The following is a 121,896-nucleotide window of genomic DNA, read 5'->3' on the forward strand; positions in this document are numbered from 1 at the left end:
ATCAGATATACATTCACATTCCACCACAAGTCAGCTGAGCACAATAAAATGACGAGATCAGTTTGGAAGCTTTGCACAGGTCATCATTTATTTTCTGTTTCTGGTTGTTTTTTTTTACACTTTTTACACTACCCTCGTTATAAGTTTTGATGCTTGAAATACAACAGGGATTTGGTGTTTAAAGGTGTTTTGTGTGCAAGCTTTGATCACAGATTTGGAACCATACAGCATGTGCACACTGCGTCATAGCTCTTGGATCCATACAGCATGTGCACACTGCATCATAGCTCTTGGCATGCTTCCGTTTTGAGAACCAGAACGGTGACTGCAATGCACACAGCTGTGTGAGGGCTCGGAATATCAAGGGATAAGTTTATGTAATGTTTAAAATGAATACTCATGCTAACAACAAACACACAACTTAAACATGCATTTTTTATTGTTACAATAAGGACAGTTTCTGCAATATTTTCAATACCCAATTTAAACAAAAGATCCAGAAAGAGATTCATTTGCAAAGCTCTGTGCGATACCTGTAATTGGTAGAGGCCCAGGTGTTTTTGAGCTTTTGAAATTGAGCAAATGCAATCTGCAAAGAAAATGGCGAAGGTAAATCTGTAGAATCTGACGCACACAACCTGAACTAAAAAATACAGCTTTAGGCATTGGAATAATAAATCATCAGGTATTCACAAAGATTACCTTAATCAATTATGCTACCCCCAGAGGCAGACAGCCACAGCTGATTAATTTGGTATTCATTTCTCTGCATCATATTTCTGCATGTGGTCTTGTTAACTCTCAACACCATGGTGCAGCATTGTGCCTTGGGCTCTGATTCAATCTATACAGAATGTGTTCTATCTGATTTCCTGACGTGGTGGTGTTTAATCTCAATGCATCATGCAGTGTAGCTCTGCTGTCCTCCACACACCTGCTGTTCACAATTTAACGTGCTTGTGCCACAACTCAGTCTACACTGCAGTACACAGAAAACCAAATCTGCTGCTTTCAAAATATATCATGGTAAATGCACAGTCATTGCATTTTTCCATACCGATACCATGCATTGTTCTGTGCTTTACAGTGATGAATATTTTTTTTTTCCTTATTTATCTGTGGCTCCCAATGATATAAAGTTACCTTCAGTAAAGCCGTCCAAGATTGATGCTAATAGGGGAATTTGAAGCCAGCTGTTAATACAAATATGAAACCTGGAGATCGCACCTGTTTAGCAGTTTAGCTGTCTTTTAAACATTCACGAGTGTGTGAGCACAGGAGATTTCTCTTCCAGCTGAAGGTCAAAGATTTTATTTCCTAAGGCATTTATCCTCTTGAAATCGCTGGCTTCATCTAACATTGCAAAAGGAGATATTTGTTCCAAAAAACACAGCTGCAATTTGCTACAGGAGCAGCTGTAGAAAACATTCAACATGATTATTTAATTATAACTCTACAGTATAACGATTATTCAAAGTGTTGTTTTTTATCACTGTGCTGCACCAAATAGGCCAAAGTTACTAAAAGGATATGTAATATCTTCAGTTCAGTTGCATCAGCATGAAAAATCAACTATTCTGCCAAAAATATATTAACAAGGGATTTTTGATGTTCATTCTGCTGTTGCACAAAAATGTAATTTGTTTAAGCTGAGTATTTGTATGTTCATATGTACCTTTACCTGAGGAGATAACAAGCTTAAAAGAAAGTGATACTTATTGGCTAGAATGAATTAGGTATGCATGAAGTAAATTTGATAGAAACTAGTTCTCATATCTGTGTCTGTATGTACATGCTGTTAAGGTGCTGCTTTAAATATTATGATACCCTATATAATATCAGTTATGTTCATTGTGTACTATAAGTGATAAAACACATTCAAAGCAATTAATGTAAAGTAAAATTAAAGCTTAACTCATACTGTGTGTACAGTACAGTATTCATCAATAAAAATAGAGCTATATTCACAAACCTTTGAACTATTTTTTAAAAGAGTGTTTATAAACATGTTCTTAGGTTCATAGGCTCTTAGAAGGGAGACAGTTTTAAAGACAACTTCATAACTGATCAAACACTTTCAAAGTCATCTTAATTTCGCTTGCAGTGCTACTGATACTTAATAAAGTCTTTACGACTGCATATAACCCAGAAAATCTGCATCCTGCTTCTAAACGGCAGCAATGATTACAAGATTACAGAATGATTACAGAATTATTTAGAAGAAGTCGAGGTTTGGAAGCAAATGGTTACTAACCTACCTTCTATCCCAGGGCTTCCCAACAGATACACATTTCAAGTTAGCTATAACTTGAACTGTGCAACTTTATAGGAGCTGAGAACAATTAAAAAGGTCTAATTAAGCCAATTATTAGTTCAAATAAGGGTTTAGTTAAGTAATTGACAGCTCGGTTGGAATGAAAACCAGAAGACACACGGGGTCCCCAGGACCAGGGTTGGGAAGCCCTGCTCTATCCCCTTAAATAGGTTGTTCCTCCAGGGCATCGTGTTGCTATGGTTGTTCCTGTTGCTATGGTTGCTACCGTTGCTACAGTAAACATGTGCGACGCTAAGACAGTGGAAGTCGGAGTAGAGACTGCCCGGCGATCCTACACAAGATTTTTTTTTTTATAATAAATTTAAATAAAATCTTAATAAAAGATGCAGAATGTAGATGTACTTTATGTATTTTATATTTCCATTTTTTTTTTTAACGTAGCTAAATCTTAGCACTTGCTTCAACATAGTGCCCAGAGACTCTGACATTTGAAGTGGTCTGTAGTACAGCATTTACTCCTGGGTCAATAACACAGTCGAGCAACAAAACAATCAGAGAAAATATTTATGCGTTTTAAATATATAAAAAAGCACAATGTTGCTAAAACATAATAAACCCAGCTTCAGGGACTTCTTATATCTCTGCAACCACTTTTATGCCCTGTGTATATCACATTGTCAGCATCATTATCCAAACTTTCTATCTAGCCAACACCTGTCAATTTGTGAAAAGCAAAAACCAGATGGTAAGTAAATACATTACAAAGAAACATTATTTGTCCACACATAGTATAAAAACAATAATAATAATTTTAAAAAAAAAACAGTATAATGGCTTCGTACCTGTTCATCTGCAAGTTTCTCTGTCAGTAAATTATCATGCATGCTTTTTGGTTCACCTGGAGAACGTCAGGTTACTCACTGCTCTGACCTGATGTAATGCAACACTGAATTAAAACATTACATATTGGTATTTGTCTGGGTTGTAATCAGGTGCTGTTTGTTTTTCAGTCAAGGCTGTCATTCGATATTAGTATCAACAAGACACTGACACTGTACAGCTATGGCCAAACGTTTTGCATCACCCTATACACTTAATTAACTTTACTTCATAAAGTTGAATGAAACCTACTGAATAATGTTACATTAACATACTGAAATACATACTGCTTTGTAGGTTTTCATATAATAAATAAAAAAAATGACATTTCGAAATCTAACATGAAATACTGTACTGCAATTATGGATTCCGGTAGACTTTTGCGATATCATTTTGTAGTTTCTTTGCTCACATGATGTTAAATAAAAGATCTAAATGATTTTTTTTTAAATTATGTCTCAATCCTAAAATTCTAGGTGATGCAAAACTTTTGGCCAGAGCTGTATTATTATTATTATTATTATTATTATTTATTTCTTAGCAGACGCCCTTATCCAGGGCGACTTACAATTGTTACAAGATATCACATTATTTCACATTATACAGATATCACATTATTTTTACATACAATTACCCATTTATACAGTTGGGTTTTTACTGGAGCAATTTTAGGTAAAGTACCTTGCTCAAGGGTACAACAGCAGTGTCCCCCACTGGGGATTGAACCCACAACCCTCCGGTCAAGAGTCCAGAGCCCTAACCACTACTCCACACTGCTGCTGTAGACTAGCAATAGAAATAGGTTAAATTATATACGACTGAGATGACACAGCTTAAGGTTAATAAGTCACATTTAGACGTGTTTTTCATGTGTAATGTTGTACTACCCATTAAAGGGTAATTGGCCAAGGAATTACTGCTGAAAGCAGAATCTAGCATACTACACTTATAATTGCACCTGTTTGGAGTCATTACTAGGGAGTCTCAGTTTAAAAATGAAATGTGTGTTTTTGTGAAAATTAAAAGCAAAATATGGCACCTGACTGTCACAGCGCTGACAGCAATAATGTGCCGTGAACAATGGGAATTGACAGGGTTACATGTATGGGTTGCTCATCAAACTGCAAAACCTACATATCTTGAATTATTGCACAGAATAATGATGGCATGCACTGCTTTAAATAAATCAGTGTGCAGCATCAGGAACAGACCATTCCTGTAAATGGACATTTCAGAGGAAAACAGATAAACGGTGACGTTAATCACATTTTAGATTAAGATCTATACATCTGAGTAGGACCTAAACTGTTAATATCATGTTCTTATACAATCTGCATGACTGGAGTTCTGTTTAAGCCACCTGGAGCGTGTTCTGCTTTAGGTTTAATATGAAAACCAACCTTAAATAGGTTCTGCCATGACTGTCAAATGAGGAACCTCAAGCCAACAGAATTTCAACCTCTTAAAATATACTTTCTCAAGCACTCTGAGAATCCTCCTTTTAAAGGGATGCAGTTTATTTCTAGGTCTAGCTGTATGTATATAGAGACTTAGAAATATACTGCACCCCTTTAAATGAATATATAAGCCTATATATAAAGTATATAGGTTTATATATTCATTGATCACTGCAGATTGCAATAGAACTCATTGGGTTTCCAGATTCACATTCGCATTTGCAGTGTAATAAAGGTCTCACTTCATCACGTCATCTGAGGAAAACTGCTCCTCATTGAGATTCTAATCTGTGCCTTTGTTACCTTGTACAAAGATTATTTTAATTCTGTGTTTGCTGCCTTTCTGGTGTCTTGCTTCATAGGCTTACAATATTCCCAATGCTGCAGCCTGACAGCTTGTACTCACCTCTCTGCACATTACCCAGCTGCTTAAATCTTTAGACTGGTTGTCTGAGAAGATTGCAATTGATTTTAAGATCTCGCTCCTCACCTAAAAGGATTTGCGTGGCCTTGTCCCCTCCTGTCTCCAAGACTGGCAGTCCCCCTTTGTCCCATCCCTGAATTGTCCCAGAATGCAGGATTCCTCCTATAACAAATTCCGGAATTAGTCCATTCAGTAACTGACTCACATCTAGGTTGGATGCTTGGAGTAAATTAGTACTAATTCTACAATTGACCAGCTGGAATCTGTATCTTCTGATTGCCCTTTACTGTAATCCCCGGAATATATTGTTGCTCTTTTACACATCTTTCAAAGAATCTTTGCGTGCTAAAGGTTGCATGAGGTGTGTGTTATACCATGGTAGTAATATTTTATACAGTTAGGATTTTTGATAGGGAAGTGTAAAAAAGGATTGTTACATACTGTACACACAGTGCATATTCCCATAATAGTTGAGTAAAAACATTACCCCATTCTGGTAACCATTTTTTTTACATTTCATGTTATATAAGCATTTTTCTTTTTACAGATTCTGTTAAAAAAAAGCAATTAGCAGCATAGAATGTACTTCCATTTTACACCTAAAAAACACATAAAATGAAAAGCTGGCAAAACAGTTTTAAACATTGAGACGGAAAACACAAAACAAAACAACATATCTTCAATTTTACTAGAGATTGTGTTGAGCCACCAATCTTGCTCTGCGGGAGCTTATTTTTGGCTATAAGAAATATGGTGGATATCTTGTTGAAACATTTAAAAAAGTATTTTTAGTACTAAGAAAAAACTTCTGCTCATCATGCAACAACCATGGTTGTATGTATTTGTTGAATGCCCAGCCTTTTGTTTGGTTCTCCACCAATCAGAAGCATTGATCTGCCTCCACTATAATTCCTACAAGTGCTTCTGTAGTTGGAGGGTAGGCTGCTGGGCATTGTGTGGCTGTTGTTTGATGTCAGCAGATTCTTAAATGAATATGAATCCGTTTACACTGCTCTAATTGGTCTCATAAAAAAAATATTTTGTTCTTAAATCTACAAAAGCTTTTGACCACTGGCAGTAATTTTAGCTAAATGACTGATATCACAAGGAAAATAACTGAATTATCCAAACTAAAGTCGTTTTACTCCCAGGGTTTTGTTAATTGCAATATATCTTCAGCTGCTTTCTCAGTCATAACAAGGTATTCATAAAAGTATTTTAGAAGGAAAATAAAGAGCCACAAGATGAATACAGTAGATGAAATTAAAATTTCCGATGTTACTAATTAACAAAACAAATAATTAAATACATCACTTTGAGTAGGGATTTAAAACAGCACCACCAAAAATCAAATATAAATTATTGGCAGTTTATAGGAAACATGGATGGTAACAGAGATAGAACAATTATACTGACCAATAAACTGAGCAGGGTAGGTGATAATAACCTGTAATTTATACACAGGGTAGGGACTTTGAGTAAATGTAGGTGTTTGCATTTTTTCATAAGTATACTGTAAGTATCTGCTTTGTGTTTGCATTTGAACTTTTTATGTTTTATGTTCTGTTTTGCTCAAATAAATTGTTTTGTGACTTCTAAAAAACTGCCTCTTTGTATCAAGTTACCAGCCATACAGCACAGTTAATTAACTTGCTTTATAATGACACTACGTTCTATTCCATTAATTGGTCTTTTTATACTCCCTCACTAAACCTACAGCCAAGTCTCAAGTACTGTAATCTGAAGAATGACACTCAGTGCTTTTCATACGAATCATACCAGAAAGGCCCTTTGAACTTGGGGAAAAGAAACAGAAAGAAATAAACTGAATTAATAGCCTATGACAAAGTCCTCCTTTCAATACAAGCTTTTCCATTTCTAGACATAGCCTTATCTCAAAACTAAGTGAATGGAAACATCCAGCACATTATCAGTATACAAAAAGACGATGACATAGACTGCACGTGAATCAGCAGCATGAGCACAACAGTATAGACTACAAAACAGCAATGAATAGTTTGATGAAGATTGGAGAAATGGAACACATGTATAAGAATGCAATTGTGACAGACAGGTAGACAACTCCATACTGTATATCCTCAGAACCCAGAATCTCAATAACGTATGCTAAATACCAAGTTTGACCACAATCAGATATGATACAGTACGTATATAGAGGTATGAACGCCTCCACTGTACCTCTGTCGCTAAGGATTTCTTCCTCTGCAGGGGTTAATAATACATTCATTTCATGCACTGGTACAATTATTTTGCTACCCATGATAATTGACCTATATTGTGGAGCCACCTCCAAATATACAACTGTACTCAGACAAAGTGTTCATATGCAGAGAATGTGTCAAAAAGAATGAGATAGTTGTGGAAATCACAAGATCTGATTTTAACACTCACATGTGCAAATCTCTGCAGAAAAATTAACAACTGCTGTCCTGAGATTTTCAATTAACTTGCAACAGTAGAATTAAAAATAGCATTAGTGGTGCTATAAAAAGAAAAACAATCAAAACAATGAATACCTGGAGCTGTGTTTATAAATTCATGTACAGCCTTTTTGCCCTGTTATTACACTGTGTTTACTCACTCAAATGCAGTACTGTGAACAGTAAATTACTCAGCTGCAATGCCACCCCGAGTGAGAGACCTCCATATTAAAAAAAAAAAATGAGAAAGCACTGAGAAAGCATTGACAAGTGCTGTTTCTGAATATGGCTCTTCATTTTTCTTGTTTTTAAATTATTCATTTTTTACAGTATGACAATTCTTTGACTCATACTTTAACTAGAAGCTATTCATAGTTAAGGTAGAACCTGACAGGTCACAATCTAACATTTCCACACTGTCACTCATGTCCACATTACATTATGTGCTTCCGCTATATTTTCATATTCCTTTGGAAGTATTCCCTGGGCAACTATCATGGCTGCGAGATTTGAAGTGCTATACCTATCCAGCGCCATTACTGATTCACCGAGAGCTTTTCATTTCTATACATCGGCTTGGTCTTTGCCATGCACTGTATATAGATTCAGCCTTAATCAGTAGTGAGTGCTACATCTGCCCTTTTCCGTTCTGTAACTTTGTAAGGGTCAATGGTTTCAGTTGGTTGTGCTCACGAGCACAGTCGGGTCTAATGGAATGTTAGTTTGCCCATGTATTGAGCTTGTTTAAAAAAAAAAATGTATTAATGATGTTAATTCTGACTAAACGTGAAGAGCGCTATATACAATCAAATTGTATTGTATTGTATTGTATAAATGGCCCACTAAGGGAGATGAATGTAATATGTTCAATAAAGTAAATAAAAAATTCTAAACTTGAACAGGTAAAAGTTTACTTGCAAAGATTAACTTTGCAACAACCCAAAAGGAACTGGTTTCACATGCCTGCTAAGCTTGACACACCTCATGTATCGTAACTGAGAGCAAACAACAACGCTGAAGTTTATTTCAAACTAACCCTTACAAACAGACTCAACATGTCTGATAATGTGCCTGTTTTTTGTTTTTTTTTACATCAAGCACTATCGCTTTTGGGTCAGGATGCTGAATTACTTCTGTGGGCAATCCTGTTTTTTTTTCTCATGAGAGTAACAATACTGTGCCAAACAGAAGAAAGGAATACATGACAAATCCAATCACAAAAACATCGCAGTGCGAATAAGCATTGTGAATAATAATTGTATTTCTACAATACAGGATAAATCGACCTTGTCAGCAACAGCACAGAGTTGAGAGAAGTCAAATGTACCTCTGTAATTGTCGTCAAACATTTCTACCCATACAGTGTTATAAACAGAGTTTTATTGTTAGTATATATCGTTTTATTGTTAGAATCTCATCTAACTGCAGCTGCAGTTATTGGTATCACAATATCTGCCATTGCATCACCACAAATTCTAGTTAAACCTGTAGCGGATAACTGGAGCCCATCAGTTAAACTTTGCAAAAACTAAACAGAAAATTGCATTTTAGAGATATTACAGAACCTTTGCAAGAGCATCGAGTAATGTAATAAAGAAAGTATTAAATATGTAAGATATATTGAACCACAAAATTAATAACTGCTGCCGGCTCCAAGCATTTACAATGTAGACAATTCCTGTTACCATGGCAATGCAAACTGCTCAGACTTCAAATCAATAGTCACTATTAATGTGCTCTTTAGACTTCAAAAGGATATCTGACAGGAAAACACTGATCAGTAATTATTTTGTTATAAAAGCAGGCATTCTGTCGTAATTGCAGGATGTTTCGAAAAATGAAATAAATAATCAAATTCCAAGTAAAAACATTTTCTTCAAAATTACATTGGTTTATAATCAGTCTGGAAAGGGAATACGTTACACTCTTCAATTTGAATAATAATAACAACGTTACACAATATGATCAAACATAATAACTACTAAACACTTAATATTGCTGTATTTAAAAACAGCAAAAGAAACGTTTGTCATTTATTTTAGTATTTCTAAGCTTTTTATCATCATCTTTAAAAATGCTTCTCAGTAAGCACAGTTCTGCAGCTATCTTACAATGTTTAAAACTATGATCTATGATACCTGCTGGTGATAAAAATAATTAAATTCACATATAAGGAGACAGTACAGCTGAAATTAGAACAGTCTCACTTACTGTTAAAATCAGGCCTACTCTGTGAATATTAAGCACTCTAATGTCTTTTGTCCTGAGATACAGAAAGAAAGTTAATTCTCCAAACCTGCAGTAACCAATCATGCTGTCATCTGTGAGGGTCATAATAAAGAAATATCCGGTATTAGGTTACAGTACGTCTATGGCCTTTGTAGAAGACACTTCTTTCTTCCTCTCTGCTGTGTGAGCTATTTCAAAGGAATCCTTGTGCCTTTGTTGAGGATCCATTGCCAAACGCATTCCATATTTTCTAGCTGAATTATTGCAAGTACTGAACAGCTATGGCCAAAAGTTTTGCTTTATAAAGTCGAAGGAAACCTGCTGAACAATGTCATGTTAACATATTAAATTACATACTGCTTTGTAGTTTTCCAGGTACCGATGAACCCGTTTTATATCACCTCGCTTAACATCATGCCCCGTTTATTATCACGATTTTTCAAAAACCACTCACCATGATCCTCTCACAAACATGCTTAATGTCACGTTTTGTGCAGCCTGTCAAATGCTGCGTGGGCGGGCTTTACTAAGTGACCAGGGGATATAATCAATTTCCAACGCAACTAACAACCAATAATCATCTCGGCTGATAAACTGACATTTTGTGAAGCCTGTCAAATGCTGCGTGTGCGGTCTTAACGTGATACAGTTCAGTTACTAAACACCAACGTCACCAAATTTTTGTTTTTTAACATAATCAGTCTTTCACAAAAAAGTCTGATCAGCTGCTTCCCATCAGATCGATTAGCTATGGATGAATAGATGAAAAACGAGATGATGCTTTGCTTGGGAGAGGATTTGCATATTGGCGATTGACTATCGATGAACAGAAAATAAATAGCGACAAAGTAGCTGCAAAAAATAAATACATAATAATACATAAGCATTTTATTTATTCTTATTATACAATTATTATTATTTGTTTATTTAGCAGACGCCTTTATCCAAGGCGACTTACAGAGACTAGGGTGTGCGAACTATGCATCAGCTGCAGAGTCACTTACAATTACGTCTCACCCGAAAGACGGAGCACAAGGAGGTTAAGTGACTTGCTCAGGGTCACATAATGAGTCAGTGGCTGAGGTGGGATTTGAACCTAGGGCCTCCTCGTTACAAGCCCTTTTCTTTAACCACTGGACCACACAGATGATAATTAAGCACCATTATTCATTTTAGCAAAGGTGTAATGGTTCATTTACACATTAATTGCTTTCAGTTTAAGTTTGTACCATGATAAACTTGTTATAAAATGCAATTAATAACTAAATTTAAGAAAATATGAAAAAATACAAGGTTGGAACAGACACTGCATGAAACTTGTATTCAGTTCTTGACATTTCATAACTTCCCTAGTTAAAAGTATGCAGTTAATATTAATCTTTATTAAAAGTTGTTGCTTTTTTAGTTTGTTATGTGGAAGGATGCTGTACCTGAAATTACACATTTTGCAAAACCCTCCTCTCACTGATAGGTTACGCTAGAGCTTTCTCATTGGCTTAGGCGCTTGCCTTTTGCTTGCGCTTGTTATTTTTTGGACAGTAAAATAAACCATAAAAAAAGAAATATTTTTTTTAGGGCGGATCATTGGTTGTTATAAAAATCCTAATTGCTGGGAATCAATCGCCTATTCAAGTTGAAAAAGGAGTAGCTAGTACTAAGTTAAATGTGAAAATTTAGCAGACAAGGTTAAAACTGAATAAGTAATTGCAAATAGCTTAAGGCATCTCAACACGACACAGTGCTGCAATTTGAACAAGAATAGCAGAACATTGTCAGCCACAGATGTTGCTGTGACCTGCAAGATAAAGACTGTGTCACCGTTTCCCATCACAACAGAGTGGATTGTCTTGTTATTGGTGTTAAAAATAAACTCAGAGCTCAGTTACTGTAGGATCAAAATAACCTAGTTTGTCTATAACTTCCTTGTTGTTCTTTCGAGACACATTGCAAGAGAACAGTACCTTTTATTCACTTATAAAAGTCATGGGTATGCGTTTCTGTTGATCCATATGGTTCCTAAAAGTTTTCTCTGTTGTTTCGGTTCTGCAAAACAACATTCTTATAAATTGAACATTCCAATACAGTGAACAAAAGATTCTAACGTTTTCACAGTGATAAATAGAACTCTTAGGGGGTTTATAAGGTGATGCTTAAGCCCTGAGGAAATTGTTCTAATATACAGCTATGGCCAAATGTTTTGCATCACCCAATAGAATGAACTAATTTTAGGGCATAAAGTAAAATGAAACCTGCTAAATAATGTTACGTTAACATATTGAATTGCATAACGCTTTGTAGTTTTCCATAATCATTTCAAAATCTAACATTAACACTGTACTATTATTTTCGGTAGACTTTTGCAAAACTCAGCTCAAGAATCTCAATATTGCTGCCTTGAACCTTGGAAACTGTCTGCTGCTGCCTTCCCCCACTGTACGAAGCCTTGTTGTACTTCTGGATAGTAACTTCTCCTTTGATGCCCAAATCTCCTCTGTAGTCAAATCCTCCTTCTACCACCTCCGAAACATCTCAAAGGTCCGTCCCTACCTTTCCCTCCTGGATGCAGAGATTGATTGATTGATCATTTTGTAGTTTCTTTGACAACAGGATGTTAAATAAAATATCTAAATTATGTTCATACAGTTTTTTTTTTCCTCAATCATAAAATTGTAGGTGATGCAAAACTTTTGTCCATAGCTGTATATTTAACATCCAGGAAATGTATGAGCGTAGCGTCCTGGAATTCATCTTAAGTGTACAGGTGAAGATGTTACATTGTGAGGATATCAATATTCTTGTTTCTGATGTTCTGCATGAATGAATCTATGAAAGACTGAAGCAATATCAGACAGCAGCTGGAAATGGAAGCCTCCATTTCATGCAGAAAAGTAACAGAGCTACAAATCCTTTCAAGGCTCCACGCAAATAACCACTCAACAAGTGAATGGAATCCAATGAAAACATGTATGAAACTGTTCAAGCGTTAGCTTATCAACTAACTGCGATTTTCAAGAAGATTTAATCATGGTTTAGTGCTCCCTATGGGACTGAACTTTAAAACAGAGCATCTAAAAGTGCTTGTCTAGCAGTTGCAGTTGTAGCAGTAGTATCTGTAATGGTGAACAGGTGACACACACTTTGCGGTTTGAAGTTCTAGCTATCATCTACAGTGTTATTATTTTAACAATGTATGCATCAATCTAGAAAAGTTGGTGCTATACCCCTACAGCTCAATTATAACAACGACCTTCACCATGATCAGCACAAACAACAACAACAACAACAACAACAACAACAACAACAATACTAATGAAAGTCAATATAATGCAATGTACTACTGGTGTAGTCCCTCATACATACCTTAAATAGGACTACTACTACGACTACTACGACTACTACTACTACTACTACTACTACTACTAATAATAATAATAATAATAATAATAATAATAATAGTTTAAAGGTTTCTGACTAGCAACTGGTAAGCTTTTCTTTTATATCTCTTAGTCGAGCACATATTTAAGATTTGACAGCAAATTCCTTGATTGTAGTTAGCCTTACCTGATGATGACGTACATGACCAGGCAGTTTCCCACGAGCCCCACCACGCAGACGACCATGTAAACCACAGCAATGGTGATCTTTATGCCAATGGGCAAGACGAACCCCTCGTGGGTGAAGTTATAACCACTCATGTTCATGAAAGAAGAATCGTTTATAAATCGGTTTAGGATGGCTTCCTTAAACCAATCTGGTGCGTTTGAGAAATCCATTGTGAATCACAGACCTAGGTGAAAACAACAGGCAGCTAGGTTTGTCAGTTAGTTACTGTGGGGATAGCAAAGATCACAATATATGTATGTAGTCTGCATTTGCAAAATGTTCTTCCTACAAGTAAATACAAACATAATATTATTACACCATTTCAAATGTACTTGTACTATTCGTGCAATGACATTATATAACAGTTTGACGTCGTTGTGCACAGGTGAAATTTAATTTATATCGCACAGTTTCATTTATAGATGGCAGACTTACAGTACATGCATATTTAAATTACATAAACCACGTCTAATCATATGTATTTTGCAAGATACATAATGCCCATAACTGAAAGCTGATCATCATTTGCATCGTGGCATATGCTTACACTGTAGCACACCACTGAGCATAGTAACTACTGGTACATACCTATAAATGCTCCACTCCAACACCACGTCGTGTGTGAATGTCTGACTTTTTAAATAAAATGTTTGTTTGTTTTGATTTTTTTTTTCTCCAAACGAATCACAATTGCTGCGGCTATTTTCGTCTTTTAACGCCCTCTTTCTGTGTTCTGTTTGTAAAGCTTACACTGCAGGTTACTGTAGAACGCAAGGATGAAGGAAACGATTGTTTTTTTTTTCTTTATCTGAGTGTGGGGGGCCAGGAGTGGTTGGAAGTCGACTGGTTTGGTTGATAGTTCTCAGTTTTTACAGAGGACGTTCTCTCACCAAACAACAGTGATCCCCTCCACCCACCACCACCCCCCTAGCTTTCCTCTGCAGTCCAAATCAGATTACGCACACACACACCGCTGGACGTCCTACTGTATATTTACCACTGTTTCCTTTCCGTGCCACTTGCAATAGCGGTACATCACTTCTTCATTCTTCATATGCACATTGTTAAAACACAGCTCTTTCCCTTTCTTTCCGCGCTTGTCCTCTCTCTCTCTCTCTCTCTCTCTCTCTCTCTCTCTCTCTCTCTCTCTCTCTCTCTCTCTCTCTCTGGATTAAAATCAAAACTTAAAGGCTGAACCGAGAATTTCTTCACTAGTGTTCAGGCAGTATTCAGAATTTGTTGCTGTAGTGGGTAGACGAAGTGCATTTAGTTTGTCATGTTAGCTTTTGTTGAGAAGAAATGGTCTTACCAGGGTCTGGAGCAGAGGACCGCTGAGTTTAATGCAGGTGTGCCTGCTCTCGACGAGGCTTCGTGTCGATGATAAGGTGGTGTTTTAACAGAGCAATGACAGCTCAAGGCAGTCCCTCGAGATGAAGTTATTAATGTCTAGTAAACTCGGCAAATGCCCCGCATTTGAAGCTCGTTTGAAATCAGACTGCAGTCCTGCAAGCCTATGCTGTTTTGCGATCATCTAATAACTGAACTAAATATTAAGTTCAAACTCGATAGTGTCAAATCGGCATCTTTATATATGCTATGCACAAACCGAAATGTTTAAACGATTCACGGTTTTTTGTGTTGCCTGTCCACAGTCACGGAATGTATTTCCCCAAGGCTGCCTGCCAGTAAATATGTAGGATGCATTGATTTATATGGGCTCGATGTAAGCCAATCCTATGGCAAAGTACAGATTTTGTAAGATAGGCAGTACTAAAGAAAGCTAAACAGATGTATTTATTATGCATTTTAAAATGTTTTTTTATTATCATTTTATTTTTTACAATTGTTTTTATTACGGATATGCATTTTTGTTTTCATTAATTTCATTTGGAACATTCCCCAGCAGTGACTAAACGCAATTAATTATAGTGTGTGTGTGTGTGTGTGTGTGTGTGTGTGTGTGTGTGTGTTTGTGTGTGTGTGTGTGTGTGTGTGTGTGTGTGTGTGTGTTGATTTTATAACTTGTAAACGTGATTAACAGAGTGATTGCTGCTAAAAATCTCACTGTACCTTGCTAGCAACAATATTCCAATGCCAGAAGAAAACTCCCTAGTAGTTATTCAGTTAACAGATCTATCACAAATGGAAAATTAATGGATTTACTATTATTATTAGTTTGGACTATTTCAACATTATTTAAACAAAAGGCTAGATTTTCGAATACACAACAGTAATATAATAGCATGCATTTCCGTGTCAAAAAATATAATTATTGTGGTTATTATTTATTTATTTATTTATTTATTTATGAGTTTGTAGTATTGTTTTGAAGTACTTATATCCTGAGTCAGATCCAGGGTAGGAGGCGGTATGCCAAGCTAGACTGACAGAGATGCACCATGAGGTCCTCTTATGTGGACTCCAGCAAATACCCGCGTGTACGATAGCAAATTGGTGTGAACAGAAATCATGGTACAGCATAGGGAAGCACGGCAAAGAGCCATCATCATCACAACTGACTAATAAGTTAAGTGCCATGGTCCTCATTTGATGGCAGGCTACTTTGTGATTTTTGGAGCATTTTTAACTGGCATCTCTTTAACTATATTGTTACCGTAATCTTCTCAAATGTTGTTTACCGCAAAAGTGAAGTCTAAATGTAACGTATCAAATTACATAAATACAGCTTGTGTTCTGATTTTCTGGCTAATGCACTCTCCACTGGAATTTATAGATGCTTGCTCTTGCTTATCGTTCCGTTAATCATACTGCATAACACAATAATTGGTTTGACGTTTTTGAGAGTAGGAATTAAATTGTCAGTATTATAATGGTTGTGGTCTCTTTATGTCTTCCCACTTTCTTCAGATTCTCCAACATATGGTTTATATGGTGCCTTAATTCATTGTGTTACACGGTCATACATTTAAAGTATTGATCAATTTCTATCTATCTATCTATCTATCTATCTATCTATCTATCTATCTATCTATCTATCTATCTATCTATCTATCTCTCTATCTATCTATCTATCTATCTATCTATCTATCTATCTATCTATCTATCTATCTATCTATAGACTTGCAGTGCACCTGCATACATAAGCATCAGCTGTTGATGAAACAGAGAAATAATAAATTCAAGGTCATGGCTCCTCAAACAGACAGAGTGTTGTTGTCTCCTGTCCTTGTTTTCTGATTACCAGTTTAGTTTGACCTGACTGACCCACTATATAATGTGACATGTTCTGCCCCTTAGTGATAAATAGCAAGAATGGTTCCAACTTTCATATAGCAAATACAATTGTGCCTGTGTGCTTTATTTTTGCATTAGCAGCCCCTGAGATATCTGATGCCATGCATTCTTGTCATTTCTTCAGTTTATGTGATTTAGCCAAACCAATCAACAGCCCTTGACCTAGAAGCAAAAACCCAAGGCATGGATACAGCAATCCCACCATGCATTCACACTAGAGCAATCTCTCCTCCAGCTGCGGTTAACTGATTTCCTCTTAAGAAAACAAGAAGACACTTTAAAGGACGAGGCTGGAAAGCACAACAGAAGTGTGACAGCTATAAAGACTGACACGTCTTCCCATATCCATTTTGTTCCCAATAGTTTACAAAGAAAGGAATTTCTGTTCAATAGAGAGTGTAATCAGATTATAATGTAAATTCACTGTCCTGTTTCTGTGCTATCCCTAAAGAGCGCTCCTCCTTTTCTTCTATTGAAGATGTTTTGGTTCTTTGCTACTATAGAGTATGCAGAGGCACCACTATGGATGACAAGTTAATGCAGTTTTCTGATACAGTATTACTCTATTAGTATTAGCTTACTCTAATGGTCAAGCTGCAACCAGACCACAGTTGTTGGATACAGCCGTTTATATTTTGCGTTGTATTTTAAATATTTGCACATCCTCAAAAAAAACGTGTCTAAAACCAAAAGACTATCAGCGCAATAAATCAGAAGCCAGGACTAGTGTTTATAAAGCTTCTAAAGCACAAGGACATTGATTTTAAAGCGTTGGTTAGCAATCCTTTAACTTCTGGGAATGTTTTAAAAGGATGAGGGGAATCTGAAAAGCTCTCTAGGCAGCTCCAAATTACAGTATGGAAATGAAGTGAAGAAAGAAAAGACAGCTCTAATGTATTACCCGAAACATACAGTATTTAACATGTAATATATCCGACACTCTTCTTTTCCTATGACATTGGAAAAAAGATGTATAAGCTCAAAAAAGGCTTGCTAATGAATGTGTTCCAATGCACCAGTACTGGAAAGCATTCACATCATTTTGCCAAGCATTTGAACCATTGAAACATTCTGCAGTGAGACTGGGAATGCATGGGTAGTAAGCATCTGGCTGTTGGGTTTCTTTATTTGGTCTCATAAGAGAATATCTGCACTGTAGTGAGATGTACATGGGTGTCAGTGGGGGGAGCCCTATTTATCCTACTGTTGCTCTGGGCGGTTCTTATAACTAGGGAGCAGTCTAAATAGAATTGCCCTTATGTGGTTTAAAACCAAGCTGAAAGCGTCAATGTTAATATTATTCCTATTTTATAATGAGTACAGAAAATGCAATTTAGAAAAAAAGAAATGCCTCCACTTTTGCTATAACTGTGCTTTGGGGCTCACATATTGGAACTTTGAGATAGAACAGTGTTGAGGACTGGGTTTGTAATGAGTTAAGATTTAAAGCCCATTATAGTCTGGACTGTGCTGACCTGTCTTAGATTTAACCCAGTCTCTTGTGTTTTAGGGGCATCGTTGGTCCGGGAGTCAGCCCATTTAAGTCTGTGAAACTGTATTTCCCAAGCTTGAGAGGCATTTGTATAAGTCATTACATTCCCAAGAAGAGCAAGCAGTACCATAATCTGAATTTTAGATTGCTTTCTCCTGTTTGTCTCCCGGTCTCTCCAGCAGACACACACACAGAAAGGAACTGGATTTTTGCAAACCCCTCTATTGAATCACAAGTATAGATGTATCATTCTGAACTTCTGAACTTCTGGATTGGCTTACTTTATATGTGAGAGAAGGTATCAGATGTGCATGTTTAAATGCTTGGGTGTTTTATACTGTGCTTTGGGATGGTTGGTACAATTAAGTAGGCTAGCGTAAAATTGTTATTTGTTTCTATTCAGAAAACAGGCTAAGCTTCTGTAACTAAACTTATTAATTCATTATTCATTTTGAGCCTGTAACAAATCCATTGGTGACAACCATGTAAAATGAACCCAGTATTGTGTGATATCGACAAACGATATGCATGTCTAACATGGTAGACCATTGCTGGGAAAAAAACATCACATTTAAAACTACTCATTGCATGTCTAACCTTATTAAATTTCCCATGATCAATACACTCATCAGCTAATCAATGAGCTATTATACCTCAGGCATGAATTGACTAGGGATCAGATTTAATATTCCACAGAAACAACCAGTTGGTAACTTGCAAAATGCCTTTTAGCTAAACAGAATGAAACAGAAATGATTAGAATATGTATCAGCACATTTCCAGATAAAGAATAAAGCATGAATTGAACCAGAATAGAAAGCCACAGATGGCAAATTAATGGTACAAAATGTGGGAACAGTACAAGTACATCAAGGTTAATGATGTATAAAAAAAGACTTTCTACTTTTTTCTTAATTTTTTTTTTAAAGGAAAACTGCTGTGTACCAAAAGGTGCAAAATCAAAAAGAAAAAGGTAATGTAGGTACACAAAAATGTTAATAATTAATAATAAAATAATCTATTATATAAGGACGTTTCGGACTAGAAGTCCTTCTTCAGCTGGATGGAAAAAAGCAGTGTCAATAATATTCCACTATAGCCCTCCTCTCTAGTCCATATTTGTATCAGCAATGGCAAAGAGTGTGATTGTATTAGCAACGGCAAAAAGAAGGGAAAACGGTCTCCAAGTGAGAAAGGTGCGACAGCAAACAGTTAGTGACAGACAGAAACCTCAATACAGTGGGTACTGTACATGTCAGTGGAACTGAGTGTGATAGAGCTTATTTATTTCCAGCAGGGATTCTTAATGATAAGGGAGGCTCTGCGGTTGCCTCAGAACATACTAAAGGGTAGGAAATGGATTTAAAGACTACACCTTTAACTCTAGCCCGCTAGTGTGATAAATAATTTCACATAGAACACCCTACCTGTATTTTTAGCTTGTAAGTTTAAGTGAACCCCATATTTATGTATCTGATTTCCACTATTTCCATTAAATGCATGAAATATTCAAATAAATGATCCTGTTACTAAATATCCTGTATCCTGTGAAAATTGTAAAAGCACACCCCCAAGTCACAATATCGCAGTTATATATTTTGATCAATCATTTGTCCATTATAGTGCTCTCATGTAATGTATACAAATCCAGTGATTGGGAAAACAAGTACCGTATTCCTTCGAATTTAAGCCAAACCAAGCTTCCTGAGGAATTCCAAGAGAAACGTTTACAATTTCAGCATTTCTAACAAACAGTACCAGCTTGGACAGATTGGAAATGTTAATCAGACCCTGCATTTTTCGACATGCCAAGCAATGTTCAGTGCTGTTGTGTTTGCTGGGTTACATGTTGCCTGATGCCGTGGAGTGTTGTGTCATGCTTGCTGTTGCCAGGATGTGTGATGCCATGAGTGAGTGATGGTGTGTGTACGACATAGATGCCATCTTAAGTATTTAAGACTGTGTCTTAAATTCAAGGGCGTTTTAAATTCAAAGAAATACAGTACCTCTGCTGGTTGGCGATGTTCTTTAGATTAATGTTCAAACACATGGGCATCAATCATGAGGTGCACCTAACAACAGCCAACATAAAAATTGATTAAATACATTGACAAGTTAGCACATAGATCTATTGTAGGTCTTTCAAATTATTTGTAATCGAAAATAAGTACAAAAACCATATATATATATATATATATATATATATATATATATATATATATATATATATATATATATATACATGCATTGCATTTAATTCTGAACTCATTTTGGGGTATATGACAAAGCTTTCACTATAATGTTATTCATTTCTCCATGTGAGTTAGCGTGCAATACAGAGATCCAGTTCCAAAAGAGTATGCCAGCAAGTCCATAGGTGCTGCCTTTGTCCAATCAGATCAATTATTCATCAGGGAAATAAATACGTGCAGTACTTGAAGAGGGAAATCAATGTGAAAGATCTGCTTCAGATTCTGTTTGGTGGCACATGGTTCAGGAGGTTGCAATAATTAATTATTACTGATACCATTTCATATTGGGATGATGCTGAAATAAAACAGCTGCGCTTAATGAGTTAATCATACTAGATATTCGGCCTGATGGATTAGTATCTTCATTTAAATATTATGCAGTCATTAATATTTACGATACAAAAGCAAACAAAAGGAAACCAGGGGTTACAGTACATGTTTATTGTCATTTATACCACAAGTGTGGGTGTATGTCTAGCAGAATACCTTCAGTGGAGAAACATGCTCACTAGGACTAGTTTCAAATGGGTCTTTGCTTACATTCCAATCCAGTGTGATGCTGCTGAAACTGATAGACTGAGCTCAAGGTTCTAGCTAATAAGACGGTTGCGAAAAGGCCTAAAACAGGATTCAAAATCAACCCATGTCAATGGAAGTAAAGATAAGCCAGGTAAAATAATCCTTGAATTAATTGATTTAATATAAAAAGTGTACAAATTGTATTGCTATTTATTTAAAAATATACTTGTGGTATAAACAGCATACTGAATGTTCATTCATGGCATACAGTTTGTATTCATCGCAGGAGAATCTCCCAGTAAACCACGAACCCGACAGAGACCATTGGGTCATTGGTTGATTTTTTAAAATCTTTACTTAACCGTGAATCTGTGTTATACCTCACTGAATAATCAAAAGAGGAAGTCATGCCATTGATCATTCTTCCCAGTCTGATTTGCTCCCTAAACGATATACTACTGGATAGTGGCATTTCTGGTTCATATCCTGTCCAATTTAGAATACCCTAAACGTTCAGTAAAGTGTCCAACATAAATCAACTCTTTCAACAGACAGAGTCCCTGGAAGTCATTCTGCTTCACAGTATATTAAGTCTGGTAAAGCTGACATGTAGGGTTGGTTTAATGGCAATGTTATAGCTTAAAGCTGTGAACGAGTTTACAATCACATTGACTGTTGAAGAGCTCAATTTAAATGTACCAATTAAGACCACAAGGTCTTTTATCATTCCATTAACGTTTAAAATTACGATAAACAAGGGAGGGACAAGGGTTTATGTTTGTTTTTTGTTTTTTTAAAGTCTATTAATATATATATTTTTTTCCCCAGATATTTTTAACATGCAGTTCTCATCTAAGTTGTTTATGAAGAAACATGAATATATATTGTGAACATATATCTATCAGATTCCCCAGTTTAACACAAATGCTCTTAAAAGCACAGATTCAACTGCCTCACAGCAATATAAGGTTAATATAGACTGGAGCTCAATGAGGTGATTGCTACCACTGCAATTAACGCCAACTTTGATGAAGATACTGCTGAATAACTTTGGTTATTAAAAAGACCAGCTGCTGAAAAAAGAAAAAAATATTCAGCATACTGTAATAAAAATAAAAACAAATTAAATTTACAATCCATTCTGTTAAAATGAAACCTCTGGGGAACCCAGGGTCATAAGTCTTAGCATGCATATTAGATCGCAAAGATTTTTGAGCTACAATCATGCCCTCCTAATTGAGACAAATGAAAAGTCTGAAATTGCCAGATAACGATTAGCCTTAACTTCTAATGAAGTGAAATGGAATGTGGTTGTGGAGTCTCCAATTAGAACACGCATTTCCAGAGTAACAGTCTAGAAGCAGGCTGGAATGACAGAGGAAGATGTACCAGAGTGCAATTAAACCATAGACACGTCAGGGTAAAGCTTTGGATCTAATGACAAAAATATGCATTACTAGAAAGCCATTAAGATGAAATGATGAAAGTAATATAACGTTTTCTAATTATAATGTACTTTCGATACCCTAGATTATTATTTTTTATTTAGAGTAGGTTATCTTCAAATTATTCTCCTCATTTTAGTGTACACAGCTGCTTTTGGTGCAACTTAGCTACAGAAGGTCTTTGACCATGTGACTAGCTGTGTGTCGGTCCATTTCAATTTTCACAGTCGTTTGAAGGACATCATCATATTATTAGGTTTGGTTAAAAAAATGGTCTTCAATTTATTATACAGTGTATTGCTATGTGGATTTAATATATATTGTACTGAGTGCCGTTTAGTAAGCAGAGCGGCATCTGCCTAAATAATCATTTTAATTAATCTAGCAACAATCGTCTTGATACAGCTGAGGAAATGTAAAGTGCTTGTTTAAAATGCAAATGAATGCTAATTAATAACGCTCATTAAAATGCGGAGATAACGGTCAGCAGCTGAATCACACAAGGTTGTTTGTTCATTTCTGTTAAGAAGCTTTAATGGGGTTTGAAAAATAGTGGGGGGTTGCCAAAGGCGCTGACCAATTCACAGGAACACCTGGAAGCATTTCTGATGTTTCACATTTCTGAAGTGAAATAAACAAAAAAAAGTGCATGATCTGATGACAAAGATAGACCTGTATATATGTCTTTAATAAACTAGTTATATGTAAGGGACAGCGCTTTTCTGAAACTGAAAATGCAATGCAGATCGCAGCTCTCCAGCTGCTTTGATTTGATTAGTTTAGGTCTTTATTTAGTGTACAGGAACCATTCATTGACTGTATAAACATCTGGGTGGGAGTTCAGTGTCAATTCTATGTATTGTTCTAGAATGATTCTAGATGGAGTTATTCATACAGAATGGTTTTCAAGGGAAGCAAAAAAACTAGATCCCTTAACTAGATTAGCTATGGGCCATTGATAGCAGAATATTAAAAAATGAACGCATAGATGGTGGGGTTTGTTTATTTATTTATTTATGTATGTATGTCTGTATTTATTTATTTTTTAACACACATAGATGGATTGACTTCTGATACTTGGTATTGACAATCCAATTGCATTGTCAATACCAAGTATCAGAAATCTATAAACAAATGTATCCTTGCTGTTTTTCCTAACCTTTCTTAATTTTCTTGTATGAGATTCCTGTCCTCTAACGAGCATGTCCTTGAAAACCAAATTGACTCTGTCTACTCTTTTTGAAATAAGCTCTGAATGGCTACAATCCAAAACCTGACCTCTCTGTGATGCATGATTTACATTCTTGGAGGGCTGTGACTGTACATTTCAACATTAGAATCTCAACATTGTGGAGGATAACTGTCTCATCGGATGCTCATCCCTGTCTTTTAGGAGATTCAGCATTTCAGAAGTTATTTGTTTGGCATGAATATTGTCTTTGGGTTTTTATCACTGCATTATTAACATATTAACAAACATATTTATGTAAATATACTTTTTTCAAATGCATTTTTGTGTGTGTGGGTGTCCTTGGTAATGCGATTTTGATAACGCTTTATATTGTGTGGCATAAATTAATATTAAATAGATATGCAATTGCATATTAAATTAATGTTAACTTAATATTTAATGCATATGCAATAGCTGGTTTCTTGCTAAATGTTAACCAATTTCCCATTGTTTACATGTTTTTAATTGAAAATACAGTTAATCTGACTTAAATGTTAATGGAAAGTAACAAGAAATAATTGAACGTAAATTTAATAGCAATTGCATATCTATTAAATATTAAGTTAACATGAATTTAATATGCAATTGCATATCTATTTAATGTTAATTCATGCCACGCAATATAAAACGTTACCATGATATTTATTGTCTTTCTTTGTATTCTGCTTTGCATGGTGCATGGGCTACTATAATTTGTATCGAGCGTTACAATCAAACCACCTTATCCACCTTATTCCCTTACAGGGAAATTTAGAACAGCAGTACTTTGTAATTGTCCAGCTGTGGCCAAAAGTTAACAAAAAACTGACAAAAATGGCATTTCGAAATCCAACATAAAAAACTGTACCACTATTATGGCTTCCAGTAAACTTTTGCGATATCATTTTGTAGTTTCTTTGATTACATGATGCTAAATAAAATATCTAAATTATACTATGTGAATGATTATAAGGGGACACGTATGCACTTGGAGACATTATATTCTGATTGGTCGACACCCATGAGTCTGCAGTCTTTAATTGGCTGAACAGCTAATTGAAATCCAATGTACATAATGTGTGTAGAGGTATTTGGCTAGTCATTAACCTAAACTTGCAGAAAAGCAGAGCAGGGCAACAAACAGAACAATGATATTAATCTGGAAAGCTTCAGCGGCTCTGAGTGTTACTTCATGATGTAACGGTGTGCATTAGTCACAGTGCCTTTCAAGTACACACTGGACATATTTGGAAAAGACAATTAGAGGTAAAGGAGTTCCCTTCACTATTTGCACTTACATTAAATTGATTAGGTAAAGCATTAGCATTCCCTCCCAGTCTTTTAAAGACATCACTAGAGGTCCTTGCCACTGAAAGCTGTACTTCAGGTTATGACATCTAAGGTAAGAAAGGTCAAGTGTGCCTGTTGGAATGCTGTAGGGATTACAAGCTTCTTTGTCCCAAAAAGAGCCTTCATTCTATTCTGTTAATTTTTCCATGTAAAAAATAAAATAAAATAAAATTTAAAAAATTACTAATATATTTCAACATCGCGTTAAAATTATTCATTGAAATCCAAATAAACTTTGTTGTCCCAAACAAAATTATTCGAATCATTTTTAATCAAACCTGTTTACCGGCTGACATTTTTACTATTCTTACTAGAAGCAGCTATTTTTAAGGATAATATGAAAATGTAATAAGTTGAATCTTGTTGAACTGAGTGTGCTAGACCTGTCACACAGTATTTTGTAGGTTTGCAGCATATTATGTTTAGCACTCCATAGGGACTTGAATACTTTATCCCAACCAACACTTTCTAGTTTTATTTGAGCAAACAAAAATGCCACCACTTGAGGGATTAACATAACCTTCTGATAATGTAGTGTTTAACCTTTGCTATTTTGATTTCATTGAACCTTGGAGCACACACAATCTGCTTCAGTTCAGCATGAATACCCTCAGGCTTCCACAGTTTCATAAAAAGAAAACCATTTCCACAACCCAGCAGATTCTCTGCTTTATAGACAAGCACACTGACTATCAGATCATCACTTTATATAGGTCATTTAAAAAGACTGCAGGTAAATGATAAAAAGGTGACTGGGAGTCAGAAGTCTCATTTAGCCCTTTAGTCATGATGCGATTCACGTAAAAGGGTTTTAGCTTTAGTGTCTCCATTTTAAGCTATTAAAGAACAGGGAGCAAGCAGAATTTGAATGGGAGGAAAAAACTACTGTGCTATTTTCCATACATAGGGATCTAATTCACTTGATCTAAACAGTGATGAATCTAAATAATTACAACTAATAAGACCTTACCTGGCGTTTTAGACTTTTTTGCAGAAATATACTTAAGAGATTGTGTTTCATAACTAATGACCCATAAACAGTGGCATTATTTCCTCATCCGGTTAATACAATTACTGTGGCCTTGTATTCTGATTTGAATGAATGAATTAATGGGGACCTTCAGTTCTGCTAGCTTCGACCTAACTAGGGTAATGTGTTTTTATCTGCCTTGTTCTTGTTTGCAAGGGGAATATGCTCAAGGATGACGTTAACTTTGTCCTAAGAAAGACAACAATGTCATCAGATAGTCCTTCATGGTGCAGCTCAGATTTAATTAATTGACAAGATCAGAATGCACAAATCACGGAGGCTACAAAACATATTGAGCCAAATGTATTGAGCTTCTGCTCAAGAGCACCACTTTTCAATCTATACAGGTAATCATTAAAGAAGGAGAAGACGTGTTTGTTACTTAACTGGGTATTCAATATTATTTTAAAGCTAAAACATTAACTAACCTGGGATAAACTTTTTCAGTCGGCACGCTCACAGACTCAACCTCTCTTTAAGATTCTTCCAAAGCACCAGGCCTGGGATAATAAAATGTTATGAATGAGTAGACTTTCACCAAAGGGCACCAGTTTCCAGGGAATGTCTGTAACTATACTACCCATACATTTAGCTGACTATTACAATTATAAAATCCCAAAATTACATAACAAAAAAAAACTGAATCCTTTTAAATATACATCGTGTTTGAAAAAATAACTTTTTATTTAACCACGCCCTTTCAAATTAACTGAACTCTCCTCGTTCCACAGACAAAAAAAGAGGACAGCGTTTTCATTAATACATGGGAGGGCATTACTGAAATATTATTTGAAGGGCACACAAATGCATTGCAGGCAAGGTGATTTTCCAGTTGTATTGTGTCAGTGTACATGAGGGAGCCTGTGCTAGGATTCAGTAACCTACAATCTCTGGTAACACTTTACATTAAGTGTCTTATTACTGTGTATTTACATAGTAGTTACTTAGTAATGTTTTTTAAACGTCTATTGACAGTTAAGGTTTACTGCAAATATATCTCAACTTGAAGCAACATGAAACATAAAAACTGCCAAGACTTCAAATGAAAACTAGGTTTTTTTTAAACTTAAAACATAAAACTGACAAGATACATTTCATACGTCATTTAATTTGCTTGCCATTGCTGTCAGTGGACCCTCAAAATAGATTATTTCATTGGTATTGTCTGACATTCCTCACAAACTAATGATGATACATACCAATTGCACAGCAATGACTTACAGCTGAAATTCAATTACAGGCCAAGAAATTCATCATATACAGCACATGACTTCTTATTTAAATGCCTCAACTTACTTCCTGGAAGGAGTGATTGAAGTTGAGGAAAGGGTATTGAATATGTTGAGTCAGTGCGAGCCTGGCAGCCTATTTGTATTGCTATGTAAAGTGTTTTTCCCCAGCCCTGTAAGGGGATACACAGTTTGAACCACTCCCCAGTACCACTACATTTATTATTTACTTGACCTTTAAAATGTAATATATAATATCCCTAACATTGTTAATTACTTTCAGCTGGCTACACATTAATGCTAATGTTTGACATTTCTCCAAGGCATCTTAATGAGGTAATTATTGTTTTGTGGACAGTTATACTGTAAAGCCCTCTTAAAACTCAAGAAATTGTCAGTGCTGATTACCTTAAAAGGTTTGATCTGCATTGATTGAAGGTATTTAATTAAGTTGCTCATTGAAAACACAGCGCCGAGAAACTCATTACTTTAGGTTGCATGAAGAATGCTGTAAACAATATAGACACACAGCCATCAAATAAAATATTTGTAAAGAAATCCGCAGAGCTTCACAGGATCCATGACTTAGTGCATGACACTAAGTGAAAGAAGGACTCTGAGCACAGGAGTTGGGCAGTATTAGGATGGATCATTCCTAATTCTTCTGCCAGCAGACTGCTAAGAGAGCATTAATCAAGTGAAGCTGGCAAACACAGAGAGAATCCAAAACAGTAGAGAGTGTCTATTCTTATACCCACAGGATGTCAAATTAATTCAAAGATTGAGAAGCAGCACTGATTTAAGAAGATTTTTTTTAACAGTTAAGAGTTATGCATTTTCTGATCTAAAAGAACGAATAGGAATATACAGAGTTTGTAGTTCTTGCACATGGGATGGCCTTAATCCATGATCTTAGAAGTTATTCCGCAACTTTAAAATAAATTTGCTAACTGACTGGTAATCAATGTAAGGATCTAAGCACTGTAGTAATATGTTGAGAAAAATCTTTAATAACACATTTATAACATTTTTAAACTAAAGAGTAGTGGCCATCTTTATTATACACAATTGTCATGCACATTCATCTCTGATATGTATAACTAAACTTAGTTAAAGTAGTATATTATTTCTATTACCCTTTGTTATCAAACTGTTCTATAGTGAGAAAAAAAGACTCTCAAACAATGTTCCAAAGAAATTTGCATAATAATGTATTCTTCAGTTGTTTTTTTTTCTACACTGAGATTAAGATTGATTGGCAAACTCGGTAGTGGCATCTTGCTTATTAGATAAGACACAACATGAAAGCTAATCCTACTGCTATGGTTTCATTTCCAGTCATCCTTTAAAAAGCAATTACTGTTGATTGGACAGTCATGGCTTCAGAGGGCCTAATCAATCCATTTCTTAACTGTGCACAGTTGCATGGAATTGTAAGAAAATGATATACTTGCTGTCTCTCTCTATATATCTAAAGACCGCAGACAAGAGACATATTTATGGCAGCTAAAATAAGTGATATATTAAAATAATAACCCTTTAAATAATTATAGCTTCCTGCTTTTTGTGAATAGCAACTGATGCCAGTGGATTAATCTGTGGATATTTCTGCAAGCATTCATATTGTGTTGTTGATTTGAATGCATTACAAATGAGGTGCATGAGCAAGATTCTGCAAGTAACACTTATTTGATATAACATTTCCAGAGGGGGCTTAAAAAGAAAATGAGATCAGAATACAATATTGTGGTGTTAGTTTTTATTTACATTCACTCCTAATAAGACCCCCCCCCCCCCCCCCCCCCCTCAGTAAATTCATAAATCACACATCCACCCTCTTTAAGGAGTTACTCATAACAAGCTCTGTATCTGCTGGGATCTGCCTAGTTAATCTGTAATTTCATTTGAATAACTACTCTAAAAATAACATATGGTAAATAAATACATTTAAAAAAATTAAAAGTTGTTCATTCTGCAGCATTGAATAGATTATCCATGCAAATAACAACCAATCTATGAAGGGAATGGTGTCTGACAGGTGTTGAAGTGTTATTAGCTGTGTAATGATATATGACCTGTAATCTTAATAACACCTACAGTAAACCACTGAATCTGTCACAATTTGAATTATAGCTGGATTCTCAACTGTATTAAAGTCATTAAAAACCAATCAATACATAAGGTTCCTGTTATAAAACCAGAGACCTTGATATTATACAACTTGCCTTGTCACCCTGAGCATACAGGATACAGTTGAGTGGTTTACAGTGAAACATCATTACATTGGATGTAAGTGTTAGTGCCTGTATGGACCCCAATAAGCACACCCAAAGCAAATGCTTAGGTCAGAAAGAAACCTCACTTGAGTACTGACTGTCTGTCCTAAATCATTGTGTGGCCCCTGTATTCCTACTTATATGGATATTGAACATAAGCTAACATTGTACAGAAATGGTTATTTTGAAAAACCTCTTGAAAAATAGAACATTGTCATATCAGATGCAAAAGTTACAAGGAATGTTACAGTATGAGGACATTTGTGTAGCATTTGTGTCAAAAGCAATTGGAACCAAGTTTCTGCCTCGTTCTGAGGCTGTACAAAAATACAAGTGACACATAATGTAGATGTCAAGGTCTGTCACCTGAGGTTATATCAGATTCCATTGAAACTAAGTGGGAAGGATTGGTCAAAGCCATGCCCTTGTATGTTCAACTGTTTGCAAAATCTCATTTTATTATCCCCTTATAAAACTGACAGCTGTGTGTTAAAAAAAAAAAAAAAACTCTAGTATTTTTGACCATCCTTTACTGTTAAAAAAGACAATCTGTGCAGAATAGCATACATTTCAAAGCAATTTACCATTTAAGAGCACTTTATCTGAAATCAGAATGCAGTTGTATTTGGAGCTTCATCGCTGAGTCTCCAGAAGTAGAAATTACTTCTTCATCAGCATCCAGACAGAACAGCAAGAGGCTTGAAGTGAGCACTATGGAAACCCATTTACACATTGTGAGCAGCCTGACTATACATTATTAATAACTACCTGCTGGAACCTGACAGAAATAACCATATAGCCACTCAGCTAGTAACCTGACAAAGTCACACGGGGGGCTTTGAGTACAGTATGGCAATGCATCATGGTCTACAGTGCTGAAAGCTTACATCGACTGCATGTACATCTTATCTGACAGCTTCCTCCAAATGCAATACATTCAGCAGAGCTGCAAACGTTCTAAAATACAGAATGATCAGGGGGTGGAGTATATTACCAGTTCAATTTGATCCCTTTAATTAATTTGTGTCTCCAAGAGTGATCAGCCAACAATTTGTTACCTTGCCCCTGGACGGATTTCAAAAAGGGTGACAGGGGCCTCTGGTGTTATATTGCTCTACTTGTAGACTGATTAGCATTGGCTTGAGAAATAAAACTCCAGCATGTGCTAAGAGGCCATGTTCTATTATCACAGTGACAGTACAGGTGATGCATTGTGTTGACTGCTTTTCTGTTACACAAATAATTGCTTCATGTCATCCATCCGTACACCAATTGAATATTTTATTGTTTATCTGTCAATTAGAGAAATTACATTATCATTAGAAATTTCCAAAAGGTGTACTTTTTGGCTTTCTTCCCAATGTTTAGACCTGCATTAGTTTATTAATTCTAACATTGCTCAAAGAGCCAGCTGCCCTATATATATATATTTAAGTTGATATGTCTCTGCTTGACATTATTTCACTCTGGATTTAGGCAGCTTCTCCAAGATTTTGTTTGGTCTTAAACTACTTAAAAGTAACTGTTAAATAAATATTAGCTATGTCTGTATTTCTGAATCCCAGCTGCGGCATTGGTATATTATTAATTAATTAATTAACACATGCTGAACATATGCTAATTAATAAAAGAAAATAATTACATAAGCAGAATCTCACAGATACAACTAATCTCACAGGATTTATATAATAAACAAGAATATCACATTCTGAAGAAAGGCATTGCTAAAACACTAAAAAAATATTCGTCCGCTCGACACATCAGCAGGTACAGGGAAGCAAGGACATGCTCCTGTATTATGGAGAAGGGATAAGAAACGCATCCAGAAGTTCAGATTTATAAATAAAATAAGAAATCCTACCACAATAAGATATTGTTTGATTTTGTAAGGCTTTTTGCACATCTACTGCCCCTTGGCTTGCACTATACTGTACTCAATTTAACTTAATTAAATTAAATGATGACTATCCGCTTCCACACATATATGCTGATTTCTGCACTAATAAAGCGTGCGAATACCTGCTTCCGATTTCTGCACAAATACATTTTGATAATGTACTGTATTAAACTGTACGGATTATCGAAACACAAATTATTGAAACACGGATTAACGGGAGTCTACTGTAGTAATATTCAGAACTCCACGCTCACTAAAACATTCATGAATACATACATACACAGGCTCCATAAAGCTAAATTATAAAACTTTAATCTCTCAGATGATAAGGTTTCTGCTATTTCTATGCAAGGTTTAGATCTATGCATTAATGCAATATAGTATTATTATAGTGGTTCCTTTTATCTCCAGATACATCTTTCTGAAGAGTTTTCAATTCATCATTTAAGCCACCTGACCTTCTGAGGGATCAAATATGGAACCCCTGTTATTAGCAGAACTCAGGTTACTATTAAAACTCATGTTGCTGTAAATAAATCTTAAGATTGAATGCAATCAAAGGGACCATTGTTACACAAGGTGATGCACGTGTTGGCCGATCAATCAAACAAACAAGATAACATATCTATCGTTAGACAAACACAGTGAGACACAGCAAAAGAAAGAGTTCATGCATATCTGAGTGTTATCTCTGAGTGAACTTTTCTAAGTAACCCCATTAACCTCAAGCTAAAATGAAAAGGCAGAGCTGGAGAGAGTGTATTGTCAGAATTAGCCTTTGCTAGACATTATGCTTAATTAAGAATCGGTACAAATGCCATAATTTTTTCACATCTTATTATGGATTTTATGTGCTTTGCTGTACTTGCCTGCAGCAAAACATTGTTGTAAATGTCATCTGATACATTAATTAACCATCAGATTAATTCACTGTTTGAATAATGCAGAACGTCTGACACCTTGTTGCTATTCGTATAGCTTCTTAAAATGAAAAAAGAGATCTCAAATGTTTAATTATTGTTTATTATATGTTTGGCAGAACTCTGGCTACTAAAACAAGCAATCTCATTGGTTACTGCAAAGGATATAGTTCTCTTGAAATGCCTGGTAAAGGAAAGATTACAATTGCCTGCACCCTTGATTGTTAGTGCTGTTGCAGAAACAGTATTGACTGCAATGTCCACGTGATGTGATCTATCAGGAGGAAAATGATAATGTATTTACTTCCTGTTATATACTTTCAGTTTCAATTCTTTCACTTATTATGATTCATACTTGAATATTCTACTGAGAGTAGTTACTGTATGTAATTAGCAGTAACTACACAATAACAGGTGTAACTGCAATGTCATTATTATAATTATAGAGTTAACAATGCCACTTAAAATGGTGCAGATCATGTTTGAAAATATTTTAGCATGATTTTATTCACCTGTTTTTGTTTTCTGTAGAGTAGCAGAATGTGTTCTACTATCTGAATTACAATTTCCCAGGGGTCCAGTCAAAGCGCTGCCGCTGGGAGCACCGGATGAGTCATACAGCTTGGACGAAACCGATTTACGTCCGGGCTGTGCAAAGAGGCCGAACTTTGCTGGGACTCCAAAAGGGGCATCGCATTGGCTCTGATGCTCTCAGGGGTGGGGGATGAGAAACCGGCATGGACTCCTTCTCATCGCGAAACAGCAAACCCTACTGACCAGACACCAAGCATATTCAGAGCGGATAAAAAGCAGGGCTGGTCTCTGTTCTCCGGGATCGGTAGCCCCGCCCACCTCTGCTCTGGATTGCTCGGCGTAAAAGCTATTCTGACTTTAGGCTTGTGAGATCGGAGGACGCCATGTGGGGATTTGTGAGGAGAAAAAACAGAACTGGACATTCCAAACTGGGGGAAAAATAAATACAAAATAATAATTGGTCACTGTAAATAAAAAATAAATTAAAAAAAGAATTACAATTCCCTAATACTTCATGCCACCCAAAATTAATGACTGAATGAACCTAATAACGTTGTAAATATTCATTAATTTCACTGGATTCATTAGAAAAAGTAATAGTAAAAATATATATATTTTCATTCACATTTGCTCATTCTCTAAATGGATATTCAAAGACAATAAATGCCCACTTGGAAATATGTACAGAACATTTTCTAGGCTATCCGCTAGTTGCTAAGCTGATGTATGTCATTATTGAGAAAGTAGAAATAAATCATATGCTATTAGCTATCCAAGTCCTTTGGTGTGTCACAATTGGCCTCTCATGAAATGCCAGCACTCCTGCCTATTTATGCATGCAGGAGTAATTAACGGGAAAGTTATCTAATGAATCCCTAACAGCACCATTGCTTCTGTGGGACGTGTCGTCAGCTTTCTGAATAGCAATTAATACAAAAATCCTCTAGACCTGAGGTTGGAACACATTGCATCTACAAAATAATGAAAGTGATGATTATATTAAAATGTATTATCATTATATAATGGAAAAATGTAACCTCCACTTGGGCAGTGGAGTCTTCCTTCATTATTAACAATTATTTTATTTAGCAAGAAAATAAAGCAAAATTAAGTGACAGGCAGGAAAATGGCCCTGCAACAAACCACATCAACTGTCAAGATAAGCAGTCTGTGATAAAACTCTGCAAACCTTTTGTGGCTGTCAGGTAAGGCTATCATGAGACCCCTTAGTTCTCTTACAGTTTTTTTTTGTATCTGCAATAGTAACACAATTTCAAATAATGTAGGAAAAACAACATTTTTTATGTTATACGTACCTCAGCTCAAAATGTAACCTAGACCTGAATTAAATACTTTATACTTTATAATGGCTAAGGTGCAGCACCACCCTAACTTTGATGTAATTCAGGCCCTAATCAGTATTAAGAGTCAGTACTGTGTACAGAAGACATTGGAATGGATTTTCCACTTGCCCCTAAGTTGTGTTGACAATGTCCACTCAATTAGATTACATTTGGTTTTGTTTGTAAGAACATGCACAATGAATGCACTGGTGCTCCAGGGTGCATCATTTGTTTTAGTGTGACCTGTTATATGATGGATGGTTCATCATCGTGCTGGGAGTATGTGTTCTTATAGCTCTCATTTGTTGTGTCTTGTAGTCTTAATTGATTTTTGTTTGTGATGTGGCTGGCTTTGCTTCTGTAAGTAGATCTGCATACTGACTGCTAAACATTGAAACGTTAGACTTATTTTAATAATAAATAAGGGGAAAGAGGTGAAAGTGCTTCATGATTTACTTGTTTAAGGGTAGCAAAACACAGTTTGATGAGTTATTAATGTTCCTTAAAGCCTTACGCGAACATGATCATTTCACCAGCTTCTCTTATACAGATTGATCTTCAAAGAGATGCATCCTATACATGTCCTGACCTCATCTTTTTGAAAATCACACATGAAAGTATAATTTATCCAGGCATTAAACATGTCGCAAATATGGAAATGAGGCATGCATTTGCTTTGCAGCATCAGACGTGTTCTTAATTTTCAATTGCTTTCTTTCGTGTTAGTCTGAACGCTCTAAACACCGCAGGTCCTAACACACCGGCTTCATTTCTAAAGCATCCAATTTAAGGAAAGTGCTGATTGCCCTGAGAAGAGGACAAGAGAAGTGTCAATCAATGAACAGCAGGTGTTCATCTTTACAGAACTGGCTAAGATCATGCTGATGCAAATGAATACAATGTGTGCTCATGAAAGAACAGCACAGGTACAGTACTTGGCAGTGGGTGTTCTTGGTATTAAACTAACCCAGTGGCTGGCCGGTAGTGCTGGAGCTTTAGTTACAAAACCGAGTGTGCCAGGATGGCTGGGTGGGTGACGTCAGACCAGGAAATGCACGCAGGCAAAAGTACGGCGGGGTGAGTCACTAAGGCGCACGTTCTTTATTTGGAACACAATAATAAATAAGCACAAACCGTACTGAAACATGGTGCACGATCCAGTGCAGTCCAGGGGTAAAGTGTAGCTTGTGAAATGGTGAGTTGAGGTGCAGAGTTGAGGTGCAGTGCTGTTGTGCTGGTGCTTCCGGGTGTTGTAATAGCGTCAGTTATAATAATAATAATAATAATAATAATAATAATAATAATAATAATAATAATAATAATAATAATAATACATAATTATTTTAAATAACAAAAATAATAACACAACTACATTTAAATAATAACAATAACACAAAAACACAAATCAGTCGAGTCACACTGAATATGCTTTGGCTAAACTAACTCCTCCTTAGACCTGTCTCCCAGCTCCTCTTGTATTACATGTGATCTGATGTTAATGATCATCAATTAATCAACGGTCATCTGACCACATTCCACAAGTTTTTAGCAGAGAGCTAAATAGTCAAATACAAGAAGTGTTCAATTGGGCTACAGCACGGTTATAGCTAAATATATACTGTAATGAATCTGCCTGGGATTTGTGTTTATAATCAGAAGGGGGGGGGGGGGGGGGCGGTAAAACAATGATAGAGAAGTAGACCAACAAACTGTATGTGTGTACATTATTTTGAACTGGGACACTACTTTATCACAAGGCATATGTTATGTTTTAAAGGAAGTGTCATTGCAGCTGGTGCTCATAAATCAAACACGATAACTATTTTATGTCTTTAAACAGCAATATTCTTGTATCAATAATTGCCTTGTTTTCATGCTGAGCCATTTTATGAGGAGTATGACTTCTCCAGGGTGTTCTAATCTTGTGTGGCTCTAGTTTTTTAATACCGCAGACACAGTAAACTGACAAAACATCTCAGAAAGAATCGTTATGAACCAAGACAGTAGCAGCCATTAGCTTGGTGCAGTACAAAAGATCTGACACTTCATACTGGCATTGAAGAAAGACTAGGATCATACCTGCCAAACTTCATAAGAAGTTTTGTTTTTTCTCATGTGTGTGTGTAATAACAAACCTTTTTCTTTCTGTAAGCTTAAAATCAGATCACAAGTCTCACATCACATTCTAAGGGTGTAGAATGTACTATACTGTATAACATTTGTATTTATTTATTATTTTTAATAAATTGAATGTGCCCAATTATTTTATCCCCAATTTTTCTCCTCACCGCAGCAATTCCCCACACAGCTCAGGATATGTGAAGGTTCAGTGGGCGTACTCTGATCCCAGCTTCCTCTTTTACACCCAGGAACTCTGAGCTCATTGGCTGCCTGGCAGGAGGGTTCACTGTAGCGCAATGAGAAGAAACAATCCCTGCTAGGTTTTGATGTTCCATATTCATAGTAGAGTAAAAAGATTGAAATTCATGGTGCGAAATAGGTCTTCAATTAATGTATTCGGCTATGATGCTACCTAAAGTCAGATAGATGGGTTCAGTGAAGCACTGCTATTAACATGAATGACAGCTGATATATTTTATCCAAAAATAAATCACATGGAAAATGTAAAATAACTATAGCAGCCACCAAACACTTCACTGACAACTCTGCTATGAATTATAAGATGGTTGGGATTGAAGCTATCACAGACTTTTGATTTTTTTTCCCCAATGGGTATTCTAGGCCCTTGCTCCATCTCCCTTGTATCATTTATAAAAGCGTTCCTTGCCAGTGTACTAAATATGACTTTATACTAGCTGGCTCTAGTAAACAAAAATGTCCCTGGACTCCTATCAGGATTTAGTATCTATTAGGTTTGCATTTAATTGAATGTGACTGACTCATGCTCCATCACTGGATGCTGGCCAACTGTTTGTACCTATTATTCAGAAAAAAAACTTCAGGTGGTAGATCTCTTAGTTATATGGCACCTAATTATGGAACAACTTGCCCATCACAATTAGAGAAGCCCCTTCAGTCAATGTCTTCAAGTCTAGGCTAAAAACCCATTTCTATAGCCTGGCATTTTCATCCAGATGAGCTGATATCCTCTTTCCCCCCATATTGTTTCCACTGTTTTTTGTTTATTTATTTTTATCATGATTAAAATCATATTTTAATATGACCTCTGTCTTAAAATTAAAAAAAAAAAAAACATTCCTGCAGAGCAATTCAACATCCACTCTTGGAAATGGTGCCTTTCGATTTTAAAATGCAATGCTTTCCATTCATAGATGTCTTAATACAGACCATCTGAGTGACCTGTATTTCGTAGGTCAGACCCTCAAATTGACATTAAAACCCGCAGACCCGCGACAGTCATTGTACAACCTGCAAAATAAAATGTATATGTAAAATCATTGTTTGGGCAGATGTAAAAAAACCTGAAGTTTGTCATTTACAGCTTATGATTGTACAGTGTGCACAATTGATGGGTTCTTACTTCAAGTTGCAAATGATATACAGTACTTTTAAATTAACCAATGTTGTTGTTTTCTTTTTCTTTTATTGATTCGAAATGTAATTTTAATAATTTAGGACAGATTAACCATTATGTAATCGCCTATGTAATAGCGTTGTGTTAACTTCAAACATTTTACACGCTATTCATGTTTCCAGATGTTTTAGATTTAGACACTGAAATCTGTTTCTCAAGAGCATTCCTAGGCTTGTTGTCTCTTCAGTCAATTACATCATGAACACGCATCAGGTTGTCAATAGCTGTTAGGCTATTTCCTGTAAATGTAATGATAAATAGTGAGGCATCTTGTTTCTTAGTTGAATCCAGTGTGCTCATCATGAGTGCATTGAGAGTTCATAAGTAACCATTCTCTTTACTGAAGTGTGAATAAGCTGGACTGGTCGTCATCTGGAATGATTTGCACTCTAGGATTCTGGCATATAAAAATGCATGAGAAATTCCCACTTCGTAACCTGCAGCCTTTGGAATTAATCTCTAAATCATTGGCAGGCAGCAACCTCCCTGGAGGGACATACCCAAAGTTTAATATATTTAAATAAATAGTTCAATATTTAGGACCTGGATTGGGGTTGAAAGGACATTTTAAAAGCAATTACCTTTTGGGTTTAATATTTCATATTAATTATCATAGTAATTATCAATATACAAGAAAATCCCAGTTTCCTGTAAAAAAAACATATTTATTTCCTGATTTTAAAATAATCCAGAATTATTAAGACTACTAACAGGGAAGTTTTTAGTCTTATTCCAAATACTATTTTAATGTGGTATTTTTGTTTTTATGTATCTCAAAACATATCAACACTGTTAGGCATCGCATTACTTTTTAAAATAATACAAAGATGGGGCTTGTACAGTAAGTTATCAAGGCTGTCTCTGTGGCTATCAGACCTTGAAGTCCTCTCACAGTCTTATATAAGTGCCTCCTTGTCACAGCTGCCTCTCATTAATCAAGACGATGCTTTACGCAGGGAACTCACTTTTAACCTTACGTCAAGTCGCATAAACATCAAGCTTTTTTATGCTCTTCCAATATTGAGAACAAATCGTCAGTCGAATAGCTAGCATCTTATTTGTCTTTTAATAAACAATACGTCCAAGGACCGGAAAGGAAGGGATTTATATCATACCTCAATCCATTCCTTCTCCCCAGCCTCCACTTGCTTTTTGGCTTTGTCTAACGGGGAGGGCAACAATCCTGCCCCCCTGCTTGTGGCTTCCCAACAGACAGCCTCCACTTATCTGCAAGCTATGGGCAGGGTTGCCTCGAAAGGTAAAGCCAAAGGCTAAAGAATGTAGTTTGAATATATATATGAGTGTAGTGATATTGTCTAGTCTATGCTTTAATAAATAATCTATCACGTGAGTTTGCTGACAGGACTGCAGTTCTCATGCACCTCTGTCTTTCCTGCTTTGAAGTATATGGTCTATATTTCAACCTGACGAATGCTGCATGTCCAATCCTCTGTTTATCAGCCTCACAGATACATAATTGAATTAAAGAGTGTAATTGCTACAAGATACCGAGGCCAGGACTGGTTCTTACAATTACAATTAAACATTGCAAATCTGTTGTAACAGGATACTTTCCCTTTATAAATTAAATATTGATTATTACATATTTAAAATGTTATTTCCATGGAGAATTTCAAACATTTTGTTTGAAGAAGTACACAAATTAAGGTTGAAGCCTGCCAGGAATGATTTTTTTTTTTTACTTGTGATGTATATAAAGTGTTGCTGTGGTTGCCTGTGGCACTGCAAGTCGATTTACACTGTAACAGCACATTACTCCCCAGCTGTTTCAGGGCCCAGTTCTTTGATTATTGCTGGAGTCTGATTCAATCATTTGTAACAGACAGACCCAGCTGGTTACAGAGGTCTTACTCATCACAACGAATGAGGCATTAAGCAAAGAATTTAGAAACAGCAGCCTGTCATTTACCCTTGGACCTTAATCCATCTGCAAGAGTGAGAGTACAATTACTGCTGCCCTCCATGAAGAAAACACTGCAGCATTCTATATGACCCTTTGCACATCCCCTGCATGAAGGGGGTTATGGGAAGTGTGTTTAAAGTAAACTTATTCTTTTCATTTTTAAAAGCAGAAAACTGCTTCCATTTCGTTTTTCAGCGTAATGTTCTGTTGGGGAATGTTGGTATTATTTAGACTTTCCCTATAGGAGCAGCATGAATAATGCGATGCAGTCATGTAAAACAGAATAAACAGCTCCTAATGCCGCCCATCCCCTTTTCAAAACACTACAGCAATTATGTACAAACTGTCAGTCTCCTTTTTAGTTGCAGAACTGAATTTACATTGATTACCTGGTTTAACTCAACATAAGTCAGCAAGCTTTTAAAAACAGACACTGTCTGAGTTAGTATAGAAAAACAACCTGGTGCTTTTTTACGACAGTGAAATTAAATTGAGGAAAGAGCAGACCACTCATTGTTAACGTTCACGTCTGTCTACTTTGGAAGAACAAAAACAAATGCAGAATTGATGTGTTTGGGGTGAGATCTTTTTAAAAAATTGTGCATGTTGATGTTTAAGTCAAAGAGGAACATTAAAGGCACTGTTCTGAAGATCTGTAGCTTACATTTCCAGTTCAACACTGACATTTCTGAAATTGAGTGGGTTTATATCATCAAAGTAGCACACACATACAGGGACATATTCACAGAATTTATCAACATGCAAGTGTTCTTTTGTGTGTGTAACAATAGAACTATGTAGGAGGCTGTGTGGTCCAGTGGTTAAAGAAATGGGCTTGTAACCAGGAGGTCCCCTGTTCAAATCTCACCTCAGCCACTGACTCATTGTGTGGCCCTGAGCAAGTCACTTAACCTCCTCGTGCTCCGTCTTTTGGGTGAGACGTAGTTTTAGGTGACTCTGCAGCTGATGCATCGTTCACACACCCTAGTCTCTGTAAGTCGCCTTGGATAAAGGTCTCTGCTAAATAAACTAATAATAATAATAATAATAATAACTAGAACCATGTAGTAGAGCTCTTAAATTAACATTCTCAGTTATTTGAAGCTGTTTAACAAGAACACTTTCTTAGACTGATGGTGACTTTAATGGATTGTGAATTTGGCACAAGTAATTATTATTTTATTTTTTTTATTTAATTTCAACATTTTTTTGTATCTCCATTAATTATTCTAAATCAATTTGAAAGAATGTTCCATTATCCATTATCCGCTTTGGAATGCTTGCATAACAATTACAAATTGACTTAAGAGTGTTATTACTGTACCAACACTGCAGCTTCTTGAAAACCGGGAAAATAATTTCACTGCAAGGGATTCCATTTCTAAAGAGGATTATTTCTTAACATAAAAAAATTAATGTCATTAGGAGTCTTAGGTCTGATTTTACATACCATAAAACCAATGCATTATATTCATCCACAGCCTTTTAGGTTAAGGAAGAAAAATCGATCTCATAAGCGATGGAAACAGCTTTCTTAGACAATCATTATTTTTGCCATTTTTGATTTGTTTTGATTTAAACTAGAGACTCCAAAAGGCATAGAACCATAAAGATAGACCTTCATTTCTTAAAAGCTTCTTTAAATGAAATATCAAAATGAATGCTGGGTCCCAATAAAATACGTGTCTTACAGCTTTACATAAAATACCGAGACCCGTCATTGTTCAGAGGGAATCTATTACTATGTATCCATAGATCTTGACTTTGTTGTGTGCTAATAGCAGATGTATGGAAGACAGACTAAATCCTGATTCTACAGCACAATAGATTTTGGATTATTTTTTACTGATTATTATCAGGACAAAAATAAATAAACAGACTGACAATGTCATGCTTTTTTATATAATATATATATAGGTAGGTGAGTCAGTGGTTTGATTTGTTTGTCATGTTTCATTTGGCCAGATACAGCACAAATATTGAGCTTTTTTGTTTGTTTTTAGGTTGTCAATGTTAGTTAAAAAAGACTTTCTATTGTATATATCATAGTTTATGATAAGTTCCTTTTCAACATCAGTCTGAAAAAAAAAATTAAAATAAGCACCAGAAACTAGATAAATATCCTACACAAGGATAACTAAGAAAGATAAAGGATTGCTTTTCCCTACTGTTAAAACACCATGGAAGACATTTTATTTATACCACATGTGTGGCTAAGTAACAGCAATTATATGATGAGGTAAGTCATACATTCTTGTGGCATCCTCACACATGTATTTTATAGAATAGTAAAAATGACAGTATTCCATACTTAAAAATACATTAGATGCATATATTGAAATACTTTCAGTTTTGTTTACCCCTGTTTGTTATAGTATCTTATAGAAATTAATGGAGTCAACAGAGTTGAAGGGTCACACTATCACATGGTTTCAAAATAGCCCCCAAGAATGGCAAAACAATACAGACCTCTAAGTAAGATGGCAGCTAGTCTGAAACTGAGAAACAAAAATACTGTCCCAATATTTGAGCGACAGAACCATTCCACCCGATCTGACTAGAATCAGTCGATTAAATGGGACGCTATCAAGGAAAATCATCCCATAGGAATGGGCCTGTAGGTACACGTAGTAGCCCCCCAACACGTAGTCATATGCTACTTAACTCATAAATCTACCCCCTACCCCTAAACCTAAACTCTACCCCTAAACCGTGTTACTATTAAACAAACTGTTTAATCAACAGCGCTTGTTTGGCGCCCTTCAGCGGCTACTACATCCGACGTCCATGAAAGCGCTTGATCCGGACCTACTCTACCTGTTGGGAGGCTACTAGGTACCTACTGGCTCATTCCTATGGTATGATTTTCCTTGATAACGTACCATTTAATCGACTGATTCTAGTCAAATCAAGTGACCGATCATTCAACATCATAAAAAGGCAAGACAGGGTAAAAAACAAGAAAAAAGTATATGTCCTTCTGATTATTATTATTATTATTATCACAGTTCTCATTACATAGTGGGCTCTTGTCTTCAGATAGCCATTAATGGTGTAGTATGCAGTTCTTGGCAATCTTTTCTGCTACTATCCACTATACTGAATGTCACTTCTTTTAATGGCATCTCTGACAAGTGTACTCTCTCTTGTGTCTCCGTGCGAAAGACTGAATCCATAGAGATTTCAGTTTCTTCTTGTAGCAGTGCTGCAGGTCCAAGGTTCAACATGAGCTACTGACATCTTGATCCTTCTGGATAGTCCTCTGATTGGGTGTAGCTTGTGAGTGCATCCAATCACAAGACAAGGAATTTCCAGGTGCATATGTCACGGCTTCTGCTTACTGCAACATAACAAGACAGGATACAAACGGTGATCATTTTAACACTTTTTTAAACTAAAGAGAAGAAACTCAAACCACAGCAACTAGATGCACTGGAAAGATATTTCAGAGGGACTAGGTGTAATTTATGAATCTGAGACTTTCAGACGTAGAATTCCCAATGATGCATGCGTATTGAGATGCTATTATCTTCCTGTCTGCTTCACTCAATAAGCGTATTTGCCAGCAGTCTTTGTTCTATAGACTCAGTTAGGAGATCTGTGGGAAAGTTGACTTCACTGCAAAGTATTTGTACTTTTTGGAAGATATTTCATTTAAAAATATTTTTTGCTGTTGTCCACAAATTCTACCGCATCTGTCAGAATGCTGCAGGAAAAAGAAAGCTGCAGGCAAATGCTATATTTAATAATAAATACATAAAGGTGACATCCAAAGTCACTGCGATAACAGCTGAACACAGATCTAGCTCAAGGGTTGTTCAAGAACTCCACAGTGCTTAATGAATTTTCATTTTTTAAATGCAATAAAAAACAAACAGAACAAACAGCATTTTGCTTTTTAATTTTTTTTTAAATGTATTCTTTTATTACCATAACAACAACAAAAGTTTGTTATTCGGAAGGCATTTATGTAATGTATTTGTTATAATCATTCTTGAAATATTACATTCGAGTGATAAATAAAAAACAAATGTGTTGTTGACGATTGCATTTCTACATCAAGGGCTTAGGTGGGTGCACTTGACTTGCTGAATAATTTCTCAAACATCTGCAAACACAGTGCCTAGGAATTTGCACCATTATTATGTGGTGTAACAGGGTGGAACATTCACTCTGTGATCTAGCAGCTTAACCACTGCACAAAAGAGCTAGATTTGTTGGCTCAGGCAGCTGTAGTGCTTTTAACCATGTCTCACCAGCAGGGTCGGAATCTGTAATAGCAGTGCATCACACAACACTGCCTGTTAGAAATGTGACGTAGGCCTGGATTAAATCACATTATGGCACCGCCATATCCATTGTAAAGTATAGCTATGGTGGGCCACAGATAATAAAAAGAAAGTTTAAAAAAAAACCACATTTCTGGCAGAATGCACTTTGCAAAAGGCAACATCAGCATTTCATTTACTTTAGATCCTTGAAAAAACTACTTGAATGATGATGAAGCACACTTGTTGCTTTCTTAGAGAATAAACATGCAGGAACATGAGTACTGAAGTTGCTCTTGAAATTAATTAAATTGCTTGAGGCAGGCTTTCGATTCTAACGCAACAGTTTTCTCTGAAAAACTGTCTCTAAACTAAATTTACTATTTAATTACTTGTATTTCTCAGAAAAGAGATCAATGTAAAACTTATAATTAACTGTTTGTGCCACTATCTATCTATCTATCTATCTATCTATCTATCTATCTATATATATATATATATATATATATATATATATATATATATATATATATATATATATATATATATATACTGTTGCCCACATTTCTTTCCAAATCAATGCTTCTTAGTGTAGTGGGTAATGACAAATAATACAACTCAGTCATGAATGAAAGGTTAACAAACTAGAGACAACTCTATAACTGGCTTGTTGTGATGTATGGGGAGGGGGTCTCTCTCCTGCAGAACTAATAGGTATAATAAATTAATGAAATACTTCAGGACTTAGATCATGGTTTTTTAGGTTCAGTGAAACAATATGGCATTAGAGAATTATACAAAAAACACAAGAATAGGTATTATAGAAATGTAAGAAGTATTGATTTAGTGTTAACAAAAAACACTGATCAAAAGTATTAATACATTATTCTTATACTATTTTAAAATGAAATAAAGCAGCATTTCAGCATCAAAATGTGAAAGAGCCATAGCAAGTACCCAGAAGGTATGTGCCTCCAGCCAGCCCTCCTGCACTGAGAGGCTGTGAAAGCTTGGGTGATTGGATTATGGTTATGCTTCCTGACTTTTGATGAGATTTCTATCATAACCTGCAGCACAATAGCTTCTTCAATGGCATCAACCAGTGGCAACAAACAGACTTTTCAACCCTCGCTTTGGATATGAAAGGGAGTATAAATGTGAAAAACTTTCAAGGACTTAATGGCATATAAAAATTAGGTAAATTAAAGCAATTAATGCAAGTACTTGATGTAGTAAGTTTGATGTTTCCAAACAGGTGTGATTGTAATTACTGTTAACAGATTCTTGCTCCAACTGGTTCTTCTCTTTGATAGGCTTTGATACCGATAGATGGCACCTCAGTTTAATGGCGTTGATTTTATTGGCACACTCAATTCCAGTTACGATGTTGATTCCCAGTCACGGCTGCGAGCAGGTGTTGCTGTTTGTTTGAAAGTCTCAGTTACATTTCTAACAATTAGCCTACTTTCAGGTATGGGAGCCAATTGTCACCATAAAGGAGGGTGTCTGTTGTGGTGCACTGATAAAAGAGTGCAGTTGAATGGGTTTTCTAAAAATGTGCAGTCATTTTAAATGAATTAATATTGGAATTGCTTTTCAGAAAATTATGCTTGCAGAAAACTACCAGAATTATTGCATGCTAAACAAAGTGTATTTAAAAGACAAACAAAAAAACAATAGCAAATAAGGGTTATACCAAGGTTATTGACAAATAAATCCTAGCCACCTGTTGGGTGATAGGATTGAAATTGCTCCTGGGTTATTATGACAAACTCTGACCCATTCCATGAATGGCTTGTATATTATATTGAACCAGAAGTTCAACGGCTTCAATTTAATTATAATTAAGGACGTGTTGCAACACAGGCCAAAAGAGTCAATGTTGCCTTCCCCTCCATTTGTGGGTAAGAGTAGGGTCATCTACTCAAACATGAACATCAGATTTTTCTGAAGGGGCTGTATTTACTAAATAAATAATATGGGTTTGCTTCTCCTGTGTTGATTGATTAGCTGTTAACACAGTGTTGCTCATAACATATTTACTATAGCCTGAGGTATTGTGTAATGAACTACTTTGTATTCAGCAAGCATACACCAAACATTATTTTTATGATTTACTGTAAATGTGAAGGAACTGAAGATTAAATAAAAGCAGAGTTTGTACATCCCCCCTCCCACAATTAACCTTTATGTTATCATTACTTACTAATGACCTATACACCATTCAAAAAAGTCATTATTATAACACATCTTATTAAGCTGAGAAATACATGCACGCTGTTTCCCAGGCAAATGGTCTACAAACATGCAGCACTGACCACATTAATTATACATGCTCCATACAGGGAAAGAATCTTGTGGGTCAATTCCTTTGATCCGCAAGTCCAGTATTCTCTAAATAAACCTGATGGTAACCTGGGGCCAATTACCTTCATTTAATGAAAAGATCTTAGATATAATATGCAAGAGAATGGTTTAATTTCCATTAGATCTGTTCAATTAGAATGATCCAAATTGAGGTGATGACTGTACATTGTGGAAAACCTGGACCTGATAGGTCCACAGCTATAGTTTAAAATGGCTACGGCAGCACCATCAATTTGATTGAATCCATGAACATGTTGACATCCTTTGTTTTGTCTTATTTGTTGCCAGCTGTATGGTTACAGGATGTTATTAACCTTTGAACGCTTACAACAGGATTGGGTCTTTTAGAAAGAATGCTGATTTTCATAAATAAGTGATTCTCTTCTCTTTGGCACTTTGTAATTTGTTCTATTGTTTGTGAAAGAAACTGTGATAAGAACAGAATGTACGGTTAGATACTATACACTTACTTTGTCCTGTTCATACACACCCCACCAAAACAAGGCACTAATTTCTTGCTCTTCATCCTGAATGACAATGCAGTTTTCATAATTCAAATTCACATCTGCAGCAGAATATCATACTGTGTAGTCTTTCTTTTGTTCATAACTCATAGCACTCTGTAGTACCTACGGGTTTAAAATGAATACAAAAGGTTTTAACACAAGTATGCAAATCCACTTGAGAAGCAGACCATGTGGTCTTACTCAATCAACATAAAGACTCCTTCCTGCCCTCTGGGAAAGAAAGAAGGATAGACACCCAACAACGACTTCACTTTATGAATTCATCTCACAGCACACCACAAATACCACAAGGGCAGGCCATGTGATTTACTCATTTATTTAAGAATTGGCACCAGGGGGGGAATAAATGTAGAAATTATGCTTTAAACTTCCTGTTTAAAGCATAATTTGTACCCAGGGGATGATGGGCTCAGTTACATTTCACTCATCATATCATCACAATAGCTTGCAACATATAGTAAAATCAATTCAAACAAGAGAACATTTCAGCAGGGATTAGTGTGGAAACACTCTTTAAGTGTGTACTGATTGATGGTAAGTGGTGGTCAAGTGTGTTGATCCAATATATGAAAAAAGGCTGAAGGGGGGGGGGGGGGATTTTAATTAAGATATTGGGACCCCAGTTAATGATGGTTAACCTGATTGTCTGACATTGGGAAATATAACTATTGATTTTTTAAAAATTATTTTTGGTTAAATTCTTTATTAGATTGGCCATCTAAAACGGTTTCTTTAGGCAAGTTTACTTTTAGCTTAAGAAATTCATGCTGACAGATAATAATAGTTTCAGATTCCTAGCTGCTTACTTTGGTTAAGTTTTTTTTTTTTTTTTTTTAAACCACAAAGATGTAAAAAGGATTTATTGATCACGCATTGCAGATTAAAATGAATTTTTTTGTGCAACTTACAGTGCTAAAGCGCTTTTTGAAAAACATAAAACATAAATAAAAAAAGATTCTGGAGACCTAGCCAATCTTTATTTGTTAAATAAGATATTTTTTTTCTTTTTTTTGTTGCAATCACACAGGCTATTTAAGTGAATGGTACTCTCTCCAAATTACCATTGTTATCAGTAACCTTCACACTGAAATGATGGGCAATTGTGTGCAATTGCAAGTGCTTCATTGGTCGAAAATGTCAAAGCCATTTGTGGGACAATAATAAGGTGAAAAAAAAGGACTTACTGCATTCATGTCAAACTGGTAGAAACAATTGCTACACATTCATTACCAGTCCTGGTTAAATAGTTTGTTGGAACTGCTACAGATTATTTTGTGTTGCTGTTTGGTACATGAACATCATCTTCCCAAACTTTACAGCGTTACAGTATGCCTTGCATTGACAGTGCTGTTTGTGGTTTTTAGCATGCACTACCTTCCTACTCAGCAATCATGCTCATCTTTATTTTATTACACTTTGAAATGCTTTCACCACGGTACACCACAGTAAACTTCAATAAGGGAAGTCCTGCTTTATTCACATCCTTCTGTTCACATGGTATTCTGTTCAAGCTATCATGTGCATGAATAAGGATGCCCAGTTAAAACACACAATATCATTATATTTTAGTATGGGCAGTTTAACTCAAGACCAGACCACAGAGGAAGTTGGCTTTTGACGAATTGTTGAGGTGTTTTGTTTTTGTTTGGTTATTTTTCTCTCCAGATAACTGCTATCAATATCACATGGCATTCTTATGAAATAATCATGAGGCTTTGTGTAGATTGTGCTTTCAAACAGGCCACTGCAACAGCTATAAAAGTCAGAGGGCAGATGAATGCTTTAATCATTCCATGTCTAGATGGGTAATGTGGCTTTGCACATTTCATAACTGTGGTTTTAAAAGGTCAAAGTTTAGATCAATGTGATATAAACATGAAAACAGTGGACAGTGTTTGGATTATACACAGAGGGTCATTGTTAAGCACTAAACTACCAGCATGTTTTTAATACATTTCTCTGGCACCACCACGTATAAAGGAAAACCTGACTGTGCTGAATTGGCGATCTGGGCTGAGGATCCCATGGGGAGCATCCTGTAGGTTGGGAGGTAAAATCATATTCACCCTATTGAACTACAGTGACCCCTACTGGCCAGGCAGGTTCCTTTATCCTTTGCATGGTGTTGGCGTGTGTTTTCTGGAGCAAAACCTTTGTAAAAAGATTGGCCTTTAGTGTTAATCAACCTCTAAAATAATGCAATGTACTTCTAATGAAGCTCACAGTAATACATGGAATACATTATTGTCATGGGAAAACACTGTTGTAGAAAGTCTGTAAGTATCCTCCTTCCAAGAAAACAAATAACTATTCTGAAAGATTCCCTCTGGCTGGTTAATGACTTGAAGAAGCATGAGGATTAAACTATGCCTTAACTCAATAACATAACAACAGTATGTAGGCACATCAAATTGAAATCCACTGATCTATAGCAGCACAGGCTGGCTTTCTTCTGTGTGCATTTCATTAAACTTCATGTACTGAACTTCTGAAGTTTAAGAAACAAAGAGGTTTCAAAATATGTTTTCGTGAAAAGCAGAGATTTACAGAAACCCTAGAGGTTTTTAGATCAACAAAGAAACACTGATGTTTGTTTTTTGTTCAGCCAGGAGAAATTAAAATCCATAAATCATTCAGAGTTTTCGTTGAAAGACATGTTTTTTGGGAATTCACAATGCATACCAATGCTGCTTTGATTGACCATTTAAGGGTTTTTCCTTTTTATAAGGCACATGCTAATAAGTTTGATTGCAGACTAAAAATAGCCACTATTCTTTTGTGTTTCGTGGCATTCTTGATCCCTCCCAAGACCAGGTGTTTTTCAAATTTACCGTTTAGGCATTTTCTACCTGCTGATGGCCATGGCTGAGTAAAAAGAAAGCTGCAACCTACCATGAATGAGATTTTCTATATCTGCATATTCCGTGTATCAACTGTCATTTTTACATTTTATCATAGTGACCCACAAAGTTGAAAGTTAGATAGGTACTGTGTTTCACTGCTGGCACTTCGCATTGGGGCATAACTATTTTATGGTGAACCACTTGTGAATTTTCTTTTAACATAAACAAGACTAAATACGGCTCCAAGGACTAAGGAGGTTGCAAGTCAGTGTTGGCTAGATTGCCCGTGTTCCCATTTGATGTAGCATGAAAAAACAAACAAATCTAAATGAATGTCTCACAAACACAGCCAAGATGATTGGACTGTAATTGCTGTTCTGTGTGGTTTATTGTTGTTTGTCAACATACACAATTAAGTAAAGAAAATGGATCAAAACAAAAGATCAATTTTAGTAGCAGAGTAATATTGTGGCCAGATAACTATGAATAAATATAAAAGACAGTAAAAGCATTTGCATTATATAAATAAGATAATGATTGCACATGAATATCCCAATTAGTTTTAAATGTCACTTGCAACTTTCTAAAATTCAAAGGCTGCACACTCAAGCATGTTACCAGGATCTGGTCTTTGTAATTAAGTGTACTGGTTCTTATAGACATTTCTGTTAGACTTTTCGATCAAAAGACTCTCAGCACAACAGGGATGCTAATATAAGGTAATACAACTGATTTTGAAGTTGCCATTTAGATAAAATGAAAAGAAAAATGATTAAAACAGTTGTAGCAACACGTGGGGACGTGTAATGCTATATTTTTTCGGACCCCTGCTACTTACTCTTTAAGTGTAGTTCAACCAGTTACATATTGTTCTAACCAGTTAACCAGGTCATGGATGGGAATGGACTAATAGAGATACCAGTGGTTTAGATCATTACAAATGTGTTCTTTATCAGGCGCATCTGGGGCTGCAGTGTGTTTTCGCATATTAAAACACGTACAACACTATTTCAACTATGCAGGTGTTAGTCGATTGCAAAATTAAACTATGTCACTGTTCAGATTAATAAGAATCATTCTGTCTCTGACACAACCCTGCTATCTAAATAAAATATATCTGACGATTTATAATTTCATCCTGTTCTGACAACCCTAAAAAGAAACACACCACAAACAGCTTCTGATAGCTCTTCTCTGTGCGTCAGCTGTCTCAATAGTACTGCAGTAGTACCACTTTCTAGAAGGAAAAGGTTAATTGGCCCTGCATATAAGGTAACTGCACATGTTATCACGCATAAATTATTAGAAGAAGATAACTTGTTTTCATCTAGTAAGTGCATTTATTTATTTATATAGCGCCTTTCATACTGCAGTAAAAGTGCTTTACAAGTCAATAAAAACAAAAGTTGCATGTGTGGTCCAGTGGTTAAAGAAACAGGCTTGTAACCAGGCGGTCCCCAGTTCAAATCCCACCTCAGCCACTGACTCATTGTGTGACCCTAAGCAAGTCACTTAACCTCCTTGTGCTCCGTCTTTTGGATGAGACGTAGTTGTAAGTGACTCTGCAGCTGATGCATAGTTCACACACCCTAGTCTATGTAAGTCGCCTTGGATAAAGGCGTCTGCTAAATAATAATAATAAATATGTCTAATATACAATGTGCTTGCCAGCATATTGGTGGTTTTGTTGTGTTGTTAATTACGTTGGAAACCAATGAATAGGCATCTGAGCAGCTATTTTTAATTTGACCTGTTTATACCTTGGTCAAGTGCCAGAACACTTAACTCCCATCCTTTGCTTCGTGCCAAGTCACCGTGAAATTAGAGAGAAGATGCTATTATTTTTGTTGCAATTTGTTTATGCACAGTCAGCCACTTCAGGCACTTGATTCTCTTTTATACCCAGAGTGGTTACAACATACCATAAGAACAAGGATTAAAAAAAAGATCCTGGCAAAAACTTTTCAGATTATTATTGATATCTACTCTCAGAGTGTTTACATAGAAGAGTTTACAAGGCCTAACAAGATGTAGTAACTTTAAGAAGTTAAGATAGTGTGGTTAACTTGGGGCACTTTGGAGTAACTGCAAGTTCTGCACAGCCACTTTTGTTACAGTTATCTAGCTGAGCTGTCTAAATGTACATTAAATAAAATCCCTACAAGCAAACAGCAGGCACTACTTAGATTCATTTTCTATTAAACTGCTGTTTGTTGTTGATACAATCAACAGCTGTAAAGCAAACCGTTTCAGAGATAAGCCGATAGCAAAATGGGTTAATAACCTCCAGACTGAGAAAATGGCTGTGGTTTAATCATGTGGTCATCCCGCACACATTACCTTCAAAGTCTACCTGACAAGGTCTGCTGTAATACTTTGGGAATCTTATGATTTTCTAAGTATCATGCTTTAGATCATTGTTCACAATCTTAGCATTTCCAATCCTGTTTATTTGAATCATTGTATAATGATTTTCTATGTATCTGTACTCTCTTCTTCCACATGAATGTGTTATTCAATAAGAATTCTGTTAGGTTAGGAAAGGGTTATTAAGGAAGACAGAGGCCATGGAAAACAGGTACAGTAACTGAGGCGACTAACATTGAAATCCCCAGTGGCTTGGTCTCCAGGGAAACTCAAATTAGATTCTCTGGTTTTAGGAAAAGTCAATGCTATGCTTACATTTGACACCTGACTAATGTCATGCATTGATGAACAGCTTCAATTGTTAGGAAAAGGGCAATATACCTCCACCCCTGGTTTAACCAGAAGCTTTTCAACACTGTAGACCTGTAAAAAGTTCTGGGAAAAGAAATCTCCAGAGAAAATAGCAGACTGCTAATAAAGTCTAGGCACTGTTACCATGTGAGCAACAAAAAATCCTTCAAGCAAGTATCATTCAGTAATACTTGCTTGAAGGATTTTTTGTTGCTCAGACAATTATGTTCAGAAAAAAAGTTAATAAAGCAAATAGTAGCAGTTACAATACACGTGAGCCGCGATTGATTAATTGTAGCATGATAAATATGTAATTATCCTGAGAATCGATGGACAGAGGCAGGGCTGTTTTTAAGAGGCATGGTGCTTCTCGGTTTCGATGCTGTGTTCAGTGAAGGTAAGTGTGGGTGGAGAATGGGTACATGTCCCTGGAATGTACTGAGGTACCCAACGCTTCTGAAACTCTGCATTACAATCTCTGAAAACGGATTGCATGTCTACTGCAGTCCTGTCAGGAAACTCATGTGATAAATTATTTTTTAAACTTAGATAAGACAGCATTACTACACTCATATATATTTTCACATTACATTATTTGACCTTTGGCATCACCTTTCAAGGTGCCCTAGCCCATAAATTAGCTAGCAGATAAGTGGAGAGGCTAACCATAGGGAAGCCATGACCAGAGGGACACTGAGAATTGGAAGCATTTAAAATATGCTTGATGTTTATGTGATTTGCTTAATGGTTTAAAGTGTAAAACGAACGGTAATGTTATGATTTTTCTGAAAACAACACCTTCTAGAAAATGTGAACTCATGGGAATGTGCTTTTTGTGACTGGAAGATATTGTAGTCTTGGTCACATCTTTGAAGTTAGTTATCCCTCATTGGTGAGGCTTTGTGTGTTATTAATAGTTGATGATGCTGCTGCTTAGTGAACCTGGTCAAAGCAATGTATACGAATCACAGTTGCAGGTGGTTTAGCAAACCCTCTATCTTTACAAAGAGGTGTGACTCAAAGTTCTACAGTTTGAACCCGATGTCCTGTGTCAGTGAGATGAGGTTAAAAGCTCTAAAACCACAAGCCTGGCTCTTTTGCATTGTGGTTAAGATGCTTGCTTGCGGTGGGCGAGGTTGCTAGTTTGCACCCAGCCTCCGCCCTGTAACACTAGTTAAAAGATATCTGAACCACACACATACACATCTATACCTTACAGAAATAATCAACCTTTAAAAAAAAAAAAAAAAAAGCATTTTTTTACAGTCTTTATTGGCATTTTTACTGTACAAAACATTTGCTGTTGTCTCGTGCTCTCGTTTCTGCAGAGTGAAAATGCAATACATTCTATTTTTCATAGCAGCAGTGCCTTTGCTAGATGAAATGCTGATCTTACCAGTGATTCCATTTCAGGATACTGCAGGCATTATACATTCCTAAATAATGTGACAGCTGAAGCTGCTGACCAAGCTACAGACCCAGTGAATGCAAATGGAATGTGAGAATGATGCCTCCTACAGCCATGCACTGGCGCTGCCATGCCACGTTGCCATGTCTGCTGTTTCATTGAACCACAGAGGCTTACAAAGAACACAGCCTTCACACTATGGGCACTCTTTTGAAGCAAATGCAACAGAATAAATGTAGTTGCAGGAAGGAGCAATTAAAGTGCATGTCTGAGTGGTCTCATGATCAGTTTTAAACCACTACAGTTACGACGTTCCTCTCTGATATGTTGCTTTTGTCTTTGCACTTGCTTCAGTATTGGGCCCAGAGTGTAAATGCTATTTACTTTGTTAGCCTCTGTGAAGAAAAAGGTTTAAGGCAGATGCATACTTTATGCAGTCCAGCAACTACAGTATAGGCTTGTAATGGATCTCCTTGCAGCAGCTGATGAGTTAATAACACTGACATCAGCATAAGACCCACACTTACCTCTCGACTGCAGAGCTTGCTCTTTAGATGACTGGTAAGGCGTTCGTCTTTGAACCATGAGGTTATTGGTTCGTGTCAATGTCTCGACTCTCCATTCAATTCACTGGGCTGAGATGCCAGGTAATTACAGGCTTTAAACTAATGTTCGAGCAAAGCAGAGCAGATTGAGATTCTCCTGTTACTTGGACTGATGGTCAAGGCGTACACACAGTGGGTGGATAACATTCTGATCCTTTGTAAATTGTTTGTGAATAGCATGATCATTTATTATTTGGTTCTTATCTATACCTTTGGGTAATCAATTAATGGGTCTCAATACTTTTTATCCTACATCCACTTGAGTTGACCTAAATATTACTGGATGTAGGACGTAAGATGTAAAGGTTAGATACTGGGAGATGCATTAAGAAGTCACTGTGATCTGGGTCATGCTTTCATTAAGCAGATGCTCATACTGTACTCTACACATCTACACATTCTTTTTCATTAACTTTTTTCCAAGCTCCAAAGAGTTGTCTGCTGAGAAGAAACAGACAATGAACAAAGGAAGCAGCAGCTTAGATGTATCCAATATATATAACTTATTGGAAAAAATGCTTTTCAATCCATTGTATGGTGTTTGGGAGTATTGGGTGTATTAAATATGTATTTTTTCAGCTTTAATACATGCATAGCTGTACGCTTTTGTGGACTTGTGTTTATAATATGTATCACTATTATTATTCACAAGTATATTATTACTACTTTGGAAATGTGATTATAAAAAAAATAGTCATTCCTATGAGTTTGTATTCCTATAGTATTCAGGGTTTTAAAATCAGAACCTTATATTAAAAATGTAATTTTTTGAGCAGTGGTAAAAGTCTTTTGTGCTCGGCTGCATAACACTATACCTATATCTGTGTGCCTCTAATCTAGATCTACTGTATATCACACTGTAACACGTATAAGATCAGCTATCTGTGCGTCGACTGTAACAAGGTCAATACAAAGAGATCAGACGCATTTCCTCTCTCATCTTTCTTTCCTGATAAAGGCGTTTACTGCAGATCTGGAGCCTGAAGCAATCCCCTCTAACCTGAGCAATGTGCCGTCTATTGATTGATTCAAATCAGTGAAGTCGATAAATCAATCCTGCTTATATTTCTGTACCTGGATGAGAGCTCAGTCCTCTGTAATATACTCTGTTAAATAACAGTAAATGGTTTTGCAGCTCTGCCCTTTCACCTCAGCACATTGTGAGTCAAGGTTTCACTGCCACTATCATTAACAGATTTTTGCAAATAATGTTTACCATCTTTACCTTAACGTTTTACAGCACACACTGTGTGTGTCCCTGCAGTAGAGAATGTGTTTGATTCCAATACTGCTTGTTTGTGCCTTTTCAAATTGATGGCATTTTTATACAGACAACATGGTCAAAAACTGTTGGAGGTGAGGAATTTCGATTGAATGAGCTGTGCTATGCTATCCCCAGATTCGCTGTTAGCCTTACTGCCAAAGAGAAGGTTGTTGCTTTGTTCATAGAGTTGCTGAGGCAATTCGTACAATGCGCATTTCATGATGCAAAAATTAAAAACTGAAATCTTCAGGAGTCCTTTTGACAAACCTTCGAAAAAAAAATGACAAATATGTCACCAAGTTGCTGGTCGTGATTGGGAACCCATGGGATAAGGGTGAGAAATCTGTCTCTAAATGCATTGTGAGCTGAGAGCAGTTTCCTGAAAAAGTCATCCAGTAAAATGGCAGTGTAGGCAAACTGTGTCCCAGAAGGTGGCTGCTGCACAAGCACACAAATAGCAGGTATTTTACACCTGAACAGATTGTGCTGTCTTTAATGCTGTGTACTTACAGTAAATACAACTAGAGCGGGCTGCGTTTTGCCAGCGGCGGTTTTACTTTCACCTGTTTGGAAGTAAACAAAAACGACTCATCTTTTCAGGGGGTCTGTCTGCATCACATTGAAAAAAATGTGCTGTAGAAGCAATGACATTTGGAACTTATGAAGAGCCAGAGGAAGTAGTGCCTTCCCATAGGCTGCTTACATCTCAATACTCATACTGATAAGAAAACATGTTCCTGACATCCCAAACTAAACTAACCCATTCAACCGACTCGCCTGGGAGAGTATCTGTTAGTATGTACTTACCCTGGAAGGAATGCAGGGAATCGTTTGTGAAATGTGAAGTTCATGTACAAATTACAAAAATAAATAATCCTCGTGATAATAAACCTTTTAAAACATTGTTATGTTGACTTGTAGTGAATTCCTGACAGCTGGGGAATGCCTGAAGTGCCAGAGAAGCACCGATTGGTTGTCCTTTAGAGTGCCGAGGAAGTCGCTGCCCATTTTTCTTTTCAGACGGGGTTCTTCTTGATTTCCAAGCTGTTTGTGCCATGGCTGAGTGTGGCAATGTGCCCCGCCCCTGTGTGCATGTGTGTGTTACGTGTTGTATGTTGTGTGTGTTAATGTTGGTGTATAGAGATTGGTACACGGGATATAAACGGGTCTATGTTACACGTGTGATTTAAATTGTATAATTATATTTAGGCACGGGATTACACTATTACTTCACGTGCATTTAAAGTATAATATGTGAGCACAAGGTTGCACTAATTAATTCACGTGCTGGGATTCAAGTGAATAACTAATTAGCAATTGAATCGCAGCACAACAGTATATATAGATGCACGTTTGACTCACTCGTGTTTGGGTGTTCGAGAGATGAGAACGAGAGAGAGCGAGAGCGACTTTATATAAAACTCCCCATTACAATTTGGCTCAACATTTTTGAAAGTGTTATCTAACCCATTGCCCTCTATGGCAGTGAAGTGTGGGGTCCGCTCACAGAGCAGGATTACACTAAATGGGATAAACACCCAATAGAAGCCCTGCACACAGAGTTCTGCAAAAACATCCTGCAAATACAGAAAAAAACACCAAACAACGCGTGCAGGGCAGAACTAGGTCAATATCCATTATTGATCTCAATACAAAAAAGAGCAATTCAATTTTGGCTTCATCTAAAACAAAGCAACCCAAACTCCTACCACAGTAAAGCCCTGCAGTACCAAGAACTGAGCCAAAAGAAGAGTCCCTTCAGCCAGCTGGTCCTGAAGCTCACTGCACTAACACACACTAACACCAACCAGCCTCAGGACAGCACTGCTCCAACAAAGACAATTCGAGTTAACCAAATTATAACACAACACAAACAAAACTACCTCACCTATTGGGGGACACACACAAAAACACAAAGCAAATTAGAGTGCTATCGGGCCCTAAAAAGACACTACACCCTGGCTGAATACCTGAGCAGGGTGAAAGACAACAAGCAGAGGCAGATCCTAACCAAATACAGGCTCAGTGAGCACAGCCTGGCCATAGAAACAGGCCAACACTGTCAGACCTGGCTGCCCAAAGAGGACCGGCTGTGTCATCACTGTCAACTCCAACAAGTAGAGACAGAGATGCACTTTCTACTGCAGTGTACAAAATACACAGAAATAAGGGAAACTTTCTTCCCACAAATAAAAAATCTCTGCAAAACATTCCCAGACCTGCCAGACTCTAAAAAACTCCCAATCCTCCTCAGAGAGGAGTCCAGCTGTGTCCAACTGGCAGCCCAGTACACAGCCGCCTGTCACAGCCTGAGGGACAAACAGTGAGCACTCTACATTAGTTCAAATCTTGTTATATTTCATTGTTGTTATTGTTAACTTATTAATAACGTGGTTATTATTTATATTTGTTTACCATTATTATTCTCATCAGTGTTATTGTCTATTTAATGTTCAGATGATGTACTGTGTATGCATTGCTTTGGCAATACTGTGAATAATGGTCATGCCAATAAAGCACCTTTGAATTTGAATTTGAGAGAGAGAGAGAGAGAGAGAGAGAGAGAGAGAGAGAGAGAGAGAGAGAGAGAGGAGTTAAAATAAATAAGAACGTAAATACAAGTGTTGTACTCACCGTGTTTGTTAAGTGTTGGTGCGTTTTGTTTGTCTGTTTTATTTTGGCTTAAAGTGCCGTGTCCTGTTTTCTGTTCTGTCTGTTTAACCCTTTTACTTTGTTAATAAACGCTGAGTGCTACCATTTGCACTCAGCTTCTCATCACCACCGTCTGTCTGTGTATTCCTTTCTGGTCTGACGCCACCCACTCCGGCCGTCTTTGTGACAGTGAGTGATCTTGCTTAAGAGGGACAGTTAGTGCCTGTCTTTGAGAGGATAAAGGACTGTTAGATCACATGCTTACATGCTTGCACCCTTAAGGAGTCAAATCGTTTATAAAAGCATGTGTGTAAATATTGCACCAGCCATATTGAAAGCATTTGATCTTATTAAATGCATGCATGGTTCAAGTTATATTCAGACATACAACTGATCACAGTAAATAACACTTTTCTATACTAAAATGTATGGCGCTGCTTTCCAATGAGTACCAAATATCAAAACAAACAAAAACTGGGATAAGGATAACTGGATGGTTTACAGCAATCAATGTTAGCCTTAAATAATTGTCATAGGTTTTCTTATCTGGTCCTTTTTTGAAAGTGGCTTTAACTCATGCTACAATTAACATTGTATCCTAGGGTTAACAGAAATCAGCAGTCTTTATTATGATATAGAAATGAGTGACAGGGAGTGAGGTACTGAATAGGTGGTCAAGAGAAGAAAGATGGAAGATTGGGATCTTGGATGTAGATTAATATCTTCACCAATGAAGCAATCAAACAGCCAGTCCTGTGTGTTTCAGGGAAGCTGAACTCGTGTACAGAAGCATTGCTGCAGTTAACAAATTAAAGCCACTTTCTGGCAAGTATGCCCAAAGTTGTACAGCTTTAAAGGCGACTTTGTATGCAACATGGAGACAGATGGTAGCATATGTATAATCCATATTTCCAGCCCTTAGTTACTGAATAAATTCTAAAGATTATTATTTGTTTATTTAGCAGATGTCTTTATCCAAGGCAACTTGCAGAGAGTAGGATATGTGAACTATGCATCATCTTACAACAATGTCTCACCCAAAAGATGGAGCACAAGGAGGTTAAATGACTTGCTCAAAATCACACATTGAGGCAGGGGCTGAGCCAAGATTTGAACTGGGGACCCCCTAGTTCCAAGCCCTTTTCTTTAACCACTGGACCACACAGCCTCCTCTGGATTTTGCTAGAGTTTGTCAGGGATGTGGCATATTAACAATTGGATTAATAATCTCGTAGGTTATTTGAAAATGTACTATTTTAAACATTCAGTACTGAGCTTGCCTTGCTACATACCCACCAGCATATCTGTACAACTACTTTGGTATGCAACAGAAAGTAATTAGGTTTATTTGGTACAATTAGAAACAGATGTATTGAACCGGTCTGAAAAACAGCTTGTGTTTCATTATTGAATCTTTTGGAAATGTATTTTTTGTGTGTAAAAAAAACCCAAAACAAAACAAAAAAAAGGACAGATGTTTGCAATCAAAACACAAGAAGTACAAATAATTCCCTGGAGGGGTTATTTCTGTTTGGAGATCTCAAAATATTTATTATCCAAAGCAGCCTAGGCCGAGATGTTGCGAGCTACATTTTTATTCTGGTATGGTTTTATTAACACTATTATTTACTATGATACTATTATTTATAAATTCTATTAATAATTAATACTATTGCTTACTCCAGATAGCAAAACTGAACAACAACACATCTAAGTTTTTACTGTATTCATTAAAAAAAAATTACCAATTTTTTTTTTAAAGCAGATAGGTGCTAGTATCACTAAATAAAACCACTGTTCCCACTGTAAGCTCCCAGAACTGTCTGTATTCACTGCTGTGTTTTCAGTAAGGGAAGATCACTATCATATACTCTGTTCCATAACCATGTTGACTTTTTGAACGTGACATGAACCCATTGGGTTTTGACTGTTGAAATGTTGAAACCAATGGCATTTCTCTTGCTTTATCCTTTGTGTAATTCCCACACTATCTTCAGCTTCTCTGTAGGTTTGATTCTATGCTTTTTTTTATTCTTTTTTTCTGCTTACTGAAATTCCTAAGCTTGCACCCATATTTAGTTTAACACCCTTTTTTCTTTGTTTTACCTGTATTTAGTCGTTACTTATACATGTAGTGGAGACTTAGCAAATACACCACAGTTAACAACCAATCAAATATAAAAACTCAAACAAAAAAATCTTACTGGTCAGCAAATTGTAATGAACTGGCATCTCAGCCCACTGAACGGAATGGAAAGGGAGGGCTGAACATGAACCTTGAACCATACGGTTCAAAGTTGAACGATTTACCATTCAACCAAAGAGAAAGCGCTGTGGTCAAGAGGTAAGTGTGGGTCTTATGCTGATGTCAGTACCATTAACTCCCCGGATTCATTACAAACTGTAATCTGACACAAGACAACATGGAGCAGATGTATTGTTCACATGGAAAGGAGGCCCATAAAAGGCTGTTATAAACTGTAAGTTAGTATAATTCAAACTGTGAAAAAATAACCTTGGTTTCAGTTGAAATAGAAAACAATGTACTGTAACACAAATACAGTATCCTTCAAACCGAAATATAAGAATTTTTCATTCCATTAAAGGGTAACATGAAAATGAACTTTAACTGAACATTTATTAATCTTTAGCCAGCAGGTGGCAGCAAGTGCAAAGACAAAAATAACACCACAAAGGGAAGTAAACATAGCCAAAGTGTTGAACTTATTTGACAACACTGAAAATAAAAGAACCACAACTTACAGCAGCTTACAAAAGATTGAAGAAGGCAGTAATGGTAGGATGTCAGTGTCTTCGGTGCACGATGGCAGTAATGGTAGGAGTGTCAGTGTCTTCGGTGCACGATGGCAGTAATGGTAGGAGTGTCAGTGTCTTCGGTGCACGATGGCAGTAATGGAAGGAGTGTCAGTGTCTTCAGTGCACGATGGCAGTAATGGTAGGAGTGTCAGTGTCTTCGGTGCACTATGGCAGTAATGGTAGGAGTGTCTGTGTCTTCGGTGCACGATGGCAGTAATGGTAGGAGTGTCAGTGTCTTCGGTGCACGATGGCAGTAATGGTAGGAGTGTCAGTGTCTTCGGTGCACGATGGCAGTAATGGTAGGAGTGTCAGTGTCTTCGGTGCACGATGGCAGTAATGGTAGGAGTGTCAGTGTCTTTGGTGCACGATGGCAGTAATGGTAGGCGTGTCAGTGTCTTCGGTGCACGATGGCAGTAATGGTAGGAGTGTCAGTGTCTTCGGTGCACGATGCCAGTAATGGTAGGAGTGTCTGTGTCTTCGGTGCACGATGGCAGTAATGGTAGGAGTGTCTGTGTCTTCGGTGCACGATGCCAGTAATGGTAGGAGTGTCTGTGTCTTCGGTGCACGATGGCAGTAATGGTAGGAGTGTCTGTGTCTTCGGTGCACAATGGCAGTAATGGTAGGAGTGTCTGTGTCTTCGGTGCACGATGCCAGTAATGGTAGGAGTGTCAGTGTCTTCGGTGCACGATGCCAGTAATGGTAGGAGTGTCTGTGTCTTCGGTGCACGATGGCAGTAATGGTAGGAGTGTCTGTGTCTTCGGTGCACGATGCCAGTAATGGTAGGAGTGTCTGTGTCTTCGGTGCACGATGGCAGTAATGGTAGGAGTGTCTGTGTCTTCGGTGCACAATGGCAGTAATGGTAGGAGTGTCTGTGTCTTCGGTGCACGATGGCAGTAATGGTAGGAGTGTCTGTGTCTTCGGTGCACGATGGCAGTAATGGTAGGAGTGTCAGTGGCTTTGTCTCACTTAGTCTCACTTTTGTTTCATTAATAATTTATCTTAAGGCAGCAGCTTGCTTGGTGGTAATACATTGATCAATGAGGCCATCGCAATCTCCTACAGTTTTATCTGGTAATCATGCTGACTCTGTCACATGATGATATGGTTTCGCCCACACACTTCCTTTGACTGAAAACAATACAGCATATGATGTGTATTGGTTTGATTCAATTTACACCATGAAGTGACACAAATGAAAGATTCACAAACACCACTTAACTTCCAGCTGAAAAATCCCAAACTGCGAGCCCTCCAACCAGTTTAGGACTTACCACGGGATTGATATTAACGTGCAAAGGCCAAGGCAGTTTTTTGAGAGGGATTTTAACACAACTGTTGACATGTTTGTAGTATAGTGTTCTTGGGGAGACCTATGTCTGGAAGTTTGTTGAAATAAAGGCATTACAAGCCTATAACACAGGTGATAAAGCTACATGTTATTTATATAAACTACCACCTAGTTACAGGATGGATCAGTTAAAATAATGACTGAGTGGTATCTGCTCTGAAGGTTTGCCTTTGGACTTGCTTCTCTAAATACTGTCCAAATAATATACGGTGGTGACTAGTGAAAATATTTTGGGTTTTGTTACGATTTGGCAGGAGCAGGGATAGATTTAAAGCCCCTGTTATCAATACAAATGCCTCCCCGATTCCCTCCAGGAAGCTTCAGGAAAGGGACAAGCTAAATATTTTACACCCATTAAATTAAACTCTCACGAGAGAGAGAGTCTCACAATGACTGTGCAATACTCTGCAATGCAGTGGTCTGCTTGGTTTCTGCAGGGTAAAGTGCTGGTATTAAATTTCATTCCAATTCCCAGCACTATTTTCTAAATGTCATTAGGTAGTGCTGCTCGTATGTGATTTATAGTGTTCCCTCAAGATCTACTTGACAAGATCCTCAAAAAAGTTCAAGACAAATTGTTCAGCTCAGTCTTGCTTGAATCGATTTTGCTGGAGTTTATAAGATAGAATTCCTGATTAATGAAACATCTTCCTGAAGTCTGGTTACATTAACTGACACTTATTCTGTATTGTAATTGGACTCAATTATACCTAAGTAATTTTATTAAAGTGAATTTATAAAGTTTATTTTAGTATTTACAAATATGATAGAAGTTACATTAACAAATTAGATTAATATCTGTGTTTTATATTCAAACATGAGAGGGACTTTATTTTACCTTATTTCAGTTTCCCTTCCGAGGCTTGATTTAAACTTGACAGTCTCTGTGACAGTCATCACTTATATATAAGACACCAGTCATAAACTCCCTAACACCTCACCAATCTTTTCCAAATCAGTCGCTCTGCAGCACAGTAAGCACAGTAGTGGGCTAGATTTATTTCACAGTGGGACTCCTGTCACAGAAGACAAGTGGAACTGATTTACAGAACACTTCGGTGGTTCATATGAGAAACTTTCACCCACGAATCACGAGTTCAGCCCCAATGAGTAGTTTCAAAGAAGCAAAACCAGAAGTACAAAATACATATATGTGCTGTCAGTTAAACCTCTCTTGTATGTTGAGACCGTGATGCAGAGGAAACAACTGTGAAACCAACGTTTCAAAATGAAAATAATTGTAGCATAAATAACGCCAAATAGCCCCTACACTCTTAGAAAGGAAGGTGCCTGGGCGTAGTCTCATGTTTGAGAAGAAACAAGGTATTCAAAGTAAAGTATTATTTCATTTTGAATGGAAGGATGTATTTTGAAATCCACATTGCGTATCATGTGCACTTCCTCTGACTCGTGCATTCCATGAAGATAATAAAGCTGATTAATTTGGTGTTTCGTAATAAAGGACAGGTCTTGCACAGTGGAAGTGGTTGCTGCACTTCCAATGATCATAGAGGAGTTTTACAATACCACCACAATCCACTGAAATGTACTGTGAAAAGAAAGTGAACACAGTGTGTTCAAATGTGTGCATGTAGGGTGTGGTACAGTGATGAAAGCTGATTAACTCAGCTGCATGTAAGGAATCACGTGTCTGGGTTTTATGAAACTAAGGCATAGATATTTGTTACAAGATGATATTCCAAATAATGAAAATGAAGGTCACTATGACTTTACTGAGACAAGACTAGAGGGATATTCATTTAATTTGTTCAACATAAGGTTTACTGAACCACCTTATTTACTGAACTATCATGTTTAAATTATGTAATTATATCCTCAAGAAACATCTCAAATTGTATCCAGTATAAAAGTTTTCTGTTATAAATCTGCAACAGTAATTCTAGTTGTCTCATATGCGTGTGCAATACTTTATTATCGTGGTAATCATGGTGGTTAGATAAAGATGTGCCATACTTTTCGCATCTGTAATTTCCTTTAATTGTTACATACTTCAACTGAGCACCAAGTCTCTTCTATGTATGCGTTTTATAATACGGTACTATCCACGCACTTTTCCATTAACCCTTTCAGTCCAAAATTTATTTTCAATCATAAAAAAATATTTTAAATCTTTTTTCCTAGTCTTATTGCAACTAGAAATGAGACTCAAACTAAATTTAGATTTTAGCACAGATCTTTTATTGTTTTTTTTGTTGTCCACTCCAATGGACATTGGGACTAAACAGCAGGTAAATCAGAAAAACGTCAATGTCAGGAATATGTGTACTTTTTCTTATTCACATGTTGAAAACACATTTTAGAACATCTCAGAACATCTTAGAACATTTCCTGAAATTAAAACATAATAAAAAATATACAAAATAATGCTATTAGAAAAACAAAGATACTATCATAGGCCCTCGGTCTAGAATTTTTACTTGCGATGAGCAGCCTTGAAACAATTTCTATATGGCACAAAACACAGGTGCACTTTGCACTTTGTAATTGTATGTAAAAATAATGTGATATCTTGTAACAATTGTAAGTCGCCCTGAATAAGGGCGTCTGCTAAGAAATAAATAATAATATCGCAGGACATGATGTAATAACAAGAGTAGTAGTAATAACAGTTATAATAACAAGGTTATGGCAATGTGGGCAGCAGTGTGGAGTAGTGGTTAGGGCTCTCGACTCTTGACTGGAGGGTCGTGGGTTCAATCCCAGGTGGGGGATTGGCTGTACCCTTGAGCAAGGTACTTTACCTAGATTACTCCAGTAAAAACTCAACTGTATAAATGGGTAATTGTATGTAAAAAATAATGTGATATCTTGTAACAATTGTAAGTCGCCCTGGATAAGGGCGTCTGCTAAGAAATAAATAATAATAATAATAATAATAATAATAATAATAATAATAATAGAAGACTGGCTCTACCTCCTCTACGCTCCCCTGCCTCCAGAGCCCGCTCCTTCTCCACCCTCGCTCTGCAGTGGTGGAATGACCTACTTACAGATGTCAGGACCGCCCAGTCCCTGACCACATTCCGGCGCCTCCTTAAGACTCACCTCTTCAGACAGCACCTGTAGAACTCCTCTGTTTTTCCCCTGGGACACTATCACCCTTCCTTAAATTAGCTTTATTTGCTCTTATCTGCCCCCTATTTCACTGCATTTAATCCTGTACTTCAGAGTACTGTAATCTGCCACGTGTTTAATCTGTAGTATTTTGTATTTAATCATATCTTGTTGTAACTATCACTGTCACTGTTATCTGCTGTATTATTGAATTGTATTTTGTCACACTTGTACTTGCTTGAACCAAAGTCATTGTATTTATCTTGCTCTTATTGTATTACTTGTACTGTAACACTTGAAATGTATTTGCTTACGATTGTAAGTCGCCCTGGATAAGGGCGTCTGCTAAGAAATAAGTAATAATAATAATAATAATAAACCTGGCCTCACTCCACGTGTGGTTGTGAGAGGGTCAGCACCAGTAATCAGCAGAGCTGATCCTTTCCAGTGGGTGGAAGTGAAGCACGGTACCACCGAGAAGGCAGCGGAGGAGCTATTCCTGGAGATGATGACTGTAAGTATTGAAACTTCATTTGTGTTGTTTTAATTTGATGTTCTTTGGCATTAGACAATAAAAAATGCAAAACAATCTGAGTGATTGTCAGTTCTGTGCTATTATCTGAATTACATTTCTTCAATGTGTAGTTGCATTACATTACATTAATGTGGATTGTATATATAAAAAAAAGTGAAGTAAGGGTGAACGGTCTTAGAAAAAAGGTGTCTAATAAGGAAGTAGGGCTGATTACAGGTGAGGTGATGGAGAAGGAGGTAGGTAGGACTACAGCTCAGGTGAAGGAGGGAGGTAAGACTACAGGTATAAAGCACGGAAGTAAGACTACAGGTGTGGTGAAGGAGGGAAGTAGGACTACAGGTGTGGTGAAGGAGGGAAGTAGGACTACAGGTGTGGTGAAGGAGAGAGGTAGGACTGCAGGTGTGGTGAAGGAGAGAGGTAGGACTGCAGGTGTGATGAATACACTAAATATTACACTGAATATTACTAAACTTAAGGGAGGAAGTCCAACCCCAACCAAACACAAAAAATATAAAGGAAAAAAAGCAAATACATTAGATTATACAGTAATTGCAAATGCCATTCATGATGTTAAACAAAGCAATAAAAAAACAAACACATTTCAATTTTCAGGACTGACTGAAATAGACAACCTACCAGCCAAAATGTCATGTTTTCAGTGCCCGGGCACTACTAAAACCCCAGCAACAGTAGCAGTGACGTAAATCTGGCACAACCAACCCCATTTTCTATTCACTATGAGTCTATTCATTACATTTCACCCCCCTTTTACTGAGTTACAATCCTTAATTTTTTCAGGAATGTATGAAATCTACACATGACAGATTTTTACATACAAAATATATAATAGAATAGAAATAAAAACAAATCTAAATAAAATAAACAAATATAAATACAATAAGCAATGTAAACAAAAATAAAGATAAATACAGTAAGGCATTTTTTTTAGCAGATTATTTGGGACTTTTATTTTGAAATACGCTTTCGACCCTCTCACCGGAAGTTGCATAATGTTGCCAGCAACTGTTGCTCGCTTCACGCAGGTTCGTCTTTGTACACTTTTGGGTCTCTCTCTCTCTCTCTCTTGGTAAAACCGCCTTGGAGACCCATCAGGAATGCCACCATTTTGAATGTCTCCTATGACCTCCCAACCGTACTTATCATACTTCAAGCCTCTTGATGCCATCTCAGAAAAATGCAGATATGTATCCACTTAGGCAGCTGGAACTAAACTGAACTGGTGGGCTTAAGGCCCCTGTATTTATACTACTATTTATATTACTGGAAAGTTCTAGAAAGTTCTAGAAGTTACTCCAAGTTTACTCAGCACTGAATCTATCTGGAATGTTCTGGAAAATAGGTACATTTCAAAATATCACTGTCCTGGTCACAAAAGCAAAGTTTGTGGGGAATAATAGCCATTTTCTATACTTTTGAGGCATAAGCAATTAGGAAATAACACTTACTACCCAGGACCCAAAAAAAAAAAAAATTGTTACACGGTGTGTAACTGTATGAGTATACGTAGAGTGTAGGCTGAACTTGGGCAAAGCAGAGAGGAGATGCCCTTTGATGCCCTTTGACTCCTAATTATGAAAAGCTGTTTTAATAACAGTTAGATTTATTTTTATAACATGAATACAACTGTCCACGTTTGTTAATCTTTGTGACATTTTATAGAAGTGTTGTTTTAATACTAAAAAATATAACTTTTTTTTCTAGATTAGGATGTATTGTCCATTTTAAAGGACTTCATAAAAACAACACTAATATAATTTTTTTAAAGACATTTTTATTAGTATTACAGCTCCCGAGTCTCAATACATAATAGAAAATACATATTCCCCTACTGAAGTGCACATGTCAAAGCACATTCACAGTGTAAAAACATGGAACAATGTGGATGGAGACATTTGCGGAACCCCGGTCACGTTAAATTTGACTTGACTGTTCCGTTTACAAAGCGGGGTGTTCACTGCAAACAGTGCTATAAATACTGTATAATCAAAAGCTTTCATGGTAACCAACTTGGACAGTTGTATTGATGTTAAAAAATAAATCTAACTGCGTTATTAAAACAGCTTTTCATAATTAGGAGGAATCAACAAAGGGCATCTCCTCTCTGCCCAAGTTCAGCCTACACTCTACTTATACGCTGCTCGTCCAAAAGTTTACACATAGGAATATTTACATTTTTAAAAGGAAGACAGAATCCCTCATACAGTGACACCATTATGTAATCACTCATATATCTATAGCTGCTGTACATAGACTGTAGTAGTGGTGTGGAAGCTCAGCGCTTTTTACAATTTTATAATGCAGGCTACTATTTTGTATGCTCCATTGTTCAGTCCCACCTTTACCACGGTAATAATATTTTTTATTAATAATCTATATTTTTATAGAAAGAAAATGGGGGGGGGGGAGAGAGAGAGAGAGAGAGAGAGAGAGAGAGAGAGAGAGAAAGAGAGAAAGAGAGAAAGAGAGAGAGAGAGAGAGAGAGAGAGAGACCCAAAATTGTACAAAGACGACAGCTTCCACGGTGCAGGAACACAGTAACTGAGTAAATGTTCATCCAATCGGAGATCTGATATATGTCTTTCCACAACCAACACCCGCCCACTTGGCTATGTCATTTCCGTTATAGGATTTGATTTGTTTGGTGCTGTTTTTTTTTTTAAAGATGTAAGGCTTTTTTTTGTGTTTGTACACAAATTTTAAGATGTAAGCCTTTTTTTTGTGTTTGTACACACATTTTAATATGTAAGCCTTTTTTTGTGTTTGTACACAAATTTTAAGATGCAGGCGTTTGTTTTTGTATTTGCAGTCGTTTTTTTAATTGCCGGTAAGCTTTTTTTTAATTGCAGGTACACATTTTTTGTTTGTCTGTATTTTTTTATTTGCTTGTGTTTTGGACTTCAGGGCCACCGTAGTTAAGAGTTTAGAGTTGCCACTTAAATGTGCAATGTATGCACGGGCTATCCAAAGCAACAGCGCCACGGTTCAGTTCTGTGCTGCAGAACATGACGTCAAACCCTACCCCAGCTGGACTGTTACCATAGCGAGGTATGTAAACAAGATTTATCGGGAAACTAGCATGGATGTAGGCCTAACTGCACTGTAAATAAATTATTGGAAAAATTAAAAAACGAATCTGCTAATTATTAAGGTAAGTTACATATAATGTTTAAAATCTCATTTTCTAGATATTTACACATAAGGTGAGGGTAGCTGGGTAGCTAACTATACCCCTCGTTTTACTTTCACTGTATTAGGTTTCACTGTGAATGCATTGCTTTTGGTTTTGCGTTATATCATTTTAAGGCCTGATTGCTAGCACCTGATCACGTTAGTAAGGTTTCAACAAGGTTTCTAAAACTCAGGGCACAGGACAAGTAGAATCCCTTTCCTGTATGGTTGTACTTTTCAGAACACGTTGCTCAGTAGAGTGTATAGTCACTTTGGGCACCCAGGATTCTGTGTTAGTCAGTAGACATGATCATTTAATCCAGGGTTTCCCAATCCTGGTCCTGGGGACCCACGCTGTCTTCTGGTTTTCATTCCAACTGTTCTCAATTACTTAATTAAAACCTTAATTGAACTAATAACGTGCTTAATTATACATTTTTAATTGTCCTCAGCTCCTAAAAGTTGCTGATTTCAAGTTACTTATAAAATGGTATAGTTAACTTGAAATCTCCAACTGTTTAAAAGCTGAAAACAATTAAAACTGTCTTATTAAGCTAATGAATAGTTCAATTAAGGGTTCAATTAAGTAATTGATAACTCAATTGGAATGAAAAGCAGAAGACAGGACCAGGGTTGGGAAACCCTGATTAACCTGAGGGACAGCCAATTCTACAAGAATTCAGAATGTCAAGTACAGTCTTGTGTATTTAAGACCAAATTCGAACATAAAATGTTCTATTGTAAATAATAGCACTTTCTTCTTCTTCTTCTTCTTCTTCTTCTTCTTCCAAAAGTTATCGCAGTGCAATGAAATGGCAACTAAAGGACCGCCAGCCAGAAAAGAGAAATTCATCCCAAGGAATAAGAAGAATGTGACTGCAGCGGAAATGAAGAAAATGGCACCCCAGCAGAAGGCCCGGTACCGAGCGTATGAAGACCCCAGCAAGGACGTGTTAAACTTGGTTATGAACACCCAGCAGCGGCTGAGACAGCATGCCACCAAAGAGCATCAGGACCTCTACATGAAAACCGCTGACCCAAAGGCAGATGTGGCGTTGGGGAAGCAGGAGAAACTGATCGGCCAATTGAAGGCCGCTGAAGCAAGGAATAGGATCCGGATCATGAGGCTGCGATACCAGAGCATGAGAGTAAGTAAAGTTAATCAAGTGTTTGCTGATCATTATGTTTTAGGTGATGATGCCAGGTAGAAGGGTTAACTATTTCTGGCATGCAATAAATCATAATTATTCCTCCTTCTATTAATTCTGGTTGCTGTTATGCAACTGTAACTGCTGTTCCCACGTTACCCTTACCAGCATGGGAAAATATTGTTTTAGTACTTGCAAATGCAGGGCTATCCAGATAACAGGAACTATTTATTGTCTAGACTCAGGAAACTTCAGCTTTCCCAGGCCTGGGCAGATGTATCCTCGGATTAAGTAAATATTTGATCCAATAATAACTGTGCTATCCATATTTGAAGAAATTTTTTTTGTTTGTTTGTTTTTTTTGCCATGTATTGACCATTCTACTGATGTATCATCTTTAATTTTCTTTTCTTATGTCAGTGGTGCTTTGTGCTGTGTGCTGAAGAAACTTTGTATACATGAGGGTTTATCATGAGGGCAAACTAAAGCGCACTGCGGAGAACAGGGTTGATTGAAATGGAACTTTTTAATTAAAAATCTTTTCTCATGGAACAACCTCAAGTTCTGCCTCAGGCTCCAATAACAAGTCAAGGAGAGAAATATAACGACTGGAGTGACGCTCTTCTCATTTCAGGCTCAAGAAATAAATCATCTGATAGCATGCCAGTCAACAGCACAGAAGTCAGTTCGGCTAGAGCTACTACTCCCACCCAGGCTAGACACAGATAACCCAGGAGACTCCCTGGATAAAATGGAGGCAAGTATACAGTCCGGTCAAAAACACAGTACTACACACCACTTTGCAACCCAGGAGCTGTTTAATGTTGTCTTGGATGACATGAGGTGATTGTGGTGCATTTGTGAAGAGTGACGGGAAACCTTGCCTCAACCATGTCTAGCTGCAGCCAGTGTCATTTTTCAAAAGACAGTGTTCCCACTTTATAACCATGTAATCAGGATCCGTATGTAAGAGATTATTTGAGCTCCGCCAGGAAGAGTGGAGCAAAATAGGAGCCATGACCACACTACTTTATAACCAGTTCTGTGGTATAAAGGGTCACCTTATAAGAATGACATACTGTGTATATGGTATTGATGGAACAAACTTTTCATGTTCTTAATGAACTTAAAAGCCTACAATTAATGTGTTCCTTGGAACCCTGGTCCTTGCCAAGGCAATGATCCAATTTTAAAAATCTAATAAAATGTTCAGATCAGTGTTCAGAAAAAAAAGCCATACTTTAAAATAGTTTATTTATTTTTGCCTTCCTTTTGATCCATTGCAAATGAGCTGGCAAACAGACTACTCCACCCTGTGTGACAACCTCTTATCTCCATGCCAGAACCTTGCAGACTTAACTGAGACCACACTGCTCCTCTCCTTTTATGACATCACAAAGTTTAGACAGCTGAGAACAATCAAAACAAAGCAGAAAAAAAACATTTCCATCAGAGAATTCCATTGACTACAGAACTCTAATGGAAAAAAAAACAAGAACAAATAAGTTTGATATCTGTTTTAGATGATATGTAATCACATTGAACCTGGTCTGTGAGGCTTAAGGCACGCTCAGAAATGCTAACCTTTTCCCAATTATAACTTAACTTTGCTTTGTTGATTTTTGATCTATTGCATTGCATTGCTTGTCATTGTGATACTAGTAACTTGAGCTAGCAAAACATGTTTGCTAGCTCCAGATGCTAGCAAAAACACTTCAAGTGGGCATTCTGTCCTTTTTATTGTTGTTTTCAGAGAGACCTACAGTATTACCTATTAGTTTTAATAATTCCTCATCTCCCCTCTCTCCTTTTCTTAGTATAGTTTTATAGCCCTGTGCTCTGAGTTCTTAAATCTGTCATACTGTGTTCTTAACACTCTCATAATTTGTATTTTTTTCCTCCCTTGGAATGCTCCAGGATGTTTGCCTATGTCTAAGAATGTGGCAATAAAGCAGTCAGCCTGTGTTTGCTTTAGCAGACACATACTGACACCCGTGCAAAATGCAATGTAGCAGAAACACATTAGTACGGAATTGATATAGGAAATATTAGCTAACACTCATGAACAAAATTGTATTTTGTTGTGTTATATTGAATAATCACAGTAAATCCAACAATCGCAATGCAATCCATGTACTCCCATGTTGAATAATATGTATTTTATTAAATTGACTCCTCTTTTCAGCCGGTGTTAAAGAATACAGAACAAAACAGTTAAAAGATTCAGTTTCAGGAAGTTGCTCAGAAACCCCTTCCTCAGGATATCCATTGTGGCAATGACAACTTGAACAGCTCAGTGACAACTTGAACAGCCCCAGCTCTTTTGCTGGGTAGAAGGATGTTTTTAAAATAATTTGTACGGGTGCCCTGAAAAGAGAGCAGCATTAATGGAATGCAGTGTACAAGACATTTATCACATACCAAGAAAAGAAAGATGTCAAACACATGTGCACATGACCCAGGGTGGAGATGTAAGCAATATGTAATGAAGCAAAAGCAATCTCCACAGTGGGTTATATAGTAGTCAGCAAATAACTAAACGACTGTTTCTATACAGAAGTATTAGTAGATTTAAATACATTTGAAATCTCATGGCCAGTGTTATGTTTACTGCCTTTTGATATTTTAAAGATTTTTCAGCAACATGTAATAGTTTTTATTTCTATAAGAGATATATAATTTATTAAACTTACAGATCAGTGAAGCTATCAAAGTGCTCTGAACATTAGCAGTACAAATATAAATTCTTGTTTATACTGTATTGTATTCAGAGGGCTGTAATACAGGGTGTGCTGTTAAGCTGTTATTGTGGTCCAGTGGTGGAATGCTAATGCTTTATGAATACAGCCCAAAGTACAATTTTATTTTGGTGGGGGTGCTAAAACAGCAAGTGAGTCTTCATACATCTTGTTGAGACACATCTCTTTTCTAGATGAATCCTGCTTATATTCTGATTTACAAGCATTGTCTGGCTCTCTAGCCTTAGATCCAGGTTACACGTGGTGATTTTTTCAGATAATCTTAAGAAAGCTATTTTCTTCCTCCTTTTATTCATTTAGTTATTAATATATATATTTTTGTTTTTACAGAGGACAAGAGTTGAAGAGATTCTGGAGGACGAAAGGGGTCTCACTGTAATTAGAACCTAATAAAGTGTGTTTGTGTGACAAATGGTTCTTGATTGGCCACTAGCATAACCAGGTATACAAGCTGCAGACAAATAGCATTCACTTTCTTCCATAATGTACTGACAGTGAACTCTCTTTACTAATTATCGGTGTAGTAAAGTAAGTAAAGTACCTTACTCAAGGTTACAGCAGTAACATCCTTCACCTGGGATTGAACCCACAACCCTCCAGTCAAGAGTCCAAAGCCCTAACCACTACTCCACACTGGTCTGTATCACACCTTTATCTGAGTTTTCCAGATGACACCCTTCCATTCCCGCAGATTGTCCAGGGTGTGGTCCACAGATTGGGTTCCCTGTCAGGATAATAATCCTATTGGTGCTCTATGGGGTTCCTGCACTGTGGAGGTCAGGGCAGTCATATGTGTGCCTTATTGCAATTGATTACATCTCCATCCCTGGAACCAGCCTGATGCCTTTGTTTCACCAGGGTGTGTGTGCTTTCTAATTCCTTAGTATAATGGCATGTAGCTCAATTTGATGTAACACGCCGGATTGAAAAAGGTAAGATCACATCCTAACAAAGTGTAATTTCAGAGCAAGAAAAGGGTGAATTTCCAGTTGTGGAGATAGCTACAATAGCACATTTTGGGCCATATTCACAAAGCATTTACAACACAGTTACAAGTTTTGGAAAAATTGGTACAAATACAGAGCTAGCAAGGAACAGCTAAGGTGCTTTTGTAACACCCTCAGTTGGGGTTTCCTGGCTTCAGCCTCCTTCCATCAGTCTGTTATAAGAATGAGGTAGTGAGTGCTTAACCATTAACTCAAATATACCATTTTGATGGGTGGCATCTGGGACGAAGGACTGCAGCTGTGGACAGTAACAATTATCTACAATTTATTAGATCAACTGCTGGTAAATCACATGTCATTCCCTGCATTACTCTACAGAGGGATAGACTGAATAGCAAGACAGGTTATTACTGTGAAAGGATTTTGACAGGCCTAAAACTTGTAAATGCTCTCAGAGACCATTTGAAAGATAGAGCTGTAGCTCGCTTAAAACTCATTAGAGAATTCTTAAGCTTTTAAAGGGTGAAGAAAATCTAAGACCTACACTTTTAATCAGCAGCCTTTAAAGTGTGACAATATTTTAAACATTTAAAATCATATATTTTATTATCTTCAGTACCTGAAGCATTTTCAGTCATCCCTTACATCAATTGTGAAGCAGAAATGTTCATTTCTCATACATTTTATTAGGGGGGGGGGTGAGAATAAAATGCTTTGGTTGTTTCCTCGAGAACAGGGAGTGGGAATTAGTGGCACCTACTGGTAAATATGGAGATTGCATTGTCAAAAGGAGTCAGCACAAGTATGAACCAATTATGCAATGAGTTCATCTACTGCAATGGTGCATGTTACAGTATATACACAGTAAAGCCCCCCTGGTTGGTGGCAGCCATTTATAAAGAAAACACACTCAAAATACATTGCGCCACAACAGAAAACACAGCTAAATTGACTTCCTGTCTGTAAGAAAAGTAGATGGCATGTTTAGATAATAACTTTATATGCAACTATATACAGTAGATGTTTCCTCAATCAGTTAACACTGACGAAGTCAAACTTATTTTTACTGCCCATTACTTCCTCCCCACTTAATAGGAAAAAAATGATGATGTCTATGAAAGTACTACTGATCTGATTATTTTAATAAATAATAGACGCTTCCCATTATCTAGCTTTTAATTACTTACTTAACCAATCAGGTTTCTGTACCATGACTGCCATGTGGTGTCACCTGGGTTACCAACATATTGGCAAACCCAGGGGACAGAGCTTAAAAAGCAGCAGGGTAGGGAGCAGAAACACAGCAACTGAGCAGTGCACCACACAGAATATGAAATGTGTCTTTCATCTTACTGCAGAATGCATGCAGCCACTAACTGATGAAACAGAACTGGATAGGAAGCTATAGTGATATTCTATTTGGACTAGGTAAAATAAAACGTGTAGTTACAGGATAATGCTGTAAAAAAAAAAAAAAAGTTTACATATTTACTGCAGTATACCAGTAAAAGCATGGCATGTAGTTTCCATTTAACTATAATACACTTTTAAAAGGGCTGCACAGTATGGTTTGAGGATAGGAGCTGACAGATGTTTTAAAAAATGTATTTTCCTATATATTCATCACTGCGCCTTTTATATTTAATTTTTAAAGTGTAAAGTTCAAAAAGCAATCATTCAGAATGATTGAATGTGTGTATTAAAACTGGATGTCAAAAGGACTTGCTTGACAGGATTTTGCATGCTAGTTTAATCAACATGTTAGCAAACGGACGCATTTTATCTAAAGTGTTATTTTGCTTATGAAAAATACGTATGTACAACGCAACATAAATACTCGATTTTGAAATGTGTTATTTTTTTGTTAATGTTGTAGTTAATGTACTATGCCCTGTATTTAATGCATCTATCTTCATTATCTTGTAAAGCGCTTTGTGATGGTGGCTATGAAAGGCGCTATATAAAATAAATATTGATTGATCGATTGATAAATGCAAGGGTAAACTACTGTACATATCTGCAGAGGCAAGACTAAGTGCACAACAATACATGGGTAAAGCACACTACACAAGTGAAATATGTATCTTGTTTAAGATGAGATTTGTGAGATTTGCTGAAAAAAAATGGTATCATCGATATTCCAAGTTGTATTCAGAGAGAAGCAAGTATCCGCCCCATGTTATCAAAAATATAGGTCAGTATCTTTTGCATAATAACTAGCATCGAAATGTTATACTGCACGTTATATATATTTTTTTAAAAATCAACAAACACAGATCAAACCTAGCGGCTGAAATGTTTTATTGGTGTTTGGCGACATCTACTGAAACTGAAACCCAGGAAAAATCCTAATAAGTATCTAAGAAAAATACATTAATAATTAAATAAAAACAGAATTTACAATATTTAACCTGACAATTTGGCAAATGAACAAATAAATTAAAAAAAATTAAAAACGAGTGGGAGTCAATGATATAACGTTGTATAATAATAATAATAATAATAATAATAATAATAATAATAATAATAATAATAATAATAATAATGTCAACGAGCTGCTTTGACTAAACTTATGACTGGTTGATTGTCTGCATACTCAGAAGCATTGCTATACAATACAGGTAATACAATTAGCACCTACCTGTGCAGCAATAATAAGAATATATATAAGAACAGAAGTAAGAATACGAATACGAATATGGACAACATAGTGTCATAATATTACGAAATACTAAGGACACATTTTTAAATTAACACAGAACTTGTCATATTAAAAATATATGTCTGATTAGGTCCAACGTTTGTTTTTAAGGTCAATATGATTGGGACAACACAACGTGTTGCTTTTAACCAATGCAGTTAACAGAAACTGGCGTCCTTTATCACATACATTTATTTATTTATTTATTTATTTATTTTAGAATGCAGTTTTTCTTAAATTGATATTGTCTATTGTTAGAAGTTGTTATTTAATGACTGTTTTTCAGTAGTTTCTTTTATTCGAGATTATGATGACTGGAAAACAACTGTATTCCAATAGAAGCCTGGTTACTTTAAATCATAAGACACCGCGATAAAGAAACCTATTAATGCATCCAGACTTGTGTGCATTATACAGCACATCTTTATATTTCGAACAATACTTCCATTTAATACAAATCCAGTGCCTGGCGGCGTAGACCACGCAAGTTGGTGCTTAATGTTTAAACCAACAGGTTTATGGCAGGATAACCAAATAAAGCACAAAAGTGCACTGGTGAGCATGCAAACCTCTTGCGACACAATACACAAGTGTGTGTGTGTGTGTGTGTGTGTGTGTGTGTGTGTGTGTGTGTGTGTGTGTGTGTGTGTGTGTTGTGGGGCTGCAAAACCATAACTCGGAGGATTTTTAATACTGTTGTAAAGACACATTCTTTCAATAGGAAAAAGAGATTGTAAATGTAATAATTGTGCACCCGCTGGGTACAGAACAGAAGGTTATTGTTTTAGTATTAATGTTTGTGTATGTATTGAGTTGTACCCTATGGTGTCTCATACAGGTTTGATATATAAAGTAGACTATACAATTGAATCATTTGCATGTAATTGCAGTGCTAAAGCTTTGAATATCTGCATTTAAAAAGAATAAATCCATGCCGACGTGGATACGTATTCGTTCATGTAACGCCATGTTTATATTGAGTGGGTGGAAACACTAATATAATCAGAAAGAACGGGGTTTCTGTAAAGGTAATGTAAATTACAGGCATGCAAGCACCTTCACAAACTTAAGGTTCATTTGTACAACGTGCAATACTGTAGCCAGTATGAGAGAATCAAACTGGCATCTATATTCTACTTCTGTGACGAGTTCTGTTACAATTATTATAGGAGATACACAGTTTCAACCATCTAAAAGTTAAAAACGGAACTGTAGCACAGTATCGATAAGCTTCTGCGTTGAAAGACATTGGCTTTTGTTAGCCACAGCTGTGATAAACCACACATGAAACGTGATAACAACTAAAGAACTAACGACATTATGACTATAAAGTTTGCTATAGTGTGTTTCCTCCAGAACCAAAACGTTAAAGTTGTCTATTTAGAAAACATCTTGCCTACCTAGGTATGGTGGTTGAAATGATGTCAAACATATCTATGATGTTTAGTGTAATCTAATTTAATAACTGCATCAACAACAGTGTACAGTGGAGGCTCTCCCATCTATGCATGTAGCAACGCGAACATTAGCACTCGAGTCTCCCCTGATTTGATAAGCAGTATTACAGGCAATAAATCAAGTAAGTGCCGCCTTTAATGTGTGGAAGTAATATATTATATGCATTATACAATAGTGGTGGATTTGATGTCCTGCAAATGTTTTTTTTTTGTTTTTTTAATGTGTATGCAATAGTACAGTTAAACAGATTAATATGCTGCATGTTTATTGTAATTATTCTTATTATTTGAAAACGTTCTTTTCCATTTATTGTACTTACTACTTGCTCTTAATGGAATTTACTCTTATAAGCAAATATCTTTACTTAAGTTGAACTGCTCTTAGTCGAAATCGCTCTCAAACGTAACTATTTACTGTGTTTGGTTTCTCTTATTTGATTTTGCTCTTACTATCGACTTTATTGTATTTTATAACTGCTTTATCTGTAATGAATTGTTAAAAAATTGTTTTAAAAAAATAACAAATATTCTCATTGCACATCAGTTGTATATGGTTTTTTTGTTGTTGTTGTTGTTTTTTTACTGTGTTAAAATACGACAATTCTGAGCTTGAGGCAATATAGCCCACTATAAAACCTGGAATGGATTAAAATGCTATGAAGGTGGTTTTACCTCACCCCCTTCATTAACATGTAGTACTGCTAAATAAAACATGTAAGCCTATACCTGCTTACTTTTAGGCGGTACTTAGAATAAAAAGTTAAAAGTAAATGTGCCAGCTTATAACGACTTTCAGTCCCTAATTGTGATGTTCTGTGCACACAGAGAGGAGTTCCTATAGAAATGAAAAATACTGAGGAAGTCCTCGGCAGCAGCCCCAAACTGAGCGAGCTGTCGGAGGGCGCGCCTGCGCAGTTCAGCATCTGCCAGCCTCCCGTCTCAGGGTGTAGATTCTGAAACAGTAGAGAAAAAAAAATAAAGAAACGGATGTGCTTCAAAAAACGACACGGCTACAGCCCTCCAGATCATTTTAATGCAAAAATTGTAAGTATTGTTTGGTTATTAACTATCGCATTTGGGTAAAACGCCGCTGGATTTGTGATTTTCCCAGATTTCGAAAGGTCTGTGATTGCTTTGAATTGCTTGTCTTTACGAACCCGTTTCCCCATGGTTCTGACTGACAGTCTCTTCCTTTTTATGTGTAGTTCAGATCAATTATACATATGCATGCACTGTACAAGGCTTTCCTGGAATTAGATCTTTGACTGGCAATGCAAAAGTGGTTGTACGGTATATGCGTTTTAGTACTGTATGCACAGTATATATTTTTTGTTTTAATTCTGACATTTATTTTTACTGGCAAATTCTGTGATTGCCGTTCACACGATGTGTGGTATATCTGTTAAGTTTTTTTTTTGTATGCAATGTAAATCCATAAACGAGGCTATGATTTATTTACGTAAGGTGAAGTCTCCATATCGTAAATGCTGTGCTTATTATAAAAATAAAAATAAATAAAATCTCGTGTGGTTAGTCAGGGACGGTTCTTTTTATTTTAATGTTCATTTTTTAAACAACACATTTTGGCTGACAGCATTTGTCATTTAACCACGAATCTAGAGCTTTTTTTTGTACGGGCACATCATTAAGAATATATGAATATTGCTAAAGTTGAAAGATGACAGTAATACTACTGTTAATAATAATACAAACATAACAATGATAACATGCCCTCTGTATCTCTGGATAATGTCACGCACCTTTTCCCTGGAATATAAAAATATAGTCTATGTAATCAAATGTAAACATATACCAAATGTAAATAATTTTTGAATGTGGTTAAAGTAAGGGAGAAGGTAGGTGTGTTTTAATTACGTATTTGTAGAGTATGGACAAAATAATCGCTAGTATGACATATAACAATGTATTGCGAAAATAGGTATTTTAAAAATAAATGGGATAACTATAGTATTTTTAGCAGTACTATAGAATACCGCGGTATTTTACGGAGGCTGGCGTGTCTTTCCTGCTTAAGGATCTTCTTGTCTGTAGCTCGCTGTGAGTGTAGTAAGGCGCGTTCGCGAAACGGCGCGCGACCGCCGGGTGAATGAATTGTTTGTGCGCGTGGCGGCGGGCGCTCCAGGTAGGAGGGTGCGTGGCTCGCGGTGTCGCGTGTCGACACAGCGCTTGTACGAATTCGCTCGTGCCATTCTCCGGTGCACGAGCTTTAAAGGGGAGGGGAATAACGGTATGCTATACAGTGTGCAGTACGTTGCAGTTATTACATATACACTATGGGGAAACAGACATTTCTAAATTAGTGCATTTCCTCTTTTCTGTCTCGTTCTGGCATTTGGAAATGTCAAGTACTTTAAGGATGGCTCAAACTGTTTAAAATGGAAGTTTCCGGCGTTTTAAAATATATGATGATTATCTGAATTCTGGCAAAGAAAAATGCAAATGTGATTTAATTTGTTTACCAGTACTATTTGTATATTGGCAGATGCAAAGTGCAGTACTGTAGGCTATGTATTTATGAATGTGTGTATCAAAGAAAGAAAGAGCATGACACATAACCAGTTGGTTGGAATATGGGGTGCCAATTGATATAAATCAGTTACTGGTGTTAAATATGTATTATTATAGATTGAAAGTAAGCATCCTGTGCTGTGCTATAACTGAGCAATACACAAAACCCCTAAGCATTAAAATTGTATATTTAACAACATATACATGCTATATTCTTATCAGTATTCTAGTTGTTCAAATCTAAAATCACTGACACATGCCAAGAGTTACAGCACTCATCAGAAAACTGTGCCCTCCTGTTGTCCAGTCAGGATGCAGGTTGAATTCTGGGACTGCCCACAATCTACCAGACGCTTTGCTCTGCTGGCATCTCTAGTTTGGTTCGAGCTGTGAATTAGGATGTCAGTTTTGTCTGTGTGCATTGGAGGGTAGCGGTTAACATAAATTGGAATTGGCCTGACAGAGGTTTTTTTGTGTTTTCTTTTTTGTTTTGTTTTCAGATAAGCCACTCCTCTATTCAAGCCTGTTTTGCGTTGCTTTTAACGTTTTTTTTTCCATTTCATTGCACAGTGTGTGCTAACAGGATTTTTCTTTCATTATACTATAGTATTTCAGGGATGGAAATAAGACCACTATTGCATAGCAGTTTCACCAACTCCAGGTTTTAATATGTGCTTGATTAGCCACAGTATATAGTTAACAAGCTTAGATGTGTCTTATTAAACTCACACTGAAACCAGGAATGGATCAAACTGCTAGGCTTTGTTTGCTTCACAGTGTACATCCTTTATATAATGTATAGCTTGTAAGTCCATATATACTAACACATAAGCAGCATTAGTTTGTTCAATAGACATTTGTGATTGTAGAAATTCAATATTAAGACAGTCGTCATGTCGCTGACATACAGAAGTACCAGCACCTCACGCTGATACTCTCAATACCTTGAGATAAAGAATGCCCTTACTATGTTACAATACAATAGGGCAAACAGTTTTCAAGATAAGTCCAAATGTGAGGATTCATGTGAACAAAAGGGCATCTTTTGTAGGTACAGTAGGCTGACATGGTTGAAATTGTTCATCCCTGTGTAACACTATACATATTATTATTATTATTATTATTATTATTATTATTATTATTATTATTATTATTATTATGAATCACTAGGGGAAAACAACTTTTAAAATAGAACTTGGAAAAAAGGCGTAGTGTGCCATTTGTTTGTGCGCGTGTGTGTTTTATAACTGGCTAATTTAATAAAATAGTTAAGATGAGCAGTTAAGTGTCTTTTTTGACAACAGCGTTATATAATCGCTATCAGATGTGATTTAATCTTGAAAAGATATCCTCCATTTTAAGAGCACCACCACAGTCACCATCAAGCTCAGTGCTGTTCTCTTCCTCGTTTCTTGTTCATTTCCTCTTTTTCATTACAGCTCCCCCGCCTTTTAGTGCTTTAACCTGCAGCTTCTTACTGTTGTGACTAAGCATCTTACAAATGTGTTAAGTTTTTTTTTTGAAAATATATATGGTTTACTGAATTCACTCTTTTGGTCATATTTATGTTTTAAAAAAAAAAACCCCAGCAATTATCAGGTTCATGTCTGAATTCAAAACTTACCAGGCACGCTCTATTGCTGATATTAGCCATCCTCAGAGCCTGTTTTTTGTTGTTTGGTATTCTATATGTAACAGGTTGAAAAATATGGGGTTTGTTGAGGTACTGACTTCACTCCTTTACTGTAGTCTGCAGGTTGAATGCCAGCAGATTGTTTATTTTGACCCTGCAAAAGCAAGTTCCATTCACTTTGCTGGGAACCATCCCCCGTTGCTTTTAGGGTTATGAAAGGTTCATTCCCCCTAATAATTCCTTTCTTTCCCAGTACTTGCACACTGAGTGTTTTAAGCACTGTTTTAAACTCCTGGCATCTACTGTAAGCTGCATTTCCTTTTTTTGACATTTGGGAATCGACGTGATAGACCTGCTTCTAGGAACTCGCAGTACTTTATTTATCTGGATATTCCGTGTCTGCTTCCTGAACAGTTTCTTTTTTCACACAAACTCAACTCCACTACTCCTGCATACCTAATACTGTAGCACGCTAATCTAATCCCTTTGTTTGTACTGATGTATGTTACACAGAAATGTTAAAACGTTCTAATGCAGTGGTTTAAAAGCTAATAAAACAGCATTAGGTCTAGCCTAGTTAAATAAGCATGACTGAATTTTTCAATGAAAAATATCATTCACTTCAATTCTAGAGGTTTTACTCAGAAGGCATAACAGTTTTATTATTATTAGGGTTAAGGGTGTGCCAACCCTACCATATCACATGCAATAATTGTGCCTTTGTGTGCAGGTATCCCAGAGTGCTTAGCACACCAAATGTTCTTCACAATTCGTGGGCGAAAGCTAAATCCTAAAGATCTAAGGACTGGGGTGATACAGTGGGATGGTTTCATGCGAGTGAGTATTCTGGCAGCAGTGTTTTGTATCAACTGCAGCCCATTCAAGGATGCATCTGAGAGGCGGGAACACAGAGAATTGCAATAATTACCCTGTGAGGTGACAAAAGCCTAATGTGATGTTCCTCAATTAGGTGGCAGAAGGAAATCTTAGCGTGTCATCAAAAGACAACAAAACTGAAAGCTGTCAAACCTAATTGTCCTCCTTCAAGTACACGTCAGACGTCTTGCAATGGAACCCCCTGTACTTTAGCGTTCCTTTCAGGTGGCTCCTATGTTGTTGTAACTCAATTTGAGTGTTTCAGAAAACAGGTTGAACCAAATAAATAGGTAGGTTTGTTCTTAAGGTTGGTTGATCACTCCTGAAAATAGTGTCCAAATCTGTTTCAGTTAAAGACTGGGGTCATGTTTATTTGAAACTGGGGTTTTATGGAAAGTTGAATTTGTTTCAATTGTAGTTATACCCAAGACATAGCGAGTTACATTGGGACTAATACCCGACACAGAAAGAATTAGCAGAGGTTCCTTTTGGCCATAGCTGTACTGTTTGAGGCCAATAAAATTGCAAGCTATCAGTCCATGGACAAACTCCCTTCAACACTGACCAAAGCTTATATTGTATGTCATTTGTTTTACGCCTCTTTTTTTTTGTCAATACCTCCTTATGCCAATCTGAAATAAAACATTGTTGTTAGGTTTGAATGTACAAGTACACAGAGGAAGCTGTAATATTCAAATTGAAAATACCTGGAAATGGTGTTTATGGAAACAGGGCTGTCTTATATACACACACGCACACACATATACAAATATGCAATCTTATCGTTCGCTTTGTTGGAAAGCAGAGGTTATACATGCAAAGCAAGCAGCAATCTAAATGAACATTCCCTGTGTCATACAGACCACTGCAGATTCTATTCACTGCTTTTCTGTTAGCCTGTTACGTTTTGTAACAACTTCGATAAGCCTGTCATTTATGCAACATGTGCAGTTTATGCAGCAATGGTTTAACCAGTCAAACACTATTACAGCAGACCCACGTATTATCACAGCGTTTTTATCACTGTGTGTTTCTTAGATGGGGGCCATGCCTAGATTATTGGGGCAATGTTAGTTCCCCATCCTGCTGGTGATCGATTATCCATGTATAGATTCAAGACTTACCTTGTGGATGATCGTTGACTGCTGTTGAGGGCCGTAGCACACCAAGCATTGCTGTCCTGTGTGTGCATTACACCTAGGACCAGGTGTTTTGTAGACACATGCACTATTCCAAATTTACTGGATGAGGGATTCAAATAAAAAATAAACTTCATACCATCTTTTAAAAAATTAATCAATTGCAAACTGTGTTGGGGAAGGCTTAAAGTTAATGGCATCTTACTGCTGTTGCTCAGGCATGTGTTTTGTGGTTAAGGGGTTAATGTGTTTTTTCAGCTTACGTTGCTGTGGAATTCTTTGCAGTAATACTTTTGACATATTGCTCAATTGCGAGTTTATCTTGCTTTCTCTTGTTCCAGTCTGTGTGTGTGTGTGTGTGTGTGTGTGTGCGTTTCTGTGGGCAGGTATTATTGCAGACAAAATTTGAGAAAATGTTCCCACAAAGATAGTAACTCCTGAAAGAATGACGCTGTGGGGACGTCCCCACTTTGTAAAACACATTTTGAAGAACTAAAAAATTAGTTTGTTGTTGACTTTCACCCTGTGTGGAGTTTTGTTTGACTGGAGTTAGAAATAGTACATCAAAATACAGTGAGAGTCAATGAGAAGTCCCCACAAATTTAGGAATGCAAACATGTGTGTGTGTGTGTGTGTGTGTGTGTCTGTGTTTCTGTGTGTGCAGCGGCAGCCTGGTCTAAACTCCAGCTATTTTTGTATGCATTTCTGTTCTGACCGTGTGATGCCTTGGGCAGTACAGAATCACATGCTCGCTTTTCTTTTCTCTGTCTTCCTCATGGGCGGCTTACATAGTGCACTCCTTTATCTTATTCTGACCATGAAACTTTTTGGGTCTCCTGGAAACTGTACTCCATATAAGTAAAAGTATACTAAATACGAAATGCTGAGTACTTTCCTTATCAACACACAGCGGTACATTACCAGAGATGTGAAAAAGTGTGTATTTTATGTCAAGTGAACCCATTTTAAAATATCTCTCTGTGCCCCCATCTCAGTGTGTTTAATGGTGCCAGCATTACCATCCCAAATCCCTTTCTTGCCTGGCATCCCTGATTTAGCCCAGGGGAGCCTCACATTCTTTTCCACAATGATACGCCATCCCAAAAATAACTATATTTATCAAGAGCAAGCAAAACTAACCCTGTGCGGAACAACTGTTTGTAATGATTGTTTAAGCAAAAATACCCTTTTATCTTGTAGGTCATTGTGGTGAGGCTGTAATAGCTTACCCTCTGCTTTTTGGTGTTTTTTTTTTTTTATATAAATACTGCTTTGTTGTCAAAGCCCTTCTTACTGTCCCCTTCTAATGTGATTGTAGTGAGCTCCTTACTGAAGGTCCTTGCTACGTTTATGGTTCTACAAACAGTGGACTAGAAAATCCCAAAAAGTTTGTTAGCGTGTGCTAAATTAGTCTCTTTAGTTACAGGAAAGTACCTGAAAGTTTCCATTTTGAAACAAAAAACAAAAAGTACAGGAAACAGGGGATAAATAACAATATACAGATATGCTTTATAAACACATCTGTTTCTGATTTTAATTGTGTGTTTTTAAAAGCACAGTTATCATCTGGTGGTGGGGGGGGGGGGGGGGGGGGGGTGTGAGGGTGAGGGTGAGGGTGAGGGTGAGTGTTTGTTTGTGCTGTGATTTTTGTATCTGTAGTGAAGGCTAATGCCCAGCCTACCAGTAATTTATTCTTTTGTTTGAACATTGTATTTTTGCCCTCGTACCAGTTTATTTTGTTCCTGGTTTTGTGTCTGTGTTTGTGTAATAAATGTGTGCACCACCTTTTAAAACTGCAGCTTTCTGTCTCTGGGTCTATTTCCTGCCAGGGAGCCAGCCTGGGTTGTGACGCTACCCCATCAGATGAATGTGACCTTATGTACAAATACCAGCTCATGCCGTTACATCTCAATATTGATAACAAGACTTGTTTTTATGGAACTTGAAAACTAAAATATGTGATTAATTAATGTTAATGTTCATTGATTTAATACCGACAACTTGTGTAATTATACCTTTAACGTCCTCATTGATAAAATATATACAGTTCACACAGGCACATGCAGATATATTGCCTTTTCTATCATTTCCTGCCCCTTACATACTCGGCTCATGCTAGTCTCCAGTTCTGCCCAGTATTACTGCATCGCTAACTAAATTCAATTTCAATTATTTTCACGTGTTAGAGCTCTATATATAGCCCTTGTCAATTCCGTTCTTTGTCAGATTGGTTTGTAGCCTCCTCCTGCCTCCCCCCCATCCATTGGTTTCCCTGCTCCCTGAGGGGGGGGGGGGGGGCTGGAAAGGGGGAGGTCTCAGACCAGGCTGTCTGAATTACCCCCCCAAACACAGCTCACTCCTGGCTGGCTAGGAGAAAAAGTTTAGATCATTTGTGTTACTAAACTGGCAAAAAAAATAACGTCAAGCATGTTGTTGAAGGTCATTCTGGGTTTTCTTTTTTCCACCCTATTTAGACTGGAACTGGAATGCTTACAGCCAAAGTATTTGATACAGCATTTTCCCTCCCAATTGCCTGATATATAAAACACTTATTTTACAAAGTGATTACACAACTTATTATAGCACACTGTTGCAAATCCCAACTCCGGTAGGCAGAAATGACCTATAATCCAAACCACTATATGCTGATAACCGCTGCACTTACTGAATTTCCACACTGGTGTGGTTCTGTAGCTTTATGTACAAACCCTTTCTGCCTCCAGAGAAAACAAAACCAAATGTATATCAGTCAGCAGAATAAACAGCAATGTTTATTGAGCTGCCATATTCATTAAAGGATCTGCAAGATCTCTCAGCTGTTAAATCACCACCGCTTATTGTTTCCATCTCCATATGTGGTGTGACCCAAAGAACTGGACTTACACAGTATCTGAAACAGTGGAACATCCCTTTTGTGAGACTGTGTATTTCTCTGCTTCTGCTTTGTGAATTGGCCCATGAAATGCTTTTGTCTTTATTTATTTTATTTTTTTTAAACACAAACGAAATTCATATAATTAAGTGAAAAAAACTAAACTAACTATAACAAGCTTGCATTAAAAAAAAAAAAAAAACATAGTATTCTTTGAAATACAATATTATTAGCTACCATGCAGAGAAAGCACCTTTTTTTAGACCCTTGTGGTGCCCCTTCTCCAACAGTGCTTTACTTCCATGGACCCTTCTACAGCCCTGATTGGTAGGAAAAGGTGTGTTTTAATGTGAGCTTCCCCTTCTCCTACAGGCCCTCCTCTCTCAGGGTAATTTGGTAAATTGAAAGTTAGTTAAACCACCTACTTAACAGAGCAAAAGAACTTCCACTCAAGAGTACATGTCTGAGGTTAACTCCACTGTAAAGTTTCTATCAAATGGGTAATTTTATTGAGCAGTCAACAAACAACAACCCTAAGTCAATATCCAGACTGGTTTGTTTGAAGCTTTGCAACGGTAACATTTTTGATTCAAACATTACAAAGCTTACAACGGGCTGCTACCTACATATAGTAGTTTAAGAGAATTGGTAAAATTGTAGAGACTTGACACGTCTGTACTCTTTCAAGCTTCATATCCCTTTTCAGTACTAAAACGAGGCAGTGTTTTTAATATATTTTTAACATATCAGGATTTCCTTAAAAGGGCAGACAACGTGGTATTTTGTCAGATCTGTTAACCAGAATCTAGCGTTGTTAACCCTGATTTGAAAAGAGATATGAAAAACTTTCAAAAGTGTCTCAGTAAAAAAAGAAATCAATAAAGAAATATTTGGAATTGTGTATATTTATTCTAGTTTATCTTGCCTTTGTTATGATGTGGGAGAGCTTCTATTCATCATTGAATGTAACTGTTTTATAGTTTGTTTGAATGGTTGTTTCATTAAAATCTTTTGACTATTATAATGAAACAGTCAAAATCATAACAAGACATTCCCATTAATAGAGCTCAGGGCAAAATTACTGGCAAGTGCACATTGGCCAGGTTAGTCGAACACCCTTTCTAGTTTAATTATTATTTTTTTGGTTACCGTGAATTAAACTGTAAGGGAACTTCAGTTCAACAGACTCAACAGTAATTGTCTTATTTAATAGCTTGAGTTTGTTTATTTCCCCCCCCCCCCCCCCCCCAATTATATTTTTGTCATCAAGATTAGTATTTGGTTTTGACTCTATATATAGGCCTCATTACAGCTCAAACTTAACTTTATTAAAAACATGACTATTCCCAGCTCACCAAAACTCCTTGTTTGGTCAACCTAACATGTTTCAGATTCCACAACAGAGGGGTGGGAGAGTCGTTTTTTCTCTTTTCCTTTTTTTGGTTTTGCTGTCCCTGTGTTTCAAGATGTGGGTTTGGGAATGAGGCAGAGCCTTAAAAACAAACCCTAAAAAACAAATCTACAGCCCCAGTGGGGTTATGTTACAACAATGTCTTAGCTTTAAAACCGAAACTTCTGGATCATCTGTTTTCAGTACTACACACACTAATAGCAACCAGTGTGACTAATGCATACCATCCATAATCTGTAGCAGTCGATGCAGGATGCTGTGCAGTTTGATAGCATGGTATTGATGTTCCCTGGCACTGGACAGGCAACAGTGTCAAAAATGGTTAAAGGTTAAGTGGGTTAAAAAAGCCATCTGTCTTTCTATCCATCTGTATTTCAGCAGGACAACACAGGGCTCTTCCTGAATGAAAACCATGTGATATAAATGGGAAAAATACAATTAGCCTGGATAAACCTGATGTTCATTAACAGAGTGAGCTCTTTATGGTTTACTAATCGGATTGGCAATAACCCTGCTATGATGAAATTGATAGTAGATATTCTATTGTGGATTTGATAGAATTCCTCACGTTAAGGCTGGGGATTTTTAAGTGAGTTATTTTCACATGTACAGTATAGTGTAGCAAGTGTCAGTCATATCTTTTAGCAGTACCAAGCTCAAACTTTGTAAACAGGAAATTACATCACATGCCTGTGTTTCATTGTCAGGACAAACGGAAATCCTTAACCTGGGGCGTTACAATTTTTTGAATTTCGAAATGACTAATTCTGTTCAAAATGAGTAATCCTGCACCCCAGCGCACACACTTACTTGTGAGTGATGATAGCCAAACAATAAGGGAATAGTGTTATACCAATGAGAGATATTGATGAACTATTACCCCTTTAAGGAAAGGGTGGGGCGGAGGCTATACTATGTCTATTTTCCTGCACACAAAATAGACATAGTGACAGAGGTTCCCAGGTTCCTGCTGTGCCAACACAGCCAGATTCAATTAGCGGAGCAGACTCTACTTTATATTGCTCAACCCAGCCAGCTACCGGAGAGACTTCATTGCATATTTACACCAGAGCTGTGCTGAGCATGACAGGATACAGCGGGAGTGTCTCCAGCTTTGCTGCTCACCTCAAGCATGATGATGTCATCGTGTAGACTGTTGCTGAGAATGTGCAGAGCCGATGTGGAGCTGGAAGAATTTCCAGGAGTACACAACCATGGCAAATAGCTGCTAGTTATCTGGCTGTGATAAATTTAGGATTCATTTTTTGAAGTGATTTTGTGTTTTCTTTTCCGTCCTGATCATGGTACCTAATGCTACTGTCTTGTATGTCATATATTATATTTGAACGTCTTTTAGCTTCTATGCCTGTGGAGTCGTCTGCTTTTAATTCCACCAGTGTTCCCACGGCAGACACTTCTTCAGTGGTCTTATTTTATAATTCCTTTTCTTTTTATATTACAGAATGCCTGCATGCTGCTGGCAAACACATATAGCTAAAAGCTAGTGGGTTCAATATTATGTAAATTCAGCTTGTTTGTGTCCTAGGCAATGTGATTAAAAACTCCTGGGTAAAGCAAAAACATTTTAGTTGCAGGGGTCCCCACACTCGCCTAGTAAAAACACTGCAGCTAGCGTGCAGAGTAGATCTGTGTTTTATTAATGGTTAAAACTGTTTTACCGGTGTGTGCCTTCTACTAATCCAGGACTAGGTGTGTGGTTAGAGTTAATAAACCTCATAAACCAATACAAAAACTACCCTACTCTCGTCTGCTCTGATGTTACCAAATTCGGTTAGGCCTGAAAGTTTTAATGGTTATTTGGTAATGTGAGCTCCTGCTTCCTAAAACCAGGCTGTTTTTTTAGCATACTATCTAGCACCAAGTCAACCGTCCAAACATCAAACAGAATTTTAAACTATGGTAAAATAAGGGGCATATTTCCAAAGAGTTTAGTTGAGCTTTTAATTAACTCATATTTTTCAAAAGGAGTACATTAAACATTTATGTTACAGACAACAATTACCACTTTTTTTTTTTTTTTTTTTTTTTTTAAACAACAGAAATTAAACTGTCTTCCGTGCATCACTGTATGTAGTTAGGAATCAGTGTAGAGTGAGTTTTTATATATAAGGGCCACAGATTGATCCTTGGAGGGTTTGCTTGTGGCCCACGGGCCTTAGGTGTCACAGCCCTGCAATAAACAAACTTTAATTACAGTGCAGTAATTAAAGTAAGGACGGAAATTGAAACTTTTAGGTTTTAAATAATGTTTGGCATTGTTACCTGTGATTTTTGAACTTTGGCAGAAATTGAGACATGAAAAAGGGAACTGTATCTGGTTCTTTTAAACGAGTTCGCTAAAACACAACCATGAAAATCCTGGTTCTAAATTAGAAAAAGGGTTATTAAAAACAGCACCGCCCTATCCTAGTTAATTTCCTGTCGTACGCATTCGTTGTGCTGTTGTGAAACATCTTTATTTTTAAATTTGAAATCATGTTAGTGTAGCACAGGGTTCAAACTTACATCAGAAACAGCATGTGGTGATTCCTCTGGCTTATTAAAATGTTCAGCACCCTGGTTATAAGATCACTGTTCTTTTCAATTGCATTGCCAAACTCGGCAGACAAGACTTTATTGCAGGAACGGGGGTGTCTGAATTATGTTTTCAATACAGTATTTGTTTCTTGTCCTGCTGTGATCTTTCCACTTAAATTATGAATAACCCTGTGTTAAAAAATAGATCGTAATACATCTGCCAGTTTGCACATGCCTAAAAATAACTTTGCATGAACAGAATTTAGCTTTGAGAGGTCATGCTTTTTAAAACCACAAACAGGGTTTGAAACATCACTTTTAAAAATGACCTATTATGACAAAACTGTCAAGTTAACAAAGAAGCAAATATATATATATATATATATATATATATATATATATAACATACAGTACTGTGCAAAAGTTTTAGGCAGGTGTTAAAAAATGCTGTAAAGTAAGAATGCTTTCAAAAATAGACATGTTAATAGATTATATTTATCAATTAACTAAATGCAAAGTGGGTGAACAGAAGAAAAATCTAAATCAAATCCATATTTGGTGTGACCACCCTTTGCCTTCAAAACAGCATCAATTCTTCTAGGTACACTTGCACAAAGTCAGGGATTTTGTAGGCATATAGTCAGGTGTATGATTAAACAATTATACCAAACAGGTGCTAATGATCATCAATTCAATATGTAGGTTGAAACACAATCATTAACTGAAACAGAAACAGCTGTGTAGGAGGAATAAAACTGGGTGAGGAACAGCCAAACTCAGCTAACAAGGTGAGGTTGCTGAAGACAGTTTACTGTCAAAAGTCATACACCATGGCAAGACTGAGCACAGCAACAAGACACAAGGTAGTTATACTGCATCAGCAAGGTCTCTCCCAGGCAGAAATTTCAAGGCAGACAGGGGTTTCCAGATGTGCTGTCCAAGCTCTTTTGAAGAAGCACAAAGAAACGGGCAACGTTGAGGACCGTAGACGCAGTGGTCGGCCAAGGAAACTTACTGCAGCAGATGAAAGACACATCATGCTTAGTTCCCTTCGCAATCGGAAGATGTCCAGCAGTGCCATCAGCTCAGAATTGGCAGAAAACAGTGGGACACTGGTACACCCATCTACTTTCCAGAGAAGTCTGGTCAGAAGTGGCCTTTATGGAAGACTTGCGGCCAAAAAGCCATACCTCCGACGTGGAAACAAGGCCAAGCAACTCAACTATGCACAAAAACACAGGAACTGGGGTGCAGAAAAATGGCAGCAGGTGCTCTGGACTGATGAGTCAAAATTTGAAATATTTGGCTGTAGCAGTTTGTTCGCTGAAGGGCTGGAGAGCGGTACACGAATGAGTGTATGCAGGCAACAGTAAAGCATGGTGGAGGTTCCTTGCAAGTTTGGGGCTGCATTTCTGCAAATTGAGTTGGGGATTTGGTCAGAATTAATGGTCTCCTCAATACTGAGAAGTACAGGCAGATACTTATCCATCATGCAATACCATCAGGGAGGCATCTGATTGGCCCCAAATTTATTCTGCAGCATGACAACGACCCCAAACATACAGCGAACATCATTAAAAACTATCTTCAGCGTAAAGATAGTCCTGGAATTGATGGTTTGGCCCCCCCAGAGCCCTGATCTCAACATCATCGAGTCTGTCTGGGATTACATAAAGAGAGAGAAGCAACTGAGGCTGCCTAAATCCACAGAAGAACTGTGGTTAGTTCTCCAAGATGTTTGAGCCAACCTACCTGCCGAGTTCCTTCAAAAACTGTGTGCAAGTGTACCTAGAAGAATTAATGCTGTTTTGAAGGCAAAGGGTGGTCACACCAAATATTGATTTGATGTAGATTTTTCTTCTGTTCACTCACTTTGCATTTTGTTAATTGATAAATATAAACTATTAACATGTGTATTTTTGAAATCATTCTTACTTTACAGCATTTTTTCACACCTGCCTAAAACTTTTGCACAGTACTGTATATTTGTATAACATACATGAACAGTGAAGTACAGGCTACAGGCTCTTCTTTAAGCAGCTAACTGGATTATATGGTGCCTTAATATTTTAATAGTAATTAAAATAATGCTCATCTCTCTGAAACATGTGAAACGTTTGGCTCCCAAAAGCAGATTTTTTTTAGAGGTCTGCTGGAAATCTTTAATTGATCAACAATGTAATGGTTTTCAGAACTGGTCGGACTGGGCTCCAATATACTCATGTCCAGTGTTTGTTTTCTAACCAGCCTTAAAATTCATGTATGTAGATATTGTTGTATTGTTTGGTTGCCTGATATACTGCACATTGAAAAATGTGCCTTCCGAGTCAAATCTCAGAACAAACTAGAAAGCAACACACACAAAATATTTACGAGCAGGTTGGAAACTAAAAACCTGAACTGGAATGCCTACCAACTGTTGACAACCAGCTAATAAACATGTGAATATACATTATTTATTGTTCTATTGTTAGTTCATATAATAGTCCAGCTAAAACTGCAAACATCAGAGCTGTATGGATTATTAATTCCCAGTCGATCATATATTTGAAATCGGTTCAAATTGTTACTGTAGTAATGTTTAGCAAATTAAATCAGGTTTTTATTAGCGGGCATCTTAACCACAATGCAGAAGAGCCGGGCTCATCTGCAGTGGTGGTTTTAGAGCTTTATTGCATAAGGGCAGCAGTGTGGAGTAGTGGTTAGGGCTCCGGACTCTTGACCGGAGGGTCGTGGGTTCAATCCCAGATGGGGGACATTGCTGCTGTACCCTTGAGCAAGGTACTTTACCTAGATTGCTCCAGTAAAAAACCCACCTGTGTAAATGGGTAATTGTATGTAAAAATATAGTGTAAAAAAATAATGTAATTGTATGTAAAAATAATGTGATATCTTGTAATTGTAAGTCGCCCTGGATAAGGGCGTCTGCTAAGAAAATAAAAATAATAATAAATAATAACCACACAACACTGCCTGTTACATCAATAAAGATCTTAATGTAGCTCAACATGAACAATGTTTCTTAACAGTTAATAAACAAAAAAAAAGTGGTCCTCACAATGAAGCGTGTCCGAACAGGAACACTGTAGATGAGGTAACAGCTGAAGAAAAACAGCTGTAGAAGATGAATAAAAAGCCATCTACGAAGCAGCAATGGCAAGTTTTAAAAGACGGCCCCAAGACGTTCTGTGGTTTATGTGCACACATGAAGATTCATATTTCACGCAAGTTTTAAGTGAAGGCATCTGGCTGATAATTACCAAACGGTTAATTGGTGAAATCTGTGAGCTGTGCAGCAGCATAGCTTGTGCAATCTGGTTGTGCTAGCCACAGCAACACAGCAGACTTCCTCTTTTATGACATACATTCAGTGCTGTTCATGCATCTGTGCATCTCAGATACGTTGGACAATAGAAGAGCATTAATTAGTATTGTACTGATTCTTAAAGGCTTTCATGTGTACTGTGAATTATTGAAGTTAGTTACTGATTTTGCTGTCTTTCAAAATACATTGCTGTAACATGTTTCAGATGTTTTTAAACATACTGTATGCTTTAGTGGTATTGCTAAAAAAAACTGAAACTTAAACATGTTATCAGTTAACATTGTACTCTCATGTATACATGCTCAGTTATCTAATTATATATACTGTACTGACATGAAAGAGATCTCATAAGAGCCGTGGGGGTATTAAAAAGATTTTATTTCTCACAATTTCTTAAAATGTTGTACTGTCTATTGATTGCAGCTGGTATCAGTAATAGTAATATTCTGATAACAGTAAAATATCTCAAGTAAAAATTTGGTGGCCTAAAGAAAGAAATGTAGGTTTTGAGAAAAGCAGCAAAAACATTCATGTTCCTCTAGTAGATTCAATCAAAAAAGAGTGTCTTTACAACCTGTGCTATATACCTATTTCATGACGCTATTCGATCAAACTTACAGACAAAAGGCAACAAGACTGCTATAGCTGTGGGTTTAGAACTCCAACTCAATATAGTACTGTATTTAGCAGAAGCACCTAAAAACTTAATTTGGCCAAAAATCTGACTGTAAAATAGATACTGTAATGTGATAGCCAGTGTTCTTTTACAGTTTTAGAAAAACAAATATACTTAATGTATACAGTACAGGTATTATATTCTGTAGTTACCACTTAAACAGGTCTGCATTGCAAGGCAGCAGATAGCGGCATTGAATTGGTATAGGATTACATGATGTGCTTATGGGTTGTTGGACCATCTGTTGAGTTTGGAAAAGTGTGTCTTTGTGCACGCTGTTACTGCTGCAGCATGTAATGTAAACCATGAATATTGTTTTTAGAGTGCAGCCACCTAGTTTAAAGGCAGCAAGTGGATGTGAGGCTCATGCAGACACTGTCTGCAATAGTGCCGTACACTCCTGTGGCTACTGGAAAATAATATCTATTAATAAGTATCAATAACATTGACTTGGGCTGGCATAGAAAATGCACATCTTTGGGGACTGAGTATCAATATTGCATCATGTTTTCTTTATGATATAGACCGTTATCATCAGCTTGGGTGAGTCACACCTATAAGAGTTCATATTTTACAGTGTCAGTTTATATCACACCTTTAGAGCCAGAGATATAATATTTCAGTGGAATTCCAAAAGCTTACCATGTGAATTTGTAACCAAAATGTTCTCTTAATCATCGCAATATTATCTTACCAGAACCTTATCAAATATAAGGGTGTGTGCTCTAGTAAGTTTCATTTCCATGTACTGTGAAAACCTTTTTTTTTTTTTTTTTTACATGTTTATGTGTGTCATCTATTTCCAGTACCTCCAGTTTCTGATACTAAACAGTGACTGGCCCCTTTCAAACCAACTAATGCATGCAGTCTTCAATCAGTGCAGAATTTGGTGCAGAAGGTATATGCAGAGGCTTGGCAGATGAGGCCATTGTTGTTGCGTGGTTAGCAATGTCCAAATGTTTGGAGGTTATTTTTAATATCATATATTTTTTTTTAATAGTATTCGGCCATTGCATATGTCTGATATAAAAATATAAATTGATTGAATAACAAAAAATAGAACATTATTTAGATATTAGGTGTGTGCAGAAACTGCAGGTTTACTTGTAGCAACACAGAGCATTGAGAAGCATTAGCTTAACAGGAAATAGTATCTGCACCTCAAGGTAATCTCAAAGGCATCTGTTTCTTTTTATCTGTAGTTTTCCATCCTTGCCAGGCTTTTTTTTTATTATCTAAAACTCCCAATGTCCCTTTTCAAGTGCACAACGGTACCTTACAGCGGCATGGGTAATTGGATTATGTTGGTAACACTGTTAATCCTCAGTGTCGCTAAATTCAGTAAGAATTTCCACCCCTCCTGATCTGATGCAGGAAGAAAGTGCAGACTGCTTTAAAACCAGAGTTTGGAGAACCACTAGTTCATGTTCTCCTTGATATTCTTGGTTGGGTTGCTGTAGACTGGGAAAGGTAAGCTTGGTGACTAGTTTTCTGTTTCTTAACGTGGGCTCACTGTATTCTGCTAGCGATGCCTGACAAAATAAAAGCACAGGCTTTGCTAGGGTGCTTATTTAAGCATTAATACCTTCCACCTCAGGAATTTCCAGTGGTCCATTTCTTGGAAAATCGGTCTGTAATTTGAATACACAGTGTGTGTGTGTGTGTGTGTGTGTGTGTGTGTGTGTGTCTGTGTGTGTGTGTGTGTGTGTGTGTCTGTGTGTGTGTGTGTGTGTGGAAGGGGAGTGGGGTATTACTGCATTTATATCTCAATAAAGATTGTATGACAATTATTATATTGTTTTTGGATTTTAGGTTTTGGTGTATAGGCATTTATTTTGGGGCATGTACTCATGTTTTTTTTTAATATATAACTCAAATGCTGTCCTTCTGCTAAAGACAGCTGGTCTAAAAGCCTTTGAAAATACTTCAGAATAACCCTGTGGGACAGGAGACATCTAGCGTAGCATAGCATTGAGTTACAAGGAAGGAATTCCCTGTGTGACGCCTTGCTTTTAGCACCTCCTGTTGCAGTACTGTTACATCTCACTTGGTTACATCTCGACTGATTTGAATTGGTGTGAAAAAGAGGGTAGAGTATGCTCCTAGTTCATAACTGAGCTGCTGAGGATCCAAACATAGCCCTCGACCTTCCCCTGGATGAAAGAGGAGGCCATGCAAAGTTTGGTTGCACTGGCTCCTGCAGGGTCCGAATGCATAAAGGAACAGACAGACACACAAACTTTCTTCTTTTTATATATATATAATTTTTTTTTTAATTTTTTTTTTAACATTTAATTTAACATTAAATCAGTTACAAAAATGGCTGTGTTAATCAAAACACAATAGGGACTAACTTAAAAGGCTATCTTGGCCATGATCCAGGAGGTTGAGCAGAATATAAATTATTCCACACATAATCAGAATTATTAAACACGTTATCAATAAGGTTCTTTATGTTATTTTTGTATAATAAATAACTGTGCTGTCAACTTGCTGAGCACACTGCTCCAGTTTTGTGCTTATAAAAAATGTGAATACAAAATAGCGAAACCGGGACGACTGAACAAATAACATAAGGCTGGAAACTGAGACAATCCCAGTTTCCCCAGGACGTCTGGTAACTTTAAGCATTGGGTTCATCCCAGACATTAAATATTGACATCAGTGACTTATACGCTCCTCATTGTTCACTGTGGTAGAGCACTGCAAAATGTAAAAGGGTAGAAGCAGAGTGAAAGGCAAACCACAAACAGATAGCTATGCCATTGTAAAAAAAAAAAAAAAGTAATAAAATCGTGAGAACAGCAGGGGAAACGTATTCGAGAAGGTGAAGATGGAAAGTTAATCTAAGTACTGATGTTGTTTGAGCGATTAAAAGACAGTTGTGAAAAGTAACATCTCTGACAATGTTTGGGAGTTTCCTTTGTGTTTCTCTTATTAGTAGTATTTAAACGTCGGCAGTATTTAGATCCGTAACCATTTGAATCAATTGAAGTAACCCTGTCATTTAGTAAAAATAAATAAATAAATAAATAAATAATGTTGAAGAAAGCCCATAGAAAATAGGTTGCCTGTCCAAATGCAAAAAATAAAACCCTGGCAAGTAACCCTAGTAACATATTTCATTAATAATGAGATTTCCCAGTAATGTGAACATGAAAGTGACACATATTTGAGTGTTTGTGAAGTAGTCATGATTTGCTGAAGAGTTATTCGAAGATGGAAAATTAATGGAATACGCCACAAAAATGCTGTATCCGTGTCAAGCTTATGATGAAGTGCTCCGGTAATAGCTAATGCTTCTCCTTCGTGTTCTGCAGTATACAGGCCCTATACCGGCAGAGAGACAGCCTCCGATGTCGCGGAATGAGACCTCCCCAAGCAGGGCACAACAGGCTGGCAACCAGCGACCCAACACCTGCTGCTTCTGCTGGTGCTGCTGCTGCAGCTGTTCATGGTATGTCGGACAATGTATTTACTCTGAACTGCGGTGCATGTGTAGCAGGTAAATATACCTGTGAAGCAGCTTGCAATGCATGTGAATTTAACATGGAAACAAAATTGAGGCTATTTGTTAACTGGCTTTATATATATATGTGGTCCTGCTTGCATTGACTTGCATATTTCATACAGTATTTGGCAGTATTGAAACAAAATGTTAAAAAGCTAGTAGCAGGTATGGGATGCACCCCTGTGCGAGGGTGTGTTTGAAGATAAAGCCCACTGACACACCCCATTGACACACGGCTTGAGCGTCAAAGCTCCCTGCTCCAAAACAGCAGCCAAACAAGAAAAAACACACCCACAAAAGTAACTGAACCTGAGCTAAACAAATGAGACGTTCAGTTGAGGACGTTTTTAGAAGTATTACAATGTTTTTCTACTTAGGTCATTTGTGTTTCTTTCCCCTTGGTGCAGAATTAGATCATAATCTGAATACATTAATTGGTGTGTTGTAGATGCTGTGCTTCGTGTCATGGCTTTGTTACATACAGTAGCAGTAGCTGTTATTGAAATATGCACATGCTTTAGCTGAGGGTTATTTACACTTGATTCAGTTCACAATTCACAATTACAGTGTGCTCCCCTCTCTGTTAAATAACATGGTTCTAGTGGAATTCCATTTTGTATGCAGCTACGATCACAGTAGAGAGGGCAAACAGCTCTGTCTGATGACGCTTTACCCCATGTACTCTACTCTACTGCACTGTGTGACAGAAGTCTGGTCAGCTGAGGTTTAGGGAAGGAGCTTCTGCAAACCCCTTACCTCCAGCCCCAAGTTGTGTGTCAAAGGTACTTTTAAAAATAAAATAAATAAACAGCACCAAAATTAAGTCTATTTTTAGTTGCTTCAGGACACCCTTGATAAAACAAGGTTTATGTCAACAAGCAATAAAAAAGGAATGTATTTATTTATGTTAGACTGGTGTCCATTTTACTCTTTTTAAAACCTCAGCCAGAAACTTCAAACTTCATCAGCGAGCTTTGAGAGATCAAGCCGGCTTGAGACATCTTGTGCATGCTTCAGAAATCTGGATGTCCCCTGAAGTCTTTGGCATGATATTGGCAGTAATCCATTTGGCAGCCTTTGCCGTTCCTACTAGCTTGAAGAAAAAAGAGCCTACTGTCTCTGAAGTCATCTATAATGTTGCCAAAACTCTTGGGAAATTACAAAATGTTTTCTTTTCAGAGTTTCTACTGCCAGATTAAATTAATAAGGTATGCAGCAATAACAAAATAACCTTTCGCTTTGTCACATGAAACAAAACGAAGAATATCCGGGGATGTTTTCTTTATTCACGCAGCTATAACTCATGGGTGATTTGAACTCTGATTAATTAAATAGAGTTTCATGTTCATGAAATGGTCATAGATAGACTGGTTTCTGTGGCTGCTCTGTGAACAGAGCTTTAGAATGTCATCATACAGCCAGACAGACCGCTGGCCCACTGAAGATAGTTACAGTAGAGTGTTATTGCTGCAGGCATATATACAGTAGATGCTGGTTATTAGCAGCCCTGATAAAGACAACTTTCGATTATTAACAACATTTTAATGGGAACCAATCCCACCCCATAGACTTTAATGTTAATGGATTTTGGATATTAGCAACTGTCTGTTGCTTAATGACAACTTTGTTTTACAATTTCTATGGCTACGGCTACATTGCGCGCACGCATCGCAGTGTCTATTTATGTATCAGTTTTCAGAACGCATGATATTGAGTCTGATTGTCATCTGTCATCATGGCTTCAAAACGGATAGACCTTTCTATAGCCGATAAAGTTCGGATTCTCAAAGCACTACGTGAACCCGGTGCTAAACAGGTACGGATAGCAGAAAAGTTTGGCATCTCCAAATCTGTTGTAGCACGCATTTTGAAACTGGCTACGAAGCTGCACGCAAAATTAAGAGTGATTTACAGACGGTGGTGAATCATAAAAAAAACGTATTTTAAAATTATGCTTCTGTATTAAATGTAAGGCCTGTATACAACACATAATGAAAGCTTGCAAATATTTATGGCTTTACAGTATATAAAGTCATATTTACTATCCAACCTTGCCTCTCTTATTATTTTGACTGACTCGTATAGTAAATACGTAGTGCAGACTCAGCTCATAGTGGTAAATTAAATGCCCCTCTGAAGACTGTTGTTACCTCCAAGGTGCAAAGCCCTCAGCCTACGGCTTTGGGCATTATAGCCCCCTGTCTATCTATCTATCTATCTATCTATCTATCTATCTATCTATCTATCTATCTATATATATATATATATATATATATACAGTGCCTTGCGAAAGTATTCGGCCCCCTTGAACTTTGCGACCTTTTGCCACATTTCAGGCTTCAAACATAAAGATATGAAACTGTAATTTTTTGTGAAGAATCAACAACAAGTGGGACACAATCATGAAGTGGAACAAAATTTATTGGATATTTCAAACTTTTTTAACAAATAAAAAACTGAAAAATTGGGCGTGCAAAATTATTCAGCCCCTATACTTTCAGTGCAGCAAACTCTCTCCAGAAGTTCAGTGAGGATCTCTGAATGGTCCAATGTTGACCTAAATGACTAATGATGATAAATAGAATCCACCTGTGTGTAATCAAGTCTCCGTATAAATGCACCTGCACTGTGATAGTCTCAGAGGTCCGTTTAAAGCGCAGAGAGCATCATGAAGAACAAGGAACACACCAGGCAGGTCCGAGATACTGTTGTGGAGAAGTTTAAAGCCGGATTTGGATACAAAAAGATTTCCCAAGCTTTAAACATCCCAAGGAGCACTGTGCAAGCGATAATATTGAAATGGAAGGAGTATCAGACCACTGCAAATCTACCAAGACCTGGCCGTCCCTCTAAACTTTCAGCTCATACAAGGAGAAGACTGATCAGAGATGCAGCCAAGAGGCCCATGATCACTCTGGATGAACTGCAGAGATCTACAGCTGAGGTGGGAGACTCTGTCCATAGGACAACAATCAGTCGTATACTGCACAAATCTGGCCTTTATGGAAGAGTGGCAAGAAGAAAGCCATTTCTTAAAGATATCCATAAAAAGTGTTGTTTACAGTTTGCCACAAGCCACCTGGGAGACACACCAAACATGTGGAAGAAGGTGCTCTGGTCAGATGAAACCAAAATCGAACTTTTTGGCAACAATGCAAAACGTTATGTTTGGCGTAAAAGCAACACAGCTCATCACCCTGAACACACCATCCCCACTGTCAAACATGGTGGTGGCAGCATCATGGTTTGGGCCTGCTTTTCTTCAGCAGGGACAGGGAAGATGGTTAAAATTGATGGGAAGATGGATGGAGCCAAATACAGGACCATTCTGGAAGAAAACCTGATGGGGTCTGCAAAAGACCTGAGACTGGGACGGAGATTTGTCTTCCAACAAGACAATGATCCAAAACATAAAGCAAAATCTACAATGGAATGGTTCACAAATAAACATATCCAGGTGTTAGAATGGCCAAGTCAAAGTCCAGACCTGAATCCAATCGAGAATCTGTGGAAAGAACTGAAAACTGCTGTTCACAAATGCTCTCCATCTAACCTCACTGAGCTCGAGCTGTTTTGCAAGGAGGAATGGGCAAAAATTTCAGTCTCTCGATGTGCAAAACTGATAGAGACATACCCCAAGCGACTTACAGCTGTAATCGCAGCAAAAGGTGGCGCTACAAAGTATTAACTTAAGGGGGCTGAATAATTTTGCACGCCCAATTTTTCAGTTTTTTATTTGTTAAAAAAGTTTGAAATATCCAATAAATTTCGTTCCACTTCATGATTGTGTCCCACTTGTTGTTGATTCTTCACAAAAAATTACAGTTTCATATCTTTATGTTTGAAGCCTGAAATGTGGCAAAAGGTCGCAAAGTTCAAGGGGGCCGAATACTTTCGCAAGGCACTGTATATATATATATATATATATATATATATATATATATATATATATATATATATATATATATATAAAAGATGGCATTTTAGGTTTATTTGTAAGATAAACTTGTTTTACTGTAGGGGTAGTGTTGCCAGTGTTAAGAAAGTAGCTGAGCTGACTACCATGCCCTTTTGCAAAGGAAGAATTTTTATATCAACCAAGCCCAGAGAAAAAGCTGTGTGTTGCAAACAGGAACCATTGTTCATTCTGTGGTTTGTGATTGAAAATGAAGTGAGCAAAGATTCTGAGAACTCGATCCTGCTGCAACATACCCACTTTAAAGAAGCAGGAACGGAACTGCACAAAGAGTGTTAGGTGTGCCCTTTCCGTCTCTTCATCATGAAAGGAAATACTCTTCTTTTATGGTCAAAAGTGTGTTTAAATCTGCTTATCCTTTTTAAAAAAAACAATGGGCACACGATCAAATCAATACAATATTATTGGAACATACACCAGGTTACCTTGTTATACAGTGTAAACGTTTAAATAATAGACACAAACTTGTGGGTTCAAATGGAATGTCTGAATTAACTGGTCACCTACTTTAACCAGTCGCCAGCAGGGACTGAACATGTGTTACTGCCTAAGCAGTTTATTCAAGGAATCTCCCTCATTTATTGGTATTGAAGAAATACAATCTGTTCTGGATAGAGCTGGCTATAATACAGATCATACAGGTAGTACTGTATATATTGTTAATTCTTCCCTACTACAGAATGCACGTTTGTCTTGATTATAGGCTTAATTGAAGACACAACCCAGCCGGGCAGGATTAGTAAGTGTGCTGTTATTTCTTAATGTCGTTTACTACCTTTCAGTCTTACTGTTAGGAATGAAGATGAGAACCGGCCACGAAGGAAGCCCCAGGAGACCAAACTGGAGACCATCCCAAACTGTGAAGCTTGGTGAGCCCACACATTCTTCTCGTTCATCTTTTTAAGAGCACACTGTTTTTGGTATGTAAGTTGCAATTTGTTTCATATGAAAGACAAAACATATCGGTACTCAAAAAGAGTGTTCGCATTTTCTGTAGCTTCAGAGGTCAATGGGTGAAATTTACACAGTTCTGTTATCGCAGATTTTTAAGGTTGGCCAAGTTCAGACTTACCAGCGCTCTAGAGACTAAAGCTATTCTTAGATCATCCAAGGGTACATTAGTGCTACGACTATCAGCACGATGGATTGTTCAACAGTTGTATTAACTCTCCTTGTTTAGCACCAAACCAACGGCGGAGGAAATGCGTCTTTGGGCACAGTCCTTCGACAAGCTGATGAAAAACCCGGCAGGAAGGAATGTCTTCAGGGAATTCTTACGAACTGAGTACAGTGAGGAGAACATGCTATTTTGGTTGGCATGTGAAGACCTTAAAAAAGAAGTTAACAAATCAGTCACTGAAGAGAAAGCAAGGATGATCTATGAGGACTATATTTCTATACTGTCACCCAAGGAGGTAATACCAAGTTTAATACTGACTTTTAGATATAGAGGGGGTGTGGAGTCAATCAAATAATACAGCACTGTTGGAGGGCACCCTACGCCAGAAAACGGCATTGTATTTATGCATTAAAAATGTGTGCTAATATTCTTACGATTACTAGTTTCATTAGAATGTCTCCATAGAATATGGAAATGACATGGGTGCTTCATTTTTTGATTGAATCCACCCCACAGTGTGGCCATTCCATAGTATATAAAGACTGTGAAGCAGTGTAGCAGCTAGTGACTGAGATCGATAGAAGCAAAGATTTGAAAGGGGAATAGGAGCAGCTAGTTGGAGCTCCTATATACCTGACTACAACTGCTCCTGGGAAATTAAAAAAAAACACAAGGGTTTAATACAGGGGGCATTAATGGTGCGGAAACTTTATTTGGAACAAAGGGCTGTCTTTTCAAAGCATTTCTTCCATTCCTTAATTAACTCTTAATGTTACAAAATGAGAAACAAACAGCTTGAGAGTGCTTTGTTGTTTGGTTCTATTTTTGTAAAACCAAAGGGTGGTTAACCTCTTAATTAAAGACTGGAGTAAACACTTTAGAACTGTGCCCCAAAGTGTCTACATTCTGTAACTACATGTGTGTTTTCAAAGATTGGGAATTAAATGAATACTTTATATAGCTGACATTTTCCAAGTATTAAATCTCTAACTGATCCAGCAAAATGGCATCTGAAAAGACCGCAGAAACAGAAAATCACACAGCGCACAGGATATTGGACAGACAAGGATAGAAACATTAGGAGCATGTCGATGATATTAACGACCCTTTAAGTCCGAGTGTCTCGACCAGCCAGTTCTAGAGAGACCCATCACATAGACAATAAAGCAGTTTGGAGGGAAGTAGATTAAGACAAAAGTAGCTCTGTCTCCAAGGCTAATCGAAAATACAAGGAACAGTGTTTCAGAAAGAGCATTACTTTCAGTTCCCTCAATTCCTTGTTTGTTTTGCTGATTAAGTGTTTAATATTTCTTACTTAATCTTCTTTGCATCCCCTAGAATTATGTTTAAAGCTGCAGTGTCCTACAAAGCATGGTCTGATTTAGTTGAAAATATCATTTCTGTGTGGGGTCTGTTTAAAGCATTACACCGATCACTCATCAAGAAGCACATTTTTTTTTTTTTTCCTGGCTTTTGAGGTGTGTTTTTTTAATTCCACAAAAGCATGGACAGATCTAAAACATTGAAAAAAAAGAGGAAGTGCTTTTTTCAAACATAAACAATTTTTTTCTGGAAATAACAGTGAACCTTTTAACGTACAAGGGGCATGTGTCCCACAAATAAAATGATGCTAACTTTCTTGTTTTTGCAATGAGGTGCACACAATAGGGTTAACAATTGGTTGGATCTGGTCATCCAAATGTTCAGTTTCCTCATGATGCTCGAGTCACTCTCAAATGTATTTTAAGAAGAAACTGCTCAATTCCTTGTGTACCTTAAGGGGTTAAAAAAAATATGCTCACAAGCACTGGAGAGCTTGTAAAGTGTGCAGCATGGTGTTTGTATTTTTTCTCCAAATGTCCTTCTTTTAATGTAAACCACTGGAGCAACAGATTAGCAAACCTGGTCTGCAGGTCTCTTATTCCTTCGTATTTCCCTTTTTCATTTGTATTTCTCTTTGTCTCCAGGTAAGCTTGGATTCCAGAGTTCGCGAAGTTATAAATAGGAAAATGCAGGACCCAACATCTCACACTTTTGACGATGCACAGCTTCAGATCTACACGCTAATGCACAGAGACTCATATCCTAGGTTTCTGAACTCCACTTTATACAAGTCAATGGTTCAGAGCACCTCACGCTCATCTTCGGAGTCATAGTGGCCCTTTGTACCCGCTGCACAACCACTGAGGAGAATCCAGAACCTTTGGAGTTCATTTTATAGCCCTTTTTAACGCACCATGTCAGAATTGCTGATCTACAGATTAACTGGAAGATACAGGGTCATCATCATGTGACATTCTTTCTCTCCTACCCCGCTACTATGAGGACGACTACAACTACTACTACTAGTACTACTGATTTCCCTGTTGCCAAATGTGTTTTTAAGGAAAATAGTGATGAAGACTGCAATAAGACATTGTCCTACTTGGATGATCCTGAGGGGGTAGGCTTTTATTGTAAAATGTGTTGTTCAGTCTCCATTAAATAGGCTCTTGGCACATGCAGAAGCCAGCGCTGAGTGTAATACCACACCTTCTTTGAGGTGTGTTTTGATGGATGGAAGTCTTTCTAGTCGAATTTCAAGTATGTCTTACTCTGCTTGGCAAATTGATGGCTCAAATACAGAAATATTAGAAATAATTCCACCTGAGGCATTTGTTTCCTGGTATGTACAGTATGGGTCTGTATTAAATTGAGATCATAGCAGGGCTATTGTGTCTGTGCCAGTGTCTGTATAGACGTTTTATTTAATGGGCCTTTAGCACTGCTATATCTGTAGAGGTGCTATGTTTTTGTATTTAATTCAGGCCATAGTATTAATAGTGGATGTTACCAGAGAGTCTGCTTTTCTCCTCAACAGGTAATAAGTCTTCATGCCCTTTTGTCAATGATGTGCCTCAATCCTAACCCAACAGGATTATCTCTATTAAAGTAAGAGCCTTAGAATTTAGGGCTAGGGTTCTCTCAAGCCTACAGAGTTGTTTGCTTCTGGTTTAGTAACTTTATTATGTTCATTTTTTTTTGTCTGAAAGAATTGCGCTAATGACGATTTGGAGATTTGAGAATCTAGCCCTCAGTGACAAAGTGCATGAGGCTGATATTGAATAGAAATACATATGGGTTATAAATACAGTGCTTACCTAACAAATAAGCCTTGCTGATTTACTGTACCAAATAGAGCTGCCAATTATTCATCCAGCTGTTAAAAAGTCCTAGTTTTTTGCATATTTTATACTGATTACTAGTTATTTCCTCCACAGCTGGGTATCTTTTTTGTACTGTGTACAAAGGGGAAAAAAACTTATATAATCATTTTCTCTAAATGGATCCTAAGCTGTTAAGTGATCAGTGTAATATACCTAAGAATTTACCAGTGGTTAATTTAGTGATCCTGACTGAATATACTGCCAACAAACACATCTTGCCACATCTCAAGAAACGTATAAATTGTTAAATTCTCTATTCAAAATGTAATGTCCTTTTTATATTTTTGAGACTTGGACTGCCAAAAAATATTATTTTTCAATGTAGTTTTTACCACAGAGGTATCGTTTTAAAAAGATTTTATTGTCATTATTCGTGAATGACTTAAAACTTTGTCCAGTAGATAAATGTTTCTGCTTCCTGTCTTCTTCGGTTGTAGAGTTGTTCCTTTTGGAGAAAAAGAACTCCATAGCATCGTATTTCTCTACGCAAGCAAACTATTACACCGTGATGCACTGTGCATGACTTAGCTCTTTTTACAAGGACTAAAAAAACCTCCTTACACAAAGACAGAAATGATAACTTTTAGCTATATTTTGGGTTTGCCAAAAAAGGCATCCCAGTGCATGAATTATAATTATCGAGAAAAAAAAAAAGAATAATAAATTAACCAGATTATTTCTCTCTTGTGAAATGCTATTTGATAACATTTCCAAATTCAGAACCCCAAAACAGAATACTGATCCAAGTAAGAGCCTTGTAACGTTTACCTGTGTGGCTGAAAGGAGCCTGTTTACAGCTAAGAAGGAAAAAAAGATTTATCAACAAAAATGTACTGAAGTTGCATTATCTCTTTTAGGCATAATGTCAGACTATATATATATATATATATATATATATATATATATATATATATATATATATATAATGAAGTCAGGAAAAGAGGAATACTGCAACTTGATGTGCTATTCTTTTAGAGTAACAAATGCTTTGGGTGTAAAGAACTTATTTTTGTGCTAGAGGGTTTCTTTGATGGGCATATATATATATATATATATATATATATATATATATATATATATATATATATATATATATATATATATATACATGTATTGTCATTTTTTTCTTTTACTTAATGTGACTGCTAGGCCATGTTAAGTGCAGTGACGATTTCCTGCTACCTGTGGGCAATGCAGGAACTGCACTGGAAATTTGGTCAAAGGCTATGGATCCAAAACAAGCCCTCTGGCCAGTTATTGTAGTTTTTATACATCTGCAAATGTAGAAGCCCAGTTTCTGATTATCCATACAGCTGTTTTGATTTGGGACCGTGCACAACGGTGTTATGTTGCATTTTGTAAGTCACGATCCACTGCAGTCGATGGAGGAGCTCCTCTTACTGCGTGTCACCTCGCGCAGCAGTCATTAATACAGCTGTACACATTTGAAATAAAAGCCTGCTGATGCTTGTTCAACGGGTAAATCCTATTAAACAAAAGCCAGCATTAAGGGTACAGGTTTGGTTTTGTGACTTACAAAATGTTTATAGATGTGGTAGTGTGTCATCTTCTGTATGGTATCAGAGCTCCTCAATTCCTGATACCAGAACACCAGAGTTCACCCTCTTATAACCAGAAGAGGTTAGTTCATATAGCAGGGTACGACACTTACAGTACATGCAGGCTACAATACATAGTTTGAACTGCTTATGGAAATTGAAAATGAAAGCACTTGTACTTAGATTCTGTGTAATAATATATACTGCACATGTATGCAACTAAAACATGTCAAAGGGGTCTGTTTGAGTGGTCTTTGCAGCAGCATACTGCTATTTTAAATACCACGATCCTTGAGCTCATGTTCTAACTGGGATCTTTTTCCACTGTTTTTCGTGAGGGGTCAAAAACTCACCCCTGGAGGAAAAGACACAGACTGGTAGAGTTAAACTAACACTTGAAATGTATTTGCTTGCGATTGTAAGTCGCCCTGGATAAGGGCGTCTGCTAAGAAATAAATAATAATAATAATAATAGTTAAAAGGCGCATTAGTAAAATAAGACTCCGCAAACAACCACCTATAGAAATTGAAAGTTCAATGAAAGGTGTTTTCTGCATCTGCTGGGTAATGCAATTAGAAACTGGGTTGAACACACCGTCATTAATTAATATTGAAAATGTGTTGGGTTGGTATACATTTTATTTTAGTCATGTTTTTGTTTTTTTCCTAAACAATTGTTAGCAGTATACAAGTTTAACCAAAAGTTGGTATTTGTACCTGATACTTTCTGGTGAATTTGAGCAGTCATGTTTGGACCTTATTTTAAAGGGTAAAGGTGTGATTTGTGTACAGGTCAGCCCTCCGTCCTTAATTACTCCTTTGTTTTATAGCTTCACCTTCTTCACCATATATTTTATGAAATGTTTTAAGCAACACTGTTCACAAGGATTAGCATGTAACTTTAGCCAGGTTAGAGTGCCATAGAATATGGTACCACTGACTTACTGTGTATGTGACCAGTTTCAATCTTTGACCTGACCAAAAGGATGACGTTTGGACAGTTATTTTATTTATTTTTTTACAAAGATTACAAATGATGTTTTAAAAAGATTTAAAAACCATAGGACCAAGGTGTTTTTTTTATTATTATTATTATTATTGTTGTTGATGTTATTATTTTAACTTTTAATTGTGTTATTTCGGAAGGTAAGATAACCCAGTTGTGGCTTTCTATTTAATTTCAGTACACAGAGGTCCTTAGTAGGGCTGGTTTGATCTTTCCTGGGTTATCTGTAAGCCTTACTAATGACGAATGGAATTCACTCAGCTCTGCTGCTTTAAATGATTGAAATAAAGGTTTTGTGTACATTGTATAGGATAATTACTGTGTCAAAAAAGACAAATTCAGTGTATGCCTGAACATGCCACAACATGTGAACTTTATATAACATGAAATTAGTCAACAAGGCATACCATCACCCATCCCATGAACATATGGTAAGCGTACAATTTAAAACATAAAAGTTAACCAAGCCAATTTACGTTGAGTGAATGTGTGGTGTTGATTACAAGAATGGAGTACCCGTAAGCCTGTTTTGTTAGATTACTTGTTCCCATGTCATATATCTGCCATGTTACAGTACGTTTCCTTCAATTTTATATTTATAAAAGTGAACTGAGAAATAGTGTAAAGAGTATATGTGGTTCTCCCACTTTTAAATGCATTGAGTGACAAGGGACACAACCATGCCAGTTTATATTTTATATATATATATATATATATATATATATATATATATATATAACAACTACAGAAATGCCTTTTAACAGTGTATTACATTCCCACAGCACAAATTGCATTTATCAAATGTTTCTTTTTGGATAGTCAGTGTCAGTTCTTATGAAAAAAGGGTTGGAATAAATCTATATATAAAAATAAGTGTCGAATTTATTCTGAAGAGATGTGTGACAAGGAGCTAGTATGTTACCTACCACATATTGTCAAGTGTTACTAGAAATCGTACTGTTGTTAGATACAAAGGTCCTTCCAAGGGGTTGCTCAACAATTTCTTACATTTAACAGTGGATTCAATTGGATAGGAATGAGATTGCATTGATACCTCTATTCCTTGATAAATATATGACTTTTATATTTCCAACGTGCATGAGACTAAGCCTCAGATAATAGATATTAGACAAAGAAATGGACTGAAATTTACATTGGAAATCTCTCCCTTTTTGAAGTGTTATTTGTGCACTTCAGTTGCTTTCCAAGTTTCTTGCGGAGTACGTTCTCTGTTATCCTCTATTCATTTTATTCCAATACCTGCCAGGGTCCCAGGTCATAGCTAAACTGGAAGCAACCAATGTAAGTGCCTCGGTACTAACAGTGTTAATTCTTGTTAAGTATTCCTTTGTACATTTTTTTCAATGTATATGTCAGTGTTAATACAAATTTAGGTACTTTGACTCTTGAGCCAGTGTACCTAAAACTCTTCTCCAGCAATTAAATGGATCACAAACAGGTTTTGGTCTGGACAACCCCAGATCTCAACATTTTTTGTTTCCTGTGTCCAGGCTGGACAGCTGGGTGGGGAGGTCTCCTTGGTAGCTAGTGTATCTGTACTGTATCTTTTGACATGTCATACTCAAAATAAAATGCGAATAATATAGCGTTATACATCCCCACGTGTTGCTACAACTGTTTAAATAATTTTTCTTTTCAATGTTAACATCCTGACAACTTTTTACACTTAAAACTTTAAAGTCTGTTTCAAAGCTCTTTTCAAAATGGCCATTGTAGTGCATCTCTCCTCTAAATCACTGCAGGAAGAGCGATTTAAAGAAAAAAATGAAGAGCTCCGGCTTTTCTGTTCCGTACCACATCATGGATCTTTATTGCTGTGTTACCTGTCTGACATTGTGGGCAATAATCCTAAAACTATCAGTGCACTAGAGTGGCCTTTTTGAAAACAGCTTTGAAAAAAACTTTAAAGTTGTAAGTGGAAATAGTTGTCAGGACTTTAACAAAGAAAAATGACAGGTACATTATTTAAACAGTTGTAGCAACAAATGGGGACGTGTCACGCTATATTTTTCGGAACCCCTCCACTTACTCTTTAAGTACACAGCTCCAAAAATGTTCTGCAATTCCAGCGGGGAGAGGAAGGAGGCGGGGGGCCGATGAATCTTCATCCCCTAGCCTTGATTGATATCTGACCCCCCTCAGGTGAGGGAGGTTCCCACCAGAACAGAAAGCGAGTTAGTTCATGTATGACAAGTCCTCTTTAAACATTACAAACAGTCTATCAGAGAGAAGTATTATCTCAGCGCACATTTCAATGTAATAGTTGCTCTGAATTGCCCGTGGACAGATGCTAGTATTTCCAGTGAATCTTTACAGCTGATGTCTGTCTGGCAGACCTATGTCTTTTGAGGGCTTTGATTTCACTCCATCCCATGTTTGGGAAATCATAGATTTCGATTTGATTAGCAAGTTTAGATTGATAGATATTCTGTGTTATATGTTAAAGTGCCCAACATTTGACTGCTGTAAAATATGATTATATTTTCTCTGGCGAACGTTAGTTATTGTATGTTGGATTGCAACAAGCAAATTAATTCATTTAAATATTTGTGTTACATGGGTGAACTTGTGCCAATTACACGCACATATGGATACGTTTAGGACTGAACATTTGCAGTCTGACCCTGTATGTATTTTATAGGAAAAATTCAACCAAGCTTGGGTTATGTAGTACAGCAGAATTGTGTGTGAATGTGTACTCTCCTGTCAAATGAGAGTACACATGCAGGCATTACTTAATTGAAAAGTTACCAGAATTGTGAACTGCATGACATTTGAATACACTTTTACTGTTAGGATGAGTAACTTTTAAAAGAAGGAAAAATGGGGGAATGGATGCTGCAGCTTTAGAATGTTTCCTTAATTTTGCTGCTATGTTCCCAGTTCAAGACTCATTTATTTAAAATCGTTTATGGGGAAGTCAACTTTTTTTTTTTTTTTTTAAACAGATTTATTTTATGAAGACCCCTTTTTTATTTTACAATGACTGTATATCCTCCTTACAGGACCTATTGTAGTTTTGCACCGTGTCAACTTTGGTTTCTACTGTTTGAAAAATAAAATTTTAAGTTAACTACACACAGTCTTATGGTAGTATTATTCGCTTATAAAATACATATTTTTCTATTTAGGTTTTTCAGAATCAAATTATTTAAAGACATACCAGCAAACACCACTGTGTGTCTGCACTGTCTGTTGAAGTGTAACTCAACCATCCATGTAGGACTAAACCATCTTCATGAGATATACTTTCTTTGCTATATGAAGCTGGCACACAAGAAAGCATGGCCAGGGCTGGAAATATGACTGCCATTGTCTAATAATTTGATCCCTGTAATTTTAAAAGATACACTACTAGGATTGTTACCAATACCATAGGCTTGATAAACCAAGCATTCCCCCAAATACTGTAGTTGTATTTAATTATTTTATAGAGGTGTAACAAACTTATTGTTAGAAAGCCAAAACTAGATCACTTGCATCAACATATCTGGTGTGGTAATTATTACACATCTCGAGTAATAAATGAAAAATATGCATATTTAGGACCTGGTACAACAAAAGCCTGGACTGGACTGACCCTTTGCCATAAATAATTTGTAAGAGAGTATTGTGCTGAACGGCTTCCTCCTTTTATATTAATGTGTATCCCTGCTGAATTGAAAGCCCTGGGCCTTGGCAAAGGAATTAGTCAGCCTTTTTGTTTTCTAACCAAATGTGTTGTTTCCCCCACTTGAAAAATGAGCCACTCAATCCTTGGCCCAGTCAAGGCCACAAAAGAGGCCAAGTTATAAAAAACAAAGGGTAACAGAGCAAAGATTTAATACACCCAGAAACACAAAATAGTGCCACCTAGCAGAACTAGGAAGATTTTTTTTTTCTTCCAAAATATAGCTTTTAGCTTTTGTACAACAGTTATGTAGCCAGTGGGGCATTGCAGTATTGTTGTTTTAATGCTTGGTTATCAGAGATCAGAGACAGGTATACTAGCCAAACATAAATAAACACTGACCACATGCAGGGATATACAAAGAATCGAATTCCATACTTTCATTGTGAGATTGCGATTGTGTGTATGTCAATGCACACACCTGCTTTTTAAACAGAGATCCAAACACTTACTGAACCTAAAGCACTTCTTTATGTCTGAAGCAGGCTGCTTGGAATCACCGCAGAGGCATGTGATGAGAAGAAGCAACTTAAATTCTGGGTTGTAATTCCCTATTTTAGTTTCCTTATTTCAACATAGAGCGCAGTAAGAAAGAAAAAAGAGTGCTGGTTATGCTTTCTTTGTATTGGGACACATCTAAAATGTCACTAATGAAGCTAATTTCCACACACAAAGGTGTACAGACTGTGAAACCGGTTTATTTTTTATAACATAATTTTTGTAATTCACTAGCAACACCTGGAACACATTGTTGCAACACCACAAGGTGGGAACGACAAAGCAAAACAACTAGTAACCAAATTTTATTAATGAAATCTGGTACAGAACTTTGAAAAAGATCCGAACAAACACAAAAAAAATGTATCTAAAAAATTGTATCATTCCATTCAAAACTTGCAATTCTATTTCAAACAAACCATTAATTTTCTTCCACAGTGCACAATTTGGGATTATCTAAAGTTTTTAGCTCTCATCAAAATGTAATTTTTCAGTTCAATATTAGCTACACTTATTATTGGCTACAGTTGTTCTTGAGTGACGTAAGAGCTGGAACTGAAAGGAAACGGAACTCTGCAGCCCAAGTTTCCCTCAGTGCAGAAAACAATGCCGGACCTTTGACATTATCATGCAAGACCGGGCAGTGATCAGATTTATACTGAATAAATGGTACAAAATATAACTTAAGTTTTAAAAAAGGCAGATAACCAATATATAATATGTAGCAAATCATTCTGTAAATAAATAAAACAAAAAAGTTGGTTGAAATAAGACAATCGTTTTTTTAAAAAACAAGAAAAAGGAAGTATTTAACATCCAGTTGACAAATGTAATTCCCCATTAAAGATGCACAATTTGTTTTAACATTGTTCACCAATGTACTTTTCCCATCATCACTGCAATTGTAACAAAATACCATTTGTCAATAGTTGATCTTGATTTCAACGTTGAACTTCACAGAAGTCCTAACAGAACTGAAAAGTATATAAAGAGTTACATTATTAAATAAAGTATGCATGTACAGTAACACTGTTAGAGCTAATACTACTAAAAGGAAATAAACCACTATCCTAGATTTGTGAAAAATGATGCTTCACCAGGATGTGATGACAAACAGAAAATGATGAATTAATAGTGAAGGTATCTCCTATTTCTTACCCACACCAAGCTGCTCTTAAGTATGGGGGATATTGTTCAAGCGACCTACCTTCCATCTGTTTCCACACTCGTTGCACAGAACAAATGTGGTCATAGGTTCATCAGCACTGCGGGTTTGCACCTGAGAGACAGAGAGATAAGTGGCCACAGCATCACTCACTTAAACACGGAACACACTGCCCGATGCGACCGGTCACATCTCATGGTGCTGTCAGGGCTTGTTTTCAAAAGATATCGCCACAGACATGACTCTATACAAACCAAGGGAATACCTTGTATGTATGTGTGTGTGTTTATATACATTTTTTTGTATTCATTAATTGGAGAGAGAATACATGCATGTCTCCAGTCACATGACCTAAAGCTGTGAACTCATTGGTTGCTGACTTTGAGACTTGCGAGTGGGTATAACACACTAGCCGATGCGAGGGAATTGCATCACAGAATGTTAAACGTTTAAACTTTGCAAGCCGACTGAAATGGCTCGGCCGATCCTGTAAAATCTCAAAGCAGAACACACTGCCCGTTGCGCCTGACAGATCACGTTGCTGTTGATCGCACCAGGCAGTGTGTCCAGAGCTTTCGTTTAAAATTACAAGACACATTGGAATGCAGATTCCTCCAATTACATTTCCAGTTATAAAAGGAAAACATGAATGAACTATCACACTTTTTAAAATAATAATAATAAATTTGGCATGTACAGCTATTGCCAAAAGTTTTGCATCACCTAGAATTTTAGGATTGAGACAATTTATATAAGAAAATTAAAAACACATCATACAAACATTACTTATATATTTTATTTAACATCATAAAATCAAACAAACTACAAAATGATATCGCAAAAGTCAACCGGAAGCCATAACAGTAGTTGCATGTTAGATATCAAAGTCACATTTTGTCAGTTTTTCATTAAGTACATAGCGGTATGCAATTCAGTTTACCGTTACGTTATTCAGCGGGATTCATTCGACTTTATAAAGCAAAATGTGTTAATTCTACAGGGTGATGCAAAACATTTGGCCATAGCTGTACAGTCCTATGCTGGCAGGAACAGTGTCTGGATTGTACCTGTGTGTAGGTGCAGTTCTTCTTACTGCACTTTCCACACTGGAAGAGGTCAGTTTCAGTACCGCCTGTTTTGGCCAGCTGGTGCTCTCGGATTGACTCCTTTGTCAGGGCTTTCCTAACCTCCTTCAGCTCTGCACTGGCCATCTCCTAAAACAAACACGGCCAGCAATTGTGAACACATATTCTTCTCACCTTTACATCGCCAAGTGTTACAGAACCTCCTCCGGTTGATTTATGATGCGTGACTATGAATTTCAAAAAAGCTGACAACATGAAAAATCTAATGCTGCAATGCAGACAACATGGGGCACAGCAAAGGTGATGTAATGCAATGCATCTCTTGTAAACTTTGCAGGGTGTTCTGTAACACTTTGGGGGAGTTGCAAAAAAATGTGAGACATTCATTGAAAACAAGGTGGTCTCACAGTTTACAAAACAGTCTTACCAGACAATGGACCGCAAAAGGGCAACATATTGCTTTGACACTTAAAAAAAAAAACTTCATTATTTTATATATGCAGACTACTATCATGGGATTTACATTTTACAGTATTTTTCATTTATTTCAATGAGCCGTGTGTATGCAGAATTTAACAAATACAAAAATGTCTTTACACCACTATCTCACGTTTAAAAATTAATCACCCAGCAGAAAAGAGCTAAAAAAATTCCATCTTTCAAGGAAGAGCAGGTGTGACGATCCCAGCATCAATTATATACTGTGCTGGCTTAATCCTATGCCTGTGCTCCCTGGCTAATTGGATCTCAATTGCTTCAATAAATATCTGCAACATTCATGGTTAAGGCTCCATTGATTTTGAAGCACAGCGCCAGAGACAAGTCCTTGAGAAGCACATGGGTTTCATGTAGAGAGTATACAGCTGATGTAAACTTGACACCCATTTCCAATCAGTATTTGTGTTTTGTATTACTATTAGAGTAAACGCACACACACACTTTTACACCCGAAACAAAACGAGCTCACCTCCGAGGTCATCGAGGCGATGCGTTGAGCTGAAACATTTCCACACAGAACATTTTTCCTGAGTTCTGGGTTCTTCTGGTCCTTCAGGTTCGAGATCCTGCTCCTCAGTCGTGATTTATACTTCATGTCTGTTTTTTTAAACTCTTGGTAGATATGTAATGATGAAGTCAAGGAAGATTTACCCTCGAGACAAATTAAAATCACAAGAATCGCCTACTTAACTTGCACAACACCAAACTAAATGACTGCAAATCCTGAACTGTAATAGTTTGATAATATAGGCCAGTTTACAACAAAAACACAGTTAAAGATTACGGTAGTGAATCTTACAAGTTAGGAGGAAAACACCCTGAAGTGTCACTCAAATGTAGGTAAATACTGTAATAATTTATTTTAGCAGGAGTACTTTACCAGAAAAAGCACCCTAGTTTGTCCAGGAAGATGCTATAGAAAGCTGTTCTACTGAAGAGGGGGTTAACTATAGAACAGTACAGGATATATCTCCCTGAATTGATACTTATCCAAGGATTAATGAACGTTAAATATTTAAACACTTAAAAAACAAAAAAGGATATAATCTTCAATCTGTGCAGCCAATTGCTTGCAGTCAGTTCCAATTGCTAAATAATCATCTGTTGAAAAATGGCATTATTGCTTATAAACATTTCAAATAATTTGTACTGCTCTGACACAAATGATCTAAACCAGTGGCCTGCTGCCAGTGACATACTACAATCGTGTGAGCTGTTCCACGGCTGCTGTTCAAAGGCTTTCCTGTACTCAACCAGCATGGTAAACCACAACAAACACGCATTACCACTTTGCTCACATGCACACCATCCCACCTGACATCAGTAGAGGAAAAAAAAAGTCTTCTAAGAATGCTCCTTGGATACAAGAGAACTGGTCTTGTGCCGTAACAGAAAGGATTAGGTCAACTGTACACATTTTGAATGGCATTTGCATGCAAGTTGTGTTTCCTGTAACTGCCTCAATGTATTCTATTGTTTACACATAACACCTCTGCTCCATGACTGCAGGAACATATTTGTTTCTCTAATGAAATAAAACTAGTACAGTAGAACCTGCCATATCCAATTGAATTGGTTCCAGGGATCCATCGGATATGCAAGACTATCATAGGTGACAGGGAGGTGTCCTACTACATTGCAGCTGCTTCATTAACATCAGAGCATTATAACATCATAAATTCAGGGACAGCAGTGCATTTCTGACTGCCTCCAGGTCTGCAGCAATACCCCTCTCGTCTTCTGTAGCACCTGGTTTTTCTATGCAACTGAAAGAGTAAATTTCACATGTCACGGGAGGTCCATCGTTTAATAGAGTGTATCTTCCAGGATCGGATATGATAGGTTCTACTGTATTGAACAACCAATATGTACTGTACTAGTGGTACATAAAAATAAAAACCGCTGAAAACCAACAGTAACAATTTTAATTGAAGGGGGGCTTACTGTCCATTTGTAAAGCTGCCACTAGTAATTCTCTGCACTTGTTGCGCACACTGTCTATTGTAACTGGAACAGCCGGGAATGTAGTGACCTTTGGGGTGGTTGGGGTACTGGGGGTCTTTGGTGCCTCTTGTTTTTTGCTTGAGCTGAAAAACAAAATGTATAAATAGCTTTAACACTTAACCTAAACTGGAACGCTACTTGGTAAACACAGGTAACCTCATTTTTATGTTTTATGAGATGGGTCATGAGATGAACTAGTTATATTTTTCATGAATTTGTGGATTTTGTTGTCTTGCCATTCACAATAACTTGGAATAAAACATCTTTCTTAAAAAAAAAAAAAAAAAAAAAAGAAAAGAAAATACAAGCATGGGGAATCCCTGTTTTGCAGTAATGTAAACTTAGACACGGCATATGATACTGCAGTGAACTCACACCTTAGGCAATTAGAGTTACCTTTGGTCGCCCGATTGAGGGCTGTTCTTGGAAGACGATGATGGTGAGGAAGATTCTTTTTTCTTCTCGTCTGCTTTGTTTTCGGAACTGTCTGAAGAGCAAAAATCAAATCCCCATGATAAAACACAAATACAAAAGCCACAATCCAGGGGACTTTCTAAATGGGACAAGCAATCATTTATTTTTCTGAGCATTCCTGATAAATGTACACAGCAGCACTGGCCCCATGACATAATCTCAGCAGGAGTCTTGTGGAGATGTAATGGTTTTAAACAGTTGCAGGGGGTAAACTGCAAGACTCTGAGGCTGTTCTGTGTAGTGTAGAACAACTTCCTTTAATTTGCACGCAACCATATGGACAACAGCGGTGGCCGTAAACTGTCCAAGGTTTTGTTTTAACCTTTAAAAGAACACCATTTGTATGTCAATGTTATACATCACTAATTTAAATCTAAAGTCTCAAAGCTGTAGATTTAAGCCCAGCATACACAAGGAAACGCGTTAACCCGAGTAGACCAAGGTTCTACTTCAAGAAACATTTTGCTTTTAGCCAATCAGGAGAGACTCTGGGAACAGGTGTCACCGATCATGTGACTAAGATGATGACATGGTTTGGAATCTTGGTACAATTTTTTTATTGATATGTATGCTGATCCACTGCAGTGTCATTTCCGGTTATTCGTGGTCCTACAAGCCTCAGCAACTTCTCAAAAATGCCTGGATCCATAGGAACAAAATTCTTCATTTAAAAGATGACGGTCCACTCCTCTCTCCTCCTGATTTAGGATCCACTCCCTTGTCCACACGACTGTTCCTGTGCCTTCCTCTTCTTTTACACAGTTTTAGCAAGAAGTCTTTCCTCCATTTTTGGAGCATGCAGAAGGAAGGATCCTGACAATTTCTGAAGAAACACGTTTCTGAAAATATGTCTCCATGTGTATGCTGGGCTTTAGGGTTTGATTAAACAGTTTTTTTCAACCACCAGGAAAATGAGCTGAGAAACACTGCACTCGCTAGTTTACACTGCAAGCATGGAGTGAAAAGCTGAAAATAATGTTAAAGAGGGAGGGTAGTGCCCATTTGCTTGGGCACTTACCAAGGAAAAAAAGTTAAACATTTCCTTACCCACCAGTTTCTTCCAAGACTTGATAAGAGATTTGGCTATGGTCTGCACCTCTTCGTCTGTGCTTTGTTTTCTTACAGCATTCACAGCCATCCCAATCCTTGTGGACTGTAAGAAGACAAAAATAAATCAACTTACAAGAATTGCACCTTTTTTTTATATCATCACCACAACAGATGTATCGGTTTACCTCCAAATACATATGAAACCAAGACCTGAATTGAAGACCTGAAAATCTGACACTGCTAGATAGATAATCCAAACCAGTCTACCCAGTATATGCTTTGCAATTTAAACACATCTTGTAAAACCAGTTACCAGTACTCACCTGTAATGTGTCCAAGGACATAGTAATGTTTTTCAGTTCTTTTAGTAAGTCTATAGCACCTTCCTATGGGGAAAAACACAAGTCAATGTACTGCTGCTGCCAAAAACTAAGGCACAGCAATAAAAAAAACATTACCCTCGTGTTCATTACAGATAGTACAGCTGGCCACAAATATTATAATAGACGGGTCTCTGACCACGTGGTCACCATCGTGTAAAGAATTTGAAAAGCATTCACCACGCCCCCAATGGAGTCAGTGTGCACCGCACTTTGGAAGCGCATCAGCCGCCAACTCATCAGAAGCACCGCTGTTAACATTGCATGCAAGTACCATAAAATAAATTTAACAAACACACAAGAGGGCTGACAGCATGCCCAGAAAAATGGTTGTAAGCACTATATATTATTAATATGTAGTTTTTGTTGCAGTTGGGCGTGCAAAAATACTGTGACATTCACAGCAATGCTTCTAGAACATGCATTGTGTATACACACTACAACAGTGTTTAATATATGAATATAAGCACATTTTAATAAAACAATGTATTCATACACGTTAACCTGCACGTAACCGACGGTACGTGTCTGCAGAAGCAGAAACTAAAAAGAGATGGCCGCACAATTGAACTGCAGTATCTGTCGGATTTTCTTTAGTAACAGAAAATCAAACAGGGTTGAGAATAACTGTATTTGCTATTTCTACTTGTGTGTGTGTGTGTGTGTGTATATATATATATATATATATATATATATATATATATATATATATATACACACACACACACACACGGCAACGTCGACGAGAAATCTGGGTTTTCAGAATTTTCTAGAAAAGCACACATACAGTACTATGTAATGTGATGATAACAGAAGCCACATCTTACCGTGCTTTTTTTATTGACCATCTTGTCCAATTTCTTGCCAATGCGTATGACTTCTTCGGCTTTCCCCATTTTCAACGGTGAGTTTCTACTACTGCAATAAATAGCGAAACAAATCCATTGATCTCCAAACACGAATCGTGTTGCGTTTTTCTCTCTACCCCGTACAGCTCTGCCGCAGTACCAATCTGTGTAATTTCCAACAGCCAAAGTCAGGCAGCAAAGAGTGTCTGGGATTTGTAGTTCTCATATCCCCGTCGGACCGAATATTGCTTACGGGAGGTTACAAGAATAAAATAGACTACAATTCCGCGAGCAGGACCTTTAGCCAGTTTCTCCGACAGTTCTGGCAATTGTAGTTCTACATGATTGAAATACGTAGTGTTGTTGAACAAGACTAAAGTGCAAACACTACAAATCGCTGCGTTCCATTTCGAAACACCCCATAATGACACGAGTTTGAGAAATAACAACACATGCAAAGCTTTTTGAGAATAAGTAAATAGATTATGTCGCTATTTTTTTTTTTTTTTTTTTGAATGCTTGAAAGTGTTCACCATACTAGATTCCAAAAGGAGTCACTGTTGCTCCATTTAAGGGATGGGTGGTTCTCTGCTACTGTCAGTGAGAAAAAGTAACAACTGTTCTTCTACAGTTATGAGCATCTCTGTTCAGTTGGAGT

General features: G+C 37.0%; 3 protein-coding genes across 5 annotated transcripts in view; 1 reads left to right on the forward strand and 2 right to left on the reverse strand.

Annotated features, from left to right (window-relative positions):
• Positions 1-14,572, reverse strand: part of LOC117417480 (delta-type opioid receptor-like) — a 22,098-nt gene extending 7,526 nt beyond the window's left edge. Inside the window, exons 1-3 of one of the 2 annotated variants that reach the window (XM_034905406.2) lie at positions 13,897-14,572; positions 13,267-13,492; positions 5,102-5,197 (exon numbers count right to left, since the gene is read on the reverse strand). In XM_034905406.2, coding sequence (XP_034761297.1) covers positions 5,102-5,197; positions 13,267-13,478 — 308 coding nt within the window. In that variant the 5' untranslated portion in view covers positions 13,479-13,492; positions 13,897-14,572. The remainder of the gene's footprint in view (positions 1-5,101; positions 5,198-13,266; positions 13,493-13,896) is intronic. The other variant, XM_034905408.2, reaches the window with a different exon arrangement.
• A 64,459-nt stretch (positions 14,573-79,031) lies between these two features.
• LOC131698597 (regulator of G-protein signaling 17-like) lies at positions 79,032-112,644 on the forward strand. Of its 2 annotated transcripts, none has more exons than XM_058991004.1 (5): positions 79,032-79,212; positions 98,488-98,624; positions 103,437-103,523; positions 103,835-104,069; positions 105,742-112,644. In XM_058991004.1, the coding sequence occupies exons 1-5, from the start codon at positions 79,156-79,158 to the stop codon at positions 105,928-105,930; spliced, it is 705 nt and encodes a 234-aa protein (XP_058846987.1). In that variant the 5' UTR covers positions 79,032-79,155; the 3' UTR covers positions 105,931-112,644. The 2 variants fall into 2 exon arrangements, with proteins under 2 accessions (XP_058846987.1, XP_058846988.1); XM_058991005.1 differs by having other exon boundaries at positions 79,035-79,212; positions 103,449-103,523.
• Positions 112,645-114,023: 1,379 nt separating this feature from the next.
• Positions 114,024-121,472, reverse strand: LOC117417343 (transcription elongation factor A protein 2-like). Its single transcript, XM_058991006.1, has 10 exons — positions 121,218-121,472; positions 120,334-120,396; positions 120,008-120,113; positions 118,883-118,973; positions 118,427-118,569; positions 117,522-117,583; positions 116,952-117,101; positions 115,967-116,113; positions 114,942-115,013; positions 114,024-114,708 (listed from the first exon to the last, which is right to left on the reverse strand). The coding sequence occupies exons 1-10, from the start codon at positions 121,284-121,286 to the stop codon at positions 114,700-114,702; spliced, it is 912 nt and encodes a 303-aa protein (XP_058846989.1). The 5' UTR covers positions 121,287-121,472; the 3' UTR covers positions 114,024-114,699.
• Positions 121,473-121,896: the final 424 nt, after the last annotated feature.

Source organism: Acipenser ruthenus, chromosome 18 (genome assembly GCF_902713425.1).
Source record: "Acipenser ruthenus chromosome 18, fAciRut3.2 maternal haplotype, whole genome shotgun sequence".
Classification (NCBI taxonomy): Eukaryota; Metazoa; Chordata; class Actinopteri; order Acipenseriformes; family Acipenseridae; genus Acipenser; species Acipenser ruthenus.

What these genes read in the sequence shown, in the direction of transcription:
- LOC131698597 (XM_058991004.1), top strand. Translation starts at nt 79,156, where the DNA reads ATGTGCTTCAAAAAACGACACGGCTACAGCCCTCCAGATCATTTTAAT. An exon ending in TGCTGCTGCAGCTGTTCATG is followed by an intron (nt 98,625 to 103,436) that starts GTATGTCGGACA and finishes ACTACCTTTCAG; the next exon opens with TCTTACTGTTAGGAATGAAG. An exon ending in ATCCCAAACTGTGAAGCTTG is followed by an intron (nt 103,524 to 103,834) that starts GTGAGCCCACAC and finishes CTCCTTGTTTAG; the next exon opens with CACCAAACCAACGGCGGAGG.
- LOC117417343 (XM_058991006.1), bottom strand. Translation starts at nt 121,286, where the DNA reads ATGGGGAAAGCCGAAGAAGTCATACGCATTGGCAAGAAATTGGACAAG. An exon ending in CACAGATTGAAGATTATATC is followed by an intron (nt 117,102 to 117,521) that starts CTTTTTTGTTTT and finishes TCATTACATATC; the next exon opens with TACCAAGAGTTTAAAAAAAC. An exon ending in AGAACTGCACCTACACACAG is followed by an intron (nt 115,014 to 115,966) that starts GTACAATCCAGA and finishes TCTGTCTCTCAG; the next exon opens with GTGCAAACCCGCAGTGCTGA.